At 36.1% G+C, this 144,179-nt stretch overlaps 7 protein-coding genes, 3 long non-coding RNA genes, 1 other non-coding gene and 2 pseudogenes across 15 annotated transcripts; 8 read left to right on the top strand and 5 right to left on the bottom strand.

Moving 5' to 3' along the window:
• Positions 1 to 23,618: 23,618 nt before the first annotated feature.
• LOC113732353 (putative disease resistance RPP13-like protein 1) lies at positions 23,619 to 28,096 on the top strand. Its single transcript, XM_027258068.2, has one exon. The coding sequence runs from the start codon at positions 23,800 to 23,802 to the stop codon at positions 27,652 to 27,654; it is 3,855 nt and encodes a 1,284-aa protein (XP_027113869.1). The 5' UTR covers positions 23,619 to 23,799; the 3' UTR covers positions 27,655 to 28,096.
• Positions 28,097 to 37,517: 9,421 nt separating this feature from the next.
• Positions 37,518 to 42,852, top strand: LOC113732348 (putative disease resistance RPP13-like protein 1). 3 transcript variants are annotated; one of them, XM_027258054.2, is made up of 4 exons: positions 37,618 to 38,409; positions 38,491 to 42,071; positions 42,410 to 42,479; positions 42,597 to 42,852. In XM_027258054.2, the coding sequence occupies exons 1-3, from the start codon at positions 38,101 to 38,103 to the stop codon at positions 42,444 to 42,446; spliced, it is 3,927 nt and encodes a 1,308-aa protein (XP_027113855.1). In that variant the 5' UTR covers positions 37,618 to 38,100; the 3' UTR covers positions 42,447 to 42,479; positions 42,597 to 42,852. The 3 variants fall into 3 exon arrangements, with proteins under 3 accessions (XP_071936396.1, XP_027113855.1, XP_071936398.1); XM_072080295.1 differs by having other exon boundaries at positions 37,518 to 42,071; XM_072080297.1 differs by having other exon boundaries at positions 37,618 to 42,071; positions 42,410 to 42,474.
• Positions 42,853 to 48,654: 5,802 nt separating this feature from the next.
• LOC113728925 (uncharacterized) lies at positions 48,655 to 50,384 on the bottom strand. Its single transcript, XR_011841177.1, has 2 exons — positions 50,134 to 50,384; positions 48,655 to 48,721 (listed from the first exon to the last, which is right to left on the bottom strand). It is a non-coding gene; the product is annotated as an uncharacterized lncRNA (long non-coding RNA).
• Positions 50,385 to 55,425: 5,041 nt separating this feature from the next.
• On the top strand, positions 55,426 to 56,851 carry LOC140037259 (uncharacterized). The gene is made up of 3 exons (XR_011841176.1): positions 55,426 to 55,615; positions 56,035 to 56,168; positions 56,573 to 56,851. It is a non-coding gene; the product is annotated as an uncharacterized lncRNA (long non-coding RNA).
• A 4,591-nt stretch (positions 56,852 to 61,442) lies between these two features.
• LOC113732346 (putative disease resistance RPP13-like protein 1) lies at positions 61,443 to 66,500 on the top strand (annotated as a pseudogene).
• A 2,631-nt stretch (positions 66,501 to 69,131) lies between these two features.
• Positions 69,132 to 72,084, top strand: LOC113732347 (uncharacterized). Of its 3 annotated transcripts, XR_011840658.1 has the most exons (4): positions 69,132 to 69,342; positions 69,691 to 69,777; positions 70,314 to 70,364; positions 71,706 to 72,084. It is a non-coding gene; the product is annotated as an uncharacterized lncRNA (long non-coding RNA). The 3 variants fall into 3 exon arrangements; XR_011840656.1 differs by lacking the exon at positions 70,314 to 70,364; XR_011840657.1 differs by having other exon boundaries at positions 69,132 to 69,777.
• Positions 72,085 to 81,182: 9,098 nt separating this feature from the next.
• On the bottom strand, positions 81,183 to 83,586 carry LOC140036215 (uncharacterized). The gene is made up of 5 exons (XM_072077534.1): positions 83,254 to 83,586; positions 82,867 to 83,193; positions 82,659 to 82,794; positions 82,074 to 82,208; positions 81,183 to 81,661 (listed from the first exon to the last, which is right to left on the bottom strand). Exons 1-5 carry the CDS (start codon positions 83,584 to 83,586, stop codon positions 81,183 to 81,185), a joined length of 1,410 nt encoding a protein of 469 aa, XP_071933635.1.
• Positions 83,587 to 92,210: 8,624 nt separating this feature from the next.
• On the bottom strand, positions 92,211 to 92,317 carry LOC113733509 (small nucleolar RNA R71). Its single transcript, XR_003459022.1, has one exon. It is a non-coding gene; the product is annotated as a small nucleolar RNA R71 (small nucleolar RNA).
• A 4,162-nt stretch (positions 92,318 to 96,479) lies between these two features.
• LOC113728922 (uncharacterized) lies at positions 96,480 to 97,294 on the top strand. Its single transcript, XM_027253272.1, has 3 exons — positions 96,480 to 96,852; positions 96,916 to 97,075; positions 97,210 to 97,294. Exons 1-3 carry the CDS (start codon positions 96,480 to 96,482, stop codon positions 97,292 to 97,294), a joined length of 618 nt encoding a protein of 205 aa, XP_027109073.1.
• Positions 97,295 to 104,339: 7,045 nt separating this feature from the next.
• Positions 104,340 to 108,064, top strand: LOC113732345 (rust resistance kinase Lr10). Its single transcript, XM_027258051.2, has 4 exons — positions 104,340 to 106,005; positions 106,317 to 106,367; positions 106,473 to 106,502; positions 106,699 to 108,064. Exons 1-4 carry the CDS (start codon positions 105,192 to 105,194, stop codon positions 107,856 to 107,858), a joined length of 2,055 nt encoding a protein of 684 aa, XP_027113852.1. The 5' UTR covers positions 104,340 to 105,191; the 3' UTR covers positions 107,859 to 108,064.
• A 17,247-nt stretch (positions 108,065 to 125,311) lies between these two features.
• On the bottom strand, positions 125,312 to 128,480 carry LOC113732344 (rust resistance kinase Lr10-like). Its single transcript, XM_027258050.2, has 3 exons — positions 127,479 to 128,480; positions 126,829 to 126,855; positions 125,312 to 126,692 (listed from the first exon to the last, which is right to left on the bottom strand). Exons 1-3 carry the CDS (start codon positions 128,176 to 128,178, stop codon positions 125,569 to 125,571), a joined length of 1,851 nt encoding a protein of 616 aa, XP_027113851.1. The 5' UTR covers positions 128,179 to 128,480; the 3' UTR covers positions 125,312 to 125,568.
• Positions 128,481 to 128,843: 363 nt separating this feature from the next.
• Positions 128,844 to 129,857, top strand: LOC140036214 (rust resistance kinase Lr10-like; annotated as a pseudogene).
• Positions 129,858 to 142,042: 12,185 nt separating this feature from the next.
• LOC113728921 (serine/threonine-protein phosphatase 7 long form homolog) lies at positions 142,043 to 143,034 on the bottom strand. The gene is made up of 2 exons (XM_027253271.1): positions 142,264 to 143,034; positions 142,043 to 142,183 (listed from the first exon to the last, which is right to left on the bottom strand). Exons 1-2 carry the CDS (start codon positions 143,032 to 143,034, stop codon positions 142,043 to 142,045), a joined length of 912 nt encoding a protein of 303 aa, XP_027109072.1.
• Between the last annotated feature and the right edge of the window lie 1,145 nt (positions 143,035 to 144,179).

Here is a 144,179-nt window from a genome sequence, read left to right as displayed (position 1 = left end):
TCTGGGAGAGACGGAATAACAACGGACCCGAAGAAAAATTCTAGCTTCACTTTGTTTCGTGTTTGTACCAAAGCAAAAGGTAAAAGCCCCTGTCTCACGACAGGCGTCTGAGATAAACGAAACAAAGACGGCAGACTTCAATTCGTCTTCCAGGGTTCGCAAACGAAAGTTACTCCCTAATTGTCTAAAGCTAGTGCAAAAAGTCCCAAGAAAAAGAAGACGTCTGACCCTAAAAAGCAAAAGCTAAAAGCTAATCTATCAATTAAAAAGTGAGTCTGGCTTTCTTTTGGTTTTTGGCCTTTTGCAGCCGCCAGGAGCAATCCACAAAGGGTCCTCTGCAAAGCTTTGCTTTTTTGGGGTTTTAATCCCATGCGTCCGGTCCACGTGGACCCAACCTCCTAATTGCCCACTTTGCGCTGCAACCAATCTCGCGGATCCAGCTTTTAGGTGTAACTCTTCAGTTTCTGGCGTGGGCACGCCATGAAATAGAGAGTCTTCTGAAAATTTGCCTCGTGAAAACACTTTTTACACCAACCACCTATAATTCATACAAATATGAAATATTAGCAAAATCTCAATATTTAGCACAGTAAGTAGCCAAAATTATGACAAAATAACAGTGCAAAATGTGCCCAATAATTGCTTTATCAAAAACACATGCTTTATTACTAGTTTGTTAAATTGCACTTGGATGTGTCTTGATTAGTGTCTTAAGGACATTAATTAAAGGAACTAATGAAATATAAGTTGTTACATTTATGTTAGAGGCAAATCAGTTGAACCAATAATAGTTGTATCGGTTGATAAGTCATAATTTGTTGCCAAATTTTTATTATTCTTCCCTTGATTTTAGCCAAACATTATTTTAATTGTCGGATTCTACTTATGTTTGGTATAATGGTGCCAATTGTAGGAAAATGAGCAACATGTGATAAAAGGGGTAATTTTCCAAGAATTACTGTCAAGTCTAGAGATGACGGGGTTCACGGATGGCAGTTTCCTAGTTCAAGCCGAAGACTTACGAAGCATGTTTTCAAATACAGTTGGGAAACGTCTTAGATTAGGAGGAAATATCTTCTTCTTAGGAAAATTAGGAAGTTCAATGTATTTGGGAAACTAGAAAATACGGAAAGAAAAGGCCGACTCCCATTTTGATTGCTACTTCTTAGAAAAGAAAAAAAGGAGGCTAGTCTATTTTTATTCCTTCTTTCACGTTTGGAAAGGAACAATGAGTAGTAGAAGCTGAATAGGAAACAAAACAAATGAGAGGGAAAAAAAGCCGGATCCCGCGTGATTAAGAGTTGGTTGGCAACATTGACGGAGGGGAGATTAATTCATCATGGTCTGCTCCGCAAGCTCTCGGCTGGGGAGGCTTTTACTTGTTAGGCTTTCGATCTTTTCTTTCTTTCAATCAATGGTGGAAGTCAAGTCTTGGGGGCCTCTTTCTCTAACCATTCGCATGGATGGTTCTCCATTAATGGAGAACTAACTCTCCAATTCTAGTTAAAGGGGCAACTGAGGATTTGGTTCGACAATTACTGTGAGATCGAATTTATTTAATTATTTCTTTCATTTATTGGTATTTATATGTTTCCTGCTTTTAATTGCTATAGCTCGTGTGTATGATTGATTAGTGCGCAATAATTAATTATTCATATAGGCTATTTCGCTAATTAGGAGTAATTGAATCCGTAATTGTTCGAATATCCCTATCTCAGTAGCAACTGGCGTAATTGGGTTTATGTCAGGGAAACGTATGATCTAACTTAAACAAACCCTCGTAGCGTATTTGTTAGTTAGGATTGGGTCTTTCTAATTATTAATGCAATTTAGAAATTAAATCCTACGGTCGTACCTAGGGTTATTTTTGGGTTAGAGAAATAGTTAACGGTCGTACCTTAACTACCGAGAAATTAAGGAAGGGTTGGTTGTTTATCGTGTGCATGACAACTATAACCAATCTATTAGTAATTGTAGGAATTATGCGGGAATCAATGATCAGTGGATGAACCATTTCTGAAGTGCACCCTTGGCTAGAGTTCTCCCAATTATTTCTTTTAATTAATTATTTTCTGCATTTCATTTATTTAGTTAGCATTTAATCCTGAAAACTCCCATACTTTGAACTCTAGAAGAAACGAATTATCCCCAATCCCTGTGGATTCGACCCTACTCACCACTATATACAAAATTTGTATTTTTCTCGAGTAGGTATTTATTATTGTACAGGTTCGGCACCTGTCATCGGTCGAACTGCCCTTTAATTGGTGCCAATGAATTATTAGTTGTAATGGTTTGCTTTAGTTGAGTGATGGTGTACTACTTCAATGATCATACCATTACATATTACTCGCAGCCACATAAAAACATCCCAATTTTTGGCGAGCACGTGAGTGGGAGAAGTGACTAGGGAGCTGGTGGCAGGCAGGAGAGGTGAAGGGTTGATGAAGGGGACTTGGGTGGGAGAGGAAGGAGGGGATGGAGGGTGAGTGGTTGATGGGTTGTTTTGGGTGTTCTAGGTGTTTTCCGTGTGTTATTTGAAGGAAATGAAATCAAGCTTATTTCATTTATTTGTTTAGATTATTGATTAAAGTTATTACTATAACCAATTACATGGTAACATTTTAGTCAGCTATCCACTTGTTAGTTTCCTTAAATTTTGGTCGGTGAATAGTCAAGTCCGAATCCTTGATTAGTTAGTTTCATGTGTGTAATTGGTTTCTTAGTCCAAGTTGGTATCGGTTTAGGAAGTTCCTTTAGTCTTTAGTTTTATGGCAACCTATTGCCTATGTATATGTGGTGCCTGTTTGATATCTAATTGGAGAGTTAAGTTTACTCAAGTCTTATTAAATGGAGTTGAAAAATTTATTGAATTGAGTTACGAGATAGAGAGAAATTAATGGATTGATTGAATAACCTCCCGTGCCTTCGTCGTTCTTGTATAAGATTTAATGTTACTTCTAATGCGTGACTTTTGTGCTAACAAGTAGTATCAGACATCTAGACTATGAACTTAGGGCTTATTTGTAAAATTAAAATATGAATCCGTGTTATTTATAACATTTTGATGTTATGACATTTTTAACATTGATGGTAAAAAGGACTCTGATGTTTGGAGTTGGATGAAGAGATATTTTCAAACTATTGGATTTTGGGATATTATTCAAAAGGGGTTCAAGGAACCTACACAAGGTGCAGAATTATTGGTAGTTTAGTTAAAGAGTTAGAGAGAAATAGACAGTTGGATTGCAAGATATTCTACTACCTCAACACCCAAGTTCAATTGCATGTAGCGAAAAGATTCATACATGCAAAGACGGCAAAGGAGGTTTGAAAATTTTTGACAAATTCTTATTGTAGTTATGATTGACAAAAAATTTGTGATGAGAAAGAAGAAAAATATTTTTTTTTTTGGATGAGATAAAGAAAGAAGAAATTACAGAAGTTGTGGGTGCCCATGAAGATGAAAATTTTGTTCAAAAGGAATTTCACAAGTGGTTGAGAAAGAAAGTGAAATCATTCATCAGATTAAAGATGTGATTGAAGCTTATCGCAACATAGAAATTGTTAATTTTTTCGGGATTGATGAATATTTTGACGAGAAAAATCAAGCGATAGAATTGGTTAAGAACAATTGTGACGTGGACAAATTAGTTAAAGATTGTGGCATTGCTGAAACTAATGTGGGCATTGGTATGGATGAATCAAAATAAGTTCATGATGATGTTGAAATTTTTGGTGGTGGAAAGCATGATTTTGTGATTTCATGAAATTTTCTTGGTGGCGTGGACGAATTAAATTATGGAGTATCTAATGAAGCATAGGTGAACATGTTTGAATTTTTTGGCAAGACCGATCAAACGAAGAAATTATTCAAAAAGTATAAGTTTCGTCTACTTCCACCGGAGAAGATGAAACTGAAGATCAATTGTAAGTTGAGATTCCATATGATCTATATAACAACAAAGCTTTTCATATAGATTCAAGTTCGAGATGGTATTGGAATTGACCATAATGATGAGTTTAGTTTAAGAAAGGTAATGAAGGAAATTAAACCAAGTTTACTTCATTTTTTTGTTTAGATTATTAGATTAAAGTTGTTACTATATCCACTTACATGGTAAAGTTTTAGTCAGCTGTCCGCTTGTTAGTTTCCTTGAATTTTGGTCGGTGAATAGTCAAGTCCGAATCCTTGATTAGTTGGTTTTCTAAGTGTAATTGGTTTCTTAGTCCAAGTCGGTGGAAGTCACTCGAGTCTTTAGTTATATGGTAACCTATTGCCTACATATATGTGATGCTTGTTTCATATCCAATTAGAGAATTGAGTTGACTCTTGTTATATTGAGTTGAAGAATTTGTTGAGTTGAGTTGAGTTGTGACAGAAGAAAATTAATAGATTGATTGAATAACCTCCCGTGCTTTCGTTGATCTTGTGTAATATTTTAATATTACTTCCATGTGTTTTTTTGTGCTGACATTATTTTAGCTGTGTCTTAGTGTTTTGGGAAGGGTTACACTAGAGTTTTGCCAAAACCAGCCACGCAAGTAGACCCTAGTTTCCAAAGCTGACACTTCACATACACTAATGTTTTCCTGCTCTATCCTTGCGGTTATAGGCCTACCATCTAACTGTTCTAGGAGGTCACAATGTTGACCAGCTACAAAATCTTGCAAAGAGTGTGACAGCCCAATAGGCAAGCATCAGAATTCTAAGCTTCATGAGCCTCACTTTGGCTGACTCCATCTCTTTCATATTTCTAATTTGTGGATAGTGCAGTTTATGGCGTCCCATTTGTTTTCCACAACTGACTTGACTTATTGTTAAGAAAACCCCGTTGCAATCCAACTGATCATTTAATCGTGTGCGGATTCTAGATTGTTAAGAGGACTCCATTGCAATCCAACTGATTATTTAGTCATATGCGGATTCTAGAGATAACTCATACGAATTCTAAAGGTGACCCCATCTAATATGGGGTTTTGTCCCGTATAGCACTTAGTTCCTTATATTTTTTACTTAGATCATGTTTGATAATTCAATTCAGCACTTAAACTTAATGGAAGCAGCTGTTAACATATTCAAACCGTCTGATAACAAAAAATTAAACATCTGAATAAATTAAGTAGCACTGAATTTTTTAGGTAAAACTTGTTTCCAAAATTAAGTGATAAACTATTCACTTATCACTGAATCTGACATGCACTCAAATGTATTATATTTAATACTTAACAATTCAATAGTTTAATGGATTCAAACTTTAGATTTCAGACTAAAATCTTTAATTGTTAGTTGGAAAGGCTCACTTCACATAGAAACCACACACAATTCGCTCTGATACTATTTGTAATGGTCCGTGCCTGCTGGACTGGCCCAATAAAAGCTAAATTAACCCAATGTTATTGATTATTCGACGGGCTGAACGTCATATATCTTTACTCTCCTCTTTCGAGTTCCGATGTGGAATATCATAGTAGATGGCATGATGTGCGGCAACTAATATGTTCTGTATACCACAAGTTCCATTCCCAGCCCTTATATCGCAGGCAAGAAGATCTTTAATTTAACTACGTATGGAGTTTCTGGTTTTAGTTTGTGTTGAAGATTGGTTTAAAAATCAAATTGTCTTAACAACCTCCCCCGCAACTTCAATTGTCTTAAGCAACACCGCCAGCTTTTCTGTACTTGTTGATTAAACCCAAGAAGAACTCCCCTCCCCTCCCACCCACCCAAAATAAAATTTAAAAAAAAACTTGTAGCAAAACAAATTAGATAGGTACATTACCCTTGCTTACCTTATTCTGAGTCACCTATTAGCATAGTCAAGTCAACTTCCAATATTATTTGATATTTCTGTGAGACGAATAATTATAGTTATCATCGTTACAAGCTCTCTCTCTCTTAAAATTTATTTCATACATTCTGTTTTACATGGCTAACAGGTAAATCTGATGTACTTAATCACCTATCCTGTTGAATGGCAAATAGTTACATCAGAATCTTACTTCAAAATCTGTCAGATATTACAAGAGATCAATTTTCAGAATCCAAAAAAAAAAAAAAATAGAGGTAGCAAAAGGAGAAACTGTATCTAGTACTGTGAAAATTTCAAGAGTCGCTCGTAATTCATTGCTTTATAAATAATTCACAAAGTTTAACTAGTCTATCAGAATTACGAAAGAACATGTAGGAATTAAATCAAGATTATTATTTGTTAGTTTCTTAATTGGAGTTGGTTGGAATTAGTATAGTTCAGGTTTACGTTTAGCTAGTTGAGTTCTAGTCTAACTAGGATGCTTGATGTCCAATTCCAATGTGGTCTTTGATTTATTAGATGGTGAGGACAAAATCCCTGAGCACTATGGAGACTTGGTGCCTATATATATATGTATGTGTGTGTGTAGTACTAGTCTGCCGGTGTGTAACATAGAAAGGAGCCGAGAGACTTGTAAAGAAATATTGGTTTTGCCTCCCGAAGCTTTTCATAGTTCTGCTTTTGTTTCGTTGCCTCGCTTTGTCATAAATAGTCTATTGCTTATCCCTTTTTATTCCTCTTTCGCTGCCTAATTAATTCATTGAGTGAGGTTTATTTGTTGTTATCCTGTGGGTTAGATTTCTACAAAGTGGTATCAGAGCTCCAGGCTTTGATCTTGGGGCTTGTTTGCAAAATTGGGGTTTGGAGTTTGTTCATGAAATTAAAGTATGGATCCGCATTATTTGCACAATTGTCGTGTTTTTATCTTCGACGGTAAAAACGATTTTGAGGTTTGGAGGTCGATGATGAAGAATTTTTTCCAAAATATTGCAGTTTGGAATATAGTTGAAATAGGACATACGGAATCGGTCGCAGGTATGGAATTATCAAGCGATGTAATTAAAGAATTAGAGAGAAATAGACAGTTGGATTGCAAGGCAATGTACTATCTCAACACTCAAGTCCAGTTGCATGTTGCCAAAAAAATTATACATGCAAAGTCGGCAAAAGAGACTTGGATAGTTTTGGTGAACTCAAATCAAGGAGCTGCTAACGTGAGAAAAATCAGATTGCAGGAACTTAGGAGACAATTTGAGTTGGCCCAAATGAAATCCACAGAGTCAGTTAAAGATTTTATTGGCACAATTAAAGAAATTGTCAATGATATGGAGTCCAATGGTGAGAATTTGGAAGAGGTTAGAGTGGTTGAAAAAGTTCTAAGATCTCTAACTGCCAAATTTCACACCAAGAAGACGGCCCTTGAAGCCACAAAGGACCTTGACAATTTGTCACTTGCTGAATTGGAAGGTGAATTGCTAACGTATGAGATGTCCCTAAATCAGCAGCCATCAGATACAGTAGAGGAGGTGTTACAAGCCAAGGTGAATCACCCAAAAGGAAAAGAGGGGGTGAATCGTATGGACACAAATCAAAGGGGCCAGAACTTCAGAGGTAGAGGACGTGGAGGCAAAGGTAACTTTCATAGTCATGGAAGAGGTAATTATTCTTACCAGCCCAGAAATAATTCTAATAGGGATCAGAAAAACAGTTAACAGCAAAGTCAAAGAAATAATTTTCAAAGGCGTGATAGATCTAATGTCCAATGTTATAATTGTGGTAAAATTGATCATTATCAAAATGAATGTTGGTCTAATAAAGAGGTACATGTTAAAGTGGCAGAAAATAGTAGTGATAGAGAGGAGACCTTATTGTTTTCTAGTTCTACAGCTGAAGAGTCTATGAAGAATGATTGGTTTATTGATTTTGGTTGTAGTAATCATATGTGTGGTAAAAAGGAGATGTTTTCTAACGTGGATGAATCTTTTCATGTATCTGTGAGATTTGGAAATAATGAAAAGGTACCTGTTCTAGGAAAAGGAAAAATCAGAATTATCTTGCAAGATGGGTTTTCGAATTATATTTCTGATATTTTCTATATGCCAAGTTTATATCATAATTTGTTGAGTTTAGGACAACTGTCTGAGAAAGGTTATGACCTGCATTTTAAATATGGTAATGGCACCATAAGTGATGAAAAATTGGGATTAATTGCCAAGGTAAAGATGAACCGTAGTCGTTTGTGGGCTCTTTCTCTTAACTGTGGCGATTTACCTTGCTTTAATTCCATGACTTGTGATGATTCTTGGTTATGGCATATGTGTTTTGGGCATTTGAATTTTGGGAGTTTGAAATTTCTTGCAAAAAAGAAATTTGTTATTGGGTTGCCGTCTGTTGAGTTTCCTGATAAGAAGTGTGAGTCTTGTATTTTGGGAAAGAAGCACAGGGATCCTTTTCCAAAAGGCAAGGCTTGGAGGGCCAATCAACCGCTTGAACTGATTCATTCAGATTTATGCTCAGTTGAAGTTCCTTCCAATGGTGATAGTAAGTATTTTATTATCTTCATTGATGATTTCAATAGGAAGACATGGGTGTTTTTTTTAAGAAATAAATCTGATGCATGTGATGTGTTTAAAAAGTTCAAATATTATGTAGAGAAGCAGAGTGGCTACTTTATTAAAATTTTGAGAACTGACAGAGGCACTGAATATCTTGTTTGTGATGACTATTTGGCGGAAAGTGGTATTGATAGGCTGTAATTTTGTCATTTATTTTATTAGTAATTTCCCCTATTACCTGACTTGATATGGATTAATTATTAGATTCTACTCACTTTTCGTAATTTGCATTTATTTCAGGGAATAGAACGAAAATACCATAACCAATGCCAATTTGACAATCATCAGAAAAGAGTTCAAGTAGCAGGCATCTAGGGGTATTTTTGGAATATCAAGACATGACCCTCTCTAGTAGTTTGCAGAAGACAGCATAAAAGAAGAGAAGGAACGCAGGGCTGGGGGCTTCGCCCTCTCTGCAAGGGGGCCGCCGCACAGGAGCCAAGCATCAGAGTAGCTTTGATTTTTCCTTTCTTAGCTTTTTAGTAGGAGTTCTCTCGTTGGTGATGACAAGGAAAAACAATAGACTTCCTTTAGCTTTCTTTGACTTTTTCCTTTCGTCTTTTGTGGTTGCCCCCTGTGCATGTCAGGAGGAATGAAGCATCGGCCTTTGACTTTTCCTTTGTAGCTTTCGATTGCTTTTCTTCCTTCGCATGGGCAGACAACTCTTGTTGCAATTTTGTTTGGGTTTTATTCATCAAATATGAACTAAATTTCTTCACTCTAGTCAAGGAGCAACGGAGGTTTTGGTTCGCCTAAAAATTGTGAGATCGATTTAATTTTATCTTTTCCTTTATTTATTGGTATTCGCATATTCCTTGGTTGCAGTGCTTATGATTGTTTAATTAATTGATTGTCTTGGATCCGGATAATTAGTTAATTTGATAATCTATTGTCAATTGAGACATTAAATTCGTAATTGTTTAATTGTCTCAAAATAGTGATAACTGGCATGATTGGGTTCGTGTCAGGGGGATACGCGGGCTAATCTGAAATAACCCTGGTAGTGCGTTATTTGGTTAAAATAGGGCTCTTTTAATACGTAAGGCGATTGGGGAATTAAATCTTACGGGCGTACCTAGGATTATTTCCTAATTAGAGCAGTGATTAACGGGCGTACCTTGATCACCGACACAGTAAGGAGGGGTTGACTGTCATCGCTTGTTTGGCAGTTATAACCTATTTATTAATAAATAATTGGAATTGGCTTTGCATCGATGATCAATTAGGTGAACTATTGCTGAAGTTATTTCTTGGTTAGATCCTTAATTATCCCTCATTTGATTTTAATAAATTGTTATTTAATTTCTAGTTGACTATTTTATTTTTATTATTTTACTTTTAGTTGAATTGTTTAAATTGTCACCCCTGATATAAAAACACCCATCTTGTCACTGTGAATTTGAAAAGAAACAATTACTCCCAATCCCTGTGGATTCGACCCTACTCACCGCTATCTACAGAAATTACTTTTAGTTTGAGCAGGTTTTATTATTGCACAGGCAGACAACCTGTTAATTTTTGGCGCCATTGCCGAGGACTGGTGCCAGATTAATTTGTTTCTTTTTTAGTTCACCTTGTTTTCATTTTTAATTTATTTTTCTCTTATTTTTTTATATAGCTTATGGCTGCTAACATTCCGTATTTTGATGATAGACTAAATTTTATTCCTGAATGGGGTTATGAGACTCATGTTTTTCCTAATGATCAATGGGCTGTTGCAAATTGTGGGACTTATTTTGCCTCAAGTTATTCAACCGACACATGCCCCGCGTTTCAAGATAATCTAAGTGCTCCAATTGATACTTTTGGAGATTTTTCACCTCGATTTAAAACGTGGTATGACCTTTACCCAAACAGGTATGATCAAGGATGGTGAGATAATTTCAATTTTAATTATGCGATCGGGCCAATGGATTTTCAACAGCAAGAGTCTCAACAATCATCCTCCGTGTCAAGTATGTCTCTTGAAGAAATGATGAAATTGCTAACTGCTAATTCATATTGATTTCAACAAGAGATACAAGAGATGGCGGATCAAGTGCAACTATTGACATCCGGGATGGCAGATCAAGTACATCTATTGACATCCAGGATAACGCGATTAGCTTCTCATCTTGAAGAATTGCCCTCACAAACCAATATCAACCTTGAAGAAGATGAGAGTGCAATTATCCGGTCAAATGACATGGAACTGCAAGAGTTTCAAGAAGACGAATCTAAAGATGCAGTTGAAAAGGAAGTTGATGTGCAAAAAATGAGCCCCCAATATCAACCCGTCCAAGTGAATGAATCCAGTGAACAACCTCCAAATGCGGTGACATTTCCTCCATTCCTTAATCAATATTCTCTTGACTCTTATTCTTCAATTCCTGTTAATGAAATTGATTTTATTATACCAGAAAATCTTGAATTTCATGACAGGAATAAATTTAAGAATGGCGATGGCAAGATATCTTGGACCAATAAATGCATGTGAGGGAGGAGTGAGTGGAGAATGCAAATTATCGATGACTTGTTTGGCGCCATTTACTAGTCCATGGAAGCCCGTAACTCGTGTGCTCAAGAATTACTCTATTTACGAGAGCTATCAGGACTATATAGAGAATGAAACATTAAGACGAGCCACGAGATTTTATCCTCCATAAACAAAATATGATAATGTCTAGTCAAAGACATTAAAGAAAGACGCTCATTGGGAGGCAACCCAATTTCTTCTAGTTATTTGTTCATTTTTGTTCGTTAGTTTAAATATATTTTTCCTTCTATTTGACTGATTTTTTGCTTCAATTTTCGTTTTTGATGATTTACAGGCATCTCTCTGACATGACGCGCCCACGTTATGACGTATGAAGAGCTCACGGTCAGAATCGTCAGAAGGGGTTCTTGCCCTCATGACGTGCCCGCGTCAAGTCACTTGGAGAGCTCCTCATTCCGTGCTTTCGTACCCACGTCACATTCGCGGGAAAGGTAAGTATCCAAAAAATTCAAGAACGGTTATTGATTTTCTGTTAATCCCTACTTTTGAAGTCCAAAAATAAATTTTATCAATAATAATAAAAAAAAGATATATTAAAAAAAAATTTCAAAAAACAAAATTTTCAAGTAAGTAACAAGGAGAAAAAAAAGGGAGTCTTTTCGTAAAAACAAAAAAAAATTTCTAAAATGAAAATAAAAAACGAAAAAGCAAAAAAAAAGATAAAAGAAAAAAGAAAAAAAAACACAAATACTATTTTCTTTTTCTTTTCCTTTCTTTCCTTTTCTTTTTCTTTTTCTTTCTTTCTTCTTCTTTCTTTCTTTCTTCTCCCCTGTTTCTTCTTCTCTTTCGGCTGAGCATACCTCATGCACGCCGCCATCTCCTTCACCCGTGACCAACGCCGAGCGATGACGCACGCTGCCCCCTGCCTACAGTCACACGACCACCACCGCCGTTGCTCGTGTGCTGCGCGTCGTCCACAGCCAACTCTGTCAGCCCACGGCCGCCAACAGCGGCGGTCGCTGCTCCTTTCCATCGCGCGCGATTCATCCACCTCGTTCGCCGCCGTCGCACTCCAGCTGTGGCAACCCAGCTCGTCGCAGTAACAAGCCTCGCGCGCCTCTCCACCTCGCTGGTACACATCCACCAGCTCATCGCAGCCCCTACTCTCCTAGTTGCGACCGCCGCCCCTTGCCGGTTCCGCTACCCACTGTCACCAACGACACCGTTGGGCAGTGGGTAGGTATCTCTGAGTCCCTCTGTTTCCGAGTTGCCCTTTAGGTATCTCTGAGTCCCCTGTTACTCTTCTCTCAGTCGAAAACCACAAAGCCTTGTCCGCCGCCGCCCACTTTGTTCACGCCCGCCGCGAGCTCCCAGAGCTCTCTCTCGCTCACTCCACTCGCAGTTCTCACTCCAACCTCGCCCATTTCATTCACGCCGCAGCTCTCACCAGCTCCCTCTCTCTCCACTCGAGCAGCCGCTGGCCCGTCGCAGGTCCACCGTGCGAGCCTCCGACCGCGCGCCACCCCTTTTGCTCGTTCTACCTCAGCGAGCTTCCACCATAGCTCGCGCACCACTCTAGCTCGCTGCTCCCTCTCTGCTCACACAACCAGCTCCGCCGCAGCTCCATCACGAGCCAACACCACCACTGAAGCGCTTGGACGCTGCCAACAGCCCTAGCGGTAGCGTCCAACCTCGCACGCTACTTGAGCGTGCGCCGCTCGAAGTCGCGCGCCACAGACCACCGCCGGCCGCTCGCGTCTCTCCCTCCTCGCGTCGCCATCCGCCCCAGTCCCGCAACTCAGCCCGCTGCTTGGTCCACCGCCTGACGCGCGCTACTGATTCTCTATCAGGAGTATCGCTTGGCTACTTTCTTCGGTGGAGGTATTTGGAATTTGTCCCCCAATTTTTTAATATTCACTGGTGCTGTCTGGTCTTTCTATACTTGGTATTGTTGGCCGTTGGGGGTTATTCCTTCAATTGTGTGGTAAACCAGTGGTACGGGTTGTGATATTTGACCCAGATCTTGTTCATTACTAGTTTGCCATACTCTTGAGAATGTTTGTTGAACTTTTGGTTACATTTGTTGAGTTTTTGAGTGGGCTGGATTTGTGAAATTGTCTATTGATAATTGGGAGGCGGCTTTGCTTGTGTTTTGATTGTTGCGATTCTCAATTGTTAGCAGTGTTAGTTTGTATTTTGGTTTATCGGTGGCCTGGTATTGGTAGTGTGTGATTTCTCTTCCATAGTTTGCTATACCAGTGGTATTGGTGGGGTAATTGGACCTCAATTGGGTATCTCTATTTGGCTGTCTGAGTTATTATTGCCAAATTTCTAAATTGTTATCGTTGAGATTACTAATCTTGAGTTAAGAAATTGACTGGCCAACTGGAGCCATTTGTTGCAATTTTGGGTGGGCTGAAATTTTGCAATTGTCTATTGATCATTGAAAGGCATCTCTGCTAGTGTTTCGATTACTGAGGTTTTGGTTAAATTATTTCTGATATTGCCTATTGAATCGAGAGCCTGTGCTGCTTAATTTGTCCTGTTAGGAGCTGGTTTGCTTGTTAGAATTTTCTGTGACGGTTGACTAACGTGTTCATCTTAGTGACTTCAACTGTTTCGTTGGGTGGAAGTGAATTCTGTGTGGTGAACCATTAGGTCGTTGAGATAATTTCACTTGCTTTTGTGGGTGGACGCCTGATTGCCAGTTGAGGTTATATATTGAGTCGTTATTGCCGAATTACTGCACTACTGTTGCCTGACTTGTTGACTGCTGGGGGCAATTGTTGAGCTTTTGGGTGCTATTGTTGAGTTTTTTGGGTGGGTTGGAATTTTGCAATTATTGATAACTGAGAGACATTATTAGCAATTGCTCTGCTCTGATATTGCTCCGTTGGTGGCACATTCACTCTCTTGTGACTAGATTAATACTTGGGGCTATTGCTTTACTACTGATCTGCTCTGCTATAGAAATCTCATTGATTTTGGACTGCAATTTGCACCAATGGTAAGGGTGCGGGTACTTGTTAACTCTATTTGGTTAGAGATCTGATTGACTGCCAAGGGCTTGTGACTGCGCTGCTATTACTAAAGTCCTGAACTGATATTGCTGGATTTAGCACATTATTGGAGACTTTGTTGAGATTTTGGATGGACAGAGTTGTGCATTTGCTGGTTGAATTGATGCCTCACCACATCGATTTCCCTCCGCCGTTCCCGCCTACCCCTTAGCCACTCGAGAGGGAAGTTTCGTTGTCCTTTTCAATTTAATTGCTTTATTCCCTCCTCTATTGAGGACAATGTAGGATTTAGGTGTGGGGGGAGGGACAGCTATGCCAGTTTTTAGTTTTCAGACGTCCTTCTTTTATTTCTAGTTTGTTATTTGTCTAGTTTTCGTTTATTTTTTTTTTAATGAATACCAAAGTTTTATGTTGGATTGTTGTCTCTAATTCTGCTATTGCCATGTTTTAATAATAAAATGGTATCAAATTAATGTGGTTGAGTCAAAAAACATCTATTTGGTGAATATCGATGATTGTTTTACTTTTATAATTTCTGGATTAACTTTTCTAGGCATAGGGAATGATTGTTGGCATTTTCATGTGAATTGGTCCGGTTATTAAGCTCAGTTCTCCATGTTTGAAAATAAGGCTAGCTGATGTAAATTCTCTTTTGATTTTTATGTTATTTTGAGTTTTTGTGTTATTTAACTGTGAATAAGAGTTAGCTGTACTCCGCTAGTCTTTAGTACCAAATAACCGGGGATCTTCACCAAAAGTGTCGATTTTCGTGTCAAAAAGTAGTAATTACTATGAGTACGTGGTCACGTAGCGATAGGAGCTAAGTAACCGGGCTCCTTCATCTAAAAATGTCGGAGCTCGCGTCAAAAGGTTCCAATGGCTAGCGACTAAGTCTTTTGTTACTATTGAGAAAAGCAAAGAAAAAAAAAGAGAAGAAAAAAGTCAAAAAAAGAGAAAAGTAGAAAAATGTGATAAAAAAAAAGTGAAAGTTGTGTTAGTGTATAATAAAAGTCAATTTGCCGATTTATGAATTTAATGTTGAGATTTTGGTTAATAGTTGGACCATTTGTTGATAAATGTTATACGTCATTCCTTTTTCTTAGATTAGTTAACCTAAAATTAGAGAAGTTTGTAGTTTAGAAACTAACCGGGGTGATGTTTCTTGGATTTTGATCACCGATGCTTGATATATATTTTTCTTGATATCTTAGAAATATGGTAAATAGAGCAATAGCCATTGTTAAATATTGGGGTTTTTTTACTGTTCTTATGCTTGAGAACAAGCATGGTTTAGTTGTGGGGGGAATTGATAGGCTGCAATTTTGTCATTTATTTTATTATTAATTTCCCCTATTACCTGACTTGATATGGATTAATTATTAGATTCTACTCACTTTTCGTAATTTGCATTTATTTCAGGGAGTAGAACGAAAATACCATAACCAATGCGTATTTGACAGTCATCAGAAAAGAGTTCAAGTAGCAGGCATCTAGGAGTATTTTTGGAATATCAAGACATGAACCTCTCCAGTAATTTGTGGAAGACAGCATAAAAGAAGAGAAGGAAAGCAGGGCTGGAGGGTTCGTCCTCTCCGCAAGGGGGCCGCCGCACAGGAGCCAAGCATCAGAGTAGCTTTGATTTTTCCTTTCTTAGCTTTTTAGTAGGAGTTCTCTCGTTGGTGATGACAAGGAAAAACAATAGACTTCCTTTAGCTTTCTTTGACTTTTTCCTTTCGTCTTTTGTGGTTGCCCCCTGCGCATGTCAGGAGGAATGAAGCATCGGCCTTTGACTTTTCCTTTGTAGCTTTTGATTGTTTTTCTTCCTTCGCATGGGCAGACAACTCTTGTTGCAATTTTGTTTGGGTTTTATTCATCAAATATGAACTAAATTTCTTCACTCTAGTCAAGGAGCAACGGAGGCTTTGGTTCGCCTAAAAATTGTGAGATCGATTTCATTTTATCTTTTTATTTATTTATTAGTATTCGCATATTCCTTGGTTGCAGTGCTTATGATTGTTTAATTAATTGATTGTTTTGGATCCGGATAATTAGTTAATTTGATAATCTATTGTCAATTGGGACATTAAATCTGTAATTGTTTAATTGCCTCAAAATAGTGATAACTGGCATGATTGGATTCGTGCCAAGGGGATACGCGGGCTAATTTGAAATAACCCTGGTAGTGCGTTATTTGGTTAGAATAGGGCTCCTTTAATACGTAAGGCGATGGGGGAATTAAATCTTACAGGCGTACCTAGGATTATTTCCTAATTAGAGCAGTGATTAATGGGCGTATCTTGATCACCGATACAGTAAGGAGGGGTTGACTGTCATCGCTTGTTTGGCACTTATAACCTATTTATCAATAAATAATTGGAATTGGCTTTGCATCGATGATCAATTAGGAAAACCATTGCTGAAGTTATTTCTTGGCTAGATCCTTAATTATCCCTCATTTGATTTTAATAAATTGTTATTTAATTTCTAGTTGGCTATTTTATTTTTATTATTTTACTTTTAGTTGAATTGTTTAAATTGTCACCCCTGATATAAAAACACCCCCCTTGTCACTGTGAATTTGAAAAGAAATAATTATTCCCAGTCTCTGTGGATTCGACCCTACTCACCGCTATCTACAGAAATTACTTTTAGTTTGAGCAGGTTTTATTATTACATAGGCCGACAACCTGTCAGGTATAAAACATCAAATGACAGCCAGATATATACCTCAGCAAAATGGTGTGGCAGAAAGGAAGAATAGGACTGTGATGGATATGGTGAGGTTTATGATGCACTCCGAAGGTATTCCTAAGTCCTTTTGGGCAGAAGCAGTATCTTGTGCTATTTATGTTTTGAATAGGTGTCCTACTAGATGCAATTTTGGAAAGACTCCACAAGAAGTTTGGACTGCTATGAAACCGGATATTTCTCACTTCAAGGTATTTGGCTGTCTTGCGTATACGCATGTTCCAGATCATTTGAGACAGAAACTGGATGATGAAGCAGAGAAGTGTATTTTTATTGAATATAGTCATGAGACTAAGGGGTATAAGTTATTCAATCCAAACACAGGAAAGGTGATAAAGAGCTGCTGACTAGGAGTCCTCCTAGCAATGGAAAACGAAAAGAAAGGGACTTCGGCAAAGCCTTACTTTCGGTTTGATTCTCAATTTCGGCGGGGACCACAGAGATAAGAAAGGCAGTAGTCAATTTTGCTTTTAAAGAGACAAACGTACAGAGGCTTGAGGGTAATAGTTTTAGCATAGCTTTAGTTTTAGTTTTTTCTTTCCTTTTCCTTTTCACGCGCACGAGGTGGTCGAGAATATTTTTCAACGGGAAAAACATCTTTTACTCTTGCTTTCTAGTGAAAAACGTGATGCATTTGCAATCAATCAATTTGCGTAGAGATTTATTTATGCGGCGTAGCTAAGTCTTTCATCTAGTCAAGGATCAACTCGACGGCGCAGTCCCGAATATCTGTGAGATCTAATTAGTTTTCACGCGTTCCTTAATTTGTTAATATTTGCACATTATCTATTTGAATTTTCGTGGGATTATTTTGTTAATTGGATGTCAAGGGCCCGATGTTCAGTGCAACTTATTAATCTCTTGCCAAATTTGTCAATTAAATCCGTAATTATTTGATTGATTAATTATTTGATTGATTATTTGATCGCACGTGGGATTCATAAAGGTTAACACATATTACAAGCACACATCAACCGCCCAAGTTATTTCAATAGCCCTTAGGCTAGTTTTCTAAAAACGCAGTAAAAGCAGCAACGACATGAAATCAATGTAAACGACAATTCTAATTCTTTTTTATTTGGTCCTATGTATTTTTTATTTTAATAAAACCAGCAAACACATCACAATCATATAATTTTCATCTTGGCAGTTGTTGCATTCATTTATAGATGTGAAGTTGAAGCCTCAAACAGCAAATTGACAAGTATAGCCCAATTAAGCTCTGTCGAGAAACTATTAGTGAATCGTTTTCGCATATCATTTTTTTTAAAAAAAAACATTCACACGTTGTAACTTTCCAGAAATTATTGAAGGCAAGCATCCAATGGATGATTCATAAATAGTGCCTTGATAAGCAAATACATTTTCTTGTAACCAATATCTACGACCAATAAACCACCACCGCTTCAATAACTTCATCTTTATCAATCTTGGCAACTTTATTAAAGTTGCATAGAATAATAGTTACAGTTGAATGATTAGTCAATTATACGTCAACAAATAGATCAAATTGCATCCCCATCGATATTCATTGCAGATCGAATAGCTGACTCCACTATAGTAAGTTTACATCATATACATGTGGATGTTATCGTCTGGCTTTGCTGCCAAGGCTGTAGAAAGTGAGATGACAGGCAAACACAGTGACCAACTGAATCACTAAGAAAAAATATGTAAGCTTTACATAGCTGAAGTACGTGGTACATTTGCGTTTCTTTGATCAGACACATGAATTAAGAAGGAAGAAGTGGTGGTACAACTTAACAAAATGTCGTGCAGTATCCTCCTTGTGTAAATATTGGCACACTAACTGCAATATCTTAGCTGCCTTAAAAGGTTGTTGCACTTTTTTCTATTACTTCTCTTGTAATATCTTAGCTAGAGGTGTCAAAATAGATAATTTGGATGGGTTTAAGTGGATCATAATTGAATAATAGATAAAATAAATGGGTATAAATGGATACAAGTATAACCAATTGCCCATTTATGAGTCACTTGCAATTTTACTTTTGTTTAAAAATTTTTTGCATGTTGTTTGAAAAGAAATAATAGTTATTTATTGTTATTAAATTGATAAGAAATTCAAATTTATTTACTTAATATTCACTAAAAGTTGAGTTTAAATGTATAGTTATTTTTAAATGGGTATAAATGGATGAGTTGAGTCAACTCACTACCTACCAATTAAATGATTTTAATTGAATACTCATTTAAACCCATTCAAAGTTAGTGGATGGGTTTGGACGGATCTGATTAACATAATTGAATTGTGACTAACATCTTTAATATTTGCCACTTTACAAAAGTTTGTTACTCTTTTTAGAATAGACGTAGTCAGAATCATTTGAAATTTGGAGTTCAAAGTTCTATATGTTGTAAACTATTCTAATTTAGAAGAATCTTAAAAAATTTTAGAATCTTTAATTTAATTTCTATCTTCACCTTGTCATGACTCAACATTTGAGAAATTACATGAGGAGGGCGTTTATTTAAAAGATTGAAGGTTTAGTCAAGCGCCTAACCGACTTGTTGCATTAAGATATAACGTTTAGAACAAGTGAATCTTGTCTTCTTCCTTAGTATGGTTAATTAGTTCATAAATTCTCTGTTTCGATCATTTGGTTATCAAAACTTGCTAAAATACTTACCTCAAATACTTACACAATTACGGAAAACCTACAAGATCGAATGTCACCTTTCACAAGGAAAATTCTGTCGTTTTCTGTCCATATCTGTGTACGTAATACAATGTTTAATAGATGTGTAACTTCAGGATGCAAAAAATTAAAAATCATGACTCAAAGGAGAAAAGTAAAAATAGCTGATAACTCTACGGAGGAGGGACTTAATAAGCAGGAGGAGGTAAGAGGATTTGAACTAATGACCTCTAATTTTTTGGGTTTCGATCTAAATCATTGGATCAATATCTCTTCGACTGGCATAGCCAAACTTCTAAATACACTACGTACAATTGCGATTTTTCCTTATTTGGAACTTTAACATTTACTTGGAGCTTGGTCTCAAGAACATATGAGTAGTTTTGAATTCAAATATGAAATACTTTCAAAACTTTCTTTGAAACAATGAAAAATCATCCTTGTTTTCAATGTTTTGAGAAGTTAAAAGCTGTTTTAAGAGACAATCAAAACTAATAGTTTTACTTTCACAAAGATGGTTATAATTTGTTTTAAGTAGTTCAAAAGACTCTTACTAGCATCTTCTGCAAGGGAAGCTTCCCAAAAAACCAAAATTTAGTGTTTTTAAAATTAAAAAGGCCAAGATTATGTATCCCTAAAGTTAAATCTACATCCTTTCATTTTAAATCCATACTTTATATATGACATATTTTATCAATGTTCAAAAAGGGGGTTTCATTCAGTCCGTCTCTTCCCCGCAACTTCATCTTTCTTAGCGTAAATTACTAATACGTCTATTATGATTCAATATATTGTCAGATGACTCTCCTAAGATTATAACATATTCATAATATTCCTATGTAGTTTTAGATAAAGTAAAAAATGAACGAAAATGCTACGATTAAGGCGATTGAATTGGACTTGCTTTGAAAATATGTGTGGATAAAATCATAATATCTGTTTAACTCGCATATGATTTAATGAAATATATATTTTACTCTTTTGTACTTTTGACATTTATCTACATAATTTTACAGGGGGTTATGTGCAAAATCTACAGAAGAAGCCCACTCGGATGTACCAAAACAAATTAACGCGTCAATGTATGACCCTTGCTTGACTTATAGGCTTTGGCTCTCAGCAAAGTCAAGTCAACTTCCAATAATTGACCACACCTCTGAACATTGACAATATATGCCATGTACAAAATATGGATTTAAAATGAAAGGACGTAGATTTAACTCGAGGAATACATAATTTTGGGTTTTTCGGAGCCTTATGCATACAAATGAGTCTTCTAACACAGCAGCCCCTCAAAGAACCCATTGGATAATCTCTGCAGTCCCAATCGGCCAATCCTTGCCCGGCCAAACCGCACACCCCCCCACCCCACACCCCCCCTCCCCAACTCTATCTCTGCAGGTAACTTCAATTTTCTTTGCATAAATTATTTATAACTTCATTCTGATTTTGCATATTATGACATGTTTTTTCTAAGGTTTCAAAATATTTACATAACTCTCTTATAGTTTCATATAAAGTAAAAAAATTAGACGAAAAAATCATTAATTAACGCGATTGAATTAGATGTACTCTAAAAATGCATGTGATGAAATCACAATATACACTTAACACTCCTATAAGTTGTACGGATATCTTCCTTATCTCCTTGTAATATTTTATATTTATTCACATAATCATTCAAGAGTTATATACATTATCACAGAAGTTACTACTAATTTTCCCATTTCTTAAGGCTGTTTCTTCGTTTGTTCAACTAGTCTCAGAAGAACCCCCCTCCCCCCCCCCCCCCCCCCCCCCCCACACACACACACAAAGATGTACTCAAACAAATTAACACGCTAATTTCCATTGATAATTCTGTGACCCTTGCTTACCTTATAGGATTAAGATTTAAGCTCTTAGTCAAGTCAAGTCAACTTCCTATACACTTTGATTTTTTTGAGAAGAATAATTATCTAATTTGATATTTCTCTGAGAAGAATAATTATCCTTTTTTTTGGGTCCAAGAAGAAGGGTTTTGGTTAGAAGCTTTATCTTTTTATCTCATCTATCTTATTTTATAATTCATTGGTAAAAGGAATAGACAAATGCATTCAATTAAAGAAAATGCAAGTCTGATCAAGGACCCGTTGATGTACTTAATCACCTTTCCTGTTTACTAATCAATAGCTACTTCACATCCTTGCTTCAAAAAATTTTAAGACGTTAAGAAATATTTTTGTCCAAATTGATGAAAAAAATATTTTGGAATTAGCAAAAGGAGAAACTATAACTAATAAAATGAGATGGAGAGGATATTAATTTTGCTAATTCAGATGGGACTTTCACAATGTTTCTAAATTTCTTTCTTGATAAATATATCACAAACTTTATAAATATATCCCTTTTGTATAGGTGGGAGATTTGAAACCCTCCCCTGCTCTTGAAGTCCATGATTTCTAGGAAACTTCTTCTAACTGGTGCAATTGCACCCGTCTAGTTCAGACTTCAGAGGTGATAGTCTCCTCTGAATTGTCAACAGCCCAAATGGTCCCATTGGACCCATACCCTTCCATATAATATTAAAGTAATAGTAGGATATTGCCGTTTGACATATAAAATAACAAGGAGAAAATTGTTCAAAATGTTTCTCACATCTCGCCAAATGAATTTTTTCATTTTTCACATTACCCACGTATGGTTGGAGAGGGGAGAAAGAAGGAAGAGGGATGGGTTGGGTGGTTTGAGAAGAGAGAATATAATTAAGAGATTTGGGTTCATTTTTTTACAGGTAAAACTGTTAAATCCCATTTATAGTTTAACAAATGACCAGATTTATATTCATTTTTTCTTTAAAAAGTAGGATTTGATCTATAATGTATTCATTTTTTTTTTAAAAAAAAAAAGAGATTTGACATAATATATATATATTATCAATAAAAAGTGAAATCTAATTTTTTTTTTGTACATAAAAAATGATTGTATATGGGTCACGTAGTGATTTCAGACTAAAAAGTAGTCAAAAACTTTGGTTGAGACTAAATTTTGCTAACTTGAATTTATGAGGTACATAAAGTTAATGTTTTGAAAGTGAAGGACAAAAAAATGTATTATACGAAATGTGAATGACATTTTGAACAATTTTTTTTTAAAAAAAATTAGAATTATGGAAACAACATATACCAGCTACTTATGTGGTTTGATGTTATAGTTATTTAATTGATTTTGTTTCACGAAATACAACCAAATTACACTAATTAGCGTTAAACAACTAAGGAAAATGGTCAAAATTAAACCAGGTACAATTGAATTTTGTTGCAATTGTCTAGTTATTATACTTTTTACATAATATAGTGTACTTCTATACAATTTTGTGGTACTTCAAATTTTATTCGAGTTCATCAACTCATGCACAAATACATGAGCATTTGTAAATGTACACTACGTTGTAAATGAAGTACAACAACTACCCTAAGAGCACCAATCATTCTAGCTCAAAAGTACCTCCCTCAATTCTGCAACGGATTTTCTGTTCCACACCCTGTGTCATTCCCTGTCCCACTTATTATTATATTGCTATTTTTCTTATATAAACATCATGTTTTAGTTTTTTTTTTCTTAACATTCAATGGCTATTAACTAAGTAATACACAAAATTTAACAAACTCAAAAAATCAAAATGCATAAAAAAATGAGATTTTTTATGAATTTTCTACTGTATTTTTTAATTTTCTATTATATATTGCTTTTTTGAACTTGTTGTATTTATTTTTTATTCAACTAATAGTTATTGAATGTTAAGAAAATAAAAAAGAATTAAAACATGATATTTTATAAAAGAAATAATAATATAATAAAAAATGAGACAAAGAATGGCACAGAATGGGACACAACATCCATTGCGGTCAGATTCCACGCAAAAGCAACTTCTCTACGTGGGTTACTTTAATGATTGATGATATAATATAGTGCTACAGAAAAGAAAAATAAGAAATGAAGACGCGTGCTTTGGAAACTTTTTTCTTGCCAGTTGAAATATTTTGGTGCTGATCACTTTTCCCGTGAAGAATCTGATAGATCCGTGTAATAGTAAGTGCAAGATTTTTTTCACAAATTCACTTCCCTGGCAGAACAATTACAAAACCCACGTCTGAGATAATGCCATGTTAGTGAGAGGTTGGGGGTGATGAAGACTAGGCACACTTCTTTGTCGTTTTGTTTTGATACAGTACAACGGTCTAAAAAATCTATTGGCGTTTTACTGTTTTGGAATTGAAAAGTTGGGATGAATTATTCGATCAAGAAAAGTCAATGATCATTTTGATTTTAGTGTTCCGCAATTAAAAAAAAACGAAATATTTTAGTCCAAACACAGCCTGTAGTTTCCCATCTTTCAATCTTATCTCCCCTTTCAAGTTTTCAGACTTTTTGCTCGTTGCTTACCTACACAATATAATCCGGAGAAAAAAAAAAAAAGAATAGTGAAAAATGGCACTGATAGAAGTCTTTCTTGGTGCAATCATCAAGGTGATATTTGACAAGCTTGCTTCTGTCGATTTGAAGAAATTTGCACGTTCAGAAGGCTTAGATACTCAGCTGAAACGATGGAGCCAAGTGCTATCTCTGATTCAAGCAGTGCTTGATGATGCAGAGGACAAGCAGAATATGAGGATTGCTGTGAAGCAGTGGCTAGATGATCTTCAGGATTTGGCATATGATATGGATAATGTGATCGACGAATTCTCCACAGAAGCTTGTCGAAGAAAGTTGATGGAAGCTCAAGGCTCTACTAGCAAGGTAAGAAAGGTTAAAATCCCTTCCTGTTGTACAAATTTTTCTGTTAAAGATTATAAGTTCAACAGAAAAATGGCTCCCAAGGTGGATGAAATAACTAGAAGATTAGAGAGCATGAAAGAACAAATCAAAATCCTCCATTTGGCAGAGACTGTAGCAAAGAGGCCGAACAAAACAAGGGATAGATTGCCATCAACTTCCTTAGTGGAGTCTTATGTTTATGGTCGAGAGAATGACAAAGAAGAGCTGCTGAAATTGCTCCTTTCAAATGAATCGAGTGATGATCAAGTGGTTGTGATACCGATTGTTGGCATGGGAGGGGTTGGTAAGACAACTCTTGCTCAAGTGGTGTACAATGATGACAGAGTCAAAGAATTTTTCGATCCCAAGGCTTGGGCTTGTGTTTCAGATGATTTTGACATTTTCGGGGTAACAAAGACAATCCTCAGAGCAAGCACACCAGGTGGCTGTGATTATGGGGATCTGAATATGGTTCAAGTGAAACTGAGTGAGGCCTTGACCAGGAAGAGGTTTCTAATTGTTTTAGATGATGTTTGGAATGAAAAATACGAGGACTGGGACATCCTGCGCCGCCCATTTCTAGTTGGTTCACCTGGAAGCAAGATAATTGTCACCACTCGGAATCATAGGGTGGCATCAGTAGTGTCTTCCACTGCTGGATATAATCTGAAGGAGTTGACAGATGATGAAAGCTTATGCTTACTGGCAAGACATGCACTAGAAAGGACAAATTTTGACAGGCACCCCAATCTAGAAGGCATTGGTAGGAGCATTGTAAGGAAATGTAAGAACTTGCCCTTGGCCGTGAAGACTCTTGGAGGGATGTTGCGAGCTAGATCGACCCCAGATGAATGGACGGATATACTGAACAGCGAGATATGGGAAATAAAAGAGGATCAAAGTGATATTCTTCCAGCACTAAGATTAAGCTATTATCATCTTCCTGCCCATCTAAAACCATGCTTTGCTTACTGCTCCATATTTCCTAAGGACTATGAGTTTGACAAATATGAGCTTGTATTGCTCTGGATGGCAGAGGGTTTTCTCGAGGAATCAAAGGCAAGTGAACTTATGGAGGACATAGGGGACAATTATTTTAAGGAGCTACTAATGAGGTCCTTCTTCCAGCAGTCAAGTTCCACTTCCACTAGTTCACGTTTTGTGATGCATGACCTTATTAACGATCTAGCCAGATATGTTGCTGGAGATTTTTGTTCCAGACTGACAGACGGCTTGGAAGAGAACATCAAATGCACGATTCTTGACAAGGTTAGGTATGCATCATTCACAAGTTCATGGTATGAAGCTACACAAAATTTTAAAACTCTTCAGAAAGCCAAACATTTGCGGAGTTTCCTACCCCTTTATGGCAAGTCTGAATGCTCTGGATTTTGGATCGGTAAAAAGGTCATAGCAGAACTTTTGCCGGAATTGCAATACTCAAGGGTGCTATCATTCAGTGGCTATGCTATCTCTGATCTACCAAATTCCATCGGTGAATTAATACATCTAAGGTACCTGAATTTGTCTGGTACTTGTTTGAAATTGTTGCCTGAATCATTGAGTAATCTCTGCAATTTACAAACACTTCGATTGCGCAACTGCATCGAGCTGATTAACCTACCGGTAGGTATAAGAAAATTAATTAACCTGCGCCATCTTGAAAATTCCAATACTAGTCAATTGCATGAGATGCCTTCAGGGATTGATCAGTTGACGAGCTTGCAGACACTATCCAAAGTGGTTGTGAGCAAACATGGTGGGTTCAGGCTGAATGACTTGGGGAACTTGTCCTTACTGGCAGGGTCACTCGCCATTTTGGAGTTGCAAAATGTTACGAATGTTCAAGAAGCACGGGATGCCAATTTGAAGAACAAGAGGGGCCTTGATAAAATAGTATTGGCATGGAATAGTGAATATGATGGTTCTCTGAGTAAAGTTCTTCAACAAGATTTGCTTGAGGCACTACGACCACACACAAACCTAACGAGTCTTGAAATTGAGTTCTATAAGGGAGACAAATTCTCTTCCTGGGTGGGGGATTCTTCATTTACTAAATTAGTAAAAGTAAGCCTTAGAGGTTGTACGCACTGCAATTGTTTACCATCACTCGGGCAATTGCCTGCGCTCAAGGATTTGAGCATTCAAAGCATGCGTGAGGTGAAGGCAGTGGGTACCGAGCTACGTGGCAAAGATTGCTCTTGGGAATTTTCCTTTCCATCGCTTGAAAGTCTAACAATTGATGACATGCCAGAATGGGAGGAATGGACTTGCTTAAGTTCAGCAGGAGAGAACGAATGCCACTTCCCTCTGCTCCAAAAGCTCCGTATAAATAGATGCCCAAAGTTGAAAAGCATTCCTGTTTTGCATCTTCCTTCACTCTCTGAACTAAAGTTGCAAAAGTGCTCGGTGGGAATTGCAAAATGTTTTTACAATTTGACCTCATTAAACAACTTGGATTTTCGGCAGATTATAGGGCTTGCATCCCTCGAGGATGCGTTCATGCAGTTCCCATCAGGCCTTGAAGATATCACATTACGTGAGTGCCATCAACTGAAGAATCTGTGGGGCTCAAGTAATACTGTAAACCTTGTGCAGCTAAAATCTTTAGTTGTTTCAGAATGTTCACAGCTTTCATCCTTGGAGGAGCTTGCTGTTTTACCCATGCTTAGATATCTTCAGATACATAGTTGCAGTGCTCTCCAGTCTTTGCCAACATTATCTGGTCTTAACGGATTGGGAATAAACAGATGCTCAGCCCTCAGTTGCTTGCCAACGGACAAGTTGCTCCTCCCTCAGCTTAGGCATCTTGGGATCAGACATTGCCAGAAACTGAACCTTACTCCGGAGATTGTCATAGAGGACACCAGCACATCGATTGAGAGTCTGCAAATCGTTGGCTGCCCATGTCTGAATTTGAGAACAATGCTTGGTTCAGTCTACAGTTTTGCAAGTCTCCGGTCTTTGTCTATTAGCGATTGTGATCATCATCTGGATCAATTGCCCACTCCAAGTTTGGAACGTGTTTCCTTGGTCAGATGCAAAAATGTTAGTTACTTGCCCAGTGGGTTGGGAAGACTAAGATCTCTGTTCTTGTCTTCTTGTTCAAGTCCTTTGTTATTTCCACAAGGAGATTTTCCTCCCAGTCTGAAGTTTCTTCACATAGCGGCAGGAGAAAACTTACAGCTGAAGCCCCTGTCAGAATGGGGACTCAACAGACTCCCATTTCTTGAAAGTTTCGGCATCCATGGTGGATATCCAGAGCTGGAATCATTTTCTGGTAGTGGTGATGATGGATTCGCTTTGCTTCCTCCAACTCTTACGTCCGTCGCCATTCATGACTTACCAAATCTGAAATCGCTCTCCGCGTTCTTGCGAGGTCTTACAGCTCTTCGATATCTGCGCATCTTTGAGTGCCCCAAGCTTGGATCCCTACCAAAGGAATCGCTGCGTAATCCGCTTCTAACTCTCCAAATTGATAAATGCCCACTTCTTGAGAAAAGGTGTTTGATGGATAGAGGAGACTAATGGCCCATGATTGAAGACATTCCCAATGTGAGAATAGGCCCATGATTGGGAGGGCACTTAGTTTATAGTTCGAATCCCATACCAGTCAATTGGGATAGGAAATGTGTGGTGGAAGGATTAAAAAAAATGTGTCATTAAAAGCTGATAAGTGACGAGTGATATCCTGAACTTGGGTTTTTTTTTTTTTTTTTTCTCAGGCAAAATATTTGTTGGCACTTAGGCTCAACTCGCTCGGCAAGCCTATGCGCCTAGACTGCAGATTGTAGAGGAAACTAATCACGGGATCTTTCTGCCCCATCTTGTTCTTGTGTTTTACCAAGTCCCTACACTAAGTCTCTTTGTTGGGCATTATTCTGATTTGTAGAGATTGTAGAATATAATATGTAGTCTGTAGATAACTACTTGTTCCATTTCAAAGTTCGCGCAGCCTTTGCGGTCACAATCCTAATTTTCTAAAAACCTTTATTAATTGATAAATCTTTTATGCACTAACAGTATATACACTAATAAATCTAGATGCATAAAATATTTACAAAATTTGATGCTCAAATTCAAATTCAGATAATCTAAAATTTATTCAACTCTGTTAATATATATACTGACAGTGTAGAAAAGATTAATTCTATTAAATTTCTCACTTTACTTGATCAAAATTTTGTACTTCTAAAAGCCACAAAACGCCAAGAAATGATATACGTTTTGGATTATTTTGCCAAAAAATTAATTTTTCTATAAAATCAATGTGAGAAAGTCTCCAACAAATCAAACACAATTGCCCTGAACTCCACAAGAATTATAAATTGAAATACCGTAACATTAACAATAGTACTTAAGTAAACTCATTATACAAGTCCTTTCGTAGGATGTTGAAAAATTGGTTGTTTATCGTAATATATAATGATTTGAGAAAATACTAAAGAGCAGTACAGGATAATACAATATAGCTAACATGAATATTAAGTTATTAACAATACCAATAATCTATAAATAGACACATACAGCAGGTTTATATGTGTCTATATATTATCGCATGCTTCTCCATTTAGTTTTTACAACAGGTTTACATATGTGTGTTTATATACATATCTATATATATAAATATATGTATGTATTATGTGTTGTGTATATATATATATATATATATATATATTTATATAATGATTACATATATATTTATATATAATGATTAGCAAAAGTTGGGTAATGGTTGCCTCACACAGTTCCCAACCTAAGAATATCTTCTATCATTGCTCCAATCTTCGGATCCTTCCTGCAACCTGTCTTGATTTTTTCCACGACTCCCTTACAATCTGATTGGATTTCAATCTTTCTCCAGCCCATTGTTCCAGCTTTAATAAGTGCTATTCGAATTGCATGTGCTTCCTCCACCATGGCTTCAGTGTATCTTTCTCCACTGCCAGCCCAAGCTTTCAGGATCCCTCCTTCTGCTCGCCTTGCAATCACTCCCCATCCTACTCTCCCTTTTGCTGTACTTAAAGCTGCATCTACATTCACCTTAACAAACCCGGTGTTGGAGGCAGCCATATTTGAAGTACCAAAGTACGCCACATACCTCTCTGGGATTGGAAGGAAAGTTTCTGATTTTCCTATTCAAGATGAGCGACGAGGCCCCAACCTCCAAGCCTACGTAGCATATAAGAGTCAAGCGACCAAGCTTGGCTACCTTAAACAATGAGTAACAAAATTCTCTACTTAATAAAAAAAAATAGCACACCACTTTTTTCTTTTTTTTTTTGGAATAAAATATCATAATTTTATTAAAATTTAGACACCACTGACCATTTAAGTGGTAGGGAAAGTGTTATTTTTGGTGCCTAGCAAATTTAGACACAAGTCCGGTTGAAATGTTGGCTTTTTATAGTAATGTATAATATTTGAGAAAATACTAATGAACAATACACGATAATACAATATAGCTAACATGAATATTAAGTTATTAACAATACCAGTAATCTATAAATAGACACATACAGCAGGTTTATACATGTGTATATATTATCACGTGTTTCTCTTTTAAGTTTTTACAACAGGTTTACACATGTGTGTAGACATACATACATACATATATATAGATGTATGTATGTGTATATATATATGTATGTATGTATACAAATATAAGTATGTGTATATATAAAATACTGGCACCCTCATGCTATCCATGCTAGCCTTAGGATCTACATAAAATGTTGTTCCTATATTATGCCTAGCGAATTCTAGTGCTTCATGTATGCTATGAAATGCTTTCCATAAAGGATTACGAAAATGATTTATTTGTTCTATAACAGAAATCCATTTGGAATAGATTACTAAAATAAAATGCTAAGATATTAAGATTTCTAACTTTATCAGTGCTATTTCTGCTATTCCAGAGGTTATTTAAGATATCCTGCTGGATGTCTTCTAAATTACCTTCCTCTTGGCTATGGAAATGTAGACTTGTACCTTTAGGGTACTTTGTAAGTTCCCACTGGCCAATTTTGACTTTCTGGAAGTTATATGCCATCTGCTAAGAGATCAGAAGAATTGTTAAAAAGTCGTGATAAAAAATCTGCTAAATTATTATCTTTACCTTTAATGTGTTCGAAAACTACTTTATATCCATTACCAATAATACTATCTACAAAATTTAACCATCTTCTAGTAGAACTTCTTTTTTCATTATGTTTATCAAAAAACTTTTTTATTGCTTCACAATCTGTTCTAATAGTTATAAAAACTGGTGGTTGGACTTTTACGGCTCCAATTAAAGACCTATGTTGGACTACACTATGTTGGACTATGTTGGACTACACTCTAGTGGTTGGACTTTTACGGCTCCAATTAAAGTCTTACGTGATTAATCAAATGTTAATCAGATGTTCTACAAACTTTATTACAAAAATTCCTTTTATTTTTATATTTTTCTTGTTCTTCTAATTTTTGTCTTTCTATTGATTTTAATTCAGAGTATTTATGCCAAAGTAAATCTACTTTTGCTTGTCTTAAATTTTTTAGAAATGATGCGGGATGGTGGTGTGCTACTTTAGATAATCTAGCTTCTTCTATTTGTATATGTGCTAAACACTGGTCTGTTGTTTCAATTTCCTCTAAAATTTTGTCAAAATAATAATAGGTATCTGGTTGTCTGAGGCTTTGTAATGCTAATCTGTATGCGTTTTCTGGAGTGGATGTAAATTGGAAAGGCGGTTCAAAATTCATATAAAATATCAGGATGATTAACTGGAATTTAAGAAATTGATGACTACTAGATACTTTAAGAAAGATAACTGAGATTTTACCTTCCTTGCTTTAAATCCAAATTTTCCTTCTGATGCTGTGAAAATGGGAATCTTGTGATTAGGAGTTTTGCCTCACCGGATCTTCCCCTGGCGCCTGCTTTGTAACTGAAAGGCTTTAATGGGTACTACACCGTCTTTTGGTCTTTTAGGATCCTAAAAACAAGGTATCTTTTTCAGAGTTTCCGGTTGTTTGGATCTAATCTAGGGTTGGCTGCCTAAATCTCTACTTTCTTATTTCTCTTTCGTCTTATGCTAGCAATATGAGAGAGCTAAAGTCTTGTAAAAAACTGCTAAAGAACGTATGAAATTGGAGTTTGTTATTGAATGCTTTAATTTACAGGATGTAAGTGCATCGTACCCAACATTGGTTTGGGACGTATGCCTTTATAGACTTCTTATGTAAACTGTGCGGACTTAAAATTTTTTACTAAAAGTCCGTGGATGTAAACTTTTACGGACTTAAAGCCTACTGAAATCCGTAAAAACATCAAATCAATATTGCCTATCTATACAATGTGGCTGTCAGCTAATAAAGGCTAAAAAGTTCTATGGCCGTCCTATACAAAAAGTAATTTGGCCAAACTATACAATAAAAGCTTTATGACCAATCTATACATATAGCTTTGGACAAGATGGCCGAAGAATTATCCTTCCATCATATTCTCGATGTTGCTCATTTCTTCTGGTCCCATTGTTTCCCAATAATGATCATCATTATATTCTTCATCTGCTTCTATATCCAAATGCCTTGCTCCTGAGCTCATATAATATCCTTCTAAATATTTTTCAAAAACTTCTGGATAATTGGTGCTTATAGTGAAATCTTTTTCTAACTTAAACCTGTATGGGACATATATCTTTTGTATCTTATTTTCATATACTAATCTAATCCCATGTTCCCATTGATCTATGAAATGTCTGTAAGCTAATTGGATCATTTTAGCATTTATCAATTGTTCTTTTAATTCTAATGGACATTCCACTAGACTGCTGCTGATTTTTTCTAGTTCTTCTGTCGTTCTCCTTGCTGGTGGTATATTGCTGACTGTAATCATCATTCTATGTATTGCTGGTTCTATATCAAAAAGTCCTATCCATTCTGCTGGCGCGGATTTGATATGTACAGTTGCCCACTGTCCATAGTCTAACATTTTTCTGATGAAGTATCCGAGATAAGTTCCAAGACAATGAGTATCTTCTGGATTTGTAACAATAATTTTTTCCAGAAATCCGGCATCCATAAGAAATTGTGGTGTTAAAATAACTCTTTCCCCATTTACCCTTAGTATCTTTGGGGATGAATATTTTGATAAGATAATAGTTGCTCTGAGGAAAAAATGACTGAGTGTATGTATACAATGGCTATTTATTTTCTGGTGGTCACAGGCTTCTGGATTGTTTGGGCAATGTTTTTCACAGAATTTTTAATAAACAAACTAGAATCAGAATGGCTAGCAAGATAACCACAAAAATGCAAATATTCAGCAATCTTTCCATACCAAGCTCTTGGAGCTTGTTTTAATCCATAAAGTGCCTTTTTGAGTTTGCAAACAAAGTCAGGATGGGTCTTAGAGATGTAACCTGGTGGTTGTTCCATGTAAATATGTTTATCCAGCTCACCATATAGAAATGCATTTTTCACGTCAAGCTGCCATAGTTTCCACCCTTGAGATGCTGCCAAGGAGATTAGAACTCGAACTGATGTCATTTTTGCCACAGGACTAAAGGTTTCCTCAAAATCTTCACCGTGCTTTTGAGAAAAGCCGCGAGCAACCAGCCTTGCTTTGAATCTGTCTATGCTGCCATCTGCTCTCCTTTTCAGCTTATAAACCCATTTACATGTGATAGGATGTACATTTCCTATTCTTGGGACAAGATCCCAAGTTTCATTCTTCATTAGTGCTTTCATTTCTTCATCCATAGCAAGATTCCAATCCTTTGAAGCCTTGGCCTCTTCATAGCATGACGGTTCATCTTCATCCATAGGTCCTGCAAAATAGCATGAGTAAGTAGTGACAAAGTTCTCATCTCGATAACGGGCTGGTTTAATGATACTTCTCCTTGGCCTTTGATTTACTGATTCTGATGATTGCTCTAAGGAAGCATCTTGAATAGATTGCTCAGTCTCATTTTGACAGCTTATGCTCCCCCTTTCACGTGACATGGAACCTTGAAGACTAGAAGAACCATTTGCAGCTTCAACTGACATAGGCAAGACAGTTGTCTCTGGTACTTGAAGATTCTGATCTGAAGTGGTCCCTTTTGGGGTGTAGTAGCTTGATATCTCATCAAACACAACATCTCTAGAAACCTTAAACTTGTGGCTTTTAGGATCCATGCATTTCCAGCCTTTCTTTCTATCATCATACCCTATAAAAATGCACTTCTTTGCTTTTGAATCAAGCTTACTCCTTTTGGAATCTGGAACATGAACATAGCAGACCGAACCAAACACTTTAAAGTGTTTGACACTAGGCTTCTCTCCGTATATCAACTCATATGGAGACCTCATATTGGTTGGACTGAGAGGCATCCGATTAATGACATATGCTGCACACATCATACCTTCTGCCCATAAAAATTTAGGTAAATTCTTGGCATGTAACCAGCTCTTGCAAGTCTCAGTAATATGTCCAATTTTTCTTTCGGCGACCCCATTTTGTTGTGGGGTTTCTGCACAAGAGAGTTGCCTTCTTATCCCGAGTTGTCGACAGAAAGAAAAGAAATCATCAGAAGTGAACTCTCCACCATTGTCAGTTCTTAGCCGCCTTATCTTCATGCCAGTTTCACCTTCCACCATTTCTTTAAATTCCTGAAATCTTGATAAAACATCTGACTTTTGTTTTACAAAATAGACCCATGTAAATCTTGTAAAATCATCAACTAGAATTAACATAAATCTGAATCCAGAAAGTGAAGGTGTTCTAGTTGGTCCAAATAGATCTCCATGAATGCATTCCAAAGGAGTCCTGCTTCTTATGATAGACTTATCAAATGGAAGTCTGTGAGACTTCCCAAATTGACAGCCTTCACAAATTTCCTTCTGGTTAAAATTAGTTAAATTGGGCAAGCCATTAACCAATTTCTTCTGTACCATTACTTTCAATTTTTCCATGTTGACATGTCCCAATCTTGCATGCCAGACAGAGACATTATCATTGCAGCTCATTTTTTCAACGTAAGATGAAGAAGCTGATAAAACATATAGATCTTTAACTCTTTTACCCGTGTGAATAACATCAGCATCCAATACTCTTATGTTTTTAAGAAATTTAACATTCTTTGGGCCAAAAAGAACAAAGCTACCAGAATCCACAGCATTATTAACTGAAAACAGATTTTTCTTCATCCCTGGAACATGAAACACACTATTAAGAGTAATTTGATCATTGTCCTTACCATTTATGATGACCTTTCCTTCTTTTGACACTGAGTGTATGGAGTTGTCTGCTGTAACAATGGGATGTTTACCATTATATTGATGAAAATTTGAGAACTTGGATTCGTCACCAGTCAAGTGATGCCCACAACCAGAATCAACAATCCATTCGTCTTCAAGATTGATGGAAGCCAATGCATCAATATCTTTCGTTTCAGCCACAAAACATTTTCCCCAATCTTCATCAGATTGATCATCCTTTTCTGCTGCTGCAACATTAGTTTCTTGTATGCTGACCTTGCAGTTCTTCATTATATGTCCAGGTTTGTGGCAACGGTAACATATTATTGGCTTTCTACCATCTTTCTCTGAAGACTCAGCTCTTCCTCTACTCCAGTCAAATTTCTTCTCTTTTCTTTTGAAGTTCTTTCCAGCAGCCAACAAGACTTCTCCTTCCCCTTCTGAAACTTGAATACCAGCCATTTGCTTAGCTAAAGACTCCTGTGAAGTCAAAAGATTCTCCAACTCTTCCAAAGATGGTTGTTGTGCCCATCCTTGAATAGATGTAATAAAAGGAGTGTACTCTGGTTTCAAGCCTCGAACAATGTGACGTCTTAACCGTGCTTCAGAGATTGGCTCATCTGGATCTAGTAATGATATCTCCGAACACAGGTTTTTTATCTTGACAAAAAATTGAGAAATTGAGAGTTCACCTTGTGTTGCATTTGCCAACTCATTCTCTAGCATTTGCAGCCGACTTACATCCTTTTTGTTGTATAGTAGATCAAGAGTTTCCCAAATCTCATTTGCAGACTTGCACTTGATAATATGCTCAAAGAGACCATGAGAGATAGATCTTTTTAGAGCAAACTCAGCCTTGCCATTCAAACTTCTCCACTTCTTGACAGCTTCAGCATTTTGTTCATTAGATTCTAGTGGCTTAGTTTTATCACCACCAACTACGTCCCACAGATCTTCACCAACCAAATAAGATTCCATGCAGGACCTCCATATCTTGTAATTGGACTGATTCAGCAACTCCATTCCCAGCCCATTAAAACGACATGTAGAATCCATTGTCACATCTAATCTTTTTCACCAAGGGATAAGACAGAGATAGCAATCACCCTTGGAGCTCTGGTACCATGTAGAAAAAATGGTGTAAAACAAAGTACACCAGCCCAGGACCAATAACAAGCTGTGAAAAAGATAGCTAAGAGAAAGCTGTATTCAACAAGAAAACAATTCTCCTTCTTGCTCACATCAAATACAACTATATATACATAGGGATAGGAACCCTCACAGTTAATGCCAACTAACAACTAAATACCATCAGTAATCCAAAAGACAATTCTAGATTCTACAAAAGGTAACATTGGAAAATGACAAACTAATTGCTCTTCATTAGTCTCAAAAAATCAACTTTAATGTTCAACATTCTTAAGGCTGTTTCTTCATTTGTTCAACAAGACTCAGAAGAGCCCCCCCCCCCCCCCCCACAAATGATGTACTCAAACAAATTAACACGCTAATTTCCATTGATAATTCTATGACCCTTGCTTACCTTATAGGATTAAGATTTAAGCTCTTAGTCAAGTCAAGTCAACTTCCCATACACTTTGTTTTTTTTTTTAGAAGAATAATTATCTAATTTGATATTTCTCTGAGAAGAATAATTATCCTTAATCTTTTTGGGTCCAAGAAGAAGGGTTTTGGTTAGAAGCTTTATCTTTTTATTTCATCTATCTTATTTTGTAATTCATTGGTAAAAGGAATAGACAAATGCATTCAATTAAAGAAAATGCAAGTCTGATCAAGGACCCGTTGATGTACTTAATCACCTTTCCTGTTTAATAATCAATATAGGTGCTTCAAAAAATTTTAAGACGTTAAGAAATATTTTTGTCCAAATTGATGAAAAAAATATTTTGGAATTAGCAAAAGGAGAAACTATAACTAATAAAATGAGATGGAGAGAATATTAATTTTGCTAATTCAGATGGGACTTTCACAATGTTTCTAAATTTCTTTCTTTATAAATATATCACAAACTTGATAAATATATCCCTTTTGTATAGGTGGGAGATTTGAAACCCTCACCTGCTCTTGAAGTTATGATTTCTAGGAAACTTCTTCTAACTGGTGCAATTGCACCCGTCTAGTTCAGACGTCAGAGGTGATAGTCTCCTCTGAATTTTCAACAGCTCAAATGGTCCCATTGGAACCATACGCTTCCATATAATATTAGAGTAATGGTAGGATATTGCCGTTTGACATATAAAATAACAAGGAGAAAACTGTTCAAAATGTTTCTCACATCTCGCCAAATGAATTTTTTCATTTTTCACATAACCCACATATGGTTGGAGAGAGGGGAGAAAGAAGGAAGAGGGATGGGTTGGATGGTTTGAGAAGAGAGAATATAATTAAGAGATTTGGGTTTATTTTTTTATGGGCAAAACTGTTAAATCCCGTTTATAGTTAAACAAATGACCAGATTTATATTCATTTTTTCTTTAAAAAGTAGGATTTGATCTAAAATGTATTCACTTTTTCAAAAAAAAAAAAAGAGATTTGACATAATATATATATTATCAATAAAAAGTGAAATCTAATTTTTTTTTGTACATAAAAAATGATTGTATATTGGTCAAGTAGTGATTTCAGACTAAAAAGTAGTCAAAAACTTTGGTTGAGACTAAATTTTGCTAACTTGAATTTATGAGGTACATAAAGTTAATGTTTTGAAAGTAAAGGACGAAAAAATGTATTATACAAAATGTGAACGATATTTTGAACAATTGTTTTTAAAAAAATTAGAATTATGGAAACAACAAATACCAGCTACTTATGTGGTTTGATGTTTTAGTTATTTAATTGAATTTGTGTCACGACATACAACCAAATTACACTAATTAACGTTAAACAACTAAGGAAAATGGTCAAAATTAGACCAGGTACAATTGAATTTTGTTGCAATTGTCTAGATATTATACTTTTTACATAATATAGTTTACTCTTATACAATTTTGTGGTACTTCAAATTTTATTCGTGTTCATCAACTCATGCATAAATACATGAGCATTTGTAAATGTACACTACGTTGTAAATGAAGTACAACAACTACCCTAAGAGCACCAATCATTCTAGCTCAAAAGTACCTCCCTCAATTCGGTCAAATTCCACACAAAAGCAACTTCTCTATGTGGGTTACTTTAATGATTGATGATATAATATAGTGCTACAGAAAAGAAAAATAAGTCTACTGGTACTACATAAGAAATGAAGAAGCGTGCTTTGGAAACTTTTTTCTTGCCAGTTGAAATATTTTGGCGCTGATCACTTTTCCCGTAAAGAATGTGATAGATGATAGCTCCCTGGCAGAACAACTACAAAACCCACGTCTGAGATAATGCTATGTAAGTGAGGTTGGGGGTGATGAAGAGGGGGAGCAAAGAAGAAGATAGAGAAAGACTAGGCACACTTATTTGTCGGTTTGTTTTGATACAGTACAACGGTCTGAATAATGTATTGGCATTTTACTGTTTTGGGATTGAAAACTTGGGATGAATTATTCGGTCAATACAAGTCAATGATCATTTTGATTTTACTGTTCCGCAATTAAAAAAACGAAATATTATTAGTCCAAACACAGCCAGACTAGTTTCCCATCTTTCAATCTTATCTCCCCTTTCAAGTTTTCAGACTTTTTGCTCGTTGCTTACCTACACAATATAATCCGGAGAGGAAAAAAAGAGGAGTGAAAAATGGCACTGATAGAAGTCTTTCTTGGTGCAATCATCAAGGTGATATTTGACAAGCTTGCTTCTGTCGATTTGAAGAAATTTGCACGCTCAGAAGGCTTAGATACTCAGCTGAAACGATGGAGCCAAGTGCTATCCCTGATTCAGGCAGTGCTTGATGATGCTGAGGACAAGCAGAATATGAGGATCGCTGTGAAGCAGTGGCTAGATGATCTTCAGGATTTGGCATATGATATGGATGATGTGATAGACGAATTCTCCACAGAAGCTTGTCGAAGAAAGTTGATGGAAGCTCAAGGCTCTACTAGCAAGGTAAGAAAGGTTAAAATCCCTTCCTGTTGTACAAATTTTTCTGTTAAAGATTATAAGTTCAACGGAAAAATGGCTCCCAAGGTGGATGAAATAACTAGAAGATTGGAGAGCACGAAAGAACAAATCAAAATCCTCCATTTGGTAGAGACTGTAGCAAAGAGGCCGAACAAAACTAGGGATAGATTGCCATCAACTTCCCTAGTGGAGTCTCATGTTTATGGTCGGGAGAATGACAAAGAAGAGCTGCTGAAATTGCTCCTTTCAAATGAATCGAGCGATGATCAAGTGGCTGTGATACCAATTGTTGGCATGGGAGGGGTTGGTAAAACAACTCTTGCTCAAATGGTGTACAATGATGACAGAGTCAACGAATTTTTCGATTCCAAGGCTTGGGCTTGTGTTTCAGATGATTTTGACATTTTTGGGGTAACAAAGACAATCCTCAGAGCAATCACAGCAGGTGGCTGTGATTATGAGGATCTGAATATGGTTCAAGTGAAACTGAGTGAGGCCTTGACCAGGAAGAGGTTTCTAATTGTTTTAGATGATGTTTGGAATGAAAAATACGAGGACTGGGACATCCTGCGCCGCCCATTTCTAGTTGGTTCATCTGGGAGCAAGATAATTGTCACCACTCGGCATCATAGAGTGGCATCAGTAATGTCTTCCACTGCTGGATATAGTCTGAAGGAGTTGACAGATGATGAAAGCTTATGGTTACTGGCAAGACATGCACTAGGAAGGACAAATTTTGACAGGCACCCCAATCTAGAAGGCACTGGTAGGAGTATTGTAAGGAAGTGCAAGAACTTGCCCTTGGCCGTGAAGACTCTTGGAGGGCTGTTGCGTGCTAGATCGACCCCAGATGAATGGACGGATATACTGAACAGTGAGATGTGGGAAATAAAAGAGGATCAAAGTGATATTCTTCCAGCACTAAGATTAAGCTATTATCATCTTCCTGCCCATCTAAAACCGTGCTTTGCTTACTGCTCCATATTTCCCAAGGACTATGAGTTTGACAAATATGAGCTTGTATTGCTCTGGATGGCAGAGGGTTTTCTCGAGGAATCAAAAGCAAGTGATCTTATGGAGGACATAGGGGACAATTATTTTAAGGAGCTACTAATGAGGTCCTTCTTCCAGCAGTCAAGTTCCAATAGTTCACGTTTTGTGATGCATGACCTTATTAACGATCTAGCTAGATATGTTGCTGGAGATTTTTGTTCCAGACTGACAGACGACTTGGAAGAGAACATCAAATTCACGATTCTTGACAAGGTTAGGTATGCATCATTCACAAGTTCAATGTATGGAGCTTCACAAAAGTTTAAAACACTTCAGAAAGCAAAACATTTGCGGAGTTTCCTACCCGTTTCTGGCAAGTATGACGGCGACTTTTACATCGCTAAAAAGGTCATAACAGAACTTTTGCTGGAATTGCGATACTCAAGGGTGCTATCATTCAGTGGCTATGTTATCTTTGATCTACCAAATTCCATCGGTGAATTAATACATCTAAGGTACCTGAATTTGTCTGGTACTTCGTTGAAAGTGTTGCCGGAATCAATGAGTAATCTTTGCAATTTACAAACACTACGTTTGCGCAACTGCTGGGGGCTGATTAACTTACCGGTAGGTATTAGAAAATTAATTAACCTGCGCCATCTTGAAAATTCCAATACTAGGCAATTGCATGAGATGCCTTCAGGGATTGATCAGTTGACGAGCTTGCAGACACTATCCAAAGTGGTTGTGAGCAAAAATGGTGGGTTCAGGCTGAATGACTTGGGGAACTTGTCCTTACTGGCAGGGTCACTCGCCATTTTGGAGTTGCAAAATGTTAGGAATGTTCAAGAAGCACGGGATGCCAATTTGAAGAACAAGAGGGACCTTGATAAAATAGTATTGGCATGGAATAGTGAATATGATGATTCTCTGAGTAAAGTTCTTCAACAAGATTTGCTTGAGGCACTACGACCACACACAAACCTAACAAGTCTTGAAATTGAGTTCTATAAGGGAGACAAATTCTCTTCCTGGGTGGGGGATTCTTCATTTACTAAATTAGTAAAAGTAAGCCTTAGAGGTTGTACACACTGCAAGTGTTTACCATCACTCGGGCAATTGCCTGCGCTCAAAGATTTGAGCATTCAAACCATGCTTGAGGTGAAGGCAGTAGGTACGGAGGTATGTGGCAAAGACTGCTTTCCATCGCTTGAAAGTCTAACATTTGATGACATGCCAGAATGGGAGGAATGGACTTGCTTAAGTTCAGCAGGAGAGACCGAATGCCACTTCCCTCTGCTCCGAAAGCTCTGTATAAGTGGCTGCCCAAAGTTGAAAAGCATTCCTGTTTTGCATCTTCCTTCACTCTCTGAACTAAACTTAAAAAAGTGCTCGGTGGGAATTGCAAAATGTTTTCACAATTTGACCTCATTAAACCAATTGCAGTTTGGGCAGATTATAGGGCTTGCATCCCTCGAGGATGTGTTCAAGCAGTTTCCATCAGGCCTTGAAGGTATCGCATTACATGAGTGCCATCAACTGAAGAATCTGTGGGGGTCAAGTAATACTGTAAACCTTGTGCAGCTAAAATCTTTAGATGTTTCAGAATGTTCACAGCTTTCATCCTTGGAGGAGCTTGGCTCAAGTAATACTATAAACCTTGTGCAGCTAAAACGTTTATTTGTTTCAGAATGTTCACAGCTTTCATCCTTGGAGGAGCTTGGTGTCTTACCGACGCTTGAATATCTTGATATAAAAGGTTGCAGTGCTCTCCAGTCTTTGCCTACATTTTCTGGTCTTAACACATTGCGAATAGGCAGATGCTCAGCCCTCAGTTGCTTGCCAATGGACAAGTTGCTCCTCCCTCAGCTTAGGCATCTTGGGATCAGACATTGCCAGCAACTGAACCTTACTCCGGAGATTGTCATAGAGGGCACTGACTGCCCATCGATTGAGAGTCTGGAAATCACTGAGTGCCCCTGTCTGAATTTGAGAACAATGCTTGGTTCAGTCTACAGTTTTGCAAGTCTCCGGTCTTTGGATATTAGGGATTGTGATTATGATCTGGATCAATTGCCCACTCCAAGTTTGGAACGTCTTTCCTTGTGCAGATGCAAAAATGTTAGTTACTTGCCCAGTGGTTTGGGACGACTAAGATCTCTGTTGTTGTATTCTTGTTCAAGTCCTTTGTTATTTCCACAAGGAGATTTTCCTCCCACTCTGAAGTTTCTTGACATAGAGGCAGGAGAAAACTTACAGCTGAAGCCCCTGTCAGAATGGGGACTCAACAGACTGACGTTTCTTGAAAGGTTCTACATCCGTGGTGGATATCCAGAGCTGGAATCATTTTCTGGTAGTGGTGATGACGGATTGGCTTTGCTTCCTCCAACTCTTAGGTCCGTCACCATTCGTGACTTACCAAATCTGAAATCGCTCTCCGCGTTCTTGCGAGGTCTTACAGCTCTTCAAGATCTGCATATCTGTAATTGCCCCAAGCTTGGATCCCTACCAAGGGAATCTTTGAGTAATCCGCTTCGAGCTCTAGAAATTTATGAATGCCCACTTCTTGAGAAAAGGTGTTTGATGTATAGAGGAGACTACTGGCCCATGATTGAAGACATTCCCTTTGTGAGAATACGCAGTGATGGCACCAGGTACGCAGAGATTTAGAGTTCCTGATTTTCACTTAAAATTATTGTTCAATTTTCTTACTGATTTTCACTTAAAATTTTGGAAAATTATTGTCCAAAATTTTTTTTGTTGACTCCAACAAATTTCTTGAATGGAAAGGAAGTGTCGAAATTCAAATAGAGGAATCATATTTACTTTTATGTGTCATGTGAAATTTATATTAGTAATTTTCTCCTTTAAAGCCCAGTAAATAATTTTTCTCACTTTTAACTAGCTTGAGAAGAAACTCAGATGTCAATCGTGCTTTGCTTACCATGTTAAATTGATTCTTTGACCTTTCAGCCTGTGTCTTTTTATGCAGATGGGGTTCGATGTTCTTTTCTTGTGATTCTGATTAAGCTGTGTGCACTCTTTTCACTTAAGATGGTAAGGTAATATATTCGTGTTCTATGATTTCTTTGCATTAGCTTATCAAGTTGATATTTTTATTGCATTAGCTTATTGTAGAGGAGTGATATCCTGAACTTGGGTTTATTTTTCTTTTTCAGGTAAAAAATTTGTTGGCACGTTGACGTAGGCTCAATCCGCTTGGCAAGCCTATGCGCCTAGACTGCAGATTGTAGAGGAAACTAATCATGGGATCTCATTCTGCCCATCTTGTTCTTGTGTTTTACTAAGTCCCTACATTTCCTGCCTTGATGATATTGTAAGTCTCTTTGTTGGGCCTTATTCTGATTTGTAGAGATTGTAGAATATAATATGTATATATGTATGTATATATATAATCACATGTTTCTTTCTTTCTTTCTTTTCCTCTTTTTTATTTTTTCCTTTTCTGAAGTCAATTGGAATGTTTATGGAGAAACCAATGCTCACTTACTAGTCTGTGAAGATGCTTCACTCCAAATTTGGGTCCATGGACTAAATTTGCAACACGACATGGCGTACCCGTGAGACTGTATTCTCATGAAAACTAGACATCTTGATTATAACTTACAAAAATTCACTAAATTTTATAACTTACAATTACTCTAAAATGACAGTGTCACTAAAATTAAAATCTATAAATGTTTCAAACTGTCATTGCTAGTTTTACAACCCTAACGTAAGAATTTCAAACTCTTCATTTAATACACCTTACTCTATAATTCCGAGAACGTGATCGTCAGTCTATTTACCTCTTCATTTATCTTCTAAAGATATGCAATCTTACTTCCAACTTATAGCCGATAATATATATGACTTAATTAGTTCACATATGTTATTTCATTTACTTATTTTTATCTTAAATAATCCTATAAAACATATGAATCTTTTATAAAAAAAGTAACTGAAATGGTTTCTAAAAAAAAAAAAGATTTCCCTATTCTGAAAGTTATCCATTTTGGAAAGTTTCCCCTCTTGAAAAGACTTCTCCTTTTAAAAAGTATTTTAATTCAATTATCTCTAAGAAAAAAGTTTCTATTTTGATGTAAATAGGCATATATTGGTTCGAGTTGCATTTGAATTTGGGCTTGACCCTAGAGTCAAGCCTACTCTTGAAAAAGACTTCTTTTTATTTAATTTGGATTTATAAACAAACTTGGACTTGTAATATTTTTATTGAGTTTGTTTGTTTAAATTTGGGTTACTATAATAAAGTCGAGCCTTTAAATAAGTTCTTTGAAGAGCTTTTAAAAAAAAATTGGGTTATTATAACAAAATCGACCTTTTAAATAAGTTCTTGGATGTATATAGCCCAAATTGGGTGTTTGCTCAATATTTCAGCTTCTAAACTTCTTTGAAGAGTCGGGAATTTATAAATTGGGCTTTATGATCCATAAGTTCAATTATAGATAGGCCTGTCAACGGGTCGGGTCTAGACCCGGATCCGGACCGGATCCGTGAAATTATTGCGGGTATGGGTAGGGATTTAATTCCGTTTCCCGGATCCGGATCCGGATCCGTTTTGTCAAACAAAAAAACGGGTCGGATATGGAATATAGTATTCCGACCCGTATTAGACCCGGATCCGGATATAAATGAATTAATAATTTAAAAAATATATATTTATCAATATAATTTGATTAGGGTGATGTATTTTAATAAAGTTAATTTGATTTCTTTTCTTATTTGATTTTTTCTTTGCATTAGTTAGAAATTAGTTTACAAATATATTTTTTTCTCATTTTTATTAGAAATTATAAATTTTAGTAAATTTGTTCAGGTAGACCCGGATCCGGATCCGGACCCGCCGGATCCGGATCCGGAACATAGAATAAAAGACCCGTCGGGTAAACGGGTCGGATCCGGATCCGGCATAGTAATTCGGGTCCGGGTCCGGAATAATGAATTCCGGCCCGGACCCGGCCCGTTGACAGCCCTAATTATAGAACAAACAAATGTCCCCTATAAGAACATAAGCCCTATATGCATGGACCCAGAAAGTTTCTTATTTTTTAACCTTTAAGGCCCACTAACTGTATTAGTCCCAAGATAACATTCCCAAAAATTTTCTGATGGCCCTTTTCAATTTTGGCAAATGTGAAATCGGATCCCAAAAACAAAAAACAATTGTAAAAGGCCATTAGAACTTGGACCAGTCCAACAAAAACAGCCCAAGAGTTTGCTATAATCCCTCAGCCCAATTAACTAATTAAATTATCCAAGTAATTGAAACTCGCAAGGGCCACAACAGCATCAACAAATGAAATTAGTTTTGATTGTTTCTTAAAACAGCTTTTAACTTCTCAAAACATTGAAAACAAGGATGATTTTTCATTGTTTCAAACAAAGTTTTGAAATTATTTCATATTTGAATACCAAAACTACTCATACGTAGTTGAGACCAAACTCCAAGTAAATGTTAAAATTGCAAATAAGGAAAAATGGCAATTATACGTAGCGTATTTAGAATGTTGGCTATGCCAGTCGAGAAAATCTTGATCTAATAATTAAGATCGAGACCCAAAAAATTAAAAATCATTAGTTCAAATCCTCCTACCTCCTCCCGCTTATTAAGTCCCTCCCCCAGATTAGTCAAAAATGATTGATCAACAATTTTACTTTTACCTCCGTAGAGTTATCAGCTGTTTTTACTTTCCTCTTTTGTGTCATGATTTTTAATTTTTTGCAACCTGAAGTTACACACCTATTAAATATTGTATTATGTACACAGATATGGACAGAAAACGACAGAATTTTCCTTGTGAAAGGTGACATTCAATCTTGTAGGTTTTCCGTAATTGTGTAAGTATTTTAGCAAGTTTTGATAACCAAATGATCGAAACAGAGAATTTATGAGCAAATTAACCGTATTAAGGAAGAAGACAAGATTCACTTGTTCTAAACCTTATATCTTGATGCAACAAGTCGGTTAGGTGCTTGACTAAACCTTCAATCTTTTAAATAAAAGCCCTCCTCATATAATTTCTCAAATATTGAGTCATGATAAGGTGAAGATAGAAATTAAATTAAAGATTCTAAAAATTTTTAAAGATTCTTCTAAATTAGAATATTCTTACTACGTCTATTCTTACTAGAATATTTCTCAACTTTGAACTCCAACTTTCAAATGATTATTATTACGTCTATTCTAAAAAAAGAGTAACAACCTTTTATGAAGCGGCAAAGATTAAAGATGTTAATCACAATTCAATTATGTTAACTTAATCAAATCCGTCCAAACCCGTCCACTAATTTTGAATGGGTTTAAATGAGTATTCAATTAAACTCATTTAATTAGTAGGTAGTGAGCTGACTCGACTCATCCATTTATACACATTTAAAAATAATTATATATTTAAACTTAACTTTTAATGAGTATTAAGTAAATAAATTTGATTTTTTATCAATTTAATAACAATAAACAACTGTTATTTCTTTTCAAACACCATGCAAAAAAAAAAATTAAAAAAAAAGTAAAATTGTAAGTGACTCATAAATGAGAAATTGGTTATACCTGTACCCACTCATAAATCGGCAATTGGTTATACATGTACCCATTTATTAAATTGGTATAAATGGATAACCATTTATACTCGTTTATTTAAATATGTATAAATGGGTTGACCTAATTTTATCCATTACTCAATCATGACCTGTCTAAATCCGTCCAAATCACCTATTTTGACACATTTAGCTAAGATATTACAAGAGAAGTAATAGAAAAGAGCGCAACAACCTTTTAAGGGGGCTAAGATATTACAGTTAGTGTGCCAATATTTACACAAGGAGGATACTGCACGGCATTTTGTTAATTTGTACCACCACTTCTTCCTTCTTAATTCATGTGTCTGATGAAAGAAATGTAAATGAACCACGTACTTCAGCTTTGTAAAGCTTACATATTTTGATTTTCTTGGTGATTAGTTGGTCACTGTGTTTGCCTGTCATCTCACTTTCTAGAGCCTTGGCAGCAAAGCTAGACGGTAACATCCACATGTATATGATGTAAACTTACTATAGTGGAGTCAACTATTACATCTAGCTATTGCAGAAAATTTGGGTCTGTTTGAACACGTGATTTTATCCGTTATATTTGATTTCAAAATAAGTTATCATGTTTGGATGTGGACATAGAAGTTATAATTAGTTTCATGAGGGAAATTTTTACCTACTATTCATTTCCCAAGAATCCACCCGTTTTATTTAGATTCCTTGTATGTTTCACTAACAAATGCATAGGTAATCATTGGTGTTTTATGAGGATGAAAAGCAAAAGAAAACTACCTGCCTCTTTATTGCTCTCTCTCATCTGATTTCTCCATCCTTCATTTTCGTAGTGACCTGCAATACTTGGGTCACCCTTTCAGAAAGGTTAACTGTTAGCTTTGGTGAATTATCGAAGGAGATGCAAATTGATCTATTTGTTGACGAGCAATTGACTTATCATTCATTGTTATTATTCTATGTAACTTTAATAAAGTGACCAAGATTGATAAAAGGTGAAGCTATTAAAGCGGCGATGGTTTATTGGTCGTAGATATTGGTTACAAGAAAATGTATTTGTTTATCGAGACACTATTCATGAATCATCCATTGGATGCTTGCCTCTAATAATTTCTAGAAGGTTATAACGTGTGCATGTTTTAAAAAAATAATACGATATGCGAAAACGATTCACTAATAGTTTCTCGATAGAGTTTAATTGGGCTATACTTGTCAATTTGCTGTTTGAGGCTCCACTTCACATCTATAAATGAATGCAGTAATTGGCAGGACATCTATAAATGAATGCAACACCTGTCCAGATGAAAATTATATGATTGTGATGTGTTTACTGGTTTATTAAAATAAAAAAATACATTGGACAAAAAAAAAAGAATTAGAATTATCTTTTACATTGAGTATATGTCGTTGCTGCTTTTACTACGTTTTTAGAAAACTAGCCTAATGGCTATTGAAATAACTTGTGCGGTCGATGCGTGCTTGTATGTGTTAACCTTTATGAATCCCATGTAATGTACATGTTTGGCCTGATAAATCATTTTTTATTGTGCTAATATTGCAAACGAGTTTTAGAAACTTTACGGCAAATTTATCTTCTCAAAATAACTCAACCAATTTGATTGGGATCAAAAATATTGTGTGCTAATTTTTTTTTATTCCAAATAATTACTTAGACAAAAACCAATCCTGAGTGGACTCAAAATTCTAGACTCATTTAAGAGTTTCTAACCAAGCAGTAAACAACCAAGCAGTAAACAGCAAGCATCTAAAAATCACAGTAAGCATTAAGTTCTATTCTACACCATCCTGAACACTACTTTTAGATGACCTGAAAGCGAAAGTTGTTTACCTGTAGCATTCAAACCACACAGAGATGCAATCAGTAAAAACCAAACTAACAAGCTGCACTGGAGGACCCTTCAAAGATGATAGTAGCACAGATGGGTAACCAACAAGCAGCGTTACCTCTGGACTTGAAACTATACAATCACACGAACATTATCTCCACCTTGATCATCAAGTCTTTCACGAATGATCAAAAAAACATGTAAAACTTGCTAAGCTTCTCAAGATATTTTACATAGAAAGTTACAATTTTACAACCCGGTTTGCACCTACCATCCACACAAACTAAAACCAAGGACTCTGAACAAAATTAAATTAAAGCTCTTCTTCCCTGGGATCAAGGGAATGGAAAAGGAACTTCTAGCACTCTAGCAGACAAACTATCTTTGCTGCCTCATACAAGGAGAGTAACTGGGGCTTTCCTGACAGCAAGATAAATCATCTGTGCAAAAGAAATGAGACGCCATAGACCGCACTGTCCAGACAAATAAAAATCAAAGACTTGCAGAGCTTGCAAACTTTTCATAGTTCTTGGACTTAATATTAATGCTGCTCTGAGAGTTGAAATCGTTATTAAGTAGTTTAACAATTCGGTACCTAAAAGTTCCTAAAAATAGCAGCATTTAGGTTCCCAGAGTAAAGAAGATCCATACTGCCAAAATCATCCTTCATCCAACTCAATGAATAGTTGACACAAGAAAAGGTTCCCAATAAAAGTGGGCAATTTACCTGCAATGGAATTACATTAAGTACAGGCTGGAGACAGTCCTCAACACGAGGAACTTCAATTACTCGACAAGATCCACCAACTGATACAGATGCAGAATCTCCTTTCGTGCACATAACTATTAGTCGACCTTTCCTAGCATGAAGTTGCTGAATGACTGATTGTTGTTTGCTGCAGCAAAAGAGATGTTTATGGAACAGATATAATAAACACGAAACCACTAGTTTATCAAAAGGGCAAATTATCCAATTGGCCCTTTAACTCTTTGTCTGGGTAAAATTAAGCCCCTCACCTATTTTTTGCTGACTTTAAGCCCTTGAACTTATAAAAGTGGAAACCGTGGCCCTTTTAGCCAGTTTCTCCGGTTTTGCAACCGGAGGACCAATTCACACGAATGCAAGTGTGCTTCTTCAAAGGGCATTTTTGTCCGCATATTCTAAGCAAAAAGGGCACAACTCCTCCACCTTCCCTCCATTTTCCTAACCCAACCCAACTGCTAGTCGAAACTTCACAGCAACAATGGAAGCCAACAATGGAGTGGCAAGAGAAAGATTTTCTTGAGATTGGAGACAGAATCCATGGAGTTTTATGCTTATCCATCTCATTCTTTGCCTTCTTCTTCTTCTTTCTCATTTTCATTCAGGAATTTGGCCGATAAAGTTAAACGATATTTCAGCTTTGCAGTTTCTGCTATTATTGGAAATGTATTCTCTGCAATCTTCACCTTTTTCTTTGCACTAGGTGAGTGTTAATCCTTTAGTTTTCCTTTTAATTTAATTGTTTCATTATAATTATCCCGCTTGCCCTCTATCCTGCACTTTTTCTCTTAAAGTTTGCAATTTTGTGGTCAAATGGCCATTGATTCTAGATTTACTTGTGTTATCTGATGTGAATTTGCACATATGCGATCTGGGATGTTGACGATTTTTCAAATGATGTTCTGTACAAATTATCTTGTAGAATTTGCCCATATTTATTTATCAAAAAAAGAGAGAATTTTACTAACCTCCTCCTTTTCTCTCATCTTTAGTTTTGTCTAAGATCTTGCGACTGGTAGTTCATAATGTTGCCAAATTTGGTGTATTGCGGTATTGTCTTTAGATCATTTGATACTTGCACGAAAAGCGAGAATCTTTGGAATCATTCTGAAATCTTGTTGAGCATTCTGAAATTTGCTGTAGACGAAAAGCAACAATGGAGTGGCAAGAGAAAGAATTAAGCAACAAGTCGAAACTCCTTGTAGGAAAGATTTTCTCTTGCCACTCCATTGTTGCTTCCATTGTTGCAGTGAAGTTTCGACTAGCAGTTGGGTTGGGTTAGGAAAATGGAGGGAGGGAGGAGTTGTGCCCTTTTTGCTTAGAATATGCGGACAAAAATGCCCTTTGAAGAAACACACTTGCATTCGTGTGAATTGGTCCTCCGGTTGCAAAACCGGAGAAACTGGCTAAAAGGGCCACAGTTTCCCACCTTTACAAGTTCAAGGGCTTAAAGTCAGCAAAAAATAGGTGGGGGCTTAATTTTACCTATACAAAGAGTTAAAGGGCCAATTGGATAATTTGCCCTTATCAAAACATTCAACTAACCTGAAACAAGCATCACGAGTAGCTATCACAACAATTGGAAGGTTGTGATCCACTAAAGCTAAAGGTCCGTGTTTCATTTCACCTGCAAGAATTCCCTCGTTATGCATAAGAGCAACCTCCTTTACCTTCAAGGAGCCTTCTAGGGCTGTTGCATAATTATATCCTCTTCCAAATACAAGAAGTGATTGTTCATTAATGAGCAGTTCAGCAAGATCTTTCATTTCCTCATCCAGCTTGAGAACCTCTTTCACTTTGCCTACCATTTTCAAAAGCATAATACAATAGAATTAGATACCTCAAATAATAAATACTACTGTTTTCACTTTGCCTACCGTTTTCACTTTCGTTTTGACAAATAAATAAATAAATACTAGAAAGCACACATTTGTAGGCAGAAAAACTAAAGAATGCTGTAGCTGCAATGCAAGAAACAAGCAAGACGCATACTCGACAAGTCTAGGAGACCATCTATTATTGCTTCTCTCCTTGCTTCATTTGAAATCATGTCTCCTCCAACAGCAAGGGCCAACATTGCCATAACTACAATTTGACTGGTGTATGCCTGTTGATTAAGGGAACAACATAACAAGTCACATAATAGTAAAACCAAAAGAAAAAAGAATAGAAGGAAGTAACGCCAAAAACAAAGTGCCAATTACTTGCCTTAGTACTCGCCACACCTATTTCACAACCAGCATTAATATGCACACCGCAGTGGGTTTTCCTTGCAAGCGCACTTCCTACAATATGTGTGATTCCAACGCATAATGCACCATTTTCTAAAGCATCATCTAATGCCTGTAAAGTATCAGCAGTTTCACCAGACTGACTGACAAAAATAGCTGTGTCTTCCTTGTATATTGGCCCCTGCCTATCCGCTAAATCACTAGCAACCTCCATCGTAACCGGAACTCCTGTATACAGGAGAAATCAGTGTAAGAATCAGTTTACTAGATGTCATCATCCAAACAGTATAGCAACAGCTAACAACTAGTACCGGTCGATGTATTTGTGCTCCACATATAGTTCTTCGAACAGCAATTTCTAAACCAATCAGAGCCAACCCGAATTGGTCTTGTAAAAGATCCGCTACAAAACGAATACGTTTATTTTTCAAATGATTCATATCATCAAGCGTACTCATTCCAAATTTTAGTCCAATCAAATGATCGGCGGCTGCCAATATATCTCGGGCAGTATGGTCTGGAAGTTGGTCAAAATCTTATATTTATATAGATGCGGTGTATAAAGTGTCTTCGTGTATCCATTGCATTTTGCTTAAGTGATGTTTTCTTTTATGTTGCATATGAATTAAATTTTCAGTTTTTTTTATTAATTCGTGGTTTACCTTGATGTGATTTTAAGATTGTATTTCAGTTTTAGTGGGTTTTTTCAGTTTTTACTTTTTGTGTGTTAATGATTTGCCGAAATGATTTTTGGTTGGTAATGTTTGGTGTAAATGATTGATAGTGCTCTTCCAATCGGTGTCAATGATAAATAATGGTATTTCAATTTAAAACTTTTTTTCGTAATGTGGGCCTTAAGTTTTGTACTACCTTTATGATTTTAGAGCTTGTGTGATTGATAGTGAAAGTAATAATGAAATTGGCTATATTTGTACTGACGTTTGATATGTTCTTTTAGTGGTGGAGCCAGAAAAAATTTTTAGTGGGGGCAAAAACAACACCAAAATTTTTTACCTACTCTTTTTCTAATTTTTTAAGAAAAAAAAAATTACCAACAAGTACAAATGATGCACATATTCCAAGAAAAACATAAAAAGATAAATTCAAAATTATTAATGTAATAATAATTTTATTTAAAAAATAAACTAAACTATTTACAATTGCTCACTGCGAGTTTTTATATTTTGATAACTAACTTGATTGTGGAAGTAAGAATGGCTCTCGGTTGTGGAGGGAAAATGGGGGACCAGTGGATGGAAGGGAAATTGGGAAGTGGGGACAAAGGAAGTGAATGATATGATTGGATGAATTGATCAAGAGAAAGAGTAGCTAGCTGCTTGGTTGTGGAAAGCAGTGGCTCTCGGTTGTGGGGGAAAAATGGGGGACCAGAAGAGGAAAGGGAAATTGGAGAGTTGGGCCCAAAGAAAGTGAATGATATAATTGGTTGCTAGTTAAAATGAAAAGACTTTTTTTTTATCTTATTTCAAATGAAATTTGTACCCCACGTATTTTTTTAGAATTTTAGTTTATGAACTAACTTAAAAAATTACTCCCTCCATCCCACTTTGATAGTCCTGTTTCGCTTTTTCGTCTGTCCCAAATTGTAGTCCACTTTTCAATTGAAGAATGTAGTTGTATTTTAATTTTTCTAAAATACGCTTATTCAATGTAAGTTGTTGTTACTATAAACCTACTCCATTTAATGAGAGTTTATTTTTTTTTTACCATCAATTCAAGTTCTCATAAAGTTGTACTCTAATTAATGTGAGGGTATTTTAGAAAAATAGCTACCTAAATTGATTGTTCCAATAAAGTTAACTACTTTTTCTTAAACTGTGTGAAAAAAAAATCAGGACTATCAAAGTGGGACGGAGGGTCCGAGAGAGTACGTAATTTTTTTGCATCCTTTCTAAGAAAACTTTGGGGGCACACTTAAAATTATATCAAAATTGTATAAGTATTATAGGAATTTAAGGAGAGCACTGGGGGCCGTGCCCCCACCTTAAATCCCCCCGTGAATCTTTTAACTTGGATATTCTATAAATAAATCCGCCCGTGAATCTTTTAACTTGGATATTCTATAAATGTAGTAATTTTATATTTTTATATGATAATGAATGGCAATCTAATTGATCAAATGCTTTCCCTGTATCCAAAACGTCACAAATACAATGTATTTCTTTTTTTTTTTTTAAGTCAATAGGGTTGTCATTGGCTTGATCGAATGAGCGAAGATTGAAAAGCTCAGCCCATCTTGACAGCTGCTTTCTAATTTCCAAACCACATATATGCAACGACTTGCAAGTCTTCAGCAAAGAGCAAGAAAAGAGTTATGATACAGGACCAAACTGGCTATGATTATATTCATTTTTTTTTCCTGAGCAATTTATTGATACTTCTAGCGCCATAGCAATTCGCGAAATCTCTCTATCACAATTTCGATGTCATGTTTTTCTTTCCAGAAAAATCGATTATGGAACATCCAGTAGCTCGTGTAAAAAAAATTAAAAGAAAAAAAAAAACAATTGCTATGCCTGTCCCAATGTCTTTGGCACCTTCTGAAAGTTTTCAATAGCGGATTTAAACTCAACTCAATTGTTAAAGTGTTAACGAACCAATTAGAGGCTAGTCACTTCTCCCACTCACCTGCTCGCCAAAAATTGGGGTCTATTTATGTGGCTGCGAGTAATATATAATGGTATGATCATTGAAGTAGTACACCATCACTCAATTAAAGCAAACCATTACAACTAATAATTCATTGGCACCAATTAAAGGGCAGTCAGCTTGGACTAATACAACTATTATTGGTTCAACTGATTTGCCTCTAACATAAATGTAACAGCTTATATTTCAGTAGTTCCTTTAATTAATGTCCTTAAGACACTCATCAAGACACATCCAAGTGCACATAGTTAGACATTTTAACAAACTAGTAATAAAACACATGCTTTGCACGTGAACATGATGCTTTTAGATTTTTTTTTTCCTTTAAAATTTTTAGAAAATCAATTGTTTTGAAGGAATAAACGTAATTGAGACAAAAAAAATATGATATTTAATATTTATATTATTTTATATTTTTCTGAACTTAGTTTTCCGTAACCAAACATACACAAGTAATAAATCACTCTTTGTTTTTAGAGTACTTTTTATTTTGTAACAGTATCAATATTTTTATCTTTTGGTTAAATTTAGATGACCTAAATGTTCTTTTTTATGCCATTTGAGTTTAAATTTTCAATTTTTTGAATAACTTGTTGCTCCCTTTAAGTTATTCTATGAATTGTTTATTAGTTTTAGTGAGATTTTCTAATTATTATTATTTTTTGCTAATGGCGGATTGTAAAATGATCTATAGTGCTACTGTAATTATAATAGTATCTAAATATATTGAAATTCCATTATTCGATTTTAAATAGATTAACTTTAGAGAGAAATGTTTTGATTTGGTGAAACTTATTTGTATTTCTCACTGATGACATGCTTTATGAATATAGAGTTTCTATGATTAACAATTGTAAGACATTAAGGTTATTTATTATATAATAATTAAATTGAACTTGGATATACTTTTATTCACCTTTGAAATACTCCTTGAAATTGATATTTTATTAAAAAAATATTTTTTGGCTTAATTCACCATAACTCAAAGGGATGTTTCGACTTTCTAATTATTATTATGATTAGCATTGATGAACATAATATTCATTAATTTTAGTTTAATACTATTAGTTGTTACAAGAATATGATTGATAAAGTCCATTAAATTTAATCTTTATTGCAACTTAAATAAATAAATTCCTAACACAAAACTCTTTGCCTACCTTGGCACTCCATTTCCTATTTTATTTTCTATTAAAGTTTTTTTACTCCATAGTAATAGATGCCTATTAAAAAGATACTCTTCAGACTTAATTAACTTGTATCCAAAAAATAAAAAAACTCGTGGTATTTTTTAAGAGACTTACAGTACCAATTTGTTATGTTTTGTTTCATGTTTGAAGTACACTAACTTAGATTTTGTAAATAAAATTTGTTCTTCTTTCTTTTGGTAAATAAAAAGTAAGGAATCTTTCATATTTGTAACTGCTAGCCTATTTGATATTATTTATTAGTAATGAAATACAATGCAATTTGTCTATTTATTAGAGAGGAGTGTATTTTTGGTAAAAAAAAAAATTAATATCATTTTTGTTACATTATTAACCACTAAGTTTCACCATATTTTTTAAAAATTTAAAAATAAATTTTATTCTTTTTTTATTTAATTCACTATAACTCAAATTCTAATAGTTTATTTTTATTCTAAATACTTGTGATGCCCGAAAGAAAAGAAAAGGGAAAAATTTTCTGGTGACCAGAATTTTTGCAGAATCCGGCGGCATAATCCGGCCAGTTTCTGGCTGGATTGGTTGGCTCATTTGAAAAAAAAAATAATTTCTTCACTGCCTTGAATCCGGCCTGGAATCCGACTAGAAATCCGGCCAGATTCCGGCCGGATTGTGACGTGGCATGTCGGCCATCAACTTTGACCAGTTGATTTTCTTCCTTCTTATCTTGTTTTGGTTGGGATTTTTCCTCATTCCTTTCCTTGGCTTGGCCGGCTGTTGAGAGAGGAAAAACAAGAGAGATTTCTTCATTTTTGCTAGTTTCAATCTTTGCTCAAATCTTGGGATTTCACCGATGGTTTTGGAAACTACTCCATACAAGTGTGTACTAAGGAGGTTTAAAGCTTTTGACGGAGTGATTTTTGGAAGGGAAGCTCTAAGTTGCTACCTTTCTTGAGTTATGAGGTAAGTTGCTTGGAAAATTTCCTCTTTGTTCTAATAATGGTATATTGGTGGTTTGTAGAGGTTAGAGATGCTATTTTGGGGATGATTTCATGATTTTAATTAGAGTTGGACCAATTTCTGATTGATTGGGGAATTTTCTGATTTTATATGAGAATTGTTGTTTGGCTTTGGAATGATAGCTTGTTGTGGTATAAAATGGAGCTTGTATACGTTGGATACGATTGTTTGCGGAAAATTTCTGGTTTGTGCGGAAATTTCGATTTTAGGGTTTAATTTGGGGCTTTCTTATTGTGGGTTCCTGTGCACTTAATTGGTTAAGATTGAAGGGGGTATTATGACCTTTATTAAGAGTGTTTAATAGCCTATGATGTATATGTGCTATTGTGGTTGATAGTTATGGATTTGGTGAATGTTTGTAGGCTGGAAAAATGAAGAAATTAAGGGGAAGTGCTGTCCGAACTTTGAGAGTGTTTGATTGCTTTGAGTTTGTGATCTAGAGCTTGGACTTGAGCAAAGCAATGATATATGATGGATGGTTCCTGAGCCGTGGTTGGTGAGTGACCCCAAACTATTTCCAAAGCTACTTATGAACTGTTTCTTGCATTATTTACTCGATTGCATATCATGTGTGCCTGCATGTGAGTTCATGACATGATTTGGCTTCAATGAGTTCTTGGGAAGTCTTGTGCTTAGAACCAACGTCTCCACCACAATTTACTGTTCATTTGGAGCACCAAAGGGCTCCCTATCACTGTTTCACTGTTAACTGATCAATTTGAGCGTTGGATGTTTAAGTACAATGATTTCACTAGCTCACGAGAGCAATAAACGTACATATGATTACTGATTCATGACATCATTGAAATGAACTATTGAGAAACTGATTTGATTACTGATTTTACTGGTTACTCGCTGAGCTTCTAGCTCACCCCAAAAATATTTTATTCCCCTCCACAGGGCTCGAGGCAAAGGAAGCTTGTATTACGTTCTCCGTGTGAATGGTTGGATGATCTCCTGTACAGTTGGATTTTTAGTTTTATCTTGTGTAATATTTGAGACTACGATTGTACTTGTAATTATGTGAGAACTGAGGACCTTCGTCTTATTCGGGAAATTTGTATTGCTTTCATCTCTTGAGGTTTTAGTTTGAAGTGCGATTGAGAAGTATTGCTTCACTTATAATATGTAAACTTGTGGACCATTGGATGTATATTGGAAATTGATATTGTAATTTAATTGAGGACTGTAGTAAGTGACTGAGTCCCGGCGAGAGTTGGGCAGGCGGTCCGCCGAACCCTTTGGTTCGCCTCAGGGTAAGGTGGAGCTATCACAATACTCATATTATGGAAGCAACTGATAACATTTTGTTCATTTCATTAATATCATAACCGAAATAAAATGACTGTAATTATTAGACAAAAGGATACTTTGGTCACAGCAAAAACTAAGACCAAAATAAAAAAATGATTGCACTTCAAATTATTTACACTCTATTTGCCTAAACTATCCATTCTTTTATTCGGATTATAGATACAGATAGATAGATAGATAGATTAGTTTGCTGGTTTGTCATGGTATTAAAAGGCGTCAGTAGCACCTATAGCTATAGCAACAGATTTATGTTATATATTGGACAAGGTATTGAGCTTTGCACGCTGTTAATTCACCATGTTTATTGAATATAATTTATATAGACTTTTATAGATATAAATATATTGAGTAAGGACTAAAAGGTAAATCATCCAAGAGACTTTTATAGAGTATATATATATATATATTGGTCAATGGTCACAAATTTGCCCCTGCAATCGTATGAGTTTTATCTTTTAAGTTTCATTCTCTTTTTTTTTTCTTCTTTCTTTCTGTTTTGTCCCTTTTCTTCTTCATCTTTTAATGTCGCAATGCTTTTTATTTTCTCTTAATATGTGCATCTTCAAAATAAAACTTTTGATTGGCTATAGCTCATTCAATTTGTTGTATGCTCTGGTTTTTCATTTCTTTCTACAAAACACCAAAACCAAATACAGGGAGCTTGTGTTTGGAGTGGAGAGGAGATCAACAAACGAGGCATAAAAGGTGACAAGAATTCAACATCTTTTCGGCTATAACCACGTAAGACTATGAACTTTTGCTAAGAATATTTCTACGATATTAGCTGTTCAGGGTTTAATTTTTTCCTTAGAAGCCCAATTTCTAGACATGGGATGGGTGTATGCTTTGTATCTCTAAGTATTGGTTTCCACTTAATTGATAATATCCTTTAGGACTTTATAATTTCTAGAATTATTTGTCTAGAGAAATGGAATTTCATGGCACACAATTTCACTTGAAGACAGACGTTTGTACAAAATTAAAATACAAATACTTGTAAAATACAAATACTTGTATTAGTAAATTTAGTATAACTAATTAATAATTTTTATTAGTAAACATGTACAATTATTAATATAATTGATAATGTGAATTATATTACATAGATTAATATACATTATTTAATACAGATAACTAATAATATCATTATTATAAGTTTGTAACTAATTAAATTAAATATTATATATAAAATTAAATATAATTATACAAATGTTATAATATAAATATATAATTATAATTATATAATATATTTTAATTATACTAATATTTATATAATTATAATATATTATATATTAAATATAATTATTTTAATATATTATTATATTTATAAATAAATATAATTATAATTATATAATTTATTAATATTATATACACATATATATTACAATTATATGCACATATAATATACATTTATAAATATACATATAATGTTAATAAATTTATCATATATATTATGTAAGTATAATTATATTTAATTAAATAATTATAATATATTATATAATTATACTAATATTATAATAAAATATATAATTATAATATATATTATTTATAATCCTATATGTATATATTATAATATAAATATATGATTACAATTATGTAATATATATAAATATTAATTATATTAATATATTATATAATTATAAAGTATATTATAAATATACTAATATATAATAAAAATTATATTTAATATATAATATACTTTATAATTATATAATATATTATTATTATATACACGTATACATTATAATTATATGCACATATAATATACATTTATATATATAATATAAATATATTATTATATAATATTAATATTTTTAATATATATTATATAAATATAAATATATTTAATTAAAGAATTATGATATATATTTATATAATATATTGTGTATGTGTATATAATAATTATAAATATATTATATAATTATACTAATACTATAATAAAAAATTTAATTACAATTAAATATTATAATTATAATATATATTATATACATAATTATATATTAATTTTTTTAATGGGTGGCGGGACAGCCCCCATTTCTAAACCGGAATCAGACTTGGGTTTTGTCCAAAACCCTCCAAGTTACTAGTGGATTGAGGAATTCTAAATTTTTAGATTTGATTCCAAAATTCCGATTCCGATAGTAGTAATCCAAACAACAATTATGGGGTTTATTCCAATTCTTCTTTCTGAAACCCTCTTATCAAACGTCACCTTAATAGTTGTGTTTAGTCATCTGCCTTGTGAGTTGGGAAACAAGTTGAAGCCGTACCACTACTAGTGAATCAAAATTTGGGTAAATCCGATTTTCAAAATTTCAGTGATTTAAATTGTGTCATACCACTTGATGAGACGGTGTGACACAATTTTGACCATTGAATTTTTAAGAACCAGATCTATCCGGTGTAAGCCTTCCCAGTAATGATGATAATGACCTAATGAAGATCAAATTTAGTTTTACTTTCACAAAGATGGTTATAATTTGTTTTAAGTAGTCAAAAGACTCTTACTAGCATCTTCTGCAAGGGAAGCTTCCCAAAAAGCCAAAATTTAGTATTTTTAAAGTTTAAAAAACCAAGATTATGCATCCCTAAAGTTAAATCTACATCCTTTCATTTTAAATCCATACTCTATATATGGCATATTTTATCAATGTTCAAAAGGGGGGTTTCATTTAGTCCGTCTCTTCCCCGCAACTTCATCTTTCTTACCGTAAATTACTATTAGGTCTATTATGATTCAATATATTGTCAGATGACTCTCATAAGATTTTAACATATTCATAATATTCCTCTGTAGTTTTATATAAAGTAAAAAATGAATGAAAATGCTACCGATTAAGGCGATTGAATTGGACTTGCTTCGAAAATATATGTGATAAAATCATAATATCTGTTTAACTCGCATATGATTTAATGAAATATATATTTTATTCTTTCATACTTTTGACATTTATCTACATAATTTTACAGGGGATTATATGCAAAATCTTCAGAAGAAGCCCCACTCGGATGTACCAAAACAAATTAACGCGTTTATGTATGACCCTTGCTTGACTTGTATAGTTATAGGCTTTGGCTCTCAGCAAAGTCAAGTCAACTTCCAATAATTTGATATTGGAAGTGCGGTTTGGCCGGGCGAGGACTGGCCGATTGGGACTGCAGAGATTATCCAATGGGTTCTTTGAGGGGCTGCTGTGTTAGAATTCTCATTTGTATGCATAAGGCTCCGAAAAACCCAAAATTATGTATTCCTCAAGTTAAATTTACATCCTTTCATTTTAAATCCATATTTTGTACATGGCATATATTGTCAATGTTCAGAAGTGTGGTTTGATTAGTTCTTCCTCCCTCCCCCCCCCCCCCCCACCCCACAGCCCCCACCCTATCTCTGCAGGTAACTTCAATTTTCGTAGCATAAATTATTTATAACTTCATTCTGATTTTGCATATTATGACATGTTTTTTCTAAGGTTTCAAAATATTCACATAACTCTCTCATAGTTTCATATAAAGTAAAAAATTAGACGAAAAACACCATTAATTAACGTGATTGAATTAGATGTACTCTAAAAATGAATGTGATGAAATCACAATATACACTTAACACTCCTATAAGTTGTGCGGATATCTTCTTTATCTCCTTGTAATATTTCATATTTATTCACATAATCATTCAAGAGTTATATACATTATCACAGAAGTTACTAGTAATTTACCCATTTCTTAAGGCTGTTTCTGTTTCTTCATTTGTTCAACAAGACTCAGAAGAACATCCCTCCCCCCCCCCCCCCCCCAAAATGATGTACTCAAACAAATTAACACGCTAATTTCCCTTGATAATTCTATGACCCTTGCTTACCTTTTAGGATTAAGATTTAAGCTCTTAGTCAAGTCAAGTCAACTTCCTATACACTTTGGTTTTTTTCTGAGAAGAATAATTATCTAATTTGATATTTCTCTGACAAGAATAGTTATCCTTTTTGTTTGGGTCCAAAAAGAAGGGTTTTGGTTAGAAGCTTTATCTTTTTATTTCACCTATCTTATTTTATAATTCATTGGTAAAAGGAATAGACAAATGCATTCAATTAAAGAAAATGCAAGTCTGATCAAGGACCCGTTGATGTACTTAATCACCTTTCCTGTTTAATAATCAATAACTACTTCACATCCTTGCTTCAAAAAATTTTAAGAAATAGTTAAGAAACACACCTATGATGATAAAGTGCATTTGTAAATGTACACTATGTTGTAAATGAGGTACACCAACTACACCTAAGAGCACAAATCATTCTATCTCAAAAAGTACCTCCCTCAATTCGGTCAAATTCCACACAAAAGCAACTTCTTTGTGTGGGTTACTTTAATGATTGATGATATAATATAGTGCTACAGAAAAGAAAAATAAGTCTACTAGTGCTACATAAGAAATGAAGACGCGCGCTTTGGAAACTTTTTTCTTGCCAGTTGAAATATTTTGGTGCTGATCACTTTTCCCGTGAAGAATCTGTAGTTTTCCATCTTTCAATCTTATCTCCCCTTTCAAGTTTTCAGACTTTTTGCTCGATGCTTACCTACACAATTGATATAATCCGGAGGAAAAAAAAAAGAATAGTGAAAAATGGCACTGATAGAAGTCTTTCTTGGTGCAATCATCAAGGTGATATTTGACAAGCTTGCTTCTGTCGATTTGAAGAAATTTGCACTCCCAGAAGGCTTAGATACTCGGCTGAAACGATGGAGCCAAGTGCTATCCCTGATTCGGGCAGTGCTTGATGATGCAGAGGACAAGCAGAATATGAGGATCGCTGTGAAGCAGTGGCTAGATGATCTTCAGGATTTGGCATATGATATGGATGATGTGATTGACGAATTCTCCACAGAAGCTTGTCGAAGAAAGTTGATGGAAGCTCAAGGCTCTACTAGCATGGTAAGAAAGGTTAAAATCCCTTCCTGTTGTACAACTTTTTCTGTTAAAGATTTTAAGTTCAACAGAAAAATGGCTCCCAAGGTGGATGAAATAACTAAAAGATTGGAGAGCATGAAAGAACAAATCAAAATCCTCCATTTGGTAGACTGTAGCAAAGAGGCCGAACAAAACTAGGGATAGATTGCCATCAACATCCCTAGTGGAGTCTTATGTTTATGGTCGAGAGAATGACAAAGAAGAGCTGCTGAAATTGCTCCTTTCAAATGAATCGAGCGATGATCAAGTGGCTGTGATACCAATTGTTGGCATGGGAGGGGTCGGTAAAACAACTCTTGCTCAAATGGTGTACAATGATGACAGAGTCAACGAATTTTTCGATTCCAAGGCTTGGGCTTGTGTTTCAGATGATTTTGACATTTTCAGGGTAACAAAGACAATCCTTAAAGCAATCACAGAAGGTGGCTGTGATTATGAGGATCTGAATATGGTTCAAGTGAAACTGAGTGAGGCCTTGACCAGGAAGAGGTTTCTAATTGCTTAGATGATGTTTGGAATCAAAAATACGAGGACTGGGACATCCTGTGCAGCCCATTTCTAGTTGGTTCATCTGGGAGCAAGATAATTGTCACCACTCGGCATCATAGGGTGGCATCAGTAATGTCTTCCACTGCTGGATATAGTCTGAAGGAGTTGACAGATGATGAAAGCTTATGGTTACTGGAGGACAAATTTTGACAGGTACCCCAATCTAGAAGGCATTGGTAGGAGTATTGTAAGGAAATGTAAGAACTTACCCTTGGCCGTGAAGACTCTTGGAGGGCTGTTGCGTGCTAGATCGACCCCAGATGAATGGACGGATATACTGAACAGTGAGATATGGGAAATAAAAGAGGATCAAAGTGATATTCTTCCAGCACTGAGATTAAGCTATTATCATCTTCCTGCCCATCTAAAACCGTGCTTTGCTTACTGCTCCATATTTCCCAAGGACTATGAGTTTGACAAATATGAGCTTGTATTGCTCTGGATGGCAGAGGGTTTTCTCGAGGAATCAAAAGCAAGTGAACTTATGGAGGACATAGGGGACAATTATTTTAAGGAGCTACTAATGAGGTCCTTCTTCCAGCAGTCAAGTTCCAATAGTTCACGTTTTGTGATGCATGACCTTATTAACGTTCTAGCTAGATATGTTGCTGGAGATTTTTGTTCAAGATTGACAGACGACTTGGAAGAGAACATCAAATGCACGATCCTTGACAAGGTTAGGTACGCATCATTCACAAGTTCAGCGTATGGAGCTTCACAAAAGTTTAAAACTCTTCAGAAAGCAAAACATTTGCGAAGTTTCCTGCCATTGCCCATTTTTGTCGAGGATGGCAGGGAGTTACACGAGTTTCACATCCCTAAAAAGGTCATAGCAGAACTTTTGTTGGAATTGCGATACTCTAGGGTGCTATCATTCAGTGGCTATTTTATCTTTGATCTACCAAATTCCATCGGTGAATTAATACATCTGAGGTACCTGAATTTGTCTGGTACTTGGTTGAAATTGTTGCCTGAATCATTGAGTAATCTTTGCAATTTACAAGCACTACGATTGCGCAACTGCACGGAGCTGATTAACCTACCGGTAGGTATTAGAAAATTAATTAACCTGCGCCATCTTGAAAATTCCAATACCAGTCAATTGCATGAGATGCCTTCAGGGATTGATCAGTTGACGAACTTGCAGACGCTATCCAAAGTGGTTGTGAGCAAACATGGTGGGTTCCGGCTGAATGACTTGGGGAACTTGTCCTTACTGGCAGGGTCGCTCGCCATTTTGGAGTTGCAAAATGTTACGAATGTTCAAGAAGCACGGGATGCCAATTTGAAGAACAAGAGGGACCTTGATGAACTAGTATTGGCATGGAATAGTGAATATGATGATTCTCTGAGTAAAGTTCTTCAACAAGATTTGCTTGAGGCGCTACGACCACACACAAACCTAACGATTCTTGAAATTGAGTTCTATAAGGGAGACAAATTCTCTTCCTGGGTGGGGGATTCTTCATTTACTAAATTAGAAGAAGTAAGCCTTAGAGGTTGTACACACTGCAAGTGTTTACCATCACTCGGGCAATTGCCTGCGCTCAAGGATTTGAGCATTCAAACCATGCTTGAGGTGAAGGCAGTAGGTACGGAGCTATGTGGCAAAGATTGCTCTTGGGAATTTTCCTTTCCATTGCTTGAAAGTCTAACATTTGATGACATGCCAGAATGGGAGGAATGGACTTGCTTAAGTTCAGCAGGAGAGAACGAATGCCACTTCCCTCTGCTCCAAAAGCTCTGTATAAGTAGATGCCCAAAGTTGAAAAGCATTCCTGTTTTGCAGCTTCCTTCACTCTCTGAACTAAAGTTGCAAAAGTGCTCGGTGGGAATTGCAAAATGTTTATACAATTTGACCTCATTAAACAATTTGGATTTTCGGCAGATTATAGGGCTTGCATCCCTCGAGGATGCGTTCATGCAGTTCCCATCAGGCCTTGAAGATATCACATTACGTGAGTGCCATCAACTGAAGAATTTGTGGGGCTCAAGTAATACTGTAAACCTTGTGCAGCTAAAATCTTTAGTTGTTTCAGAATGTTCACAGCTTTCATCCTTGGAGGAGCTTGCTGTTTTACCCATGCTTAAATATCTTAAGATAGAAAGTTGCAGTGCTCTCCTGTCTTTGCCTACATTATCTGGTCTTAACATATTGCGAATAAGCAGTTGCTCAGCCCTCAGTTGCTTACCAATGGACAAGTTGCTCCTCCCTCAGCTTAGGAATCTTGGGATCAGACATTGCCAGAAACTGAACCTTACTCCGGAGATTGTCATAGAGGACACTAGCACATCGATTGAGAGTCTGGAAATCGTTGGCTGCCCATGTCTGAATTTGAGAACAATGCTTGGTTCAGTCTACAGTTTTGCAAGTCTCCGGTTTTTGGATATTAGGGATTGTGATTATGATCTGGATCAATTGCCCACTCCAAGTTTGGAACGTCTTTCCTTGTGCAGATGCAAAAATGCTAGTTACTTGCCTGGTGGTTTGGGACGACTAAGATCTCTGTTGTTGTATTCTTGTTCAAGTCCTTTGTTATTTCCACAAGGAGATTTTCCTTCCACTCTGAAGTTTCTTGACATAGAGGCAGGAGAAAACTTACAGCTGAAGCCCCTGTCAGAATGGGGACTCAACAGACTCACGTTTCTTGAAAGGTTCTACATCCGTGGTGGATATCCAGGGCTGGAATCATTTTCTGGTAGTGGTGATGATGGATTGGCTTTGTTTCCTCCAACTCTTAGGTCCGTCGCCATTGGTGACTTGCCAAATCTGAAATCGCTCTCCACGTTCTTGCGAGGTCTTACAGCTCTTCGATATCTGCATATCTTTAACTGCCCCAAGCTTGGATCCCTACCAAAGGAATCGCTGCGTAATCCGCTTCAAACTCTAGTAATTAATAAATGCCCACTTCTTGAGAAAAGGTGCTTGATGGATAGAGGAGACTACTGGCCCATGATTGAAGACATTCCCTGTGTGGAAATAGGCAGTGATGGCATCAGGTACGCAGAGATTCAGAGATTTTCACTCTAATTTATTGTTCGATTTTCTTACTGATTTTCGCTTAAAATTGTTGTTCAAATTTTTTTTCTTGACTCCAACAAATGAAGTCATTAAAATTATTGTTCAATTTATAGCAAAGATCATTAAAATGAAGTCAAAAAGACAAAAATACAAGTCAAGAAAAATTAGGAGACATATAGTTAGGTGCACCATTTATGTTATGTGCAACAAAGAGGTCTGGGTTGCGGGGGCAGAAGTTCAGTACTGTCCAGTTTGTTGATTACATTTAACGCCAAATTTATGTACCAAAAAACACACACGCGCGCACACACACACACACCAATCAAACGCAGTCACAGACACAAGTCAAGTTTCGCGTTTTGCAAGTTCAAAATCTTACTCTGTCTACTTATTTTATTTTTCTTGTTCAGGTAAAAAATTTGTTGGCACGACGTAGGCTCAACTCGCTTGGCAAGTCTATGCGCCTACAATGCAGATTGCAGAGGAAACTAATCATGGGATCCTTCTGCCCATCTTGTTCTTGTGTTTTACTAAGTCCCTACAGTTCCTGCCTTGATGATATTGCAAGTCTCTTTGTTGGGCCTCTTATTCACAATTGTAGAGATGGTAGAATATAATAGGGCAAATTACATTTTAGCCTCATGTGATTTTCGTAAAAACCACATAACCCCCGTGATTCAAAAGGCTATACATAAACCTCCTGTGGTTTGGATTGAACTGTCAAATAGACGGAAAGCACGAATTGTGACGATTCGTGGGCAAAATGTCCAAATTACCCTAATTAACATATCTAGTCTATTGGGGAATGCGGAGCTTTTCAATTGGGTTCTGATTGCTGACATGGCGGGCTTCCATTGGCCGATTGGTGGTCGTCTGCTTCGTGTGAATTCGCTCGCGTAAATTGGTCGTCCAGGCCGATCGTTTGTTTTCTTTGTTTGCTTGGACGTCCATATTGGAAGCCTGCCGCTAAATTGTGGTCCCACGTCCTTTGTTTTTTTTTCCTTTTCTTTTTTTTTTATTGGATTGGAAGTGCTTGTTAATTACCTTTTTTTGGATGCTACAGCTAGGGATGTAATCGAACCGAGCTGCTCTGTTGAATGATTAAAAACACGGCATTATTAATCGGTTATTAACAACAAATTTCAAATAATTTGTAATTAGAGGTAATTCCAATCCAATAAGGGAATCAGAGGGGCTGTAGCTAGGGCATGTTTAATTAGCATTTTTTCCAATTATTAGCAAAAAAACCGCTTTTTTGTGGTTGCTCAAAAAAACACATTTAATTATCACATTTTTTCCAATTAATTGTTCGTTAACTGATTAATAATTTCAATTTTTATTACCTAACAAATCACATTTAACTGTCAACTTCTTACAATTATTAACATATTTGTAGTTTCCAAATAAATCACAATTACTTATCGATTTCTTGTAATTGACTTATATTAATTATTAACACATGTTTTTGTTTTTTGGGAATGAGAGGGGAAGGCATTCGACTATTATTATCAAATTTTCATTACAATTTTATTTGGTATCGATTCTACGTAAAAAATCAACAATGTGATGCGTTTCCGTTGGTGTCATTTATCATTTGTGCACCACGTTTGATTATCGATTCTCCGCTATTAATTGTTATAACTATTTATTTATCTTTTTTTATTTGGATTTCATTTTTTTACCCAATAAATCACGTTTAATTACCAATTTTTTATTCTTAATTGTTAATAACTAATTAATGATGTCATTTTTTATTGTTGTTTTTTTGGTTACCCAACAAATCACATTTAGTTCATGATTTTTTTGCAATTCTTAACCAAAGAAACAAAAAAAAAACCCTTGACCGTTCGCAAAATCGCGTTTGGTTACCTTGGTTTTCCAGATTTTATTAAGGAAATGCCCTCCTTTATCTTGGGTTACCCAACAAATCAAGTTTAATTATCAACTTTTTTCCAATTTTTTTTGTTAATTAAGTTCTAATTTTGCTGTTTTATTGCCAGACAAGTCGCATTTAATTACCTGATTTTATAATTATTAAAATTTTTTACCCAGCAAATCGCATTTAATTACCTGTTCTAGGTAGTTATTAGCCAAAGTTTAGCCGCTTTTTTTTTGTTGCGGAATGAATCATATTTGGTTGCCCTTTTTAACAATTGATTGCTAACTAATTAATTAATATTGTTACCTTTTTGCTGCCCGACGATTTGCAATTAAGTACCAGATTGTTGCTATTAATTGTTAGTTAATTAATATGTCTATGTTGCTCTTCCTTGAGAAAAGTGCTTCCCACGGTTTTCAACTAATTACCTGATTGTTGCTATTAATTGTTAGTTAATTAATATGTCTACGTTGCTCTGACTTTAGAAAAGCGCTTCTCGTCACTCTTTTCTTCTTTGCCTTTGGCGGTCTTAATAATTAATTGCTTCGTAATTAACAAATTTTATAAATTAACATACTTAATTACCAATTCTTTGCAATTAATTATAGACGGATTTTATTTGTTTTGTTTAGATGCATCCTTTCTCGATTTCTTCATCCACCGCTCACATAGTCACATTACTTGTCATAAGCCTCCAGCCTCTTTTTCTTGACAGCTGATTATACCTCAGCTGAACACTACCTGTCTTATTTCATTATATTGCCCATCATTTGTCGCTCCATTTACGCTTCCTCATAAGAGTCCTTGTATTCTTTTTGTTCTTTGCTTAGGGTCATGTCTGTAAATCTGCAAGTTACCGTCACCTCTTCCCGTTGTCGCCCATCAGCTCTTTTGCTCCCGTTGATTGATGCTGGCTTCTGTTTTGCATTTGCACAGTGATTATAGAGTTCCTCCGGTTTTCCATGGCAGAATTTTTGCTGCTCGACATCATGAACAGTGGTAATTGTGCATCTACTGCTTTCTTTTCCATATTCTATTGCTCTGTTTCTTTGCTAGAGAGAAAGAGCTACCTCATAAGCATTGTCCTTCATTTTCTTTAGCTATTTTGGACCTTTCTTTTCTCGATTTTTTTGCCTTGGTTTTAATTTGCGCTGGTGTTGTCACTGCTTCCTGGTGAGCATCTTGATTTTACAGTTTGCTTTCTTTAGTTTTTCCTCTAATTGTTCGAATATTTTTTAATTACTGTTACGCTGCTTTGTTTTCTATTTCTTCCTTGATTCTCTACTTTCTTGTGCACTGGTTCGACCATTTTTACTTTTCCCCTGTCCCTGCTATATTTTTATCACGAAATCCGCTTCTTTTTTTTGTCGCTCGTGTTTTTTCCCACCTTTTCTTATTGCCTCTTGCTTGCTCGTGGTTTCTTTGATAGCTTCTGCTGTTATTCATTTCTGCGGTATTGGACCTCTTTATACAAGCAGGTTAGTTATTCTCATTTTGTTTTCTTCTTGTTCTACTTTCCTCGTCATGTGATAACTAATTAATGATGCAAGAAATCACATTTAGACGCAATTTATAATGTCATTTTTTTGGTTACCCAACAAATCACACTTAGTTACCATTTTTTTTGTTTGACGAAAAAAATTACCTTAGGCAATGCAATTAGTAAAAGTACTTTCCTCGTCTTTTGCGCCAAAGAAACGATAAGGCGTGTCGGCATGGCTCGAGGTAACTACTCTCCGCTGCAAATCACCTATCCATCACTCCTTTTCTCGATCATCTCTCCTCGCTTCCCTTTTGTCCATCCAAAATCATCTTTCTTCTCCATACCAAAACCTCTAAGGCTCATTTTATGAAGAAGTCTTCCTTAAATTCAACTCTCCTTTTATCTCCTCCTCTTCTATCTAATTTTTTCCCCACTATTGGAAGCTGAAAATCTGATACAGGTTCTTTTATATTGTTAATTTGCTATTTTTATGCCTAATTTCTTCCTTTTTTTGGACCACAATTTTTTGTGTGATCTTGTAGATCGCTCACTATTTTTTCATCTGGCTACTCACAGGTTTTATTTTCTCACATTCGTTTTCCCTTTTCTATGTATAATTTCTTCCTTTTTTGCTTGCCATAACTTTTCTGTATAATTCTTTTTTTCTTTTGGGAGCCACAAAAAATCTCCCTCGGCCTCTGAGAAGAGGAAATAAAAAGGTGTTCCAAAAAAAAATAGGCAAGTCTCCTTAACTCGCTAAACAAAATCATGATCTGTTAATATTTTGTTTTGTTTTCTTATCACCTAGATCGACATAATTTGCATATCTTGAAGACTAATGGAGCACGAGAAGAAGGAAAGAATAGTTCAGTTTTTGGCAAAATGTTCACTTCAGGTTTGCCTTTGGCTTTTTTTTCTGACATTTTTTTGCTGATCTTTCCTTGGCTAAAAGCAACAAATCACCTTGCCCCCTTCCTTTGTGTCCTTTGTATGTTATGCTTTTGGATTTTATTACAAAGGAATATATTCAACTTGAAAAAGTATTGCGTCGGTATGAACTGGTTATGAAATTTTGGAAATGCATTTTAGACGTTTAGTGCTTAATGTCTGGTTATTAATTGGAAAACACAATTTCTTCACTTCATGCTAACCCTTATGCTTTATTGTCATTTTCTTGTTCCTTATTGTGGTCTCACATATCCTATGATAGATGTGATGGTCTAACATATTAATTATCTATGCTCTCTCATAAGTTTCAAATGTTTGTTGTAGCTTGAGATGTTAAGATCTGCGAATTCTTTTCTCAAGTGAGCATTGTATCGGCTCTTTGTTTTTTTCCCATAGAGAAAAGTTAATATAATTTCATTTTTCCTTTTATTTTCCTAATAAATTTGATTTTTCTGATATTTATTTATTCTAAATTTTTGTTAGATAAAGGAACAAAGCAAAAAGAAGCCTAATTTTTTTCATTTAGCCTTAAAGGTATGTTTTGATGTTTTAGTGTTCTCTTCATTTTTTTTCTTAGCATTTTACTATAAGTTTCTGGTCACTTTACCCTATTTACTATTCTTGAAAAAAGTGGAGTATGAAATTTTGTGAAGGTACTGCATTTCCTTTAGATTTAGAGTCAGTTCCTTTAGTATTTTACCTATTTTAGTAAATTCATCAATAAGAGGTTGCAAGTCTTCTTTGGCTGCTCAATTCCAGTAAGATCTTTTAGTCAAGGTTTAATAGCATTTGTTTTCACCCTATTTCATTGAAAGTTATGATTACTGATGAAATCATTATAAATTTTTTTCTCTGCTTTGATGGTGTCATTTTTGAATAACTCTTTAGACGTAGTAATTTCTAAGAAAATGATGTATATTGACTTATTGTAGCTTTTGTTACTCGCTGTCCTGTACCTCCTAATGCTTTCATGTTTGAGTAGTTGGAATGATGTAACTGAAATGGCTAAAAGAACCTCTAAGATAAGATCTTTGTATATAGAAAAAAAATGTTCATGTGCTCCATCCCAGTTGTAAGTTTAAATACTGCCGCCCTAAATTTCTAGCCAAATTGTGTATACTGGGGAATGATCAATAGGTGGTGATTACTCCTTAGCTTCTCCGCCTTTTCTCAATTAGGCAATTAGAATTTTCTAACACATTTATGTAAAAAAGAAAATTAAAATCTAAGAATTACATAGAGAATAAATTGCGTTTCAGGATTTAAAAAATAAACTCTAACAAAAACCAAACTAATATATTGAAATTTCTCTGTAGCTTTTGCTTGATTTTTTGGAGCTTTTTGTTTTGTCATTGAGCTTTTTAAGAAAGAAGAGAAAATTTTCTTTTAGTTTAAATTGATGTCCTATGTTCATTCATGTTGTCTTGGCGAAAATGTGGCATGAATGAAATATAACTACATGATTTATAAGCCAAAATGCATGTTGTTTTTGATTTTCTGTTCTTTATTTATTTACCTAGCATTCATGTTTGAGAAAAATTGGCTGGCAGGAGGTATATCTCAAAATAAGATGGTGGCTCAAAATGCATCTGCTATTTGTTGGGTTTCTATTCTTTATTTATATATCCAACATTAATGTTTGAGAAAAAGTTGAATGGCAAGAGGTATTATTCAAATATAATGGTGGCTCAAACTTAGGAGTACGGAATGTGTTTTTGACGACTTTGTTTTATATTTCATGCTTTAGTATTTCCTTAAAATTTTGCAATAAAGTGTGGCAAAAACTATGGGTGCGTTACCTGTGATTTAACAAGATTGTCATTCTACTATTTACACAAAATGTTATTAAATTCTAATATAATTCCTTCTTGGCAGATCTGATTGATATTTAGATAGCTGGAACTTGGAAGCTAATGGAAGCTCATGGTTTTTCGTCATGAATGCTTGATACTTTGTTTTCTCCTTTCCAATATCTTTAGCAAAAGTCATTATTTACGTCAACAACCACTTGCTATAGTATAGATATCAAACTTTGTGATTTTTTTTTTTTTGAAATTTTCACTACTAATACATAGTTCCAGTAGAATTGGCTGATTGAACGCGGCGCTAGAGACTAGATAAGAAAAGACGAGAGGCATTTCTAGATATAGCAGTCAATACTTCTGGATAAATGTATCTTATATCTTAAATTGTAATTTTTCACAGGTAATGAGATGCATTGTACAGTTGGGGAGCTTACCTCAATTATGTGTTATTATGCTCTTCAACTTTATTAGTATTATTTCTTTTCTTAATTGAAATGTTGACAAAATGCTTCATTATCTACCACATGCAAAAAATGATAAAAAAATAATTTTTAGTTGGAAAAATACAGCCAATGAGAGCTCTGGTCATATTAGCTTTTTAACTTCCCACTGGGCATATTAAACTTGTAACATCACACCGCACATAGGGCGGTGTTCCTCTCCTAGTATAAATACAAAAGGGAAGCAGATGAAGTCAGATGCTCTGGTCTTTGTCGTGAGAAAGAGAGAGAAAAACATGATCGGTTGATCTTAGTTACAATCTTCAAAATCTTCCTTTACTGCAACTCTAACTGAATCCCAAGGATGTGATTTTGCTCTAAATCAGACTTGATCCCTTGAAGCGCTTCACTCTAATTTTCTTCCTTAGAAAGGGGAATTCTCCCGATGGTCAGTATCCTTTGAGGTAAGGCAGGCCTCTCTGACCAGTGAGAGTGAGCTCCTCATTTTCCTTGAGCCAAAGTAGAGATTCCTGCTTCCTTATTATCTAAAAACATATTTAAGAATATCGGGATTAGTCAGAGTCATTTCCTAAACTTTTAGACGAATCCTAATCTCCAGCAGCTTTAATAGAGCTAGTTTAGTTCTTGCCAAACCTTATCTTGGTTCTGATCCTGATTCAATCTTCTCCCTAAAGGTTGCCTTCGAGCCTCTACTTCTGAGTCAGGTAGTTCACCTTGTGAGAGGATTCAGCAGTAGCAGAAGAAGAGTAGCTGTAGCCGTATTCTTTTTTTTTTTTTTTCGCAACGATAGATGTCGTATAACCTATTCTAACTTAATCTAAGGGAAGGGGTAAGGGGAATGGTCAACTAAGACCAGCCACATATTGTGGCAAAATTTTTTTGTAGGATTCAACCCCTGCCTCCAGCATCATCATTAAGGTGATGACCACTGGACCAAATGGCCAGTGGCGCTGTAGCTGTATTCAATATATCGAATTTGTGCAATATTGTAACCAGGCTCAATTTCTCTAATCTTACAACCTTGAGTAATTTTTGTAAAGTATGACTTATTTGTCTTCCCATCTGTTGTAGGTTCGCAAGGTTGCTTTCTGAGGAAAGAAGACTACGGGAGCTTAGATCTCCTTTAACCAGCAAAACTGCAAAACCGCCACCCCTCACTTAATCATGCAATGCCAAAAACGATCCATTTATTGTTTTATTGTTACATTTATTTTTTTTACCCAACTTTGTAATTCGGAAAAAGGAAAAGACTGCACCTTGAGGTTATAACTCACCTTCAGATTTCCTTCGTTATCTATCTTGGTTTGGTTTCTTCATTAAATGTATTGCCTTCACCAACATTCAGTGGAAAGTCAGCTGCAAATTACATTCGGAAGCTGGAAAGAGATGAAGACCACAGATCTAAGCTTTATTGGGTGCTTTAAAGCTGACAGGGGTAATATGGGAATGTTTCTTACTGTTATCAGTACAACCAGCGCGTTTTGCCCATGAATCGTCACGATTCGTGCTTTTCGTCTATTTGACAGTTCAACCCAAACCACAGGGGGTTTATGTATAGCTTTTTGAATCATGGGGGGTTATGTGGTTTTTGCGAAAACCACAGGGGTCTAAAATGTAATTTACCCAATATAATATGTAGATAACTACTTGTTCCAATTCAAAGTTCCGGCTGCCTTTGCGGTCATAATCCTAATTTTCTAAAAACCTTTATTAATTTGGATAAATCTTTTTATGTACTAACAGTGTATAAATTAGTGGATCTAAATGCATGCAACATATACAAAATTTAATGTTCAAATTCAAATTCAAATGATGTGGTATTTATCCAATTCCGTCGGTGTATATACTAACAGTGTAAAAAAGATTAATCCTATTAACTTTCTCACTTTACTTGATCAAAATTTTGTACTTCTAAAAGCCATAAAAAGCGAAGAAATGATATAAGTCGTGGATATTTCGCCAAACAATCAATTCTCTATAAAATCAATGTGAGAAAGTATTCAACTAATCGAGCACAATTGCTCTAAACTCCACAAGAATTATAAATTGAAATACCTTGACATTAACAATAATACTTAAGTAAACTCATCATACAAGTCCTGTTGAAATGTGGGTTGTTTATAGTAATGTTTAATGATTTCAGAAAATACTAATGAACAATACAGGATAATACAATATAGCTAACATGAAGATTAAGTTGTATGTATGTATGTATGTATATATATGTCTCTGTGTGTGCGTGTGTGTGTATATATATATATATATAACCACATGTTTCTTTCTTTCTTTTCCTCTTTTTTTTTTTATTTTTTCCTTTTCTGAAGTCAATTGGAATATTTATGGAGAAACCAATGCTCACTTACTAGTTTGTGAAGATGCTTCACTCTAAATTTGGGTCCATGGACTAGATTTGCAACGTCACATGGCGTACCCATGAGACTGTGTTCTCATGAATACTAGACATCTTGATTATAACTTTAAAAAATTCACTAAAATTTACAACTTACAATTACTCTCAAATGATAATGCCACTAACGTTAAAATCTACAATATTTCAATTTATCATTGCTAATTTATACAACCTTAACTTAAGAATTTCAAACTCTTCATTTAATGCACTTATTAAACACCTTACTTTATAATTCCTAGAATGTGATCATCAGTTTTTTTACCTCTTCGTTTATCTTCTAAAGATATGCAATCTTGCTTCCAACTTATAGCCAATAATATATATGACTTAATTAGTTCACATATGTTATTTCATTTACTTATTTCTATCTTAAATAATCCTATAAAACATATGAACCTTTTATAAAAAGTAACTAAAAAGGTTTCTTAAAAAAGGAAGATTTCCCTATTCCGAAAGTTTTCCATTTTGGAAAGTTTCCCCTTTTGGAAATACTTCTCTTTTTAGAAAGTATTTTAGTTCAATTATCTATAAGAAAAAAGTTTCTATTCTAATATAAATAGGCACATATTGGTTCAGTTGGATTTGAATTTGGATTTGACTCTAGAGTTAAGCCTACTCTTGAAAAAGGCTTCTTTTTATTTAATTTGGATTTATAAACAAACTTGGACTTTTAATAGTGTTATTGAGTTTATTTGTTAAAATTTGGGTTATTATAATAAAATCGAGCCTTTAAATAAGTTTTTTGATGTAAATAGCTCAAACTGGGTGTTTGCTATGTATTTCGGCTTCTAAACTTCCTTGAAGAGTTGGGAATTTTAAATTGGGCTTTATGATCCATAAGATCAACGACAGAACAAACACAATGTCCACTATAAGAACATAAGCCCTACATGCACGGGACTAGAAAGTCAGTTCCTTTTCTTTTCTTTTTTTAATTTTAACCACTCCATTCGGCCCACTGGCTACATTAGTCCCAAATCCCAGAAAAATTTCAAATGGCCCTTCTCAATTTTGGCATACATGAAATTGGATCCCAAAAACAAAAAACAATTGTAAAAGGTCATTAGAACTTGGATCAGTCCAACAAAAACAACCCAAGAGTTTGCTATGATCCCTTAGCTAATTAACTAATTAAATGATCCAATTAACTGAAGCCCACAAGGGCCACAACCGCATTAACAATTGAATTTGATCTTCATCAGGTCATTATCATCATTATCCCGAAGGCTCATACTGGGCAGATCTGATTTTTAAAAATTTAATAGTCAAAATTGTCTCATACCATCTCATCAAGTAGTATGGCACAAATTAGACCACTGAATCTTTGAAAATCGGATCTATCCAAGTTTTGATTTACTCGAAAATGGTAATAGTTCAACTTGTTTCCCAACTCACAAGCCGGATGATTTTTTTTTTATTGGCACCTTGGTTACATGCGTATTACTTACTTGTTTATGAATTTTGAACCTTTTGAGTTGAGAATTGGACTCTGCTTTTCTTCCTTCTTCATGTGCTTGCTTTGACATAATAATGAGATTATACAAAGCTTGATACTTAAAAGGTATACCGTGGAAAAAAAATTATTTTGATTTCGAAAATTTATGATTTCTACGGGGATTGTTTAAGGTAGATGATTTTTATCTCCACAATGCTAAGTTAACCGTATGATAATCATCAACCAGCCCATATTAGAATTAGTTCAATCCAGAGAATTTTTAGCTGAAAATCTATATCTATTAGATGGTAGATTTTTAACAAGGATCCTCCACAATTTAGATTTATTTTAATTTAGTAATCATTATTCCTTCTCTGCATCCCTTTTTCACTTTTTCCAATTTACGTGACTCACTAACCTACAAAATCATAACTCCATAATTTTAACTAACAGATATTAACCATCCTTGCAAATTTGCATCTATAAATTGTAAACCATGTCTGACACTTACCATATGACTCATAGTAATAACCAAATCATAATTTAAGGAACTCACTACTATGAAAAATTACATATCCAAAATTTAGGAGTCCGTTTGCATTATAATTTCCACAATTCTCACAATTATACATATCTTACTCTTATCACATATCTTACTCTCATAATCATTCACAAAAACCGAAGATCACAATTAAATTTATTTCTATCCATATATCATTCATTTTCTAATGTAAATTTCTATTATTATTTTAGGATCCATCTTCCACAAAAAAAGTAGTTTTTGAATGATGTACACATTTTATCACACTTTGAGCTATTGCTAGACAAATCTTAGATTTTAATTATATTGGAACAATTTTTTTTTTACTTTTTTTAATTCACACTTTCTTTTAATTTCTTTCTATAATGTTAGCGCCATGCTTAGAAAAGAAAAATTTTTTTTGAAGAACTGTGTTTGTTTTACAATTTAGCCTTAACCCTATATCTCAGCAAGTTTACTTAACCTATCCAAACCAATAACCAATCAATTGAAGGTCATGAAAAGTTAAATACCATTTTATGAATTTGGAATATTTTGGATTGATATTAAAGGTGGTGACTTTGATTTGTTTACAGAATTAACTATGAGACATTTTTTTAAAATTTTTTTATTAGGGAAGAGTTGAGGTTTAAGAAATATGAAGGAGGAAGAGGAATTCAAATTCAGAACCTCTATTGGGTATCAACTAAACTTATAATAAGATAGTTGTCGATTCACATAAATAATTATATTAACTTAAAATCATCATGTTCCAAAGAGTCAAAATACTCCTCTTGATTTTTTGTTTCTTATGCAAGTTATAGGATTTGTCATGTGAACATGAGTTGAGAACCAAATAATCTGAAACTTATTCCTCTCTAATTAAAGTCTTTCAGTTTGCCTATAAAGAATAAAGTAATCTAAAGACATTGGTTATTTGATTATTTTGGCAAAATCTGGCATAAATGAAGCATGTTTTGGTGAAGAACTTTGAACCTTTGTGTTTGAGAGTGAATAGATACTCATTTTAAAGCGAGAGGGAGAGTAAAGTAAAATTGGATGTTTTCAAAATGGCTTCAAAGGACTTCTGGATAACTTACTGCTAACAGAAGAGTGGTTTCATCATTCATGACAAAAGATGCTTCGAATTAGAGGTTTGGTCCAAATTGGACTAGTTTATTTTTGTAAGGAATTTAATATTAGCATTTTAAATTTGAGGATGAAAAAATTCTTTGGCAAAATGTATAGGATGTTTTGTGCTATTTTATCTAAAGGAAAGAAATAGAAGACATATCAAAAGCTACCCAACTCAAAGAAATAGAAGACATATCAAAAGCTACCCAACGCAAATGACTTCTGTCCTATAAAATTTTCTTGTCCCTACAAGAACTCTTCTTTAAATACCACAAAAATTGTTAATTCAGTTTCTAAAATTATTTTACAAATTATACACATGCAATGCACGTGTTTTTTGTTTTTGTTTTTGTTTTTCTAGTGAACATAAACATCAGTAGTATGGAAGGATAGCACTACCTTCCCAAAGATAGTGCAGAAAAAATCTTAAGTAAAACATCATTAAATCTTCGGCGCAAATCTTCACAATCCCCCTACAACCAACATCGTATCGATGAAATACAAAGAAAGTCAAGAATGTCTATGATAGGTTTGGAGTCAATTGTACCAAATGAAAGAATTACAACTGGACACAGTTCAGTACTTTAAGCCATGCTTCTTATTTCACGGTAGGGACATAAAGGTGTAAAATCACGCAAGAAAATGGTTAGTAATGTTAGGTTTTTGGGACAGAAAGGCAGCAGAAATTAAAAAATTTTCCCAAAAACTCACTCAAGGATCACCCTAGATTTTGCGTATGGTTCAACAAAAGAGGGAAAAACGGATTACCTTAATCTGTGTAACGTTCCTCTGCCGAATTGGAGAAGACGAACAGCTCCTTGAGCAGTCCAGATGTCTTGTCTCTACCGAAATCCACGCGAGAGTGATATCTGGATCGTTTCTACGATATATATGTGAAAGTGATGAAAGTTGCCAGCCTTTCTTTTCACTTTTCCTTGTCTATATTTTTCTCTCTATGTATGTCTTACACACCTTTTTTTCTTCACTCTCTATGTATGACTAAACCCTATTTTTTCCTTGAGAGAGTCATAGGTTTTTTATCCAATAACAAACTCTATCCCTCAACTATCTGATAGATAGGAGATAACTATTTTCTCCTATCTGCTCAAATAGGCCTGAAATTTATTTTCCTTATAAATTAAATCCCGAAAGTATCTTATACTTTATTTCCAAGTCTTCACCCGGACACATAATTTTAATCCAGAACCAAAACTCTAATGTGTGTGATCCAATAGGTTTCAAATACATTGGCAATAATTATGAGTTATAATTCCCAAAAAGAATTAGATAAAATAAATAATTTTATTTTATCATTAATTACAATAATTAATTAATTCATAATTATAAATCATGAGCGGTGTCTAGTAACACATCATGACTACCCAAGTACCCGGAATTAGTCAAGAAAATTTTGACTTAACCTTTCCATGAAAAGTTACCATGTAATTATTATCCTTTCACTACCGATATCCAATTAGTCAAGGAATAAGGAATAAGTATCAATTCCTTAATGACTAATTAAATTTACTAGTTTCCAGAATTAACCCTAGATTAGGTTAACTTGAAAATATTCTTCAATTAACCTAATGTAGTCGACCTTTTAGGGTTAATTTCCCACTAGTGGCCACCCAGATATCAACTCCTACTATCGAAGTAGTGAATCCTATCTTGATCACTCATTATCTTTCCGTGTTTCACACTACATCCAATCTCTGTTCTCTAAGTCACTCTCAATGAGTAACAAGCAATAGAGTCAAAATGTAGTGATTCACACTCAAGATACTATGGTGATCTCAAGTCATAGGATCATTTACATAACTTACCACACGAGATACAACCATTGGCACTAAATAGATATCCTAATGGGATCTCTAAGTAGATCATTCCAATGTATTTGTACGTTACAAATCATCTACACATTAATCTAGGTATCTATATATACCATGGCCGATGAGAACAACCACTACTTACATTAAGTAGAGACTAATTGTGTACTTGTCTTTCCGTACTAATGATGTCCTATCTCATTAGTACTATAACTAGGAAAATTTAAGAATATTACTATAAATATGATTGATATCTCATAGTCATCAACACTTGTGACCACCATCACATTAGTAAGTATTCTAAGGACTTTATCAGTTATATCTAGCATTTAACAGATAAAGAAGAAGTTATTAAAATACAAAACATAATAAGGAATGTATTAAACAAAATCATTGTTTTAGGGCATACATTCCAACAATCTGCCACTTGCACTAAAACACTTTATTCATGACATTCAGTCCAAATGATAATACATGACTTTCATGTTTCTTTTGAGGAAGAACTTTAGTGAGAGGATCAACCATGTTATCCTCTGTGGGGACTCTCTCTATCTTTACGTTATTTCTGGCAATGATTTCTCTAATTAAGTGAAATCTTCTAAGTAAATGTTTGGATCGCTGATGAGACCCAGGTTTCTTTGCTTGAGCAATAGCTCCATTGTTATCACAGTACAGAGTAACTGGATCAACAATGGTTGGAACCACACCAAGTTCTGTCACGAACTTTTTAATCCAAATGGCTTCCTTAGCTGCTTCCGAGGCTGCAATATATTCAACCTTTGTTGTAGAATCTGCTGTGGTGTCCTGTTTGGAACTTTTCCAACATACAGCACCTCCATTAAGAGTGAAAATGAAACCTGACTGTGACTTATAGTCATCTTTATCCGACTAAAAACTCGCATCAGTATATCCCTTAAGTTCCAACTCACATTTTCCATATACTAAGAACAAATCTTTAGTCCTTCTCAAGTACTTAAGAATGTTCTTAACGGCTGTCCATTGACCCTCACCTGGATTAGCCTGGTATTTGCTCGTAACACTCAGAGCATAGGAGACATTAGGTCTTGTGCACAACATAGCATACATAATTGATCCAATTGCCGAAGCATATGGAACAGTACACATTTTATTAGTCTCAACTTGTGTCTTAGGACACATGCTCTTAGAAAGGCTTATACCATGGGTCATAGGTACAAAGCCCTTCTTAAACTGATCCATGCTAAACCTCTTTAGCACTTTATCTATGTATGTAGACTGTAAGAGACCAAGCAGCTTTTTAGATCTATCTCCATAGATCTTAATGCCTAATATATAGATTGCTTCTCCTAAATCTTTCATGAAAAAGTTCTTTGGCAACCAGCCTTTTACGGATTGTAACATTCGTATGTCGTTTCCCATTATTAATATGTCATCCACATATAGTATAAGGAAAACGATTGAACTCCCACTAACCTTCTTGTATACACAAGGTTCATCCGGATTCTTGAGAAACCCAAACTCTTTGATTGTCTCATCGAATATGATGTTCCAACTCCTAGATGCTTGCTTAAGTCCATAAATGGACCTCTGTAGCTTACATATTTGACTAGGATTTGAAGGTGTAAAACCTTCAGGTTGTGTCATGTACACATCTTCCTGCAAATTCCCATTAAGGAATGCAGTTTTTACATACATTTGCCAAATCTCATAGTCATGATATGCCGCTATTGCAAGCAATATCCGAATGGACTTAAGCATTGCTACTGGTGAGAAAGTTTCATCTTAATTGATTCCCTCTTTCTGCTTGTAGCCTTTGGCTACGAGTCTAGCTTTATAAGTAATCACATTTCCTTCCATGTCTGTCTTCTTTTTGAAAACCCATTTACACCGTACAGGTTTTATCCCTTCAGGTGGATCAACCAAGGTCCATATCTTGTTGTCGTACATGGAATTCATTTCGAAATTCATGGCTTCCAACCATTTGGAGGAGTCTGGACTATCCAACACTTCTTGGTAGGTAGTAGGTTTGTCATCTTGAATGACTAGTATATCATTGCTTTGGCTCATAAGAAATTCATATCTCTTGGGAGCTGAACGTACCCTTACTGACCTATGGGGCCCTTGTATATCCACAGCTTCTGTATGCGCACCATCATTATGTGGCTGAAGTTGTTCTTCAACAGGTTGCTCAATGTTTGTTTGATGATCTTGAATTTCTTCAAGATCTATTCTACTCCCACTGTCTCTTTCTAGAATAAACTCTTTTTTTTAGAAAAATAGCATGTTTTGAGACAAACACTTTTTGCTCAATTAGGTTGTAGAAATAGTATCCTATAGACTCTCTTGGATAACTTACAAACAAACATTTGTCGAATCTAGCAACAAACTTATCCGATTCTGCCCTCTTTACATAAGTTGGGCAGCCCCAAACCTTCATGTAGGATAGATTTGGTTTCTTTCCTTTCCATATTTCATATGGAGTTGAATCAACAACCTTTGTGGGTACTCTGTTAAGAGTATGGGAGGCAGTATCCAATGCATATCCCCAAAACGATTTTGGGATAGTCGAGTGGCTCATCATGGACCGTACCATATCTAATAGGGTTTGGTTTCTCCTTTGTGGGTACTCGGTTTCTCCACCACGATCAAATCGTAGTGCCATAATACTTTTACCTGTTTGTTTCTCTACTTCATTTCTGAATTTTTTAAACTTTTCAAAAGATTCAGATTTGTATTTCATTAAATACACATAATCATATCTAGAATGATCATCTGTGAAGGTAATGAAGTATGAAAATCCACCTCTAGCTGTAATTGACATTGGACCACATACATCAGTATGTACTAACCCAAGTAAATCACTAACCCGTTCTCCATTTCCAGTAAAAGGTATTTTTGGTATTTTTGTCATTTTTCCAAATAAACAAACTTCACATATATCATATGATTCATAATCAAATGAGTCCAAGTCTCCATCTTTGTGTAACTTAGAAATGCGTTTCTCATTTACATGACCAAATCTACAGTGCCAGAGGTAGGTTTTGTTTAGTTTATCTAATCTCATTCTCTTTTTGTTCACATTGAGAATTTGGTTATCCAGATTTAGAATATATAAATTATTATTCCAATTTTCAGAACCATAAAACACATCATTTTTTAAGAAAGAACAACATTTATTCTTCTGGGTTATCCTAAACCTATTTAAATCCAAACAGGAAATAAAAATGATGTTCGTAGTGAGTGCTGGAACATAATAACAATTTGATAATTCTAAAATCAGTCCACTGGGTAAAGCAATATAATAAGTCCCTACAGCTAGAGTAGCAACTTTTGCTCCATTGCCAATACGTAGAGTGATTTCATTTTTCCCCAGTTGTCTACTGTCCTTTAGACTCTGCAAAGATGTGCAAATATGAGAATCACATCCGATATCTAATACCCAAGAGTCTGATTAGGAAGTAGATACATTAATCTCAATCATATATGTACCAGGTGATGAAGCTTCAGCAAGCTTCTTCTGCTTTAGGCTCTCCAGATATGCCTTGCAATTCCTCTTCCAATGTCCAGTTTGTCCACAATGGAAGCAGGTTGCTTTAGACTGGTCTGCCTTGGCCTTCTTGGGCTTCTTGACAGGCTTGTTTGTGGGGTTCTTAAACCCTTTTCCTTGTTTCTTCCTCTTCTTAGAGGTGAAAACAACAAGCGCATTAGTGGGACCCTTCCCTTTCTTTATTTCTTTCTCAGCAGTTTTTAGCACATTCAGCAATTGAGGCAAAGTGTGCTGCAGATTATTCATCTGGTAGTTCATAACAAACTATGAGAAAGAATCTGGCAGAGATTGGAGCACTAAATCAACATTCAGCTCCTGGTCCATCTTAAAGCCTAATTCGGCCAATTTTTCAATTAGCCCAATTATTTTTAAGACATGTGGAGCAGCAGGTGCTCCCTCTGCCATCTTGCACCTAAACAATTCTTTGGAGGTATCATATCTCACCGTCCTTGATTGTTGTTCAAACAACTCTCTCAGGTGTTGTACAATATCATATGCCCCCATTTTCATGTGCTGCTGCTGAAGCTGAGGAATCATGGAGGCTACCATGATACATGAAGAGTCCCTATTGTCATCCATATGTTTCTTGTAAGCATTTCGAGCAGTAGCAGGAACATTTGGTTCAGGTTCCTGGGGCATGGGCCCATCAAGCACATATTCAATTTTTTCATGAGTGAGAACGAGTAGGACATTACAATGCCAATCGAGAAAGTTTGTGTCGTTAAGTTTGCAATCCGTGAGAATGGTACGAAAGCTCAAATTGTGACTCATTCTACAATAGAAATAGAGTTTGTTAGAGAGAAAAATTTTGTTTAATAAAATCACAAAAACTTCGAAATTATGATTTTATTTTCACTATTTTTTTGGAATCAATTACCCTCTTAAATTGACTCGAGATTTTCTTAAAATCCATAGTGGCTAGAATCCCATCTCAATTTTTTTTCGACCTTGGGCGAATCCCAACAAATCAAAAATAATTTTGAATGGTAGGTACTTTACTAATTACAAATTAATTGTAATTTCTAGATAAGTCAGGTATCAACTCTTGATTTTACATCTTTATGTATTAACCCAACCATTGCCTCTAAAATTAATGGTCTTGAGCGAATCCCAACAAACCATAATTTTAGTTAAATCATACCCATCATTCTTGAGAACATTTCTCATAGTAAAAACATGTAGTGAGTAAGGCAGCCTTGGGTGAATCCCAACAAGCTAGCACTTAATAACTACTCTGGTTTTATACTATAATGATGGAAGGCAACTTTTATTATTGATTTAATATTGTATTTGAGGGATTTGTCTCCTTCTCCAAAACATTTTTAATTAAAGTTTTGAAAAATTTGTTTGTTGGTCTCATCAATAGACATGCATATAGCCATTTCAAAAACATATATGAGCATGAAATTAAAACGTGGATGGTTGTGGATACTTCTAAACTAATTTCCCCAGCTATTAGGGAAATTAGTGGTTGACTAGGGTTTAATCGAAAACCACGAGAAAATTCCCTCTCTATTGCATGTCTCCTTTTCTTCATCTTCAAGTTACAATTTCTATGCTATTTATACAATTTCCTGTCATCTATCTTCTATCTAATATATATTACAAATAGTATAGAAGAAACCCCGAGTTATATTCGGAAGACTTAGATGAGAAGAGAAATTACAACCAGAAATTAAGAGAGGCTGGGTACGCAGAACCTATTTAAAATAAATACAATCATTCAATCATAAATCCACAATCAAATTGGGTTTTATATCCACAACCATCCACCATGCATTCTTGCAATTTAAACAACTTTAAAGAAAGCATGTAAATATAGTAATCATTCATTCATGGATTGTTTGGATCTAATTTGTCATGCACCCAAACAAATTTGGGGACTAAATACATGCTAGAATTTTTGGTGAAAAATACTCTTATTAGGTCATCATTATTCCTAACTAAATTAGGAAAATAACTGGGAAAATAATTTCAATTAATCAAATTAATTTTGAATTAATTCCCAACCTAATAAAACATGTAATATTAAATTCCATAACACATTTTAACAATTAAAATTGTAATCAAATTCAAAAATTTCCAAAAGTTCAAAACTTTGAATTTTCAAAAACATTAGTTTCCTAAACTACTCTTACATTTGTTTTCTAGCAACACTGGCAACTACCACAAAGCACCACCTCTCCAACTACCACCACTGGGTTCTTCACTGACCACCAGTGGCAACGGTTCCCAGCAGTAGCTTCTAGGTGGTCGCAGGCAGCGATGGTTCTCAACCACTGCAACAACCTGCTACAATTTTTTTTGCATAGGTTGCTGCTGCAACTTATTGCACTTTTGATGTATTCTTGCGCCTTAAAACTCTTGATTTGCTTACCCAGCAACCACCAAGAGCTATGACAACGTCCCACCACCACCAAGGAAGCCTCCCATGGCCTCACATAGCAGCGGCAGCCGGTGGCAGCTCTTGGAAGATCGCCGGCAGCAATGTTTTGCTGCAACAGTCGAGAGATTGCAGCAGCAAAACTGCTGCACTTTGGCTGCAATTTTTTTTTTCCATAAAAAAACTAAGAGACCAACAACTCTTGCAGATCATCAACAGAGATTCAGGGTCTGGTTTCATCTTAAAAAGAAAAGGAAAGCCTGACTATCACGTTTGACAGCTTGAATAGCAAGTATCTAGCAAAGTGATGATTAATCTTTCAATTTCTTATTAGATAATGAACCGATGAAACTTGCAACTATTCCAGATTTTAAAGGTTACTAAGAAGCTGCAAAACTTCATAAAATCAAACCCATCATAAAGCTACAATTAGATTATAGCATGCCAAGTCATTCAAGAATTTTTCGGCTAATGCATCAAAGAACTAACAGCAGATTTTTGTGCAATCTTTAACCATCAAAACCTTAAACTTTTTCCAGGTTTTATAGGTTAATAAAAGACACAAAACTCACCAAAAATTTGAACCGGAATATCGCATATTCTCAAATCCAACAATCAAGATCAATCCATGAACAAAAAACACATAAAGTCATACGAAAAATACAAGGGATGGCTCTAATACCACTGTTAGGTTTTTGGGACAGAAAGGCAGCGGAAATTAAAAAAATTTTCCAAAAACCCACTCAAGGATCACCCTAGATTTTGCGTATGGTTCAACAAGAGAGGGAAAAATGGATTACCTTAATCCGTGTGACGTTCCTCTGCCGAATTGGAGAAGACGAACAGCCCCTTGAGCAGTCCAGATGTCCTGCCTCAACCGAAATCCACGCGAGAGTGATATCTGGATCGTATCTACGATATATGTGTGAAAGTGATGAAAGTTTCCAGCCTTTCTTTTCACTTTTCCTTATCTATATATTTTTCTCTATGTATGTCTTACACACATTTTTTCCTCCACTCTCTATGTATGACTAAACCCTATTTTTTCCTTGAGAGAGTCATAGGTTTTTCATCATTCTAATAGAGAGAGGATTCGTAGAGAAGAAAAAGGAAGAGATAGATTTTTTATCCAATAACAAACTCTATCCCTCAACTATCTGATAGATAAGAGATAACTATTTTCTCCTATCTGCTCAAATAGGCCTGGAATTTATTTTCCTTATAAATTAAATCCCGAAAGTATCTTATACTTTATTTCCAAGTCTTCACTTGGACACATAATTTTAATCCAAAACCAAAACTCTATTGCGTGTGATCCAATAGGCTCCAAATACATTGGCAATAATTATGAGTTATAATTCCCAAAAAGAATTAGATAAAATAAACAACCTTATTTTATCATGAATTACAATAATTAATTAATTCATAATTATAAATCATGAGCGGTGTCTAGCAACACATCATGACCACCCAAGTATCCGGAATTAGTCAAAAGAATTTTGACCTAACATTTCCATGAGAAGTTACCATGTAATTATTATCCTTTCACCACCGATATCCAATTAGTCAAGGAATAAGGAATAAGTGTCAATTCCTTAATGACTAATTAAATTTACTAGTTTTCAGAATTAACCCTAGATTAGGTTAACTTGAAAATATTCTTCAATTAACCTAATGTAGTCGACCTTTTAGGGTTAATTTCCCACTAGTGGCCATCCGGATATCAACTCCTATTATCGAAGTGGTGAATCCTATCTTGATCACTCATTACCTTTCCGTGCTTCACACTACACCCAATCTCTGTTATCTAAGTCACTCTCAATAAGTAACAAGCAATAGATTCAAAATGTAGTGATTCACACTCAAGATACTATGGTGATCTCAAGTCGTAGGATCATTTACATAACTTACCACAAGAGATACAACCATTGGCACTAGATAGATATCCTAATGGGATCTCTAAGCGGATCATTCCAAAGTATTTGTACGTTACAAATCATCTACACATTAATCTAGGTATCTATATATACCATGGCCGATGAGAACAACCACTACTTACATTAAGTAGAGACTAATTGTGTACTAGTCTTTCCGTACTAATGATGTCCTATCTCATTAGTACTATGACTAGGGAAATTTAAGAATATTACTATAAATGTGATTGATATCTCATAGTCATCAACACTTGTGACCACCATCACATTAGTAAGTATTCTAAAGACTTTATCAGTTATATCTAGCATTTAACAGATAAAGAAGAAGTTATTAAAATACAAAATATAATAAGGAATGTATTAAACAAAATAATTGTTTTAGGGCATACATTCCAACAAGTAAGTCAGCCATGCTTATCTAAGGCTATTTGTTTTGCTTGCTATTTCTACAACTAGAATGCCTAGATGAAAATAGCCTTTCTAACACTAACTCTTCTTCTCACTTCCACTTTCACATTTTATCCTACAAGCAGTGATGCTCAAAAACCAAATCAAGGGTCTCTAAGAAAGGGATGATACCAAAAGAAAAGGGACAGGTATTTCTGATTTATAATATTACAAGGAGCATGTCATATATTTACCGTTTCCAAGGGCACTCGAAAGGTTGACTTGTCGTCATTCTTTCTGTTGATCTTGATCCCTATCTTTTGATGTTTACAAAACAAATGGATGATACTAATATCTCTTCAAGATATACTTTCAGTTATGAAGTTATTTGATTCCATGAACAAGTGCAATTGAAAGAAGACAAAGGTTACTGAAAGCTGTCGGACGCTCAAAAAGACTGCATCGGACGTCCGACAACCATTGAGTATCTTCGGACGCAGAAAACCAGCCTACCGGACGTCCTAAGGAATTGAAGAAAAATTCTCAATTTTACATCATACCTTCGGACGCAGAAAACCAGCCTATCGGACGTCCGATAGAATTGAAGAAAAATTTTCAAACTCACTGCCTGCTGTCGGACGCAAGCATCGGACGTCCGACAGTATCGGACACATGCATCGGACGTCCGACACTCCAACGGCTAGTTGACTTTTCAGCTACTTTCTATCCGTTGGAAGCACTAATGAGTCACTTTCCTGATCCTATATAAATAGTGGTTGGTCAGATACTTAAAACAACTTTGGCACACTGAAGATACAAAAGATCTAGAGAGATTTTAGTGAGAAAATACTCTTCAAAGAAGATTTGTAGTCTTAGTGGTGTGAGGTTCATTGTAAGCTTTTCATTTGTGAGTGAATACTTCATGAGTGTAGCTCTGTGAGGGTTGTCCTGAAGGATAGTAAAACGTCCTGGCTTGACCGAGGGAGTTCGGGGCAAGGAGGAGGTGAACCTTCCTTTGTACACAAGAGTGATTGTAATTCATCAATTTGAAGTAGCTTGTTTGAAGCTCAAGAGGAGTTGGGTAGTTAATTGGTTTGCAAATTCTTTCCCTTTTATTTACTTATTGTTACGTTTGTGATCTGTATATTGTTTATCTCTTCCATTTGGTTGTCTTCGATCCTTACACTTTCGAATGCATCTTAATTAACCCAATGGAAGGGAAATGTGGAATTAGGCAGGTGATAGAGGAGATGAAGTGGACAGTGGAAACGGCTGGAGTCTTGGTGTTAGAGAAAGTGACAGTGGTTTGATCAGTTCACTAAGACTGAATGAAAAACTATCTTTATTGGAGGACATTCTGGAGTTCTGGGAACATACCAGAGAATGGAGAACTATCTTTATTGGCCAGGGATGAAGAAAGATGTAGAAGCTTATGTGTATGATTGTGACATTTTCAAGAGAAATAAGGATGAGCTATGCCATTATCCAGGGTTTTACAACCATTAGAAGTCCCTGAGCAGGTATGGCAACACATTTCTATGGACTTTATTGAAGGGTTACCAAAATCCTTTGGGAGTAATGTCATATATGTGGTGGTGGACAGGTTCACGAAATCTGCTCATTTTATCCCCTTGACATCCCATTACATTGCCAAGATAGTTGCTGATACCTTCTTTGACTAGATATTCAAATTGCATGGCTTACCTCTCAGCATTATATCTGACAAAGACAAGGTGTTTTTTAGTGCATTTTGGCAAGAGCTATTCAAGTTACTAGGGACAAAATTGCACATTTCTTCTGCTTACCATCCACAAAGTGATAGATAGACTGAGAGTAAACAGGGGTGTAGAAGCATACCTCAGGAGTATGTGCATGCAACGACCAAAATAGTGGAGGAAATGGCTAGCCACTGCTGAGCGGTGGTATAATATTAATTACCACACCAGCCTTCAAATGTCTCCATTTGAAGCCCTGTATGGGTATAAGCCTACATAACTCAGGTTAATTCCATACCATACTCAGGTAGCAACAGTGGAGGATTGGGCCAATAACAGAGTTAACTGGAACTTTATGCTTAGAGAAAATTTATTGCAAGCACAAAATAGGATCAAGCAGCTGGCTGATAGGAATAAGAAAGAGAGAAACTTTGAGATGGGAGATTGGGTGTACCTGATAGGTTGCAATTTTACCATTTATTTTATTATTATTTTCCCCTATTACCTGACTTGATGTGGATTAATTGCTGGATTCTACTCATTTTTCTTAATTTACATTTATTTTAAGGAGTAGATCAAAAATACCACAATCACGGCTACTTTGATAGTTATCGGGAAAGAAATAAAATAGAAGGCTTGCAAGGGCATTTTTGGAAAAAGGGACACAAGCCCTTTTCGGTCATTTGACCGACGTCTTGTTTTCCCTGGGAGCGGCCGCACAGTGTAAGGGGAGACTATCAGATACAAAATGGAGGATTGCAGTGGATGAGGGGGCGGATTACTTTTGAGCTTTTCATCCTTTAGTTTAGCCTCACTTTTTGACTTCTCTTCTTAGCCTTTTGTAGGCATTCTCCACGGCTGTGAGAAAAACAATGAGGAGTACTAGCTTAGCATTTCATTGACTTCTTCCTTTAGATTTCCTTTTGCTTGTTCCCACGCATGTCAGGAGATTGGGGGCTACCTTCTTTGACTTTTCCTCCTTGTATCTTTTGAGTGGCTTTGCTCTACGGATGCTAGGAACAATAAAGAGATTCAATTGTTACCTGTAACTTTCATTTGCTTTCTAATTGTTCGACGAATTGCGGCTTCCTGAAATGCAGACCATGGCCTTGACTGTTGCTGAAATTTTGTACAGGTTTCGTTCATCGAATATGAACTAATTCCCTCACTCTAGTCAAGAAACGATGGATGCTTTGGATCACCTAAAAATTGTGAGATCGATTTAATTTAATCTTTTCCTTTTATTTATTGGTACTCGCATATTCCTGGATTGCTATGCTTATGGTTATTTAATTAATTAATTGTCTTGGATCCGGATAATTAATTGATTTGGTAACCTATTGTCAATTAGGGCATTAAATCTGTAATTATTTAATTGTCATAAAATAGTGACAACTGGCACGATTAGATTCGTGTCAGGGGGATACGCGGGCTAATCTGAAATAACCCTGGTAGTGCGTTATTTGGTTAGAATAGGACTCCTCTAATACGTAAGGCAATTGAGGAATTAAATCTTACGGGCGTACCTAGGATTATTTCCTAATTAGAACAGTGATTAACGGGCGTACCTTAATCAACGACCCAGTAAGGAGGGGTTGACTGTCATCGCTTGTTTGGTAGTTATAACCTATTTATTGATAAATAATTGGAATTGCCTTTGTTTCGATGATCAATTAGGTGAACCATTGCTGAAGTTATTTCTTGGCTAGATCTTTAATTAATATTACCTTGATTTTAGTGAATTGCCATTTGACTTTTAGTTGCCTACTTTATTTTATTTTTAATTGTTTCCTTGTTTTAATTGCTTTAGGCCTTTAATTATTGTCACTCTAAGTTCAGTGAATTATTGTTTAATTTCTAATTAGTTATTTATTTTTATTTTATTTATTTGTCGTCGTTCCTACAAAATCACCCCATGTGTTACTTTGGATTTCTTAAGAGACAAATATACCCAACCCCTGAGGATACGACCCTTCTTACCCTGTCTACAATTCATAATTATTTGTGAAAAAAATAACCATGCCATTCGGGTATATCGGATCAAACAAACTCTTCGGGAACAGGGTGAATCAAGTAACCCATTGCACACCTAGAGTCCCTACTCCAGTACTTGGAATTGAATTTTGGTCATTTTAACTGGTAATTAGGTTTAATTTTATTATTGTACAAGCTTCGACACCCTGTCAATTTTTGGCGCCGTTGCTAGGGACTGGCGTTATTATTTGTTTCTTCTTAAATTCATTATTTTGCTCTAATTTTCTGATATTTTTCTAGTGTATGCCTCGGTCTTCTCATACAGGTGATTTGATTTTTGACCATGAAGTAGAGAAGACCGCGCGTAGAACGAGGAAGGAAACCAGACAGTTCAGAGAGGAGCACTCCAGTGCTGCATCTCAGGGACCTGAGCCAGAAGTTGAACCAACAGATTCGTTTGGTGACACTTCGAGTGACTCTGACCAGGAGGAAGGAACCATGGCTAATGCGCGAACATTAAGGGAGTTGGCTGCTCCTGATTTAAATCAGCAGCCTTTATGCATTACCTTCCCCACCTTAAATGACAACACTCCATTTAAACTAAAATCTGGTCTGATTCATCTTTTACCCTCTTTTCATGGTTTACCAGGTGAAGAGCCGTATAAGCATCTGCAGGAGTTTGATGTCGTGTGCAATAGTATGAAATCCCCGGGCATTACAGAAGAGCAAATAAAAATGAGGGCATTCCCTTTTTCCTTGAAGGATTCTGCAAAGGACTGGCTGTACTACCTGCCACCAGGTAGCATCACCACGTGTGATCAATTAAAGAAGAAATTTTTAGATAAATATTTTCCTGCGTCCAGGGCTGCAAGTCTAAGGAAAGAAATTTACGGGATCAAACAGTACCCAGGGGAGTCACTCTATGAGTATTGGGAGCGGTTCAAGAAGTTGTGCATCAATTGCCCCCAGCACCAAATAAGTGAGCAGTTGCTCATACAGTATTTTTATGAGGGACTCCTTTTCAGAGACAAGAGCATAATTGATGCTGCAAGTGGAGGGGCACTGGTGAACAAAACCCCTCGGGAAGCATGGGAGTTAATAGAGGGGATGGCAGAGAATTCACAACAATTCGGTACGAGGGAGGATGTCCCAATACGCAAGGTGAATGAGATAGAGACATCCTCTATCCAGCAGCAGCTAACTGAGTTGACCTCGTTTGTTCGGCAACTGGCTGTAGAAAATGCATCTCAGGCCAAGGTGTGCGAGATTTGCACTAGTATGGGTCATTCTACAGACATGTGAATGAGGGGAAGAAAGTACAGAGTAAGTGAACATGGCTGGTCACGCGCCCGCGCCAAGAAGGCCCTATGACCCGTACTCGAATACGTACAATCCCGGTTGGAAGGACCACCCGAATTTCAGTTATTGAGGAAATAGGCAGCCCAACTTTACACCGAACAGGCAGTCTAATTTCGTGCCAAATAAGCAACCAGGGTACCAGCAGCAATACCAACCCCGACCACTTCCGCCCCCAAGCTCTGGTCCATCTTTGGAGGAAATGATGAAACAACTGATGGCAACCATTATGTAAAATCAGCAAAGGACGGACTCCGAAATGCAGGACATAAGAAATTAGATGAGTCAAATGGCCACAACAATTAACCGTTTGGAGTCCCAAACCCAAGGTAAATTGCCGTCTCAGCCTAAATTAAATCCGAAGATCGTGAGCGCAATGACCCTAAGGAGCGGGAAGGAAATTCTGGGGCCTGAGCCTGTGATCTCTAAGGACAAGGATGAGGAAAAGATCGAGAATGAGCTTGAGAGGGAGGACAACAATGGTGCAGATCCAAAAGTATTTCCAGACCCAGTAATTACAGTTAAAACTAACCCGCCTCCTTTTCCTAGCAGGTTGGAAAAATCGAAGAAGCAGGATAAGGAGAAGGAGATCTTGGAGGTGTTTCGCAAGGTTGAGATAAATATCCCCCTGTTAGACGCAATCATACAAGTGCCGAAGTATGCCAAGTTTCTAAGGGACTTGTGTGTCAACCGAAGGCGGTTGAGGGGAGATGAAAGGGTCATTGTTAGGGAAAATGTGTCAGCGGTCCTGCAGAGAAAGCTTCCACCAAAGTGCGGGGACCCAGGTATGTTTATTATTTCATGTAGGATAGGCAACACTATGATTAGAAGGGCCATGTTGGATCTGGGAGCATCAATTAATGTCATGCGAAAATCTATCTATGCTTCTCTAAAACTAGGTCCATTAAAAGAAACTGGGATAATCATTCAATTAGCTGACCGAACTAATGCATATCCTGATGGATTGGTTGAAGATGTGTTGGTAAAAGTTAATGATTTGGTGTTTCCAGCTGATTTTTATGTACTTGACATGGATGATGATTATTCCCCTGATCCCTCACCTTTGTTATTAGGTAGACCCTTTTTTAGCACAACACAAACAAAAATTGATGTTAATAAGGGTACCTTGTCCATAGAGTTTGATGGGAAAATTGTGCATTTTAATATTTTTGATACTATGAAATATCCCTCAAACTTCAACTTTAGCTCAGTATTCTCTGTGAGTGCTATTGACCATGCGGTGTAGGAAGTTTTTGAAACTGTTGGCAGGGATGAGTTGGAGGTGGCTTTAACCAAGGACCTCGAGTTGAAGACAACTGCTGAGGTGGAGTGGAGCGAGGATCTAAAATGCACAATAGGTGCATTACACTCATTGCCGATCACCACAAAAAGGTATGAAGTCTTGCCTATTTTTATTCTCGAACCTCACCAGAGGGTATTGCCATCTGTGGTGCAGGCACCTGTATTGGAGTTGAAACCTCTACCAGAGCACTTGAAATATGCGTATCTGGGCGACAACGAGACACTCCAGATTATTATATCAGCTGCACTCTCGAAAACTCATGAGGAGAAGTTGATCCGAGTCCTTAGAGAGCATAAAGAGGCGATAGGTTGGACAATCGCAAACATTAAGGGGATCAGCCCGGCCATCTGTATTTACCGGATTAGACTGGAAGAGAATGCTAAACCTGTTCGGCAGGCTCAAAGGAGGCTCAACCCCCTCATGATGGAAGTTGTAAAGAAAGAAATTTTAAAATTGCTAGACGTGGGGATTATTTTTGCAATATCAGATAGCCCTTGGGTGAGTCCGGTCCAGGTAGTCCCAAAGAAGGCAGGAGTGACGGTAGAGGCCAACCAAACGGGTGAGCTCGTGCCAGTGCGCAAACCCACTGGATGGAGGCAGTGTATTGACTACCGTAGGCTAAACGCTGTCATTTCCCTCTCCCTTTCATTGACCAAATGATTGAACGTTTAGCTTGTAGGGCTTACTATTGCTTTTTGGATGAATTTTCAGGATATTTTCAGATAGCAATTGCACCAGAGGATCAAGAGAAGACAACATTCAAGTGCCCGTTTGGGACCTTCGGGTACAGACGGATGCCATTCGGGTTGTGCAACGCACCTGCAACATTCCAGAGGTGCATGATAAGTATTTTTTCTGAATATGTGAAGAAAATTATTGAAGTTTTCATGGACGATTTCAGTGTGTATAGTGATAGTTTTAATACATGTCTAGATAACCTGAGATTGATCTTGTTGAGATGTATAGAGACTAACGTGCTTAATTGGGAGAAATGTCATTTTATGGTTGAACATGAGATAGTTTTGGATCATATTGTATCTTCTAAAGGTATCGAGGTTGACATGGCGAAAATAAATATTATATCTGCTTTACCTTACCGCGCGAGTGTGCGGGAGGTGCGTTCTTTTCTTGGACATGCAGGTTTTTATCGAAAGTTCATCAAGGATTTTTCAAAAATTGGAGTCCCGTTGTTCCAACTCTTACAAAAAGATGTAACCTTCGAATTCGATGACAAGTGTGAGAGAGCCTTCGACAAGTTGAAGGAACTATTAACCTCGCCACCGATCATTCAACCTCCTGACTGGAGTTTGCCATTTGAGATCATGTGCGATGCCAGTGATCATGCCGTAGGGGCTGTGTTGGGGCAAAGAGTAGGAAAGGCAGCTCACGTCATCTACTACGCATTTCGAGTTTTGAATGGGGCCCGGTTTAATTATTCCACCACTGAGAAGGAGCTCCTTGCAGTTATTTTTGCTTTAGAAAAATTCAGGTCATATTTGTTAGGTGCTAAAGTAATTGTATTTTCTGATCATGCAGCATTAAGGTACCTAATGACCAAGAAAGATGCAAAATCGAGACTCATCAGGTGGATATTGCAACTACAGAAATTTGACCTGGAGATAAGGGATAAAAAAGGTTCGGAGAATCTAGTAGCTGACCATTTGAGTCGCATACCAGTTGGAAAAGAGAACGAGCCATTGAAGGATGCATTCTCTAAAGAGCATTTATTTTCCTTAAATTCTCAATTGCCTTGGTATGCTGATTTAGTCAATTATCTAGTAACGGGTAATTTTCCTGCAGGTTGGCCGAAATCGAAGAGAGATAAATTGAAAAGCGATGCCAAGTACTTCATCTGGGATGACCCGTACCTGTGGAAGAGATGTGCAGATCAAGTGATGAGGCAATGTGTAAGTGAGATTGAATTTAAATCAATTTTAACCTTTTGTCATACTTTTACCTGTGGAGGTCATTTTGGACCCAAGAGAACTGCTCATAAGGTATTTGAAAGTGGATTTTATTGGCCTTCATTGTTTAAGGATGCTTATGTGTTTTGTAAGTCATGTGATCGCTGTCAAAGGGTAGGTAATATAGCCCGTAGAGATCATATGCCCCAAATCCCGTTGATTTTTGTCGAAATTTTTGATGTCTAGGGTATAGATTTCATGGGGCCTTTTTCTACTTCATTTGGTTTTATATATATTTTGCTGGCAATTGATTATGTGTCTAAATGGGTGGAGGCTAAGGCCACTCGGACTAATGACTCGAAAGTAGTTGCAAATTTTATCAGGTCTAATATTTTTATGCGATTTGGAATGCCAAAAGCTATTGTCAGTGATAGGGGAACGCATTTCTGCAACAAAACCATAGTTACGTTATTTCGGAAGTATGGAGTACTCCACAGGGTCTCAACGTGATACCACCCCCAAACCAATGGTCAAGCGGAGGTATCGAATCGGGAAATCAAATCCATCTTGGAGAAAATGGTGCGCTCCGATAGGAAAGATTGGAGTCAACGGTTGGAAGATGCACTCTGGGCCTATCGAACGGCGTACAAGACCCCTATAGGGATGTCATCGTACAGGTTGGTATTTGGAAAGCCGTGTCATCTTCCAGTGGAGTTCGAGCACAAGGCTTTTTGGGCGATAAAGCAATGCAACATGAACTTAGAAGAGGCCGGTGCCCAACGGAAGTTGGATTTGCAAGAATTGGAGGAGATCCGGAACGAAGCCTACGACAATGCACTAATCTACAAGGAGAGGAGTCGGGCATTTCATGACCAACAAATCTCTAAAAAAACCTTTGAAGTTGGTCAGAAGGTCCTCCTGTACCAATCCGGGCTCAAGCTATTCCCAGGTAAGCTACGTTCCCATTGGATTGGACCTTTTATTGTTACTCACGTGTTTCCATATGGTGCAGTTGTAATCCGGAGTGCTAAGACAGACAACAAGTTTGTGGTGAATGGACACCGTCTCAAACATTATTATGAAGGTTTTTCAAGTGGAGAGGCGGAGACAATAAGTCTAGACGCACCACCGTGTCCTAATCAGTGGCACTTTACCATGTCTAGCCAAAGACAGTAAAGAAAGACGCTCATTGGGAGACAACCCAATTGTTTCTTTTAATTGTTTGTTTTGATTTCGTGTGATAGTTTAAATATGTTTTCCTTGAATTTGACTTCGGGTCTTAATTTTCGTTTTTGGTGATTTGTAGGTGTCCTTCTGTCATGACGCGCTCGCGTCATGACGTAAGGAGAGGTCACGGTCAGAATCGTCAGAAGGGGTTCTTGCCCCCATGACTCGTCCGTGTCATGACGTAAGGAGAGCTCACGGTCAGAATCGTCAGAAAGGGTTTTGGTCCTCATGACGTGCCCACGTTACGTTCGCGGGAAAGGCAAATATTCAAAAGAAAAACTCAAGATCAGTTAGTGATTCCCTGTTAGTGTTTAATTTTGAATTTCAAAGTTGAGTTTTGTAATAATAAAGAAAAAATAAAATCAAAAATAAAAAAAAAATAATTAACACAAAAAAAATATAATAATAAGATATATATATAAATAAATAAAAAAACTACTTTCTTCTCACCGTAGCTTAAATGGAGAAAAAAAAGAAAAAAAATCTTTCTTTTTCTTTTTCCTTCTTTTCTTTCTTTTTCTTTCTTTCTCTTTTCTTTCTTTCTTCTCCTCTGTTTTTCTCTGCGTCGCCCGCCGCATCTTTCCCTCTCTCTCTCGCGTTGGTCGCTGCCCACAGCCATTTCGATCGCGCGTGCCGCCGTCGAACGCCGCCCCCGCGAGCTGCCGCCCTCTACCTCCGCGCACGCAGCCTCCACCCCAGCAGCAGCTCCTCCCCGCAACCCCAAGATCCACGCGCAAGCAAACGCTGCGCGCCCTCCCGCGACCCCATCGCGCCGCCAGTGCGCGGCTCCCCTTCGTCTGCCGCTTCCTCCACCTCGCCGCTGCCTTCCACCTTCACTTGCCGCCTCTCTCTCTCCTCTTCGCACATCCCGCGACCTCGCCCATCGCTCAACCGCTCCTACCATCAGACCCCCCCACTGCCGCACGCCTCCGCCGCTGAAGCGCGCGGCCAAACACCCAAGCGCGCAGGACTGAAGCCACCATCTCCACCATCTCCAACCAGCAGCCAGCTCTTCCCTCGCGTGGAGCTCTTTCTCCTTCTCCCTTGTTCCCTCTCTGTCGTCGGCTCCCCTTCGCCCGCCCCGGCTATTGTCTTCCACCGCTGCCCAGTCCACCAGTGCTCCACTTCCGGATCTTGCTCGGTCTCCATAGTCACGCGCCCACAGCTCCTCTGTACACCGCCGCTGTCACTGCTCGCGTCTCACTTGCACGGCTGCCAGCTCTCTTACCCCACTCGCCCCTTTTACGGTGGAGGTATTTGAGACTTGCTCACCAATTTCTTAGTGTTGCCTGGTGCTGTCTGAGTTCGTAGACAATTGGTTTTGTCGGTTGTGGGGGTTATTTCTCATATTGTGTGGTAAACCAGTGGTACTGGTTGTGTTATTTGTCCAGATTCTGTTGATTACTTATTTGCCATATTTTTGGGAGTATTTATTGCGTTTTTGGGTGGAGTTGAATTGAATTGGTTTGGTTAGTTGGCTGAATTATTATTGCCGATTTTCTAAGTTGTCTGCTGGTTTTGATTGGAGACATTAACTGGCCAACTGGAGCCACCGGTTGAGATTTTGGGTGGGCTAAAATATTGCAAGTGTTTATTGACATTTGGTGCTTTCATTCTGTAACTGCCTGTTTAATTCGACAACCTGGTCGCTCAATATTTGCTGCCTGCATCTGCTTGTTCATATAATTGTTGGCCAGTGTCCTTCTTGGTAATTGGATTGACTGTTGGGAGACATGGTGAAACCAAAATCTTCCTCTAAGTCTAGATTCTCTCAGTCTCAACCCTCACCACAAGCCTCCATTCCCGTGAATACACCTACCAACCTACCCTCCTCTTCTAGTGTTTTAATCTGCTTGGGTAGGGGTAGGGGGCTCAGGTAGATACCCCAGCTCACTTTGGGGGGCACTTGACATTCACCAGACCCGCCGATCAGCAGAGATACGCTAAGGTCTGTGAAAGGCATATTATACCCTGCAAATCTTGTCAGAAAATCACTATGATTGCCCTGGGTATACGGGAGGAGGTCGATCAGATGTTTACCGCCATTAGGTGGCGCCCGTATCTTGATATCTCCTGCTCTACTTTTGTTGAGCTGATTCGGGAGTTTTACTCCACCTTTGAGTTCGAGTTACCTACGAGGTACACCGTTGAAACACCGAATGTAATTCATTACCGTCTAATGGGTCGGGAGTTCAACTTCTCCATTACCCAGTTCAATTTGGCATTTGAATTTATTACTAGAGAGTATGCTGAGACTAGGGAGTATACGGAGAGTGCCTGTGATTACATCGAGCCATTTCTCTCCCACTACCATGATGTGTGGGAGGACATGTCCGTCGATCGGCACCACTACGACCCTTCTAGGTCTAGGAGCTCATTTCTTAAGGATCCTAGTGCCCGATATGTTCAACGATTCTTAGCCTACAGCTACTCGGGGTGCAAGGACAACTCCGGTATACTCTCTCGACCTGAGTTTTTCTTCATCTGGAGTATGAAGAACAATATTAAGGTCAACTTGGGGTGTTGGTTGGCGGCACAGTTCAAGACTGTTTTGACCAAGAAGAACAAACCTCTGATCCTTGGGTCCTACATCACCCACTTGGCGACGCAGTTGAGAGTTCTTAATTTGGAGGACCACGACTTACATTTGGCTTTCGAGATGGAGTTCCTGGACGTGGACTGCTTAGAGAAAATGGGAGTTGTCGAGCGCCTGCCCAATGGTTTCCACCAGTTTACCCCTCCGGACCAATTCGAGCCCCGGGTATGCACCCTTCGACACAGGCGGGTCCCTCTTCATTCCCTGGGTCGGCCGAGATCACTCCTGGACCGTCTACCTCCGCCCCACCACCTGGGGGTCCTGAATGGCAACAACTCCGGGAGCAGGTTCAGAATTTGGAGGCTCGGATGCTCAACATCGACCTCAATGTTGCCGGCATAGAGCAGAATTTGGCACAATTTTTGCATCATGCGGGTTTCCCTCATCCATTTCCGCCTCGCCCACCACTTTGACCTGATTTCAGGGAAGTTTTGCTGCCCTTTCACCCACTTTTGATGTTTATTTGTCACATTGAGGACACTGTGTCTTATAGGTGTGGAGGGGGTCTAATGGGGCGCCTGTGTTTCTAGTTTCTAGTAGTTTTTAGTTTTTTTAGTTTTATCTCTAGTTCGTGACTTGTCTATCTTTTGTTCATTTTCGTTCTTTCTTGTTGGTGTTTAGCTCATGTGAATACCAGAATTTGGTATTGGGGTATTGCCTCTAATTCTACTTTTGCCAAGTTTTTAAAATAAAAGTGTATCGAGTTAATGTGGTTGGGTCCAAAAACTTCTCTTTGGTGAATATCGGACTGCTTGACTCTTTTGGGTTTCTTTGTTAACTTTTCTAGGCATAGGGAATGACTGTTGGCGTTTTAATGTGAATTGGTCCAATATTGACTCTAGTTCTCCATGTTTGGCAATAATGAGGCGAGCTGCTCCTGTGCTTAGTTTTTAGTGTGTTGTTTTGCGTTTTAGCGTTGTTTGGCTGTGAATAAGCTTGACTGTACTCCGCTATTAGTTACTACTGAGTAACCGGGGATCTGCACCTAAAAGTGTCGATTCTCGCATCAAAAAGTAGTACTTTCTATGAGTACGTGGTCGTATAGCGGTAGGAGCTGAGTAACCGGGCTCCTTCATCTAAAAATGTTGGAGTTTGCGTCAAAAGACTCCAATGGTTAGAGACTAAGTCTTTTTGTGTTATTCTAAAAAAAAAATTATAATAAATAAAAATAATAATAAAATAAATAGTAGTGCAGGTTGTGTTAGTATGTTAGAGGTCAGCTTGCCGATGTATGGACTGAATATGGAGATTTTGGTTAATATTTAGATTGTTTGCTGATAAATGTTATGCGCCATTCCTTTTTCTTAGATTAACTAATTTGGAAATTGAAGGAGTTTGTAGTTTAGAGGCTAACTGGAGGAATGCTTCTCGGATTTTGACCACTAATGCTTGATATATAGTTTTCCTTGGTATCTTGGCAATATAGTAGATAGAGTAATGGCCATCATCAAATTTTGGTATCGTTCACTATTCTTATGCTTGAGGACAAGCATGATTTAGGTGTGGGGGGAATTGATAGGTTGCAATTTTATCATTTATTTTATTATTAATTTCCCCTATTACCTGACTTGATGTGGATTAATTGCTGGATTCTACTCATTTTTCTTAATTTCCATTTATTTCAGGGAGTAGATCAAAAATACCACAATCACTGCTACTTTGATAGTTATCGGGAAAGAAATAAAATAGAAGGCTTGCAAGGGCATTTTTGGAAAAAGGGACACAAGCTCTTTTCGGTCATTTGACCGACATCTTGTTTTCCCTGGGAGCGGCCGCACACTGTAAGGGGAGACTATCATATACAAAATGGAGGATTGCAGCGGATGAGGGGGCGGATTACTTTTGAGCTTTTCGTCCTTTAGTTTAGCCTCACTTTTTGACTTCTCTTCTTAGCCTTTTGTAGGCATTCTCCACGGCTGTGAGAAAAACAATGAGGAGTACTAGCTTAGCATTTCATTGACTTCTTCCTTTAGATTTCCTTTTGCTTGTTCCCACGCATGTCAGGAGATTGGAGGCTACCTTCTTTGACTTTTCCTCCTTGTATCTTTTGAGTGGCTTTGCTCTACGGATGCTAGGAACAATAAAGAGATTCAATTGTTACCTGTAACTTTCATTTGCTTTCTAATTGTTCGACGAATTGCGGCTTCCTGAAATGCAGACCATGGCTGTGACTGTTGCTGAAATTTTGTACGGGTTTCGTTCATCGAATATGAACTAATTCCCTCACTCTAGTCAAGAAACGACAGATGCTTTGGATCACCTAAAAATTGTGAGACCGATTTAATTTAATATTTTCCTTTTATTTATTGGTATTCGCATATTCCTGGATTGCTATGCTTATGGTTATTTAATTAATTGATTGTCTTGGATCCGGATAATTAATTGATTTGGTAACCTATTGTCAATTAGGGCATTAAATCTGTAATTATTTAATTGTCCTGAAATAGTGACAACTGGCACGATTAGATTCGTGTCAGGGGGATACGCGGGCTAATCTGAAATAACCCTGGTAGTGCGTTATTTGGTTAGAATAGGGCTCCTCTAATACGTAAGGCAATTGAGGAATTAAATCTTACGGGCGTACCTAAGATTATTTCCTAATTAGAGCAGTGATTAACGGGCGTACCTTAATCACCGACCCAGTAAGGAGGGGTTGACTGCCATCGCTTGTTTGGTAGTTATAACCTATTTATTGATAAATAATTGGAATTGCCTTTGCTTCGATGATCAATTAGGTGAACCATTGCTGAAGTTATTTCTTGGCTAGATCTTTAATTAATATTACCTTGATTTTAGTGAATTGCCATTTGACTTTTAGTTGCCTACTTTATTTTATTTTTAATTGTTTCTTTGTTTTAATTGATTTAGGCCTTTAATTATTGTCACTCTAAGTTCAGTGAATTATTGTTTAATTTCTAGTTAGTTATTTATTTTTATTTTATTTATTTGTCGTCGTTCCTACAAAATCACCCCCTGTGTTACTTTGGATTTCTTAAGAGACAAATATACTCAATCCCTGAGAATACGACCCTACTTGCCCTGTCTACAAATTCATAATTATTTGTGAAAAAAATAACCATCCCATTCGGGTATATCGGATCAAGCAAACTCTTCGGGAACAGGGTGAATCAAGTAACCCATTGCACACCTAGAGTTCCTGCTCCAGTACTTGGAATTGGGTTTTGATCATTTTAACTGGCAATTAGGTTTAATTTTATTATTGTTCAGGCTTCGACACCGTGTCAGTACCTTAAACTCCAGCCCTACACACAGACATCAATAGCTCAAAGGAAGAATTTGAAATTGGCTGCAAAACACTACAAACAATATCAGATAGAGCAGAAGTTGGGACCAGTGGCCTATAAATTGAAGCTACCTGAAGGTTCTGCAGTGCATCCAGTATTCCATGTTTCGTTCCTTAAAGAATCACCTAAAGGGGCAGCTGTTAGCACTGGTCTACTGGAGTTGAATGAGGATGATGAGATACGCGTAGCCCCATTGGCAGTATTGGATATGAGAGTTATCAATAGAAATGGGGTAGCAGTAGAACCATGGTTCAAAGTCGTGGTCATGGCCCGGACCTTCCATATCGGTCTCGGCATATCGGTTGCGGTCTTGGTGAGATGCGAATTTTTGAAATATTTAATATTCTGAAAATTATAAAAAATATGATAAACAAAAATAATTAAAAAATTAGTAAAAATAATAAAAATTCGAGTTGATTCGGGATAACTCGGAGTGATTCAGTGTGACTCGGCTGTTTTAATCCTTCACGATGACGTCTCGGCGAGTCGAATATTTCAGAGTCCTATCGTCCCGGTATTATATCGGGAGGACCCGGGACGGTGACGACTCGGCCGAGTCGTCTTGGACGCGGCTGAGTCTTTGAACCATGAGTAGAACAGACACTGACAGAGCTAGGATTTTTTTTCTAGGGGGGTCAAAATTTTCTTAATATGCCATGTTCAAAATAATTTTCATCCATTTAAATATATAACATCTAAAAAAAATCAAATATTAACTTTAATTATATATAAATATAAATATATATATATAAACTCTCATCTTAAAAACTAAAATTGTAAAAAATTCAGGAGGGCCAAGTTTATTTTACACATATAATTACACACTATAAATTAAAATTTTCAAAACTTAGGAGCGTGCCCCCATCAGCCCCCTTAGCTCCGTCATTGAGAACAGATGTTAATCCAATGGGAAAATATGGCGCTTGAGGACGCTACATGGGAAGATAAAGCTTTCATCCAGTCGCAATTTCCCTTGTTCGAATCCTAGGGACTAGGATTGTTTAAGGGGAGGGAATTGTCATGACCGTAGTAGTGGTAACTAGCTGGTGGTGCACTACTCGATCATTTCTCAAAGAATGGTCAGAAGAACAGAAACCAAGTTGGTTGTAACCACGTGGAGCTGGCAAGATTCAGTTCGTTAGTTAGTTAGACGGTTAGCTTCAATAACAAGTTACTAGTATAAATGACTAAAGCGTTGTGCAGAGAAGGATCATTGGTTGTATTCATCAAATTCTCTCATCAATATACAGTACTCTCTCTCTCTCTCTACTCTGCCCCTTTCTCCCTTGTCTTTTTCGCCAAATTGCAGAACCACTACAAGTATCCACAGTTTGGTACTGACCAGATTAAAAATAGATACAGTGGAAGCCAAATTAACTCTTCGGGAACTGAAGGAACCTCTGTCAAACATCTTGCTGCAGGAAATTAGGGGCGCATATCCTAAGAGATGATAGGACCTAATTGCATAAACCTGGTTACCCGAATTGCATACGCAGGGGATAGGTACAATTGGAAGAACAGTTGAAAAAAGAGTAGTTCTTCCAAAATGAATAGTTCACGTTGAAGCCGGGTATTTGGAAGACAGATGCAGACAAATCTAGAACAGGAAGCAGTTTTTGAAGACAGCCGTCTACTTTAGATACGTGCAGCTCATGATATATATAATCAATTTCCTAATGGGAAAGAAAGCTTGGTTTGACTTCTTAGGGATGCTTTAACCGGAAATGGATTCTCTAACACCGTCTCCTGATTTTGGGTGCAAGAAAGCTCATAGTGCTGTGGCTGACTATCGTTCAACCGTGGTGGCTGCACTAATTTTCTGTAAAGACAAAAAAGAGAAAGTTGTGTTATTCTTTTTCATCTGAATTTTCAATCACAAGTGGAACCCCACTAATTAATGTCAAATTGACAACCGGGTAAAAATTCCATCAAGTTCAAGTAAGCATCACTCAATGTATCAAATGTCACTTTCTTTGTGGAAAAAGTATTGGTCATTGCTTCTTGTATCGCTATTGGAAGAGGAATTGATAGCGAAGAAAGTCCTAAATTGGTGGGTTATGACTTATGACTTGATCAATTACAGGGAAAATTTAAAAAGAAGGTCTCTTTTGAGTTCTCAGTTCTCACAAAGTAGAAGCAGCTCATCAAATTTCAGCACCGATGTCACAAGACAAGCTATCCATAGCATCTCTAATTGTTCTAGTATTAGTCTCGGTAGGGTTGGCAACCAGCTGCGAAGCCACCAACAATCACCACTGCAACCCTTCCTCTTGTGGTGATATCCGAAATATTAGCTACCCTTTTCGACTGAAAGAAGATCCCATCCATTGCGGTGACCCCAGCTACGAGCTTGCCTGTGAGAACAATCGCACCATTGTCAACTTGTTTTTACAAAAGTACTACGTGCAGGAAATTATCTATGAAAACTACTTGATGCGGGTAGTTGATCCAGGCCTAGATAAGGCCAATTGTTCTTCTTTTCCAATTAACACACTGGAATATGATGAGCTACAAATGGCTGATAACCCACAGGATGGATATACTTTATATGATATCTTCTATACAAATATTCCTGTACTTTTTATTTCTTGCCCTGCTCCGGTGAGATCTCCTTTCTTTTCAGATATCATGGCATTCTGCAGAAATCATATGCCTTCCAACTTTTCATCCCCAACGAATAACCATTCTTACCTTTTATTTGGAGACCATGAAGTATCTGTACTGAATGATTCCTGTGCTGTCAACATGGCTGCTTGGGTCACAAAGGATTTTGGTGGAAGAAAAGCTTATACTTCTCCTGCAGGTCTTTATGATGCTCTCGCCTATGGATTTTTGCTTGATTGGCGTGGCATCTATTGCCAACAGTGCAGCAGTGGTTCTTGTTATCGTTACGTGAATGGTTCTATCCGTTGCTCAGCTGTATATATGCCGTGCGAGCTCCTTCACCCACATACATTCAGGCCCACGTTCGAATGTACGCTTACCAGGCCTTAACTTTATTTCAGTTGGAAGTTTGGAATTATGACTTACATTGTTTTATTTTGTAAATCACTTATAGACAACATATGCTTGGGTTGAAAGCGTTTCCGAAATTTTTCGTTCATAGAAATATTAGTTTGTTTTATTTTGTAAATCGCATTTTGCTGACAAATTAAAGAGCCCCCCTGCACAGGCAAGAAGTGCAAAATCACAAAAATATGTAGCCTCAAGATCCACTTTCTATCTTTTTTTTTTATCCACTTTCTACTTCGCTTGCATAACGTTTTTGGCTGGAGAACTCTGCAGGTCTTAAGGAGATATGGTACCAGAAAGTTGAGTTTTTAGGTCAATACCCGGGTCAGTGTTCTATCCTGTTTTCCTCCATGTCCAAAATAGCTTTTTCCTGGACGTTTTGCCATTTTACATCTGATCATTTTTCCCTCTTATCATAACTGCTGGCAGCAATTCACAGAGAATTAGGAATTCTCATTGGTAAGACACCAAACTTTTCCTTTTCGAAGCTGCTTAGATGAAGTGTAAAAGTAAATATCCTTGTGATGATTGAGCACTTTTTCAGTTGTTACTGTATATTTATCCGTATACGCAAGTCTCACCTTGTACAGGACACATTTGAAGCACAAGGATCTTAATGAACCTTCTAATTTCGACAGGTTTATTTCTAATGCAGGAATGTGTCTGGCAGGGAGATTTTTATTGGGTGTCCCATTCCTGTTTGCATTAATAATCTACAAAATAAGAAGGTCGCACTTGTCTATGTATGAAAACATTGAAGACTTCTTACAGAGTCCAAACAATCTCATGCCAGTTAGGTACGCATACTCAGACATAAGAAAGATGACCAATAATTTCAATGAAAAATTGGGTGAAGGAGGCTATGGGACTGTTTTCAAAGGAAAGCTTCGGAGTGGTCCACTGGTAGCGGTAAAAATGCTGGGCAAATCCAAGGCCAACGGGCAGGAGTTTATCAGCGAAGTCGCTACCATAGGGAGGATTCACCATGCTAATGTGGTAAGGCTGATTGGCTTCTGCTTTGAAGGCTCCAAAAGGGCTCTTGTCTATGAATTCATGCCTAATGGATCTCTTGAGAAATATATTTTCCGAAAAGAAACAGAGACAACATCCTTGAGTTGTGAAAAGCTGTTCGACATTGCTCTTGCGATTGCTAAAGGAATTGATTATTTACACAGCGGCTGTGACATGCAAATTTTGCATTTTGATATCAAGCCTCACAACGTTCTTCTAGATGAGCATTTTGCTCCTAAACTTTCTGACTTTGGACTTGCAAAATTGTATCCAACAGAGAATAGTATTGTGTCCCTGACAGCTGCAAGAGGTACGTTGGGATACATGGCTCCAGAGTTGTACTACAAAAATATTGGAGGAGTCTCGTACAAAGCAGACATATACAGCTTTGGAATGCGGCTGCTGGAAATGGCTGGGAAAAGGAAAAATCTGAACCCTTTAGTGGACCAGAGGAGCCAGATATACTTCCCTTCATGGGTTTATGATCAACTGAGTAAAGGAAACAGTATTGAGGTTGGAGATGCATCAGAAGATGAAAGAAAGATGTTCAAGAAGATGATCCTGATAGCATTGTGGTGCATACAGATGAAGCCAATCAATCGCCCTTCTATGAACAAAGTAATAGAAATGCTTGAAGGAGATGGTGAACTCTTAGAAATGCCTCCTAAGCCATTCCAAAATCCAGACGAAATGCCTGCACCTGAGGCTGAGGATGGTGGAAATGATGCAGAAGAGACCACTGATTTCCCACAGCTACAACTAGATCGTGTAGATTCAAGTGATATGAGTATGGATCAAGATTAAAGTAAATCCAAGTGTCATAGAAGTCTTTCTCGTGGACAAGACAATTATCATTTCTTCCTGAATTAGTTGTAATAGTATTCATACATACTCGTGTCGAAATTTTAATCAAAGAGCTGCTCTTGCAATATTAATGTAATAATTATATTGGAGTAATTGTTATTGTTATTCCTGTCTGCAATTATTGGATTAAGGATCTCTTTATGAGGATTTCTTAAAAAGGAAGCATTGAATCAATTGTTAGTACATTTATATTACATTTAACTCGCCATATAAATGTACATACTCACATTTATTACTTTTTGCGTTTATGCTATTTTTCAAATAAGTTTCGCCTTCGCTGAAAAACTAACACCTAAAGCTCTTCTTAACGAATGCCCTTGAGGCAACCATCAGCCACACCCATGTTTTAAATGCTTATAGAAGAAATGGGCTAATTTTTTGAGTGAATTTATAAGGAACCTCATAGTTTGGTTTCCTTTTGTTTGAATTTATAAGGAACCTCATAGATATATATTTTGTTGACATAATTTCATTGATATTGGCTGTCCTGGAATAAGAGCAGTCAGAAATGCTAGTGGCAATTTTCTTTTTTCTTTTTTTTTTCCTTAAGGTATGATGATGGCTACATTATAGCTTGCATCATCGGATATTTGTCCTTTCTTTTACATGTGCACTATTGAATACTTCACGGTCTATAGCCTATTCATCCGGGAAGACAAATATGAAATCAACATCGTCAAAGGGTTTTACGAATTGTTATGGAGCTAGGAATATCAACAAGTCGCGGTCAATTTGGCAATTTATTGTTTCTCATTTTGGCTCACTGCATAAAGTCTTGTCGCTTGGAAATTAGAAGCATGTATTCCTTTTATTTTTTTTTCGGTATTATTAATATCCATAGTAGCTTCCATGTATTAGGGCATTTTCTGATATCAACTCACATTATTATAAACATTCGACTTTTCAATACTTACAAAAGGATTGCATAATGAGTCTACTTAAATAGTAATCTTGACGTTTAGGGCATTTCAGTTTATTGTTCTTCTAGCAAGGTTTAGGGTGATTTTGTCTGATTTGTTAAGGACTTTCTCTGATTGACTTTGTAGACACATTGATTGTTGTACAAAATGTCCAAGATGAACGTCATTTCTTGGAATGTTATGATTTTTAGAGATACACAATTTTGACCAGAAAAAGTGGATGAGTTTTAGCTGTTGATAGAAGGTTTTGAGGAAATTAGGATTGTGTTCGCAAAGTCTACAGATGCAAAAAGTATTTATCTATAACTTTTTCCTATAATCACTGCGTTTTGCAATAAGGCAAAATTTTGGTTTTGGCTGTCCACAATAGTTGTAAAACAGTTTGGGATGTATCATTGTAATAACTAACCAATCACAATGTGAAAGATCAAGATAGAGTTAGTCAAGACATTAACATTTGGTATAAACGCTGTAATTAATTGTGTATTTCATTCATTTTTCACTTTATTTAAAACCATAAGAGGGTTAGGTGGTTATTTTGAAACCTTAGATGGGCCATTTGACATTATGTAAAATTATTAGTGGTTAAAAGTAATTTATCCTGATTATTATGGAAATGCAATGCAATTTTTTTATTTATTGGTGAGGGGGTAATTTGGATATTATAAGTAATTTATCCTAATTATTAAGGAAATGCAATGCAATTTTTTTATTTAAGATAAACTTCTGCTTGCACCCTTACTTACCAAAACTCATTTTATAGGATAATAGATAGATAGATATAGATTAATGTGTCTTAACGAATGTCTTAAGGACACCAAAACAAAAGAGCTCTTTAATTAGATTTAGAATTATTACATTTATGTTAGACGCAAGTCAGTTGGACCAATAATACTTGTAGTATCCTTTAATATGGTTAGTTAATAGATGAATTAAGTTTAAAACTTTAATTATTTATTAGTAATAGTGGTTTATTCTAACCAACAATGATATACTTTAATGATTAGTCCATTCTAAGTTACTTGTAATCATCTAAAAAAAAAAGAAAGTTTCAGGAAGATGCAATCAGACGTAGCAAATCCGGACCGTTTACTCAAGTCAATGGCCAAATGGGCACTACATTACTTTTTTTTTTCGTGTACATAGTCTATTCCACCGGAAAAACAATTAAAAACTAAACGTTGTATTCACTAATTATTATGGTACAAAAAATGAATATCAATAAGTCATCGTCTGCTTAATTATATACTGCCTCTCATTTTCGCTAATTGGCTAAAGACTTGCAAGTCTTGCAAGTCGTGCCGGTCCAGATAGGATGAGCTTTCCACAGACTAATTGCCGAGCACTTGGCTTCTACATTGACATTTCTATTGCCGTAATAAAATATAGTAGGAGTAAATCTAGTTTCCCCCGCCCCGTTTCCCCGCCGTCCCGCGGCGAAGAAATCAACTTATCATAAATATTCACTTATAATAATATAATTGTAAACAATGTTAAATAAGATTAAAAAGCTGTCAAGATGAAAATAAAGCACAACAAGTCAAGTTACATTCAGTGCGAAGGAAGGGAATCGATCGAAATAAAAAAGGGTTAGGAGCAAAACAGGTTGGAATTGGATAGTTTAGTCTTGGAGGGAGGGGGCGTTGGAAACAAATTAACAATAGTCCAAGAAATTTCTTTAGTTGTTGCGGCGATCGTTGACACTGACTAGCATTGTACTTGTAAGTAAAGGTGTAACTTTGGAAAATTTAGAGTTATGTATTATATATATATATATATATATATATATATATATATATATTATTGTATGCGGGAAATGGGGCTGATGTATGTTGCCCCACCCCATCCCCCGCCCTTGCCCCCATTGCCATCCTTAACCTCAAGGGAGGTTAGTGTAATTTTCAAAATTTGGAGAGAGGCTAGTGAAATAGTCAAAAACCTCAGGAAGGTTTCTGAAATTATCCCTTACTAAATTTGAGGATAAACTAGTTATTTTATTTTTTTAAAACCATAATTGATTTATGTACATCCTATCTAAAATATATTTATACCCTATTTTCACATATTTATTGTCAACAAAAGTTAAACCAAGCATCCTTATAGGTTTAGCAATTTTAGAATTATATTTTTTATTTGGTAACTATCTTAGATTTGGTGTGACAATTGGCTTAGGAAATAGAGCTAAGTCATATTTTGGTATTATAATTATAATAGAATTTGTGGTTATCTTTCTCTATTTAAAAACTTTGAGTCCTAAGTTTGTAGTTGAGCGAAATTATGAATTGAAACAGAATATTTTGTTTCCTTCCATGCTTTTCTTATTATTCATTATTTGTAGACTTTTTGTGCTAACATTCATACACAAGGCAAACTTGTGAGAACCCATCCCTGTGTCAACAATGTAGATTTCGGAGAAAATTAGGGCACTGTTTGATAATCCAATTAAGCATTGAAACTTAATGAATTCAGATTTTAACATATTCAAACGCGTTTGATAATCAAAACTAAAACATCTGAATTCATTAAGTGGCGCTGAATTTTTTAGGCAAAATTTGTTCCAAAAAATAAGTGATAAACTATTCACTTATCACTTAACGTGATATACACTCAAATATGTCAAATTTAGTACTTAACAATTTACTAACTTAATGGATTCAGATTTCAAATTTCAAACTTCACATTTCAGTTTTCAAATTTCAATTTCATCAAATGCACCCTATAATCTTTCTGTCCGTCTTGTTCTGGTATTTTCAGTTATTAAATAGGTCCCCACAATTCCTGCATGGATGATATTGTAAATATGTTTGCTCACATCACAGTTCTACTGCATGTCGCTGATATTTAGAAAGCACCAATTTTTTAAATTTTATTTGTAGGAATTGTACATTTCAGTAGTTTTCTTAATGGACTAACTTTTTATACACTAATAATGTAGCAATTTTTTTTATATTAGCAGTTATGAGCATATGCCACATGTACATGATTTGAATTTCAAATTTAAATTTATGTTAGGTGGCATCATCTAAACTTGCTAGTATTAAAATAATTATATGTTGGCAGTGTATAAAAAACTTATCTTTTCTTAATATGTGTATTTTTTTTCTTTTTAATCTGGTTGTATGCCTTTCATATTATTTATAAGAATTTTCAAGCAAATTTTGAATAGAAACTTTAAAGGTTATGTCCCAATAGCAACGTGGTCATCATCGGCCATTTGCCATCACACAATGCATAAAATGAGCCTAAGCATCGTTTGGCAATCTGCTTTATTGCCCCCATTCGTTTTGGTCGCATTTCGACTACATTGGGTATTAGCAGTGTTGTCAAAATCACGATCCGAATCGTAGGATCGATAACCAAAATCGATCAGGATCGTATTCAGAGTCGCAAATTGTATTAATCTACATAGGATCGCATAGGATCGGTAAGATCGTTTAGAATCGTAGGATCGTACGATCCTACATTTTTTTTGCAAATTTGTGAAATACGAGACTCCATTTTGCAAGTAAATAAAAACATTTGTGGTAGGTTTGTAATTTATCAAAGAATTGCAGCTTTTAATTGCAATTTTTTAACAATTTTTGCCTCAAAAAGTCAAAAAAAGCTCCTATTCTTCTCCTCTACTCAGTCATCTGTCGTTGACTCGTTTCTTCATTCTTCATTCTTCATTTCAACCTTCATTTTTCAGTATTCACTTCTTCTCCACCGCTACAGCTCCAACCAACAAGACGATATCGCTACGGGTTCTACCAAATACCACGTACCAACATTTGAACAACGGGAAAAATTTGATTCAGATTCTACATAGGTTTGCACTTACTATTCTGGCTTTGAATGTCCTAATTTGACACCGTTTTCTTTGTTCTTCTTTTTTTTTGTTTTTGTTTTTGGATCTTTTCAATTGTCCGATTGGATCTTTTCAGTTTCAACACATGATTTTGATTTGTCTACCTCTTTATAACGTTGATTTGTCTAAATGTCATCAAGTGAAATTTACAGTTACCAACACACAAAGTGCTTCAGCTCACATAGATTATTTGTTTGCTTACTATTGATTGCAATAGCTAAGCATTTCATGCAAGATTGAGTTTCTGATATCTTGAGAACTTCGGGTGCTTACTTTATTTCGGCAGATAACTTTTTCTTCTTCTTAGACAAGGTTGTAAGGTGGCTTTGTGTCCAAGAAGTTCATTCCTTAAAGCACATTCCTTCAGCCGAAAAGTATTGGGTGTCACTCGAACTTATGATTTCCTGGCCTTTATTTTTGTTCTTAAACTAGAAAGGTGCATTAATTGCCCAAATTTTCCTATTTAGACCAAAAAGATGAGCTGTCGTGGACGTATGCTTTTGAACGTTTTGTTAACAAGTTTGAAAAATCTAATTTCTTCTAAATTTTCAGCTCAAATCAACATTTAGCCTGGCTTTTCTCATAGTATTACTTTGCAATGGCTATAACTGTGAAAAGAAAAATGCTATATATTTATTACTTATCAGACAGTAAGTAAAAAATACTATATATTTATGAGTAACTTATTTATTTGATATATTTTAGAATGTACAAAATGGTATATGAATCTGAAATTCATTAATTCAGTAAATTTAGAAGCTTTTGGTGGGATCTTACGATCCTACGATCCGATTCTGTGAAACTAAAATCGATCCTACGTAGGATCCTGATTTTACAAACCTTGGGTATTAGTATGTTCGAATCAAAGTCCACAGCGTAAATGGGGTTGAAAAAATTCACTTGTTCTTTTCTTATTTTGGCCCAAATTATCTTTTCTATAGAAATTCTGAGGGGACCGTTTGGGGCACTGAAAGAGCAGCATAACCTTTCAGAGTTTTCAATTGACAGGACCATTGATATTTGCACTCTCATTTTAGTTTATTTCATTTCAATTCACTCACTAAATAATATGCTTTCAGGGAGTGTAAGAGGCTAATTTGAGAGTACAAATATCACTTCATGATAGATGGTTTATCTAAAAATTCGTGCAATTGCCTTATTTGAAAGTTCTTGCAGCATCCTGATCAAACGCTTGCAGCATTCAGGAAGGTGCAATGAGACCATTTACTCGAGTCAATTGCCAAATCTGCACTCCTCCATATGTATTTTTTTCTTCTTAACCGACTTTTAAAAGGCAAATTAGCCATCGAGAAGAATTTAGGAGCCCTACTTGAGCAGTAGGTTGGTTGGAGGCTTAAACCGTGGATGGGGCCTCACAAGTTCCGTTTTCCACAAGTTTATCCTTTGATATAATTGTAGAGGTGGCAGAATGGGCAGGATGGACTGGGTTTGCTTGGGTTTGAGGTGGAATCGAGTTATATGGGTTTGGACCCAACTTTACCCATATGTGTTTTGGAACTAATTGGGGCGGGATCACTTTGGGATGGGTTTAGATTGATCCCGCCTAATACTCAAATCTATTTTCTATATATTTTTTTCCTTTAATTCATTTTTATTTTTTATATAACTTTAATATTTTTGATTTATTAAATTTCTTTTAGTTTTATTAAATAAACATACAAGTGCTTTATACTCAGGATTCCCACCAAAAATTGGATTAACAAATAAAGAAAAATATAGATATACAGTCATTCCAACATATATCAAGATGACCAAGGTACTTAGGGTATTGAATATTTATTCTCATCATTGTCCAAGAATGACAGGTCTAAACTGACTGAAATGCTGGGAATTCTTGTGGATAATGACTAGGAAGACTACTAGATTATATTCGCTGGTATGACTATAAAAATTGTTAAAGATAATTTTTGAATCTAAAACTCCGTTTGGATTGGCTATTTTTTCAAAAAATAAGTTTTTCAAATACAATGTTACAGTAATATACAATAACTCAAAAAAACATCCCATCCATATTAGTATATCAAATATTTCAAAAAAATTTTATAGTCACAATTTTTCATATACACTACTATAATAAAATATTTCAAAAACACCCCCCAAAAATAGCTAATCCAAACGGAACCCAATGGGTACCCAAGTATTTCCCAAAATTTTCCATCAATTAATGGGTACAATTGGGATTTGTCCCATTTTAAATCAAATATCAAATTTCAGTACCTATCCCGCCCAAAGTCCCCATGGGCATGGGTAACTCATTGGGACTTGAGACAAATTGTCACCTCTATGTAATTGAGTTGAAAAATAGTGTAATAAAAATTTAATTATGGTGTAACTGAGTTAAAAAAATATTGTAACAAGATGTGAAATTATCAATTTACCTCCGAATTTGTTCAAACCCTGCACAAAAAATGTATTTCTGTTTTTCTCCCTACGAACTACCATAGTCTATTGTTACTTAAACATCTAATTTTTCAATACGCTAAAAAAAGACTTGTACAATCAGTGAGCTCAAGTACTCCTGCTATTGTTGACGATAAGGTACTTCAGTTTATAATTCTTACGGAGTTTAGCGCAGTTATAGTTGATTTGTTAGATATTTCCTCACATTAACTCTGTAAGCGAATTGATTGCTTCGCGAAATGTCCAAGAAGATAATCGTTTCTTAGAGTTTTATGATTTTTTTTTTGAAGTTTGATCAGGAAATGTGAATGAGTTTATGCCATTGATAGAGGTTTTGAGGAAATTGGTTTGCTTTCGCAAAGTCTGTTGCAACTTTGAGATGGAAAAAGTGGTAATCTACAAAATATTTTCTTTAAACACTGCAATCTCCAATAAGGCCCCATTTTGGTTTTGGCTATCAACATTAGTTGCAAAAGAAGTTTGGGATGTATAATTCCAATAACTAACCGATTAGTATGTGAGAGATCGAGATGCCGTTTGCCAAACCATTAATAGCTTACAAAGCTCAATCACTTATCCAATGTACGAGATAAATCTGTTGGTATAGGTGCTACTGAATGATGGCTTTTAGTTGGATGACAAACTAGCAAACTAGTTTGTTATTAGTTAGGGTCGGTGTGAGGAGTACCCAATAGGCACTCGTTAACATATATTTCAAGTGTCATATTTTTTAAAATGTAAGATTAATTAGAAAAAGTAAAGAAATACAAGAAAGAGTGTAAGATTAAAGAAAGAAAGTATATAAATATAACAGAAAATAATAATTGTTATTATGTATGTATATATATATATATATGACATGTTAAGTGAATTTTAAGGTGCTCAATGTGCACCCGTTAAAAAAAAAAAAACCCTATTAATTATAACGGATGGCTCATTTAGTTGACGGTGGATTACTTTAATGATCATACCATTAGAAAGCTTTGAGCAAGGTGCCGGGACCACGTGAAACCATTTCATAGAAATTCATTGATTTTTTCTGTTAATAAAGCAAGTGGACTTTGATTTTTGAGTAGTCCTCGCAACTTTTTCTTCTACTATGACACAAGATTCTCCGTGGAAAAAGTCTATCAATATTCATGTGTATACATATACTATTGTATATCACATGACTTAATAAGCTTTCGTGTCTATGTGGTTCAAATTGCTGCAAAATAATTATGAAATAAACGTTATTGGAAGCATTCACTAATTATTATGGCACAAAGAAAATAAAAATGTCATTTTTTTCCCTATAAAAATTTCCAATCCAAACAGACGGTAATGTTTTTCATTTTTGCTCATTGGCTGAAGACTTACGAGTTGTTACATTTGGTCCTGCTCTTGGACTTTGTAGCTTGTAGAATTCACCATAACTTAAGGGATAACTGGCAACATAATTCATATTAATTATTAGGGTAAAATACATAAAATCCCCCTGTGGTTAAGGAAATTGACACGAAACTTCCTCATTGTTTAGAAACTATCACTTAACCACCCTGTGCTTTGGATTTCTAGGATTTTACCTGCTAACCGGTTGGGAAGCCGGTAATAATATGAAATACCAAAAATACCCTCGTATATAATATGTGAAAAGTTATGGATGCAATTAGTCAATCTGGAGCGGACTTCTGAAAATGAGAGAGAAACCCTAAACCTACAACCAAGAAGAAGGTGTTTCTGTGCATAGCAATGTGAGTTATGGTCAAGATCGGTTGGGCTTGAGCTACATTTCATGTTTTGAGAGAGAAACCCTAAACGTACAGGCAAGAAGAAGGTGTTTCTGTGTTGCAGATCGGCAGGATATATGGTGAACATCGGTCGGCGGCGTTTCTGTGCAAATCGGTCGAGAGTCGCAACGCATTGAGCATAGCTATTAACCAGGTAAAATACATATCTGAACCTTAAGCATTAGACGAGTTGATTTGTTTGATGACAGGTGGTTTGGTAGTAAATTGTTGGGGATATTTTGAAAGTTGGTAAAAGAACCACTATTGTTAGTTTTGGCTTAGTCAGAAGTTTCTCTGACAATGTTTGTGGGAATTTTTTTTTTAATTTGGTAAATATGCAAAATGTTAGTTTTGGCATGGTCAGAAGCTTTTCCGACAATCTTCCGACAATGTTTGTGGGGAAATTCTGTTTAAAATTGCTAAATACGCAAAAACTGGGTGATCAGAAGCTTTTCTGACAATCTTTGGGGGAAATTTTTGAAAAAATTGCAGTATACTACAAAAAGTATATATTGATTAGGACTACTGTGGTCCATATTGGTATTGATTATGTTTTTTATCCTTCTAGATAAGTGTGTTAATGTTGATTTTTTTTTTACTACACTTTCTTGAAACTGAGTGTATGAAATATTGTCTGTTCTTTTTTATACATCTGAAAAGGAAATGAGTAAATTAATTTCTATCTCTGTTTTTTGATACATCTAAGAATTGAATTAGTAAATTAATCTCGGTTACTTTGGGTTAGGTGCATAAGAAATTAATCTCGGTTACTTTTGGGTTAGGTGCATAAGAATGGGAAATAATCCGTGGCTGACCATAGACATACACATGCATTATTGTGGATATTTCAAATGGAAACCGAGAATTAGATACACTTGCGAACACGTGAGGGTATTTTGTGGATGGGACTCTGATGAATTATCTGTATTTGAGTTTGAAAAAATGTACCAAACAATTGAGCACGGCGTAACAAATATGAATTTCTGGTACTCTATTCCCTTTCATGACCTTGATGTTGGTGTGGTTCCCATCAAGGATGATGTCGACATCGAATTATTGACAACATGTTATGAGTGGTTTACAGAAATGCACATATATGCTGAGAGGGGGTCTGATCCCATTGAAGTTGTGTCCCCGAAAGAAAAAATATTGTACAAGAGAGTGACTAGTGATGGCGTACTTGCACTTCCATATCATGATGGCTGGCAGGCTGAGATTGGTTCGTCCTCAGCTGTTAAAGGCAGGGATGACATTGACCCTTTAGTAATTGGAAGTGAGGACAATAATAACAATCCACACATTAACTGTAGAACAAAGGAGATCTATGAAAAAGAGTCATCACAAATAGAGTCGGATCCAGCTTTTGTGGTACCACATAGAGAGAAAATACATGAATATGGTAAAAAGTCCAAGAGAAAGAAGACAACAAATGATAAAAAAGCTAAGTTGCAAAGAGTAAAGTTAAGTGCAAGGAAGTCAGTCAGGCGGTTATTCAAAGACATAGAAGAATGTGATACATCTTCAGAGCTCCGGCAGTCTCCTACAAGGAAGTCAACAGAAGAAACAGCAGAGGCAGAGAGAGATCCAATAGAAGAGCAGACTGATTGTAGGGGAGAACCAACAACACAGGCAGAGAGAGAAGGCGGAGAAGAAGATGAAGTCATTCCAGATTATTCAGATCTTCCTGACTGGCTAAGAGAAGCAGTAGAACTGCCTAAATATGATGACATATTTGTAGGTTTACATGGTCAAGAATCAACACGGGCATCTATAAATGTTGGATCTGTAAATTCGATTGGTATTAGGTCTGAGCAGCAACAAGAAAATCAGCAAGCAAAAGCTATAAAACATGCTGATTTAGATGAACATCAACAGCAACAAGGAAATCAGCAAGCAAAAGCTACAAAACAAACTGATTTAGATGAACATCAACAGCAACAAGAAAATCAGCAACCAAAAGATAAAAAACAAGCTGATTTGGGACAACATGAACAGCAAACCCAATCCAAATCAGGGAGGGATGATAGATGTCATGCGACTCAGCAGGAAGATGACTGGAATGAGGCAGTAGAGAATGATGAAAACCTGTTTCACAGAAGAGTAGGATCTGATGATGAAAGCATCCCTGCCTACAGTTACTTCAATGCGGATGAAGAGTTTAGGAAAGAGTACTTTGAACTAAAGTTTGGCCGTAAATTTACTAGCTTTTATAAATTTAGAGAGGTTTTGGTGGAATGAGAAATTAGGGAGGGATATGATCACAACTACATCAGAAATAAATGCTCTCGAATTACAGCTAAATGTGCAAAGGGGTGCAGTTGGAGAATTCATGCAAGCAGAATTCAGAAAACAAAGACATTTATGATCAAAACTCTTAAGGGAGAGCACCATTGTGGCAGGGATTACAGCAATCGACATGCCACTTCAACATATCTGAGTAATAAATTTCAAATCAAAGTGAGTGATGATCCTGGGTGCAGTATTCCTGGCATAGTGAATGTGACAAGAAGATTGTTTATGCTAGACATTAGTCAGAAAAAAACTGCCAGAACAAAGCAAAAAGCATTAGAGGCACTTAGGGGTAATGACATGGAGCAATACCACAAACTTTGGGAATATGTAGCTACTGTTAAAAATTCCAATGCTGATAGTCATATTTCATTGCAAATTGATAGGTGAAATGTTGAGGAAAGGGCTACATTTCAGAGGATATATTATGGTTTAAGTGTTTTGAAAAATGATTTCCTAGAAGGATATAGACCTATCATAGGACTAGATGGCTGCTTTCTCAAGAGTCCCTTTGGAGGTCAGTTGCTTATAGCCTTGGGTAGGGATGCCAATGATAATATGTTCCCTATTTCCTTTGCTAGTGTTGAGGTAGAGAATTACGACAATTGGAGTTGATTTTTGCGGGATTTAATCAGCCAAATTGGAAGAGGAAACAAAGGAGTGGCTTACACTTTCATTTCGAATAGGCAAAAGGGTCTTGTGCATGCAATTAAAAAATTGTTTCCTGAATCAGAGCACAGATTCTGTTTGAAACATATGTTCGAGAATTTCAAACAAAGATTTAGGAATCAAGACCTTAGAGACATGTTTTGGGAAGTTGCTGCAGCAGCAAGCATGCCGGAGTATGAAACTGCGCTAGCAAATCTTGAAAGGGCTGACCCATAGGAAGGTGACAAGCTAACAGCTGCGGGATGGTTCAAACGGTTGCCTCCGAAACTATGGTCCAGAGCTCACTTTAGTACAGCTTGTAGGAGTGACACTTACGTTAACAATATGAGTGAGTCATGGAATAATTACACTCTAAAAGCTAGAGGGGAGCCAATAATAACAATGCTGGAGTGGATTCGAAGGAGATTAATGCAAAGGTTGGTAATCAAACGAGAGGGCATGCTGAAACATGGTGGCACTTTATGTCCGAACATTTATGAGAAGTTAGAGAAACTTAAGATAAAGGCAAGAAATTGTGTTGCGGTGTATGGAGGAAATGGAAATTTGGAAGTTGATGGCTATGAAAGGACAAATGTTGTCAATTTGAAGATGAAAACATGTACATGGGGTCATTTTCAGTTTATTGACATTCCTTGCGTACATGCGGTAGCCTGCATTCAGAGCAGAAAGTTGAAATTCGAGAAATATTGATGAGGAGGTCGAGAGAGCTATCCAAGTGGAGCAAGTGAAGGTGCCATTGGGGCTTATGACACGAGCTCGCGCGAAGAGGTTGAATGAGACACTACAAACATTGGTTCGTGCGGCCCGTGAGTCAAGTGGAGAGCCAAGGGCCATTGAGGGCCTCAACGAAGCTAGAGATGTTGTCCTACTATCAGCCATTCATGAGGATTAGCTGCCCATGATTCGCCTGAGCCACGGCCCATTATTAGTTTAGTAGGATGTAATAAAGAGGTCCAACTAGCTTGTGGTTTGGACCTTAGTCGTTATTAGTTCTTAGGTCAAGGGGTTAGGCCATGTGGGTCTTAGGACCAATAGCACTTTAGTGGGACACGTAATTAGTCGCTACGCTAAGCTGGTACGGGGGTCTCGCTGCCTGGTCAGCAAGTCGGGGGTCTAGGGAGCGACGCGTCCCTGGTGAGGGCTCGGGGGCAACGCCCCCAAAGCTTACGGGCCATATGTTGTTGGGCCTTAGTCACGGCTACAAATAACCTTAGGTCATTGTTTTACATTCAGTTTTTGATGATTAATAAAATTACATTGAGAGTTCTCTCAAAACTTCATTGAAGCACCTTGAATATTTTAGATTTATATCTTGGGTATTCAATTGACTTATCAATTTAGGACCGTGCTAGATTGTGGCGTTTTCTACAAATACCGAGGTTCGTTGACCACGTGATCAACGGGTTTAGGTGATCCGCTGCGTTCGTCGTTTTCAACGTGAGTCTCCACCTTCTAGATCCAAGCCTTTCTCTACGGGTTGCATCACAAGATTGGTGCCGTTCGTATCAAATATGTTGATGCTTGTTACCATAAGGAAGCATATTTAATGGCCTACAACTTCACAATTGGTCCCGTTCCTTCGAGGCAGTTCTGGATAGATAGCAAAATGCAATATTTGAACCCATCATTCGTGAAAAAACAGTCTGGTAGGCCAAAAAAGTAGAGGAAGAAGGGTCCAGAAGAGCATCCAAATCAGCAGAAAGCAAGTAGGAAAGGTCTTGCAGTTTACTGTCGAAAGTGTTTGAAATCTGGACACAACATAAGAACTTGCAAATCAGTGATTCACCCTCAGTCTAAACTTTACAAAGTAATGTAACATTTTAGAATCAAAACTATGTTTTAGTGTGTTTTGTTGCTACTTATATACTAATTAATTTCGATTTGAACTGTAGGCACCTAAAGTTGGTCCAACAGCTTCAAATGCAACATCCGTAACTTCTGCAACTCAGGCTAGTGTCTCAAGTACTACTGCTACTACACTTTCACAGGTACTAGAAAGTAATTGTCATTTTTGGCTGCTAGAATATACTTACATATATATTAACCATGACGACTTATATACAGGAGCCAAATCAGCATATAAGTGGTACCAACTAAGAAAGCCAGCATAGTAGATCCTCAAAGAGAAAGCAACCAGCAACAAGGATGTCAAGGCTGCAACATTGTGGCTCCAAGAGACCAAGAAAATGAGGTGCTGTTGAAGAGGAAGTAATTGGTTGAATGTACTGGTTATGCTAAGTAGAATAGTCCGAACATTTATTGGTTGAATGTACTAATAGCATTATGGTATAGATGTTGCAATATTTTTCATTGTACTCAGATTTTTGGCTATCTTTTGGTTGGCTGATACTTTCGTGGGTATTGTACTCAAATTTTTTGGCTTTGGAATTGTTGACTTTGGCAGTTATTTTGGGGTACTGATACCAATATGAATTTTTTCTCTCAGATTTTTTGGCTATGTTTTGCTTGACTGTGGCTATCTTTTGGTTGACTGATGCCATTGTGCTATTGTACTCAGACTTTTTGGCTATGTTTTGGTTGACTGTGGCATTTGTGACTGTATTGCTGGTGAACCTTTTGGTCATGTTATGGTAGGATACCATTGTGGTATGGTTGTGGTAATATGTGACCTTTTTTTGTTTATGGATGGCAATATTACTGGCCACATTTTTGCTAATTTATCATGTATGGTTGTGGTAATACGGATGGCAATATTACTGGCCATATCTTTGCTCAAGATGACTAAATCTGACAAGTGTTTATGGATGGCAATATTGCTGGTTATGTGTTTGCATCTGATGACTTAATCTAACAACTTCATTGCATACAACTTCATTGTATTTAAATCTCAAGGCCTTTACCTTAGGTCCTGAATAAAAGCAGCTTTTTCAATGTCTTGAACAAAAGTGGCTTCATTCGGTCATTTATAATTCAAACATGAAAATCAACTCCAGATTGAAACTAGGATGTGGTTTTTGCACTACAACTTGTCCCAACTCCAAATTCTATTACACTACTTTTACATTACAATTTTTGCCCAAAATTCATCTCATACATATAACAACCAATGACAAAAGAAACACAAGTACAGTCAGCATCATCATCATCTTCATTAGCCCATCGTTGCTTCGATATTTTGAATCTTCGATTGTAATCCCATAATGATGTTATAGTTATTACTTTCCATTCCTTGCCCAGACATGTTAAATCTTTCTGCTGTTGCAGGTCCAATTGGTGAAACCCCTTCCATGTATGGACTTTGGCAGGATGATTCATTAGTGCCTCCTTCTCTACTAATTGGGTTGCACCATGCCCAAAATGAACAAGCACCAGTTTCACATACATAATACAACATAACTTTTGATGGTTTTTCAGATTCTACAACCTTAATTTTTGCTTTATTATTGCAGAAACATCGCCGGTTTTGGTACCTTAGGTCCCTCGATCCACCGCCAAAATTTTGGGAGCTTGACATTTTTGGGTTCTCCCTTGAAATGATAGCTGATTTAGCCCCTCCAAAGCTCTTTTTTTCCCATCCAAAGTTGTTCTCCCCAATCTTATGATTTTGGGTCTTCGTTTTGCATTTCTCTGTCCAATTTTTTCATTTACAGAACTACAACTATGGTGGGTTTCATTTGTAAGAGACATGGAGGGCAAAATTGGAATGAAATGAGTTTCTTCTAGTCATAAGTTACCATTAGGTCGCTTCAATATCACTCGCTAGCTTCCCAGCCGGTTAGCAGGTAAAATCCTAAGAAGTCCAAAGCACAGGAGGGTTAAGTGGTAGTTTCTAAACAATGAGGAAGTTTCGTGTCAATTTCCTTAACCACAGGGGGGTTTTATGTATTTTACCCTAATTATTAGGGTAAATTATATATAATCTCCATGTGATTTCATCTATTGTCACATAACCCCTCCCCCCAACGTTTCAAAATGCCCACTTCACCTCCAATTGGTTTATATAGAAACTTAACGAAAAATAGCCTATGTAACATCCTTAATTAAAATACCAATAGTATCCTTACTTAAATACTAAATTAGTTGAGAGCTTAACTGTCTTATATAAAAGTATAGGGAGATTACGTGGATAAATATAAAAATTACAAGGTGTAAGGTGGATATTTATAAAAATCATAAGAGGGTCATATAGAGATTAATATTGTATCGCACGCGCTTTTAGAGCGCATTGGTATAAAGTTGTACTAATTGGTTATGCATTTCATCCATTTTTCACTTTACTTAAAACCATAGTAGGGTTATGTGGCTATTTTGAAACCTTAGGAGGGCCATTTAGTATTATATAAAATCATTGGGGCTTATAAGTAATTTATCCTAATTATTAAGGAAATGCAATGCAATTTTTTTATTTATTGGTGAGGGGGGTAATTTGGTTATTACAAAATTAAGACAAACTTCGGCTTACACTCTTAATTAGCAAAACTCAACCATACTTTTTATAGGATAATAGATAGGTAGGTAGCTAATAGATAGATTAATGTGTCTTAACCAATGTTTTAAGGACACCAATATAGAAGAACTCTTCAATTAGATTTAGAATTATTACATTTATGTTAGACGCAAGTCAGTTGGACCAATAATACTTGTAGCTTCCTTTAATACGGTTAGTTAATAGATGAATTAATTTTAAAACTGCTAATTATTTATTAGTAATAGTGGTTTATTCTAACCAACAATGATATACTTTAATGATTAGTCCATTCTAAGTTACTTGTAATCATAAAAAAAAAAAAAAAAAAAAGAAAGTTTCAGGAAGATGCAATCAGACATAGCAAATCCGGACCGCTTACTCAAGTCAATGGCCAAATGGGCACTACATTATTTTTTTTGCGGGTATATAGTCTATTCCACTGGAAAAACAATTAAAAACTAAACGTTGTATTCACTAATTATTATGGTACAAAAAAAAATGAATATCAACAAGTCATCGTCTGCTTAATTATATATTGTCCCTCATTTTCGCTAATTGGCTAAAGACTTGCAAGTCGTTGCCGGTCCTGATAGGATGAGCTTTCTACATTGACGTGCCGATTGCCGTAATAAAATATAGCAGATGTAAATCTAGTTTAGGGTCCGCTTGTAGGTTATAGTTTATGAGTAAATCTTATATACATTGACAGTATATACACTATCACGGTTGCAAATACACGACATATATGCAAAATTTGGATTTTAAATTTAAATTCAAATTTTGTGTCATATATCCAATGATAAAAATGTATACAATATCAGTGTATAAAATATTGATTCTTTTTATAAACATATGACTTTTTAAATTATTATAAACACATGACCTTTCGATATATTATTGTCCAAAAATAGATATGTATGCCGATTTGAGTCATGTTAAGGGCTTTTTGATTTAATTCTCTTCGTGGAGTATAACACAGTTCTATTCGATTTGTTGAAAATTTTACCACTTCAGCACTGTATGATAGTATCCAAGAAATTGCCTTACAATTTGGACAAAAATAGTAAATGGACGTTTCCATCCAAAAGTAACAACGTTTGAGCCACACATGTGGATACTAAAAATGAGGAAAAAGAGATTTACATAAGGAAAATCAAATTTTCCCATTTTAGGCAATTCTAAACATTATTGTGAGATAAAGAAGAGCTCATATGAGTTGCATGATACTTTTTCAATTACCCACAAATAAATTTTTCAAAACCATAGACCAGTCTTTTGGTACTTTAAACACTTTCGCGGGTATATATCATGACTCTTCTGATTCAGATTCAGATATGCTTTTCAGTTCATTGACAAAAATGCCTCCACCCAATGTGGCTCTCTTATTTATCGTGTTTGTGGATCCAAAAGGATTTCTTGGCATGGAAGGAGGCTCTTCTGCTTCAAGCATTTGAATCACAGCTTTCATGGAGGGCCGATCAACAGGATACCACTGAATGCACCACAGCCCTATAATCATTAGTTTCTTTGCTGTAATTTTATCATCCTCGTTGTCAATTTGGATTGTTATTTCTTCTCCTTGATCCAATTTGTTGTAAATCCACTCTGGAAAATAAGCTTCAGCACTATTATCTTGACCTCCAATCTTAATGTTTTTCCTACCTCCAACCATTTCGATCAACAACATCCCGAAGCTATAAACATCAGACTTATGTGACACCTTTCCAAAGTTCCTGGAGAAGACTTCTGGTGCAATGTATCCCATTGTTCCCCTTGCAGCAGTCATACTCACAGCACTTTGCTCCTTGGAGCACAACTTTGCTTGACCAAAATCAGAGATTTTTGGATTGAAATTCTGGTCTAGCAAGATGTTATGAGGTTTAATGTCAAAGTGGAGGATCCGCTGCTCGCACCCCTGGTGAAGGTACTCGATCCCTTTCGCTGTGCCCAAAGCAATGTTGTGCAACTTCTCCAATCCGAGCAAATTTCTCTCGTTCTCTGAAGATGTGAACTTCTCGAGGGAGTGGTTGGGCAAGAATTCATAGACAAGAACTCCTCTGTAGCCATCAGCACAATATCCAACCAATCGAACAATGTTAACGTGGTGAATTTGACCAATGGTGCCCACTTCATTGATGAAATCTTCCCCACCTCCTTTGCTGTTGTTGAGGACCTTAACAGCTACGAAAACTTCGTTAGAAAGCTTGCCCTTGTACACTGTTCCGTAACCTCCTTCGCCTAGTTTTTCGCTGAAATTTCCAGTTATTTTCTTGATATCAGAATAGGAGTATCTCGATGGCTTGAGAGCCTTGTAATCCTCCAGAAATTGTCCAATCTTAAGTTGATCTTCTTTTTTGAGTTTTTTGGAGCGAAACATTCGATAGGAGGCAATTCCAATTAAGACAATGAGAGCAGGACCTACTACCAAGCCTGCATGCCAAAGTGAATTCATTACATAGACAGAGAATCCCACTCTTGTTTTCCATTTTTCTTTTTGTTTTATTTTGTAGGAAAAAGAAACCAAACAAAAAAAAAAAATTTGACTTCAGGTAGAGTGATGACTAACCTGTAACCTTTATTTTCTTCAGCGGACCTGTGAAAAAGGAAAGATAACACTCATGCATGAATTTATTACTGGAAATTGACTCAATTACTAATCTTCTTTGTAGTACATTATGGACACAAATATTGGAAATCAAGTACTGATATAACAAATGCGCATATAAGCCTAGGTTTTTATCACTTTTTCAAAATTTGTCAAATTTTTTGTCACCACCACACAAAATTCATAATGGGAGAAACCCTGATATCAACTGTATTTTGCAATTGCTGAGAATCCCTTCAAGCACTAACCTTAAAGCACCCTGGCTTCAAACTTCCCTGTCAAACTATCCTAAAAGCTGAGGAAAAAACTGATTTTATGCAGATATAGGGCAGTTTTACAATAGTGTGTACCTGCTGCTTTCAGGTTTTAGAATAATGAGGTGCACATTTAAGAATGTCTGCTGCAATGGATTACACATTTCAAAGGAAAACCAAGAAACGAAATTAAATTGAGGACAGCAGACGCACATACAATGTGTAGACTCCATCTGTTCTGGAAAGGATGGATACTGTTTGACGGAAATAAATGTAGATAGGAACACCTAGGAGGCAAATTTAAAGGCTCTCTTTATAGCAAAACTACAAGAGATGGAAGGAGGATAGATGATCTACCTGTACCATTTTCGAAGCATTGAATACCTGCTGAACTGCTGCTTAATCTACAGAACTTGCCTTCTGCCTCACAGTATCCACAATTTGGTGCGGACCAGCTTAAAACTAGAGGGATTTGAGGCTCAATGAGGGCATAGAATAGTGAAGGAATCTCAAACATCTTCGTGCAAGAAACTAGGGATGCATATCGGAGGTCACCACTAGACTGAGTTGCATAAACTTGGTAACTCGAATTGCTGAGGCAGGGGATAGGTATCATGCCATACAATTTTTTGGAAGAACATTTAAAAAAAGAAAAGTCATCGTCGACATCTTGTATTTGAAAGAGAGATGCAGACAAATCTAGTTTGGGAAGCAGCCCAGGAAGGCAGCCATCCAATTTGGATACATACAGCAATTGAGACTCGTAATCAATTTTATTGATGACAAACTTCACTGAGAAAGGAGGCTTGGTCTGGTTGAGGGATGCTTTAACTCGAAATGGGTTCTCCAGCACAGTCTCCTGACTCTGGGTGCAAGAAAGCTCAAATCCAGGGAAGCCACAGTGCTGTGGTTGACGGCCTTCCAATCGGAAGGGGAATCTGATAGCCGGACCCTGATCGCCGCACCTTCTCACCGTGCAATTATCATGTATTTTGCAGGACCCTAGAGCAGTTAAAGTAGCTAAGAAGATTAGCCTGACCACATTGAGGATCACCATTTTCCTAGGAAGAAAGATAAACTCCTGCACCTCCAGATTGTGGAAAGTATCCTTTTGAATTGGGTCGCACACAACGTCTTGTTTCTCCTTTTATTAACTTGGATTTCTTCAAAATAAATCGATTGTCGGGAAATAAAAGAAAATAAAAAAATTAAGAAGTCAGAACAGGGATTTTGATTGTAAATATTGCAGACGTCTTAGCAACTAGCCTAGTTCACTAAATTTCAAGGGAGTTTGGTGCAAGCAACGGTTCAAGATAATCTACCTATACTCTATATAAAAGTACCATGAGTCTTGGTATTTTAAAGTGTAAGCGTAAGCACTGTTGTGATATTAGTTTTTGGTATTTCAATTATGCCCTTCTTAATCTGTGGTTAAAGCTTGATATAATCTTAATTGTGGGTCGCCTAGAAGAAAATAATGGTTGATTATTAAGGTTACTAATAGGTGTAAAGAGAAAATCTAAGATGAGTGTAAGAAAAAAATGAGTCCATTTCTTTTTTCAACCAAGAAAGGGACGTTTGGCAGGTGGAGTGATTGATTATTTGAGCTTGGTATGATCTTTGACCGGAGAAAATCTTCTACTTTATTTGTATATTCATGAACAAATAAACAGTCCGTACAATCTCATGCCAGTTAGATATGCATACTCAGACATAAGAAAGATGACCAAGAACTTCAACCACAAATTGGGGGAAGGAGGCTATGGGACCGTTTCTAAAGGACAGCTTCGGAGTTGCCCACTAGTAGTGGCAAAAATGCTGGGCAAATCCAAGGCCAATGGCCAGGAATTTATCAGCGAAGTTGATAAATGAAATCGTGCCTAATGGATATATTGAGAAATATATCTTCCGAAAAGAAACAGAGACAACATCCTTGAGTTGTGAAAAGCTGTTCGACATTGCTCTTGGGATTGCTGTGAGATGCAAATTTTGCATTTTGATATCAAGCCTCACAACATTCTTCTAGATGAGCATTTTGCTCCTAGACTTTCTGATTTTGGACTTGCAAAATTGTATCCAACAGAGAATAGTATTGTGTCCCTGACAGCTGCAAGAGGTACGTTGGGATACATGGCTCCAGAATTGTACTACAAAACATTGGAGGAGTCTCTTATAAAGCAGACATATACAGCTTTGGAATGCTGCAGTTGGAAATAGCTAGGAAAAGGAAAAATCTGAACCCTTTAGTGGACCAGAGGAGCCAGATATACTTCCCTTCATGGGTTTATGATCAGCTGAGCAAAGGAAACAACATTGAGATGGGAGATGCCTCAGAAGATGAAATAAAGATGTTGAAGAAGATGATCCTGGTAGCATTGTGGTGCATGCAGATGAAGCCAACCCGTCGCTCTTCCATTAACAGAGTCATTGAAATGCTTGAAGGCGATGGTGAACTCTTAGAAATGCCTCCTAAGCCATTTCAAAATCCGGACGAAACGCCTGCACTCGAGGATGATGGAATTGATGCAGAAGACATATAGCTGATCTCCCACTGCTATCCCTAGATCGTATGGATTCAAATGAAATGAGTATGGAACTATGGATCGAGATTAAATTAAATCCAAGTGTCACAGAATTCTCGACAATCTTCATTTCTTCCTCGATTAGCTGTAATAGTATTGATACTTCGTGTCCAAACTTCAACCAAAGAGCTGCTCTTGCCATTTATCCAGAAAAAAAAGAAAAAAAAAAAACAAAAGAAGTCTGCTCGTGCAACATTAAAGCTGTAATTATATTGGAATTGTTAATGTTTTTCGTGTCTGCAATTAAGGTTTGACAGATTTCTTTACAAGGGTTTTTCTTAAGGGTCGCACAGAGACGCTCGTTTATACATCGAAATTGCACCTAAACTATCATATAAATGAACATACTTGTATTTATTATATTCTTGCATTTAGACTCCTTCTCAAATTAGTTTTAGTTTTGCTTAAAAATCAATACCTAAGATAACGAATGCTTTCGAGCTAAGCATTAGCCATACTCATGTTTTAATTGCTTATAAAAAACAAATTTGGGAAAAATTTTAGTGAATTTATAAGGATCCTCCAAACCCCCCCCCCCCCCCTCTCAATTAATTGAAAAAGTATATATCTTGAAGCAACTAAGACACCAAATTAGCATTCAAATTTAATGAGCTCAGATATTAATATGTTCAGACGTGTTTAACAACCAAAAATTAAAACATCTTAATTAATTAAATGGTTGTGGATTGTTTGGATTAAATATAATTTTAAAAAAATAAATTTTAAATTATTCACTTATCACTTAATGCAGAATACATTCAAATATGTTAAGATTTCAGTTCTTAAATGTTAAAATTTCAGTAGTTAACAATTCAATAACTTAACAAATCTCATAATTCAGATTGAAAAATTATTTCTTGTTCAAGACTGTCATTGGGCCAAATATACCCGAGCTCGATCCATCAAGCCTGTAATAATTCGGGCTGAGTCTAAGATAAGGTCAGGTTAGGCTCAGGTAAAATTGCTTACAAGTGAGCAGAACTTGTGCCCTGCCAAAATCAGCATGAACAAGCTCGGCCCAAATAAGCCACATGTATGTAAGTTTGTTTAAGATTTAAAATACAATATGTAACTAACATCAAAGTATTTATATGCAAAACGGGAATACTTAACAAAAACTAATATGTCAATATCAATTCATGATATTTTTTTTTTGTCAAAAAACACAATTTTTAATCTACAAGTCATGTATGTTTTTATCAAATTTATTATTGTTAATTCTTAATAAAAACTTCAACCCTTTTCACTTGAATGATGTATGTTACATGTGAATGTGTGAAGATAGATTGAACACAACATTTTATCACTATATCACTTGATATTTCTGAAAATTTGTATCGTCAACCAATAAATTTACGAACTTGAAATTGAAAATTTTAAAAATACGATTAATTTAGTTAGACGATTGTGAGCCTATAGTTTGTGGGCTTTAATGGGCCAACCTCAGTCAAAAAATATATATAAAAAAGAAAACTGAGCTCTAGATTGTAAACCTCAGTTCACAAAATCCAATTAACACACCATAATCATGTTAGTTGCATTTTTATTTCTCTTGGTGGGATGTGGTTCCACCAACTCTTGTAATTTCCGCTTTGATGCAATTATCAATTTAATTAATAAAAATTTTCCCACTTTTTACCACAAAAAATAAATTTGACTTTTAAAGTAATGTTACAAGTAACTATAAACCAGCAATGCATAACGTTTGGAAAGGGGCAGTTAGATGTGTTTGGATTTCCCATTATTTAGAAAAATGTTTCTCCTTTTTTTTTTTTATACATTTTGTGTTTTCTAATTACCTTTTTATCTTTTGAACCAACATTTTAGCCTTCAAATATCACAAGAAGTGTTAAAAGCACTAATAAAAAAAATTTTCGCATAATCTTCGATCCAAATAAACTTTACTGTGTACCCTTTCTCTAACTTCTTTTTTTTTTATATATTTCTAGTCACTTTTGTATTTCACGTACATCACATTACAAAAACAAATTAATGTTACAGTTAAAAAATTCACCCAAATGCAACTCATCATACTAGATATCTTTTCTCCTTCACTTCATCTTTCCTTCTTTTTGGAACCTAGATGCAAAATTGATTATTAAACTTCCAATTTCACAATGAAATATCACCATACTAACCTCCATATCATCTTCATCTATTTGTTTCCTTTTTTTTTTTTGGTAATATACTTACAAGTAATTTGCATGGTGGAGTCAATCCATAATGATTATATTAGCCTTAATTACAAATTACCCCCACAACTAGGAGTCAATTTTGATTTACATGATATATTTACAAAATGTTCGAATTGCCTCATAATGACTAACGGTCGAACATGTTAGTGAACAAAAAAAGGCTTCAAAAAGACATATATGCCCTCAAATACTCAATCCTTTATCAATTTTACCCTTGTGCTACCAAATATTTGATATGTACCTTATGTGCACTGCGTTTTATGGCTATTTCATGAAGTTTTTAACCATTTTTGTGATAAAATCAAGAGTAAAAGTTGATATTGTCCTAAAAATTGATGTTTGAGTATTGTTGATCTATGTTAGAATTTTTGTCCTGTTTTACTTGTTTGGTTGGTTGTTTGTAGGAAATGGGCAAAAGATTTGAAAGAAAATAATCTCCATGTTAAGCGGAAAAAACCAAGAAGCATTTAAGCGTAAAAATGGTGATGAGGCAGGGGAATGAAAGTAGTTGAGGCTGAACCAATTTGTAGAACAGTTTATGGACAAAATGGTTTCTCAACTTTTGCTCAAAAACTTTGCACAGGAACCGGCCATGAAAACGGCCTTACTCGAGGCGGTTTCTGGACTGATTTGGTCAGCCAAAATTTGTTTGCAAGTTGCACAAGTTGATTCTTTTTGAATTTTTCCAAAAAAAAAAAAAGATTTCTTTTGGATCATACTTTCTTGCTTTTGTTTGGAGATATGATGGGATAGTTTGGTGGCTGGAAGAAGAAGATCAAACATCCTCAAAAATAACTTTTTGTCGTTTCAATCCTTGGAAATTCCATTCAAGCGTCACTAAATTGGACTTTTGAAGGCACATTTGTTTTGTATTCACATGGAAGAAAGAATTATCTTTTGTCCTGTAAAGACTCCAAAGAGTAAGGAAAGGCTATGAATAGGAGGAATACTTAGAATAGAAGGGGTTAGCTAGTTAGATATTTAGACCTACTGTTAATCTAGAAGAGAATTCTCTCTTTTGGAGAGAACTTGTAGAGAAACTAGGAGAAAAATATCTCATTGCACAAGCTTGGTGGATTAATGGAAGATCTTGGGAGTTTTGTTAAACTTTTCGCTAAGCTTTTCTCAACTCTCTTCTCTTATCTTGCTAAAATATGGATTATTGCAATGAATCCTTGTGTTTTATTGCTTTAATTTACATGTTGAACTAAGTGCTTCATCTAAAGATAGAGGAAATTAATGGATCTATGAATATGCGTTGGATATGGTTTATCTTGCTATATCTTGTACTTGCTTGTCCATTTATTCATGTTTTAAAATTTGTAGTTGCTTGATGACCAATTATAAATCATTTAGTTGTTGTTAATTAATGAAAATTGATAACAATAATAGAAAGGGAATAAAGGAAACCTAAGGAGTATGAACACAAGACTAGTGATACATTTAAGAGAATTTTCTAGTCGTATTTCGTGAAATCTATGAATTAGAACTTCACCACGAGAGTAGGGGAACCTAATGCTAGGAATAATCGATTCATCTTGAGAATAAGTCTTGATCAAATTAGGAAATGAGTCCATAATAAGACGAGTTAATGGCAAGAGTTTAATCCAATCACTTGTATTCTTGGCCATTAGTAGGATCTTTACCTTAAAATTTAAGTATTTGGTAACTTTTCTTTCAAGCTTTTCATCTATAAGTTGCTTCTTATGTTTTCAATCTTAGTTGAATTAATTGCTTTTTAATTGTTTTTTATTGTGTTAATTGATATTCGTCTAAATAATGAGCAGGTAAAGAACCTAGTAATTGATTCAAACTCCTTGTATCGATCCTTATACACTTATATTATAATAGTGGCCCGCATCCTTGTAGAAACGATCGAACATAATAGATTCAATGACTATATTTTGTTAAAGTATCTTATGTAATTCATAATTTTTTGTTAACAATACCTTATTCTACATTAATTCTTAATTCAAACAAGCACTAAATATTTAGAAAAAATGCTTTAATTTCTTTTTTCTTCTTTAATTCCTCTTGATTCTAAAATAGCATAAGAAATTGCAAAATAATTTATCGACATTTTGTTTGTACTAAAAATTGTAATTACTATCATAAACTATCAAAATCAATTTATGTAATTTCTATTTTTTATTTCCAATCAATGCCTCGTCAATGACTTAATAACTAGACTGTAAATAGGGGAAAAAAGCTTATGATGCATGAGTTATTAATAAAAATAAAAATGGCATAAGCTATATATGAGTACGAGAGAATAAGCAATAGCAAAACAAAAGTTTATTTTGAATATTTACATATGAAGAGAAATTAAAAGGCATTGGTGGCGTTAAAAGATGGCAAACCCCCTATTCGGATTTTGGACCACTAGCATTTAAAAAGGAAAAAGAAAAGGAATCTACACAAAATCGTTCTTTAGGATCAAATGCTAAAAGCCACGACCTTCTCAAGATGGCTATAGACTCCCATCCCAAACTACTTACAGCCCGCACATAAATATGGAAGCATCAACGGGTTCAATGTATAATGTCACAACTGCAAATGGAGAGCTAACATAATTTATTGAACAAGCTAAATATTCCTGTACTGAAATCGGCATCATAGAAATATTTAAGCTTACTGAGTTTGTCAATTAACATAAAAATTAAGTATTCAAATTCAATATCCTGATACATCAGGGATTTAAAAATTGAACTGCATATAAAATCAATGGCTGCTTGAGATGTTGAATGGCCTATTACAATGTCAAGATCTTTGCTCTTTGGCCAGTATGTCTTTTCCAGATTTGCCTACCCCTCTTTCTACACTAGTCATAATCAATCTTGTTACGGCACTCATCCAACAGTTAACACTGTTAGGGTACTCTTATCCCATTATAAATTTTAAAATCTTATTATCCTATTTTCACAAGTACATGGTTTGTTTATTGACTATAGTAATAATAGGTATCGATCCTATAAGGACTTAGGATGCGACAACCACTTGAGTTTAATTACTTGCTCTATTATCTAGACAATAAAAGTTTAAGATAGTAAAAACAAAAAAAGTTAACTAGGTGGTAAAACCGGTCATTGAAGATGTTAGTTTAAGCGGTACAATCAAGCATATAGCAAAAATAATAAATATAAAACCAACTATTAGGTGGTAAAACCAACCATGTAGGTTGTAGTTTGCAACATAAGAAATAAAGAACAAGTTAGATTATGATTACTTTAAGATTAAGTAAAAGGGTCCTGGGGAGTAGAATCCCTTGTTGTATTAAAATTAAAAGTTAATTAAAATGATTATACTTATACTTCCATGATTTGTCAAGTAATAAATTCCAAATATATGTCATTGCTTTAGTCAATGAACATTAATTTCTTGAATCATCCTTCATCTATTTTCATAAAAAAAAAAAAGGTAAGAATCAAGTTAAATAACTCAATGAAATTATTGCATGAATCAAACTAACCATTATTTACTACTTTGGTAAGAATAAGGCTAATGTTTAAGAAATTCAATCTATTTCAAGACAAGTTTTATTGCTCAATAATTATCAAATCATTCATAGTTAATGGCCAAACAACTATAAAGTATAAGTACAAGTTTTTAAACTAACAAATCATAAAAAAGTATAATCATTCTCTAACTACTTCATATCAAAATTACAAGAAGTTCATCCTCACCCTAGGATATGAAAAGTTTAGTTAGACATCATATTAAAAACATCTAAGCATGAAACAAACTTGTAACAAGGCAAAACAAATAAGAACAAGAGACAGAATTTATGAAGAAAATTCTTATTCAATGTGTTAAAGGTTGAATTCTTGAATTCCTTCACAAGTTAATCTCTTAAATAAGTTTGATACAAGAGTACTTTTACTTTCCTTTCAAAAATTTTAAACTAACTTTGAACTTCACAATATTAAACTAGAGCTAAAATTACTTCTACCTTTACTTCTACTCCACTTCTCCATACTACAAAATGCTCCAATTAATGAGATACAAGGGAGTATTTATAGATGTTTTTGGAGGAGGAAATGTGCTCATAATGTTGTCATGAAGTTGTTTTGCACTTTTCTAAAACAAGTTTAGTTGGATCTAGCCGAAATTTATCAGAAAAATTATTCCACAAAATAGTGTGAAATGAGTGCAAGTTGTAGAACAACTTAGAACAGTAATTTAGGGATCCGTGAAGATAGATTTGTCAGGTGTACGTTGCAAATCACCTTGCAAATCTACTGCTTTTTAAGTTTTGCAGTTTTTGGTCAAACTTCAAGTTTGCTTTATTTTTGGACTGATTTCAACTGCAATTTTCTCGATAATAGAAACTGAAATAGTTCTTATACAAAACATGAAAATCGTATTCGTTTGAGCTACCTTTCCAATTCATCAACAATCATCTCATTTGGATTCTGTAGCCTTATAAATAACCAAAATACCCCTGACTGGTCAATCCCCTTGTTTGAGCTTTAGACAACAAATTTTTTTGACTATATTTCAATTTTTTGACCGGGAAAAGCGATGAACTGGATTTCGATTTCTTCATAATAATTGTAGAGTTGTGTCTTAACTTTAAAATGGTTTAAGAATCACCTCAATGTGATAGTTGTAACTCAAGATATAGCCAAAATACCAAAATATATCAAAATTGTCCAACATTCGTTGATTTGAATCAGTTCACAAAACACTAAAACTTACAAAAACAATACAAATTTGCACATTAACCCACACTTTTACATGTTTTACTTAAGACACAGTGCTTGTACAAAAAATAACTTATAAAGGTACTCAATTCTTCCATTTTAACTTAAAATACACCAAAAATTTACCCTAAAATCTAACTAAAAATAGGTAAAATAAATGCTAATCACATACCATTCATCCTCACATCCAAAGCAAAAGACATTCTTGCTACATTTCTCATAATTGTGTGATGAACTCCCAAACTATCAAAAACCTAAGAAAAATGTATCTTTAAAACACAAAACAACCAAAACATTATTTGATACAAAATATAGTAAACCATCTATAATTTAATATTTGATAAATTAATAACCTCTATTAAATAATAAATTTTTCTAGTCTCAACTTGGGCTAATGAGTTAAATTAATAATTTGTATAAAATAATAAGATAATAATTTTTTTGAAAACCTTATATAATCCTTTGGTTTTATTTGTATCATATATTAATAATTCACTAAAATTGCACATCATATTTTTCTAAAATATAATTCTATTTTTTTTTTATTGTTTCTTGAAATTTAAATCTATTTGAATCTCATTCCTAACTTTTCTTATTGCGCGTAAAAGTTTTGGACTTTAATTAAATTGTACTTGTAATCAAGTAGATATATAGTGGTTTATATTTCTTAGACTTTTAGCCTCCTTTTATTAATATAATAATTCATGTTTTTATAAAATAAAACAAAACTTTAGTTGGTCAAATGAGTGTTTCTTTGAATGTGAGTACTAATTTATCGATTAATTAATACCTCTTTAAATTAATTGAATTTATATGGTCCTAAGGTTATTAATTTATAGAGGTACCACTATAGATATTAATTAGTGAAGAAAACTAAAATGACAGTCCAATTTACATGAAGTGGCAATTCTGCAGATATTATAGTTACCTTCCTAAGAAGTGCATGCATAGCAGAAAGAATGACTTAGTAGAAAATTTCACATTCATCAGGTTGTTGAATACAAAGCTTTAAATTTAAATGAAGCATATGCGTGGATCCAGGTTCAGCTGAAAGCACACTGTCCAATGGAACTATCAAGTCTTAATGTTTCAAGTTTTATGATGTTTGAATTACTTGTCAATTATATCAACTTTCAACCATGCAACGTTCAAGTTGTGACCGCAGCAGTTTATGTAATGAACTATGATTTATTCTTTGATGGAATAGGCGCAGATTAGGCTCACATGATAACTGCCTTTGTGCCAAATGTGCCTCAATTTTATGCTGTGTGTTTTCTTCAGTTGAGGTTATTTACTAAATTTGGGTATTGCAAATTAGTCGAAATGTCCAGTAGGCTCACAAGAAACAAGTTTAAGAGCGGCAACTCAATTTATAAGGATAGTCAGTTAAAATTTGCCTCGCTATTTTCCTCCAAATGTAAATGTATCTAAAACTTAAAGAGAGGGAGAGAATTGCTGGCTAAGTCTCCCGATGTAACTCTTAACAATCAAGTTAATTTGGGTATAAACAGATCAAGAATTTGAGAGTTTGAGTGAGATACTTCTTAAATGAAGGTTGCTGAGGTTATTTACAGAGGAAAGACGACAAATAGTGATTGATCGATCACTTGTTCTGAAATTCTGATAGAGCACGTGATTCAAGACATGTCTTAGTCAATCTTTTCTTCCAAAATGCAAAGGGAGGGAGGAAAAAATAGTTAAGTAGTTACTCAAGGTCAACCAGCTTTTGGGCTGGTGGCCATCACCAGTGCATTAAGGTTTCGTGGGTGGGATAATTGATTACAATATTGTTAGATGATAAAAAAGTCGGTCAAATATGGCGGGTTGACTGCTTTGTGGCACGACGGGCAATTTTTTTTAAAAAAAGGCTTCCTGGCCGCCGCTCCTATATAGCACGATGGCCAGAGAGGTCAAAAATGTTTTAAAAAAAAAAAAAATCCTCCTGGCCGTTGCGCCATGTAGGAGCGACGGTCAAAGAGGTCAGAAATTTTCTAGTCATCGCTCCTATATGGCGTAACGGTCAGAAATGTCTTTTTTTTTAAAAAAAAATCCTCCTGGCCATCGCGCCATGTAGGAGCGACGGTCAGAGAAGTCAGAAATTTTTTCTTTTCAAAAATCTTTCCGGCCATCGCGCCATGTAGGACCGATGGCCAGAGAATTTAGAATTTTTTTAAAAAAAAATCCTTCGGCTGTCACGCCATGGCCAGACGATTTAGAAATGTTTTTTTTTTTAAATCTTTGTACAATTCAGCAAAAATTTTTCTATAAAAATTATTTTAAATCAAAATTTTAAAAAACAATGCAGACAGTTCGACAAAATTTTAAAAACAAACACTGGTCTCGCTAGCATTTTAGCATTTTAAATGATGCTAGATTTTAAAAATTTGATCCATTCGCTAAAGGATTTAGGGGTTTCTTAAAGAATTAAGGTTTACTATTTTAGCAAGCTTAAGTTATATAACATGCTTAATTGTAATGATTTGTTAAATTTAGAAAATGGTTTAATAATATGATTTAAGTTGAAGTGATTGTGTAATGAATGGAAGTATTGTTTAATATTATTATGATTTGTTAATTTTAATTTTATTATCTATAATGCGCATAGAATGTTAAAGGAACCGTAATTGTGTCAAAAAATGAAAAATTATAACACGAATTGCGATTTATATATTTAATTTTCATATAAAATGCAATCTATTGTTTGTGTGTCATTATTTGGTATACGATAATTAGTTTAAATAATTTAATCAATTAAAATAGCTGTAAAACAACTAGTACTTATTTGTTTTGTAGGTATTATCCTATAGGGACCCTTCTATTCAATTATAGGGTTTAATAAAATAACTTGTACTTCTCTATTTTGAAAATGTTTAACGCTTTTCAAATTGAAAGTGATTGGATTAAACAGAAAAAAGTAGACAACTAAATTAAATTAAATGTCATGTGAAATGCATTAAATGGATGAGATATAAAACATTATCGAAGACAAAATAATATCAATGCCTCACAGTTTTCTTGCCTTTACCCTTCTCCTGAGGTGTCATCGGAGGACAATAATATCTAGTAGTAGGCCTTCTCTGACGATTATGTAACACTCGTTCTCCGATAACTAGTGCAAGAACTTATGGAACAACAGTAGATAGGCCATAATCATCATCTGCGTTTTCAAAGACAAGGGTATCTCGTCTGTTGACTCAGTTGTTCCATCACTATCATCCATGTCTTTGGAACGATAGTCGTGAAAATTTTCTGGAACAGCATGTCCTGGCATGCCTTTTGGTTGGGTTTGAGTAGGCATGAATATAGTCTAACCAAGAGTGCAATAATCTGGAAGATCTACAGTAACAGAACCACCTCCCATGGCACAAATCAAATCATATATTTGGTTAAGGTCTGCACATAAGAATCCCCTGATGTAGTGGCATCGTACCCAAATACAGGTATATGCGGCGAAAGCGTGAATAGTGAATCAAACGCAGGTACGTGTGAGGAAGGAGTGAATTGTGTACCATAAATAGGAAAGTATGGCAATTGTGTAAACTGTGGCAAAATCGAATCGGTGTATGTAGTGATGTAGAAAAATGTGTACCGGTCAACCTGGTGCAATTTTGAGGGTCCACTTCAGGTTCATGATGCTCTGCTTCGTTGTCGTCCTCATCATGCAAGCCATGCCTGTGTCGTTTAACTTCGCTGGTAGATGCTCAAACTTGACGAGAGACATGTCCAACTGGCCTCTCATAGGGAACATGCTGAGACTATATTTGGGTCTCAAATGGGTCCCCATCACCAACTTTCATACGATCGTATTGTTGAAGGTGTTGCATAGACCCAAATGCACCATCCACGATCGTCAAAAGACATGGGTGAAAAACATGTCCTGGATCATCAAGATTGAGGACATCATGCGACTGATGTCCAATGCGTTGCATGGTATCCATCTGATATAAAAAAAATAGACAAATTAATATGCCTCTACAAGATTGACTAGGAAATGCTAGCAAAAAGCACACATATTGACGGAGTGAAAATTATAGGGGTACTAATTACCATATATTCAAGTTGTCGTAATACCCCGTAGAGCATGTGCCTGGACTGCGTCTGCTAATGGATAGGAGACGTAATGTACAAGATGGTGTGGCGGTGGTACTATCTGAGATATTTTTCTGAAGGTTTGGATGTATTTGTAGGCTGTTCCTGGACCTCAGCTTCGTAGTGTCGATCCTAATAACCTATCCAATTCCTATGAAATTGAGCCCAATTTCTTCTTGAAAATCTAGCTAGACCAAGTTGGTGCAAACCCTTCTGATCAGTATCAATTTCTTTAGAAATTTTTTGTACTATGCCAAACTGACGTATCACTCGATCTGGACAATGAAACTCAACTATGTGCCAAAATATCATGATGAGGAGGTCGAGGGAGCTATCCAAGTGGAGCAAGTGAAGGTGCCGTTGGGGCCTATGACACGAGCTCACGCGAAGAGGTTGAATGAGACACCACAAACATTGGTTCGTGCAGCCCGTGAGTCAAGTGGAGAGCCAAGGGCCATTGAGGGTCTCAACGAAACTAGAGATGTTGTCCTACTATCGGCCATCCATGAGGATTAGCTGCCCATGATTCGCCTGGGCCACGACCCATTATTAGTTTAGTAGAATGTAATAAAGAGGTCCAACTAGCTTGTGGTTTGGACCTTAGTCGTTATTAGTTATTGGGTCAAGGGGCTAGGCCATGTGGGCCTTAGGACCAATAACACTTTAGTGGGCCACGTAGTTAGTCCCTACGTTGAGCCGGTACGTGGGTTTCGCTGACCGGTCAGTGAGTCGGGGGTCCAGGGGGCAACGCCCCTGATGGGGGCTCGGGGGCAACGCCCCCGGAGCTTACGGGCCATATGTTGTTAGGCCTTAGTCAAGGCTACAAATAGCCTTAGGTCATTGTTTTACATTCAGTTTTTGATGATTAATAAAATTACATTGAGAGTTTTCTCAAAGTTTCATTGAAGCAGCTTGAATATCTTAGATTTATATCTTAGGTATTCAATTGACTTATCAATCTAGGACCGCGCTAGATTGTGGCATCTTCTACAAATACCGAGATTTGTTGACCACGTGATCAACAGGTTTAGGTGATCCGCTGCGTTCGTCGTCTTCAACGTGAATCTCTACCTTCTAGATCCAAGCCTTTCTGTACGGGTTGCATCACAAGATTGGTGCCGTTCGTATCATATCAAATGGACCTTTGCTCGCCATATATGCTCTCCTCGTTTGCAATATGCGAGTAGAGATGACAGTATGTTACCACTATATGGCATCTAAATGAACTGATAGAACAGGAAAAATAGATACTCAATCCTCATTGTCTTGAACAGAAATTCAGTGAAATACAAATAATAATTATCCACAAAATAATAACATACCTGATCTATTCTTAGCAGCCCCATCTGCTCTCAATAATACACCGCAAGCCTACCAGGAGGCTCATAATCTAAACGATCATCTGCCCATCTCCCTCCTCTTGGGTAATCTCCAATCTCATATCGAGGATGTATATCAGGACGAATAAGTGAGATTCGCTCCCACGCCCAAAACTGTTCAATACCAAGGTAATTTTCATTGAATAAGATGTGTGTTTAATCAAAAATAGTTTATGAGATATATTTTTATTTACTTGTAGTAATAAATAAGGCCCACCAGTACTCTTAGTTTCTGCTCGAGAAGCAATATACATCCGCGAGTATAAATAGGCCAACACCACGCTTTTCCAACTGTATTCATTCATCGCCTCCAAGTCTTGTACATAATCGAACCAATTTGTACTAACAACATTGCTTGTGGTATCTGCAAATAGTAGGCCTCCTAATAGAATCAGTATGTACATCCGAGCATATTGACGAACCACCACATCAGAGGTACTGGGCTCCAATGCTATCCATAATCGTGCCTTTATGAATGACATCTTTAATCGCCCATCTCGAAAGTGCCTATTCTCTAGCCAAACACTTAAAACATCATAAATCATTTGTTGGTGTTGTAAGGGATTCCGTCTAATATGATTCACGGTAACAGAAAGGCCATCAATATGCAGGCCCCACAACACATCCACATCCTGCAAGGTGATAGTAGCCTCGCCCATAATAGAAAGATGAAATATATGTGTCTCTTGTTTCCAATACTCGACAAGTGCAGTGATCAATCCATGATCCACATGAACGTAACCGACTCTACGTACCCCACCAAATCCAATCATGTCGGTGTAATCAGATACTCGAGGGTCTATATGCATAAAGGGTTTAAAAGATTCTTTGTCACATCTTCTGACATCTAGGTCACAAGATTCACCATCAAAAACGATAGCGGATCTGTGGTGTGGCTGTAAATATAATACAGAAGAATTAATCGGCCCTTGAGTTGGGGGTTCTACAGCATTCCAATGATCCATAGACAGTTATGCCTGCAACGAAATTATTATTAGTCGAATTGGGTATGCATTATAAAAAATATATGCCAAAATAAATGCCACTAAAAAGCAAAATGAGAAAAATCTCATATACAACATAACAGAAAAATAATATTCATAACACCTCAACAAAAATATGCATATCACACTATATTAACATATTAAAATTATATACCAATAGAAGAATGCATTTCACTAATATATTCAATTCGTACACAAATATGGACAATTTATTTTACGCTACATTAATCTTAACATTCTATTGATGAAAGTAACCAGAATATAGGTAGTTAGGTGCAACGTGTTCGGGTTGCAAATAGTTACTATACCGACGTAGAGTATCCGGACATTTTTTATCCATCTCATTCCAGATTCTAGCCGTCTTTAAAGACCCCGGAGTCTTTTGTTTTAAACGATCACCTAGGATATGCAATCGCAAATCTATTATCGACCAATATTTTGTGTGCCTAAGCGGATAAAAACAGCTAGAAAATGTAGTCTGGTATGCAGAAAATGTATATTCCGGTGCCACAAGAGTCATCGGATTTATTCTGAACCTAAAGCAAGCTGCAAACATATGTGAAAACGAAAATCGTAATTCCCTCTATTTTTCACATGGACACATTTGATTTGTAAGGTCAACAGTTTGCATGTTGCTACCCCGATGACTTTGTTGATAAGCAGTAGTAATACAAAACACTCCCCTAACGGGATCATACACTCTAACGAAGTGTACTCGCTCATTTTCTTCATTTGTCAAATATTTTTTCCAAGTCTTTTGTGGGAGTAAATACACCTTATCCTTTGAGATCTTTAGGTTCTTGATGAACAAATCAACTGTCTGATTAAGTGTAAATCAAATACATATTGTGAACGGCAACATCCAAGCATCCCTCATTAAGTTGTTAAAACATTCGGCCATATTTGTAGATGTGTGCTGCCACCGATAGTTCCCATCTTTGCATAAGGCCCACTATACGGGTTTGACCAAACCTCCCATCAACCATGCATATACCTCTGCATTTAATATGAATATTTGTTGCATGTACTCCTCGCACTTTCGAGGTTGATTTGCCGATCTGGCAGCCCATACAAGATCTTTAAGCCTACGCATTGGTGGTCATAAA

Source organism: Coffea arabica, chromosome 2e (assembly GCF_036785885.1).
Source record: "Coffea arabica cultivar ET-39 chromosome 2e, Coffea Arabica ET-39 HiFi, whole genome shotgun sequence".
Taxonomy (NCBI): Eukaryota; Viridiplantae; Streptophyta; class Magnoliopsida; order Gentianales; family Rubiaceae; genus Coffea; species Coffea arabica.
The sequence above is the reverse complement of the archived record's forward strand: the minus strand, read 5'-3'. Positions and strand labels throughout refer to the sequence as shown.

Excerpts from the sequence above, each read along its gene's own strand:
- LOC113732353 (XM_027258068.2), top strand. The coding sequence starts at position 23,800 with ATGGCACTGATAGAAGTCTTTCTTGGTGCAATCATCAAGGTGATATTT.
- LOC113732345 (XM_027258051.2), top strand. The coding sequence starts at position 105,192 with ATGTCACAAGACAAGCTATCCATAGCATCTCTAATTGTTCTAGTATTA. Across the intron at positions 106,006-106,316 it reads ATTCAGGCCCACGTTCGAAT|GTCTTAAGGAGATATGGTAC; the intron begins GTACGCTTACCA and ends AGAACTCTGCAG. Across the intron at positions 106,503-106,698 it reads AGAATTAGGAATTCTCATTG|GAATGTGTCTGGCAGGGAGA; the intron begins GTAAGACACCAA and ends TTTCTAATGCAG.
- LOC140036215 (XM_072077534.1), bottom strand. The coding sequence starts at position 83,586 with ATGCCCCAGGAACCTGAACCAAATGTTCCTGCTACTGCTCGAAATGCT. Across the intron at positions 82,795-82,866 it reads CATATATGATTGAGATTAAT|AGTCTAAAGGACAGTAGACA; the intron begins GTATCTACTTCC and ends ACATCTTTGCAG. Across the intron at positions 82,209-82,658 it reads GATTTTAGAATTATCAAATT|CTAGAGGTGGATTTTCATAC; the intron begins GTTATTATGTTC and ends TGTCAATTACAG.
- LOC113732348 (XM_072080295.1), top strand. The coding sequence starts at position 38,101 with ATGGCACTGATAGAAGTCTTTCTTGGTGCAATCATCAAGGTGATATTT. Across the intron at positions 42,072-42,409 it reads ATACGCAGTGATGGCACCAG|ATGGGGTTCGATGTTCTTTT; the intron begins GTACGCAGAGAT and ends CTTTTTATGCAG.
- LOC113732344 (XM_027258050.2), bottom strand. The coding sequence starts at position 128,178 with ATGGTGATCCTCAATGTGGTCAGGCTAATCTTCTTAGCTACTTTAACT. Across the intron at positions 126,856-127,478 it reads ATGCTTCGAAAATGGTACAG|GTCCGCTGAAGAAAATAAAG; the intron begins GTAGATCATCTA and ends CCTTTTTCACAG. Across the intron at positions 126,693-126,828 it reads GAAGAAAATAAAGGTTACAG|GCTTGGTAGTAGGTCCTGCT; the intron begins GTTAGTCATCAC and ends TTTGGCATGCAG.
- LOC113728922 (XM_027253272.1), top strand. The coding sequence starts at position 96,480 with ATGGTGCGCTCCGATAGGAAAGATTGGAGTCAACGGTTGGAAGATGCA. Across the intron at positions 96,853-96,915 it reads CGGGCTCAAGCTATTCCCAG|TTGTAATCCGGAGTGCTAAG; the intron begins GTAAGCTACGTT and ends CATATGGTGCAG. Across the intron at positions 97,076-97,209 it reads ACCATGTCTAGCCAAAGACA|GTGTCCTTCTGTCATGACGC; the intron begins GTAAAGAAAGAC and ends GGTGATTTGTAG.
- LOC113728921 (XM_027253271.1), bottom strand. The coding sequence starts at position 143,034 with ATGGATCATTGGAATGCTGTAGAACCCCCAACTCAAGGGCCGATTAAT. Across the intron at positions 142,184-142,263 it reads GGCCTTATTTATTACTACAA|TTTTGGGCGTGGGAGCGAAT; the intron begins GTAAATAAAAAT and ends GGTATTGAACAG.